The 107,250-nt window shown below is 38.7% G+C and overlaps 5 protein-coding genes and 1 non-coding gene across 8 annotated transcripts; 3 read left to right on the top strand and 3 right to left on the bottom strand.

Annotated features, from left to right (window-relative positions):
- The first annotated feature begins 3,818 nt into the window (after nt 1-3,818).
- Nucleotides 3,819-9,386, top strand: LOC119738332 (development-specific protein LVN1.2-like). The gene is made up of 6 exons (XM_038213181.1): nt 3,819-4,056; nt 5,801-5,958; nt 6,261-6,342; nt 7,338-7,505; nt 8,202-8,293; nt 8,866-9,386. The coding sequence occupies exons 1-6, from the start codon at nt 3,957-3,959 to the stop codon at nt 8,926-8,928; spliced, it is 663 nt and encodes a 220-aa protein (XP_038069109.1). The 5' UTR covers nt 3,819-3,956; the 3' UTR covers nt 8,929-9,386.
- A 3,567-nt stretch (nt 9,387-12,953) lies between these two features.
- LOC119736878 lies at nt 12,954-17,528 on the bottom strand. Of its 3 annotated transcripts, none has more exons than XM_038210891.1 (3): nt 16,858-17,528; nt 16,120-16,422; nt 13,920-14,100 (listed from the first exon to the last, which is right to left on the bottom strand). In XM_038210891.1, the coding sequence occupies exons 1-2, from the start codon at nt 17,378-17,380 to the stop codon at nt 16,160-16,162; spliced, it is 786 nt and encodes a 261-aa protein (XP_038066819.1). In that variant the 5' UTR covers nt 17,381-17,528; the 3' UTR covers nt 13,920-14,100; nt 16,120-16,159. The 3 variants fall into 3 exon arrangements, with proteins under 3 accessions (XP_038066816.1, XP_038066819.1, XP_038066818.1); XM_038210890.1 differs by lacking the exon at nt 13,920-14,100 and adding an exon at nt 14,109-14,686; XM_038210888.1 differs by having other exon boundaries at nt 12,954-14,100; nt 16,120-17,528.
- A 252-nt stretch (nt 17,529-17,780) lies between these two features.
- LOC119737225 (hydroxyacylglutathione hydrolase, mitochondrial-like) lies at nt 17,781-26,781 on the top strand. The gene is made up of 9 exons (XM_038211415.1): nt 17,781-17,923; nt 19,396-19,622; nt 20,590-20,654; nt 21,856-21,973; nt 22,687-22,792; nt 23,293-23,396; nt 24,080-24,181; nt 25,371-25,450; nt 26,198-26,781. Exons 1-9 carry the CDS (start codon nt 17,803-17,805, stop codon nt 26,292-26,294), a joined length of 1,020 nt encoding a protein of 339 aa, XP_038067343.1. The 5' UTR covers nt 17,781-17,802; the 3' UTR covers nt 26,295-26,781.
- Nucleotides 26,676-32,731, bottom strand: LOC119737224. Its single transcript, XM_038211414.1, has 6 exons — nt 32,592-32,731; nt 31,201-31,271; nt 30,950-31,019; nt 29,548-29,785; nt 28,904-29,076; nt 26,676-28,126 (listed from the first exon to the last, which is right to left on the bottom strand). The coding sequence occupies exons 1-6, from the start codon at nt 32,727-32,729 to the stop codon at nt 27,695-27,697; spliced, it is 1,122 nt and encodes a 373-aa protein (XP_038067342.1). The 5' UTR covers nt 32,730-32,731; the 3' UTR covers nt 26,676-27,694.
- Nucleotides 32,732-32,943: 212 nt separating this feature from the next.
- On the top strand, nt 32,944-80,015 carry LOC119737223 (brain-specific angiogenesis inhibitor 1-associated protein 2-like). Its single transcript, XM_038211413.1, has 17 exons — nt 32,944-33,107; nt 33,811-33,886; nt 43,292-43,378; nt 52,442-52,503; nt 53,362-53,478; nt 62,440-62,595; nt 64,058-64,144; nt 64,812-64,907; nt 65,918-66,052; nt 67,149-67,290; nt 68,388-68,536; nt 69,490-69,632; nt 70,157-70,406; nt 71,088-71,221; nt 73,293-73,385; nt 74,209-74,247; nt 75,918-80,015. Exons 1-16 carry the CDS (start codon nt 33,054-33,056, stop codon nt 74,219-74,221), a joined length of 1,794 nt encoding a protein of 597 aa, XP_038067341.1. The 5' UTR covers nt 32,944-33,053; the 3' UTR covers nt 74,222-74,247; nt 75,918-80,015.
- Nucleotides 53,608-53,680, bottom strand: Trnap-ugg. The gene has a single exon. It is a non-coding gene; the product is annotated as a tRNA-Pro (tRNA).
- Nucleotides 80,016-107,250: the final 27,235 nt, after the last annotated feature.

Genomic DNA, 107,250 nt, shown 5'->3' with positions numbered 1-107,250 from the left:
AACATTGTCGGAACTGAAAGGTATTGCACAGATGTTTAACTATCTGTGCTATCTTATATCAAATTATATACATCGAATCATGAGATCATATTTAATCTGTAAAATCTCATCATAGAACTTAATGATGAATTCGGCCAGTTATATACTTATAACAAATTAGGGGTACCATTTTGTTTTAGGGATACTGATTACTGAAAACAAATTGGGGACCTTTTGGCAGACATTGTTGGGAATTAAGATTTTTGAGGGAAAGGTTTGTCGAATTTTGACTATTTTTTGTTGAGAATGTTGAGTACAGCATGGTATTTTAGGGTAGAGTTAAAGTCCCCCATACCATAGCTCTCCAGTGCCGTTTTAGTTTACTAAGGAAACACATTTTTTTAATGAAATCACTATCTGTTTTTAGTGTTCGAATTTTTAAGGGATACTTCTTTGTTGCACATGATATATTTTTTTTCCTGTAAAAGTGCAAATATAAGGTCAAAAATAAAATACAGGAGTTAATTTACCTGTGATCACAATATTCATGTAAAATATCACAATATTTACTACAAAAGGTCACAATAATCACGAAAAGATAAGATATTTTCTTATCTTATTTTCTTCCATGTACCTAATGCTTTAAATGGATCAGTGTTATCATACATTACACACAGAGATAATATATTGTATGGAGATGTTCAAGCTTATATGAAACTGAAATTGTTGCCAGTAACTTGCTCAGTGTTGGGACTGTATATATGTATATATAGAAAATGTTAATGTTGGTTTCTTTTTGTCTGTAGTATAAGGAAGTGAATTGTGTATAAAATACCTGTTATTTCTTCTAGACATATGAAGACTTTATTTCCAAAAACGCGATATGTATCCATCAAGTTAAAAAAAAAAGGGGGGGGGGGATTTGCACGTTTATCAAAGTTTATAAAGAATACAAAACAATATAAGAGCTGTTTCTGAACTCCATTTTTCCTTTATTGTCTTCTTAAATTATGTTTAACGATTTAAAACCCGACAAAACTGACTTTGGGCAGCTAGGAGAGAGCGGGATTCCAAAAGGGAACAAAATGGCATGTTTTGGAAATAAAGTCTTCATTTTAAACTTAATCTATAAAATTATGGATTATATGAAATTAAAGTAACTTATAGCAGAGTATCCTTGGCCCAAGGCTTGCGAGTGTGAAGAGAAAAAACAACTTTCGCTCTTAGCTGGATTTTTAAGTAAAAACAAAGGTGGTTATTATTGAAAGCAGCACTGCTATCGGTTTTCTTTTCAATATGCCTATGGAGTTTCCTTCTTTAAAAAAAAGGCTGTTCGAGATAGATTGCATTGCGTGCATTAAACAAAAGTAGAAAGCTGTCATGTCTACATGTTTTTGTGTACAACAATAACAGAACACTAGCGTTTAAAGGCAAATTAAACTAGCATTCATTCTATGAAAGACCTCATCAATCATGTATTACATTGCTAAAGTAATTCAGATTCAAAACCCACACAACTACCAAAAAAACGAACCCTCTAAACTCCCTATTTTTCATAGCTTTTAAAAAAGTACATCACAAATATCGATACTTATTTCGAGAGTTTATTTCATTAGCTTTTCAATAACGAAAACATATTTCCAATCGGGTAAAAATTTATTGACTTATGGCCATAATTCAAAATAAGCGCCGATATTTTTTTTTAACTTCTGTCCACGGTCTCAGTTGTCATTTGTCAGGAATGTAATGGATTTTGGGCGAGGAAACACTTGCTTTATGATTTTTGTTCTTTTGTATTTCTCATTTTTTTGTTGCAACAATGGTCATTCCTTTTGGAAGTAATGGTAATCCAGAAAAGGACTGTTTGGTTAACTTCTTAGATGTTTACTGTGCTGCTCTGTCTCTGCCCTCTACTTGCTAGCCTTTTCCACAAATGCAAGTTTCGGCCCCTGTTCTTAGTGCGGAAGTCAAAATATCAGTCGCCGTGGACCAAATTTAAAAAGCGGTAGGCCTACTTGTTTTCATTCGCCCATTACTCGATAGATGTTTACCCGATTGGAAAGAAGTTTTCGTTGTTGAAAAGCTAATGGATTATGCCCTCTTTAATGTGTATAGATATTTGCCACGAATTTTTTTTATGAAGCTGTAAACAAAAAAAAGAGTGTGCTTTGGGGCCTTACTTCTTTTAAACACCCTGTAGTAAGTAGCCTTAAAAAATATTAAGTCCCCCATGGATTACATAACCGCCATCTTAAAATATTCCCAAAGTGCATGAAAATTTTGCAATTGGAAAGATCCTCAGTTTCATGATGAAATTGAGCATCTTTCCAATTGCAAAATGTCGGGGACAGTTCGCATGGGCCTCGCAGCTGTTGCGCCTCAAACTTGACCATGGTTCCAAGTTGTAACACTTTTTATGATGGCCCCAGTTTAAGTTGGGACCGATGGTCAATTTGGAGCATAACACTGCAAGCCCCAACCCGAGGCCCCCCCCCCCCCCCCCAAACCTGGATCTCATCATATTCTATGACCAAAGTATTCCTTGTTGACTCGTATTATGTTACGCATGCTATGCCATCCACGTGCAAGGGGCAACAACAACAAAAACGTTTTCGTGGACTTTGGTCTACCCTGCCCCATTAGGAATGAGTCAGACGGACATGATAACCGTTTTCAAATAAGCTATACATTGTATATACCTCATCTCTCAGGCATCTACAGTCAAGGACGTCCCCCCCCCCCCCCCCGGAAAAGCCAAATAAAAAAAAAGGAGACAAAAAGGGGGGAGGAAAGAAAAAGAGGCGCGAAGTCATATTGCTGTTACTTTAATGGGTTGGGGGAATGTCCCCAACCCAATGATGAATCGATAATATGCTGGAAAAGTACAGGGATTTCGGGTAGAAAATGTGCTTTGCCCCCTCTAGAAAGAAATCCTGGCGACGCCCATGTTTATAGTGGCATTTTTGCACTGGTTTTATGGTTCTTTGGGAGTTTATTTCTCTGGAGGAGAGTAGCGGCGGGGAGGCATGTTAGCCGCGGTCTCGACTAACAGCAAGGGGGATCCGTCCCCTTAATTGCCCTCACCCGTGCCCCCACCCCACTACCTCCAGGCCCTCCAACACCTCAACCCCATCCCCTCCAGCACCACGAAAAGGAATAAAACCGCTTGATCGAAAATGGTCCGTGATTTAAGCTTGCAAAAACTGGACGGCAGGCATATAGTAATATAAAACATGGACGATGAATGTACATCATATTATGTACACCAAATAAATTTAAAGGCATAAGTTAAGGATCATCAAGTACACCTATTCGAATTACTATCAAATACTGGTACTAAACAACCCGTGAATATATTCCGTCTGGGTTCTTGTCATTTCGAATAGAAAAAAAAATAAGAAATTTCCAACGATCAGTCGGGGGAAATGAAAGAGTGCTAGGCCTGTATTATGATAGCACGAAACGTGTATTATTTCGAAAAGTGTCCTTTTCACTGGGCTGAAACGGGTTAGGTTTTGCACATTGAATTTCTGTGGCGGGTCACGGTTTTATATTGGAAACGAAAATGCATGAAATAAAAAGCAAATGATCCTGTAACTTGTAATATATATAAGGACTGTCAAAACTGCACTCGGATCCCCTGATGAGAGCACAGACGGACACGCGGCCTTACGTCAAATGTACTAAAATAGCATTCGTGGAAAACTTACACGTCACTAACATGTGACTCACTGACATTACATAATACATCACGAGATACGGTCTATTCCCCATATCATTAATTGTGTTTACCCATGGTTTACCCAAGTCATGTGACGCTTGGTCACATCATACATGGTTTATAAGAACGGGGTCGTCGATAGGCTACTGTCAGAACAAGAAACGTCTCTCGTTAGATAACAGAGCAATTTTATTGAAGTCTCCGTACTGATTTTTGCCTATCCCTTCACTGTCTTTTAATATTTCCCCAAGAAATCATGGGTGTTCAGTCGGTTGTGTGTCTGCTTCTTGTGGTCGCGGCGACAACGTACGCGCAGAAGCCCTGCTGTTACCCAGACCAATTCGAAATATCGGAGGGTAAGTATCGCATTTGTGTGATTAATAGATGGTCCTCCATGGTTAACGATTCTGGTACGCGTAACTATGGCAATGGATACCAGCATAGAAGTGACCGAATAAGAAAAAAAAATATTTTAAAAATATGTGGCTCGCTCCATTTCTCTCTCACACACACACACAAAAGGTATACAAGTATATGTTTTACAAATAATGAATGTTTGTGAGTGCAATGGTAAGAATAATTTCATGAGGTGACAGATGAAATGTTCCATGGAACATTTCATGTTGCAATGGTAAGAATAATTTCATCTGTCACCGAATGAAATTATTCTTTCTATTGCACGAACGTGAAACATTCATTATTTGTTTTATATATTTTAACACCTGAATAAATCCTCGTCATCTGATTGGTTGACTTTTAATAGCCAATTTATTCAAGTTAAAAATTGTTTACAAGTTTGACGAGTTCAGAGTTATCATATTCAATTTTTCTCAATTTAAAACTTTTCCATAAGTTTAGAACTCAAACAGTTCAATAAGTTCAGAACTTTTATTGCCAATTTAAACACCACAGCGCCACCATCGGCAACATGTGCAGTGACAGTGCAATGGTACTTCTAATCACAGTGCAATAGTACCTCCATTGCACTGCGCGCTGCGCGCCACGCGCACGCCGTGCATTGGTACGAATAATTCAATGACATGTGATCAACGATCCACCAATCAGACGACGGGGATTTATTCAGGTGTTGTATAATATTGACTAGTAACTGTGAAAATTTCACTTAATTTGATACTCCATTCCCAAATTACCGTCTATTTTAAAATATTTTTTTTTAAATGAAGATTAAAAGATTCAACTGCCCATCACTGATCATTTACCGTTTTACGAACTGATGAATACCCATTAAATACAATGAAACATGGACGTTTTCCCACCACGATGAATGGAGAACTTGCAAAGGAAAGCATACCTCAATAAATATTTCAGAAAAAAAAAATAGATGACGTGTTCCTCGTATTCATAACACAAAATCTTACGGTGAAAATTATGTTACAGTCTTGATTTAAATCTCATTTGTATTCGAATGCTATGCAATCTGTAAATCTCACTCGGCTAGCTCAATAGCTTCCAATGGCATTCCACGGACAGCTATAAAAATGGGTTCGTTTAGTAAGGCCAAAAAAAAAAGTCTCCGGTTTCTGGTATGGAGCTTGCCCCAAAAGTGGTGCGGCGACGCGGCTTTTTTTTTTTTTTTTACCTGTTTTTTTTTTTTTTTTGCTTCAAATGTCGGCTGATGACTGCAAATGGTGCACGACTAAACTTAGTGCAAATATATGGGAGTCCAGAGAGGCCACATAAAGCTTATTCTCGATCATAACCCCATCTAAAAACACGTTAAAATTGTGCAGCAGCAGAATTCCAGTCAAACCAGTGAGTTTGGCAGTTTTGAGACATCATCTTGTATTGAAAAAAAAAACTTTTTCATTTTGCCGACGCGCATGGCTGCGTCGACGCGCGCGCATACCAGAAACCGGAGACTTTTTTTTTTGGCCTAAACGTGCGTAACTCTGACAGCATGGATTAATTTCAGTAATAATTGTTTCTTTTTTTAGACGAGTGGAAGAATATGCTATTTATACGTCATTGGTGTTTCAAATTTGATTGCTGCTTAAGAAAAGAAAATCATTCATTCGGGTCAACTTCTTTTTGACTCACCCTCTTTAGAAACCCAAGATTTTTGTGATATTTATATTTCAGGTCGTCAGGTTGGCATGGATCGGGCAGGAAAAGGCTCCGCCATTTATGAGACTTGTAAACTCGCATTCGATTACACCAATAAGCGCATTGCCAAGATAGGAGACCGTATCGAGGATGGGCGAACCATGGATTTCCAAGTCATTTATGACTTCAAAGATGTAAGGAAAATCTGTCGTAAAAAAAATATATCATTGTATCACTTTTACTGGAATTTTTTGCGTCTGGGAAACGCATGCAGGTTTTAAAATTGGGTTTCTCTCTTGGCGAGATTACTCTTTTGTTTTAGAGCGATAATGAAAGTAAAAACCTAACATGAAAATCGTTTTGCATTTAATGTTACAATGTTTATCGGAAAAGAACCTTCAATATATAATATATGTATTATATGTAGCTAGATTTTTGAAATATAACGGCAGTCTTGAAGAATTGCATTTATTTTCTTCGTCCGGCATATACACAGGGCGCTGAATATCGCCTTGAACCAAAGATGCAACGGTGCGAGAAGCTTCGGCTAGCGGGACCCATCTCCCATTGTGTTCCCGGTGAGTAACGAAACCCGTATGTCGGGAACAATGGCGGATCCAGAACACAATTTTTTTGGGGGGGGGGGGGCAAAAAAAATAGATTGTGTCTCCCAAAAAGTGGGTCAAAAAATTACGGCGTGGGCCGGGGTTCGGGGCCCGCTTAAGGGCCCCGAAATTTTTTTGATTCTCGATGCTCTCTGGTGCGATCTGAGGCAATTTCTGACCACTTTAGCCAATGTTTTTTGAGGAAAAGATGGTGGTGTACTCATTGCCTGCCTCTTTTGCGACGTCACATAAAAAAACAAAAACAATTGGTTTCGGGTTTTTTTTTGGGGGGGGGGGAGGCATGGCCCCCTTTGGCCCCCCCCCCCCCTGGATCCGCCCTTGGTCGGGACAGTGTTTTAGTGAAGTTCTGCATGTAGCACTTTCAAAATCTAGGATATGAAAGCCCCATTCATAAGCTTTCTTTCAGTACATCTAAATTACTCATATACTTTTCAAGTTACGGAATTTTAAACACAACCACCGTTTAAAGTTCTACACGGATCACAAAAAGGTATGTGTTTTTTCCCCAGCAAATTGTAAACAAATCACATTGGGATGTGTTTTTGAATTCTTTTCGTTTAACTGAAAGAACGCAAACCTTTTTTTGTGATCTGTGGACAGAACTTTAAAACGGCCGTTGTGTTTAAAATTCCGTAACTTTAAAGTAGGCCTATTTGAACGATTCTTGTACTAAACGAAAGCTTATGAATTGGGCTTTCATATTCTAGATTTTGAAAGTGCTACATGCAGAACGTCACTAACAATAGTCCCGACATTTGGGTTTCGCTTTTTTTTTTACTCACCCGGTATAGAAATAGGCTTAATCCTTTATTTACTCTAAACTAAAGCCTCCTTCATCCCCTCAAAATAAAACGCACATATAGCAGCCCCCCCCCCCCCGCCAGAATTAAGCCCTGTTCTCCCTCTTTTAAGAACGCTATTAACTTTTTTTCAAAATTTTATTTCAGAGAACGCCACCTTTGGCCAATCCATGTACTTGGGCGACAATAAGCTGACTATTGACGTGTTTTACGTGGCTTACAAGACTGAACGCGGGGCTGGCCAGGGCTCCCTGTCGGTGACTCAGGGAGACTGTCTTCCCAGCAGTTTCCTCACGTCTGGAGTGGAAGGCGATGGTAAGAACATGCACCTTAGACGTCATACCTATTGGCTGCCGACAGGCACAACAGCGACTCAAACATCGTTGTCATGTTCGTAAATCATGAAAACATACGGAGTTAAACAGTTACCAGTCTTACTGAGCGAAAAAAAATTCAAGTGCAGAATACAAAAGGTGTTTGAACTTTTCGTTACTACGCAATAACAAGATCCAACGTTTCAGGACGAACATAAGACTAAAAGAGACGGGAGATATCGCTGTTTCACAAAGTTGTTTGGTTTGTTATAACCCACCCCAATTAAGCCCCCCCCCCCCCGCCCCTGCCCCCCACCCCCACCGTGACAAAGTTTCTTGTAAGCCCTTAAGTTAGTCCAATCGGCGCTACAGGGCCGGGGGGAACACAATCATCCCCCTATAGATGTCTGAAAAGAATTCCTGGGTTTCCGGGAACGCAATGCCCAACACAAAAGAGGTGTTCGATTGGAGGGTCCCTCTGCCCCCATATCTTGCTACATAATGTCCCATGTTAAACAAAAGTTATAACTCTTTCAAGTTAAAAAAAAACATACTCCGGAAGTTGTTGTTGGTTGTTTGGCTGTACATTGGAACAGCTTGGCACTTAATAAGCACACAGGTTTGTTGCAAACCCATAAATTAGACCTATAAATTCATGTTCAAACCGTTTCAATTGTTTTTTTTTTCTATTTCCCAGTGTCTTATATGGAACTTGCTGGATATTTCAACTATGTCAGTGGCATCAAGAACCCGTCTGAATATTTCACCGTGCCTGACTATTGTCCAACGGTAAGGATCACTTTGAGTATAGTACCGCATTAAATGACTTTATCGTATCGGTACCGTAAACGCATTTAGGATACGAACATCATTACAAACAAATGTATGCGTATGGGATACGTGAAGCCTATAATGCGGCTATACGAAGAAAAATGCTTTTTGAATCACCATTTTGATTGGTTATTACATCTGGCACAATAATAAGCAGTATATGCATTTCACATCAAAAATTATTAACATGATTTGTATTATAAGAACCTATAGGAGCGTGATTTCTTTTATGGACGGGCGCTATATAAATCCTAACTTATTATTGCTTATTATTATTATTATTATTATTATTATTATTAAAGTGATAATCAAAAATGTTGATGTAACCATCTAGTTTTTCTGAGCCGCAAAAGGTATCTCGGACCAGCACCATTTCTATTGATGGTCCCTGTACACGACATCCTCCAATATTCGTTTACTGATAACTACATAACATTTATTTTGTTAATATTTTGTCCTTTGAAATTGTTTGAAAATATCTTGGTTGCAGTTTTGTGATAAAATGTTGTTGTTTTTTTCGCGACCCGCAGATGTTCAGCAACGGCAAGGAACCAACGATGTTTGACACACTCCCAGATATGATGCTGGTGTAATAAAGCTGGCCTGTGCAGTCGGATGGACGTTGTTATTGACTTGCAACTAGGGTACAGGCGTCAAAGAATCAAAGTCAACTTGATTATTTGGCTTTCAAACTTTGAACTTTTATAATTCTCTTTTTTGTATCTCTATTTCGGCCAATGCGTAGTTTCAGGGTATACCATTTATACATTTAGCAATGCGTGTCAATTTGTATCAATCTCGTACAGTAGCTGAATGCTCATGAAGATAACACTTTTAAATCAGCGTACTTTGCAATAATTTTGTCATATTCGTAAACATATTGCAACCAGTCTATTTCATCCAAGAATTTAAGAATCCAGCAATTGTAATAGGACGACAAAACTCCGATTATATGATTAGAGATATTTACAAGATTTGTTGAAGTTAATTATATCATTATAATTCCGTAGCATTGGTAATGAATGGTCATACAATAAAAGCAACAAACTCATTTTTTTTCTCTTTAATTTTCGTCTTCTGTTTGTGCTCCAAATAAGTTGCTGTGCTGTTTCTAAGATACACTCAACCAAAAAAGGAAGTCCCCCTTCCAATACTTTTTTGTGTAACTCAAACATTTTATGAGCTCAAATAACGACTAATCAGTACAGAAAGTCCTTAGCAATCCAGCCATACTCTTTATTTGGCCCAAAACAGTGATAATGTGTACGAATTTATGCAATTTATGACAAATGATACCGAAACCAGTTGCACTTTTGTATACGTGGAAGTTGTGGTTCACACTCACCACCTTGCACGTATACGCAAGTGCAATTTTTTTCCCGGTACCATTTGTCATAAATTGCATTATTTTGTACACATTATCACTGTTTTGGGCCAAACAAAGAGTATGGCTGGATTGCTAAGGAATTTCTGTACTGATCAGTCGTAATTTGAGCAAGATGTGCCCAGTAGTTTTTGAGTAGTTTTTGGTTGAGTGTATTATTGTGTATGGGGGAAAACTGAAAATTGATACTATGCCCGAATTGGTCTCCACCCACTCACAACAAAAACACGGCTGAAACACTTGCGCACAGCATTTTAACAGAAGTTGCCAAGTAGCCCGCAGTAAAAGTTGCCTTGTGCCAGACTCAAGTTTTGGCCCGAAGACGTGCCCAAGTGTACTTAAAAGTTCAACCCTAAACAGCAATTAAAGGGAATATACATCATTTGCTTTTGCTGTAATTTTCAGAAATGGATGGAATTGGGGGGTTGGAAATATATAGCAAATATAGTTACACTGACTTTTTTTTAGGTTTTGGGTTCGAAAATGCTATAAAAACCAAGAAAAACAATCATTTTCCTGTAGTCTGGTTCCCTGACTCCATATAAGAAGGAGCAGTTTACATACATTGGGGAATTGTAAGGTCAGGGAAGCAGTCTAGCTGGCTTGTACCCGTTCATAGGTGTGTAATCGATTGCAAACAAGTGCGATGGTCAATTGGGGCCAGTATTTGAAAAAAGCCATTTTTTTTCCAACGCTGGTCGGCTGACCAGCGTTGGAAATTGATACAAAAATACCACTTTTCTTGAAAATGACAGTATACCAGGTGCCATGATTTTATAGGATGCTTTACACTGTCATTCACTAACAGTCCAGCAAGGTATTTCAAAATGATTTGGTAGTTTTATTTTTTGATGTTTGCAAATGTTGTATTTTCCCTTTAATTAAGATATTCATAGTTCAGTGTTTTGGGCATCTACAAAGAAAACACACACAAGAATCTTTGCGATGATAGTAATGGGACAACAAGGGGACCTTGCCGGTACGTGTATTTGTCTATGGGAATTAAGCATTTGGGACTTGTGGCTTCCAGGTTTCGTTTACTCGATCGGCAAAAGATGGGTGCTAGAACTGGGCCAGAGATCGGCAACCGTTGAAGGATAGTTTTGGGGAGGGGGATATAGATAAAAAAAATCTACTAGGCAAATTATGGTAAAATTGAAAAGAAAATAGATAGAGGTCATATAATCTTTCTTTAATTTCCATTGAATATAGTCAGGTGGCATATGGTCGGAATCGTGACCGACTGGTCCAAAGCACCAAACTTGGCAGATAGATTCTTATAGCCCTAGAGAAGATATTTAGAAGGGGTGACACCTGAAATTCTTTTGGGAAGGGTGCCTAATTTGCATAAATCGTTAATCCCTGCCGTGTAATATATTTATTTCCATATTTGGGTATATTTTTATATTTTTATTTTTTGAAAAGTGTATTTTGGTGATTCTACTTGCATATTCTTACTTCAAAACATTTTGTAAAACATATAAGTGACTGAATACTTAGGAGGACATAGTCAAGAACCAAAATTGCTACTATTTTACCCTAAAGTTACGCGCATTTACCTTTTCCTCAGATATCATCAACTAGTCTCGCCGAACGTGGGTATTGATGAGCTTCAACTTAACAAAGTTACTTACTGGCATAGTTACCCTAACAAAAATAAGTGGGAAATCAAGTGAAAATTGATAACATCGTGATGTTTAGCCCAAAAGACCAAAAAAGGGGAGAAAATGTGGTGTCCGTAAATTGGGCTAGTACGGGAAGGGTAACGTGGGGACTTAAACAAGTTCAACAAAATCCCCCTAAATAAGAGATTATTGTTGTTTACAATAATTTTGTCTACGCCAAAACGTTTTCTCAACAATAATTAGGGGAATTTCCTTGAACTTGTTCCAGTGTTCCATGTTAGGCAACCCTTCACCTACTTGTTAGCCTAATTTATGGACACCTCGTTTTTCCCAGTTTTTGTTTTCTGAGCTTAATATCACAATGTTATCATTGTTCACATGATTTTGCATAAGGTTTTAATAGGGTAGCTGTACCAGTAAGCTACTTGGTGAATTTGAAGTTCATCAATGCTAATGTTTGGCAAGACTAATTGATGATATCTGGAGACAAGGTAAATGTGTGCAATTTTAGGGCATAATAGTAGCCATTTTGGATCGTTACTATGTCCTCATAACTATTCAGTCACTTATATGCTTTGGAAAATGTTATTTAAGTAAAGATATGTAACTAGAATCCCCAAAATACACTTTTCACAAAAATAAAAAATGGAAATATACCCAAATATGGGAATAAATATATTACACGACAGGGATTAACGATTTATGCAAATTAGGCACCCTTCCCAAAAGAATTTCAGGTGTCACCCCTTCTAAATATCTTCTCTAGGTCTATAAGAATATATCTGCCAAGTTTGGTGCTTTGGACCAGTCGGTCACGATCTTGACGAAAATTAGATCTAAGCCACCTGACTAATAACACGTCGCCGCTCGCGAGTGCCACACACGGACACAGGCGAGTACCGTCCAATTTTGCGATACCGCTTAAAAAGATATACCGGTAGCATCATTTGACAAATCTCTGCAAAGAACCGGGGGAAACTCAACGTTTCGGACACTGTGCTCTGGAGCATTTTGTGTCCAAGTTGTTTCTATAGTGTAGTGGTGCCATGTAATGGTTTATGGCTCCATGATGGGGGCGGAACCACATTACTGTAGCACACTTTCGCAAAAAGTGGTTCGACCACCTTTCTATACAAAACCTCATTGGCCGGGGGTTTTGTGCGTAAACCTTATCAGTCAGCCGATCACACTTGATTAACTCCGGCAAAACCAAGTCCCATCAAAAGAATAATTTCATGCTACTTCGCTTCGCTCATACGCATGAAAAACAGTTTAGTTTAATACGCCAACACAGCAATTCAAGGCAAGATACGCAATTGTTTGATAATTCTTGATAATACTATTTTATTCAGACAGCATGGGATGTCAGGTTTACATGCACAATGATGCGTAACAAGTACTTGTTAACAAAAATAGATTTAAGTAAAACAGTAACCAAGAAGTTGCTTCATACCACTTTTTACATATTAATCCATAGCCACATTGGCTGCACTGGGCAACTGCCCAACCTTGGCCATCTCGGCCCTTCAGGTTTTCTGCCTGGAAACATCATACTGATATTAAAAGAAAACGGAAAACAATCTTTTTTTTTTTTTTTTTTTTTTTTTTTTATTTGTCATACATATTACATGTCAACTGCCATATCTATTCTCACTCTTGCTCAAGTCCATTATACATATTAAGACTTCTTATACATTCCTACATGCCACTTGGCATAATTTTTTTTTTTTTTTTTTTTTTACTCAGTTATAGACAGCTTTTGACACTTGAAGACGTGTGGTTAAGTCTCTCTTAATGTATCGATTCTTTGCCGTAGTGGTCTTCCACCGGCCATGTTGCATTATAAGCTCCTCTGGAATTTTGTTGTTAGCTAAGCGAGTAGCCCCTCCTGACCGCAAACTATGAAGGCCAAAACGTTTCACATCTTCAACTCCGATTGCTTTAAGTGCATCAAAAAACAACTCTCTTGATCTTGTGTAACTAAGGGGTTTGTTTTGGGTACGCTTGTAAGAATTGGAGGCAGAACAGAATGTAAGAGGAGTAAAAATGAACTGATCGTCACCTATACTGATCCCTAGCTGTTTCATAAATCTTGTCAGAATAACATATGGGGAATAGAAACTCTGTGAGGTGGGAAGAAATGCTACATTGCCCTCTCTGAAAATGTCGGTTTTAGACTTTGGAATAACAATTTTAATACCTTGTGCGTCTGGTAGAGGAGTAATGTGATTGGCTTTGATTTCAGCAATCTCATTGTGCCTAAACAAAAGGGCAAACTTCAATGACACATAGCAGGCTGTTCTGAGTTGCATGAGTGAGCAATCATCTCCGGCAAATTTATCCACAATTTGGTTGAGTTGAACTAGAGACAACGGATCTTTCTGAACCGGAGGGTGATGTAGACGTTTCCTAAAACTGATCAGGAGTTGCTGAACAATAGGTGAATCTATAGGATTGTTCTTGATGTTCATTAATGAATGGAGCCATTTAATGGCAGAAGCAGTTGTCGTCATTACACTATCAGATCGTGATGTTGAATTGGTATGGGATAAATAAGCTGCCACAATCCCCTCGCTTACAGGGAAAGACATGGGGATTTTGCATTGAACCAACCATTTAATGAATTGGCGGCACTTATAAAAGTAAGAATGGCAAGACCCAACCGATTTTGCTGCGATAGCTTCATGCAACAACTGCTCCTTGGATCCTGAGACTACGGGCGGAGAGTCTGCCCAAAATGGTTGCTCCAGAATGATCTGTACAAAAAATATATATACAAAACAGTGTGAGAGAAAATATATAGAAAATAGATTAGCTTCAAAGCCTTAAGAAAAATCTATCTTGACTGCAGCCATCATGCTTTTGAACTCTGAGGAACCTAGCAGGGAATTGGTATTTCGTCCGTAAACTAGGGCCATTTGCCCGGGCATAGTGAAAATGTCGAAAATATTGGGTCTATATATTGTCCAAAGCAAAGGCCAGAAAGGGTTAGAGGGCCACCATGGGAATACAAGCACCCCTGTTCCATGACAGGATTGCAAATGAGATAGTACAGACGGAATCAAAGATACAGGTGGGACTAAGAGTGCATTCTCTGCCGACCAATCTTGGGCAAAAGCATCAACGGCTTGTGTACCAGGGTTCCAAAATCTGGAAAAGAAACGAGGCAATTTTGCATTGTAGTAAGTGGCAAAGCAGTCTATTGTGAACGGACCCCACTTGGCATTGATTGCTTCGAAGAACTCTGCCGATAGGCCCCAGTCATCTACATCTATCAATTTGCTGATGTAGTCGGCTTGATCGTTGAGGGAACGAGGGATCCAGTCAACTTCTAGTCGGATTCTATTCTTCAGACAAAAATCAAAAATGTTGTAAGCCAAATCTTGGAGGTGGCATTTCATACTCCCTGCTTCGATAATCTTGGCAGCTGCCTGATTGTCTGTAAACAGTTTTGCTCTTGAATTTGAGATGAACGGCACAAAGGAGTGAAGGGCAAACAGAATGGTTTCAAGTTCCCGCCAAGTCGAACTCTGTGTCATATCTTCAAAGGTCAAGTTTTTGTGTGCCACGTGGTTATCATTGCATAGGATAGCACCCGAACCCACGGAACTAGCATCTGAACATATTATCTTGTTGACCTTAGGGGAGACAAAAACATCTCTGTTATTCAAGCGACTAGAGTTTTCTTGCCAAAATTGTATTTCCTTCAGGCATTGCGCATTGGGAGAGACTTTTGTATTTTCGTCTTCGTGTAGCGCAATCAGAGACTGACAGTTTCGCGTCATCAGCCTGGTCACATTGCCTACAACAGGCGAAAGGGAGATTATTTGTCCAACGAAGGAATGGAGATCCCTAACTCTACAACTGGGAGATTGACGCAGTGAAAGAATGGAAGCAAGAATCTTGTTTATTCTACGATCTAGAACTTTGAGGGTACCCGACCGCGAATCCCATGCCATGCCCAACCAAACTATGGAGGTGACAGGACACCAAATGCTTTTGCTGATGTTGTAAATGAAACCTGCGTTCAGTAAATCTGATTTAACATGAGCTGAAACCTCAGTGGCTAATTTTACGTGTGCGTCGTGACCAAGGTTAGATTGGGGTACCACCACAAACCCATCGTCTAAGTACAGGGCGATTAGGATGCCACAAGAGCGCCAATGAGTGACCAGTGGTTTGAGGACTTTAGTGAATATCCAAGGGGCCGAAGACAGGCCAAATGGTAAGACAGTAAACTGAAAATACCTTTGTACGCCCTCAATAGGCCAAGAAAAGCCCAAAAACTTGTGGTACTGTGGATCAATTTCTACGTGGTGATAGCCAGATTTTAAGTCAAATGAGAACAACAAGGCATTTGATTGAAAATACTGAATTGCAATCTTCCAGTCATCTATTTTGAAATGGTCTTTCTTAACATAGAAATTCAATTGACTCAAGTCCAAGATAAGTCGTTGTTTGCCAGTGGCCTGACAGACCACAGAAAGGGGGCTAGTGACGTAAGAGGGAGAATTGACCTCCTTGATTCTATTGGAATCCAACAGTTCTAGAATAGAATCGGTAACAAACGAAGAGTATCGAAAGGCTGATACATTGTTAGGGAAAAACATTGAAGGGGGATGTACTAAAAACGCTATTCTGAAACCTTCCTGTATAACAGACATAATCATATTCGGAGCACTTATACGGGACCAGAATTCACTATGTGTTCTTAATCTACCCTTTACTTGAATGCTATCAGACTCCAAGTTAGAATTTTGAACTTCACAAGGTACCTTTATAATATCGGTGAATTTGTCGACACTAGGTTTCAGATTAAGAGGAGGGTGTGCCTCGTGATTCTTTAGACATCTCTGCTGTTGTGGCTGCGATTGAAGGCAGGAATGGCCGATATGACTGTGGGGCTTGGACTGGAATATTCCTGTTGACGTTCCCGGTGAAGTAGGGGTTGAATCTGAACCTTGATCTTTGCTGGTGGAAGCCGTCATTAGCTGCATTGGTGGGGCCAGACTGGAAGGAACACTGCCTCGACCAGTGTCCGGGCATCCCGCAGGTAAAGCAGTTATAGCTTGACAAGCCTGTGAGGAAGAAAGGGGAAAAGAAGAAATACGCCGACAGAAAACAAACTAGACGAAGGGGGAGGGGAGGGCGGGAAAATTTAGGACTAAGTAAGAGCAGCACGGTGTCTAAGCAGCGTTCAGCATCTGTGCATGAGCCTGAAGTGAAGGGCGTTGGCTGGGAGCACGGTTAAATACCGCGTTCACCGTGATTACGTAACAGAGGAATTTTGGTTCACCGTCTTTCTGTGCCAAACAAAACTACATTTTCATGCTACTTCGCTTCGCTCATACGCATGAAAAACAGTTTAGTTTAATACGCCAACACAGCAATTCAAGGCAAGATACGCAATTGTTTGATAATTCTTGATAATACTATTTTATTCAGACAGCATGGGATGTCAGGTTTACATGCACAATGATGCATGTTGAAAAAACAAAGTAAAATGTGTGTACCTCGAAAAAGGCGACGATCAGCAGTGTGTAGCGTATCAGACCCATGATATTGGGAATCTCGTCTCTTGCGCTTGCGGCTCTCGAGGTCCTTCAAAGCCTCTTCCTCGGCGATCTTGACGCTCTTTTGCTGCTCTGCAGACAGGTTGCCAGAGCCTTTCTTATCGAGCTTGGCAACAGTCACCCACCCGGCCTTACTTCCGTCGGCTATACGGATCTTTTTCTTCCGGTCGGCTACCAGCTCCTCTGCTTCTTGAAGAATTTCCAAAGCTGAGTCCGGGTCGGGGTTGTTCACTAGGGCCAACTTTGCTCTGTCCAGAGCAATCTCAAGCTTACCGCAGAACTCGAACTGTTCGGTATTGCCGGGCCTTTCAAGTTCTTTCGCCTCCAGCTTATTTCTCAGCTCTCGGATTGAACTGGACTCCTGCTTCGGTGTCGAAATGGCGTCAAATCTACCGTCAAAGTAGTCTTTGAACTTCTGAAAAATTAAACTTGTATCAGAGGATCGCCCCTCTTCGGTCGACATAGTGTCTTCGTAAATTTAGGACTAAGTAAGAGCAGCACGGTGTCTAAGCAGCGTTCAGCATCTGTGCATGAGCCTGAAGTGAAGGGCGTTGGCTGGGAGCACGGTTAAATACCGCGTTCACCGTGATTACGTAACAGAGGAATTTTGGTTCACCGTCTTTCTGTGCCAAACAAAACTACATGTTAACTGGACCATTTTTTCCCGAGAGTGTGATTGGTGATTCTAATGCATCATGCTGAAGTGCAAGGTCCCTGGACGAAAGTCTCACCTCAAGTCTGGTCCTGATTTTCTATCTGAGCAGAGTACGCTGCATCCCAGCATGCAGTGGATGCGCTCATAATTTCTAGCTTGTGGCGTTACGCTTATATTATCACAACAGACGTCAGACTTGAGACAAGTCTACCAGAACCGCTGCGCACTGCATGCACTGTGCACTGGCATGGCATGTAGCGCCAACGATGCTTGTCGTGGGGGGTGCGTCCAAATTTCGTCCGTTTTCATACCTTTTTCAGCGGTTTGCTTCCAAATACTACTACAGTTTAGGTACGTATTAAATGTAGGATTATATAACAGTATTTTTGTTCAGGTTTTGTTGAAATGAATTAGGCCAGTGATGAATCACTCATCAGCATCACGGTCTGGCTGGGATATGCTGCGCTGTATCCTGAGCTGCGCAAGTACAGTAGTGCTGTTGTGCCCATTCTTGAAAATCACGCATTCTCGAGAATGGGCATGCACATTCGCGAGAATGGGCGCGCATTCTTAAGAATGAGCGCCCATTCTTAAGAATGAGCACGCGTTCTTAAGAATGAGCGCTCATTCTTAAGATTGGGTGGGAATATCACGTGCACAATTTATGAATTTTGCCCAATCTTAACAAACATTGCACGACATAATTATGTTAAATGAATTGTATAGCGGTTAAAAGGGAAACAATTCATATAAAGAGGAAAGAAAATGTGCTATGCTTCTGTACTCGTATAACTACGATAATTTGAATCAAATTAAACCTGTTATTATTGCTTTTTTCTGTCCACTATGGGAAGTTTTGTAATAACGGAGGACTGGGAACTAGTCTGGGAAGTGCTTTGTTTAGGCTAGACAAGTTACAAGTCCCTGCATGTATCATATGCGTGCCACGAAAAAAAAACGATGTCCAGAAGCTGCCAAAATTACTCTTTTGACTAGATAGAATCCAGCTAGATAGAATCACGGCGCTGCTAAGCACTTGATTTTCTACTAACAGAGCGTATTTCATGGAAAGCAGTAAGCACAGCAAAAGGCAAGCTTTACTTCAGAGGAAAAATTTGCTTAACTTAGTACTTAGTAGCGTAACAATAGAAACCTCCATGCGTGCGACCAGTGGCACTGTGCCGTGAAATAGTGCTTAAGGTTAACAAAATGTTGTGCTATGTTTAGCACAAAAATTTGCTTGGCGGTAAGCAGCGCTATAAGACTGGCCCCAGGTGTCAAGTGATGTCTAGGTATGGAACTCTTTCCTAATCGAGACCTACATTTATGCCCGGCTGAGCATAAACAACACAGTGCATCCTCCAAAATCAACCACACAATTTTGCCATAATAATAGCCTCAATCCTGCAAAATCCTCCATTTTTGCAAAGTGGATTTTGGAGGATTTGGGAAGGTTATGGTTACAGTCCATCATCCTGTGGCTGTCCTTTAATTTATCCTTTTTCGCACACCTAGTACTCTGCACACAGTAGCACAATATGTGGCAGAGGGAACGCCCCTATGTTGTGTTAGTTGTTGTGTTACCAGAATCTCAGGATTTCTTTCTTTCCCTCTCAAACACTTAAATCATTACTTTGGTCCTGAAGATTATTGATCTTTGCCTTTGGAGGAATTTTTTTTCTTAAAGTTATAAAGAGAACACGAACACAATTTCCATGAGGAGACTTTGGGTGCACTCAGTCTGTGGTTTACAAGATTGTGGCCCATATTCGTCCTAATTCGCATTCACCATTACATGTATTCCACTTTTCCTCCTGCTTCAGGACATTCACTGAGTCGTCAACTGTTCTGCCTCAGAGAACCATCCAGTCCCTCCTTGGTTTCCACGGCAACGGTCCCCATCCGATCCAACCACTCCGTCACGCTCGACATCCAGCAACAAGCCATGAAGGTCAAGATTCTCTCTGCGTTGGAGGACAATTACATGTACCTCGTCATTGATGAGAAGACGAAAGAAGCGGCGATTGTTGACCCGGTCAACCCGCAGAAAGTGAGTGGTCTGTGATTGGTTGAGTCCCAGTAAGGCCATTTTCGGTGCGGTAGTAAATGTGAAGGAAATTTTGTGACATCATGTCCAGAATTTTCAAATTGGCAAAAGTTGAATAATTTCGCCACAAATATTTTGAGATGGCAGACTAGATTTGCTCTGCATTCACATAATTTGCATTAAAGTAGGAACCAGCAGTTTTGAAAGTGCCGAATGTGGGCAAAAGAATTGCTTATTATTACAGGTTAGCAAGGAATTAGCTGGTTCCTAAGCATGAAACAAAACAGATATGTGTTCAATGTGTAGAAAATTTGCATACTCTGAGCAGTATGCTTGGGTTGGTTAAAATCCATTCAGACTGATGACTTGGGACAATGGGGTGTGTGCGATTTCAATGGTCCCGAGGACCAGGGCACTAGTCCTCGGGAGAATTTTGTGTACAAACATTATGGGAGCTGTCGAGAAAAGGGAAAAAGTACAAACAAAAGGGAACAAAAGAAGGAAAGGATCAGGTCCTCATGAGTATAGTAAAACACACATGTGTGTGTGCACATGTTTGTTTTACATACGTTATGTGGACATTCCTTTGTTTTCGTGTAGTTAAGAAAACTTGGTACAGAAAATAACATTACTTAAACTGTGAAAACTCTTTCAACCCAATTTTTTTTTCTATGATTCCCTGTTGTGTTTCTCTTCATTTTGCCATGGATAAACCTAACCCCAAAATGCCTCTAAACCTGTTTTCCAGAGAGGGCGAAACGTTATGTGGACACGGCTTAGCCCACATAACGTCAACACAACCTGCATTATGTGGACATCTTTTGTTCACAAGTCCACATAGTGACTGTAAGACAAACACCACCTTACATGTATGTGTGCATGTACTTATAGAGTGTTATTTCTCCACTTAAATTGAAGTGAATATGTGACGAATTTTGTGTCTCTTTTTTTTTCTCCCCGAATATGACAGGTAGTGGATGCAGTAAAGGAGGAAAATGTGAAACTTAAGACGGTGCTGACCACTCACCATCACTTGTAAGTTGTGTTAGAAAATAGAATCTTTCCCTGTACATACCTCTAAAAAAATATCTGAAATACCAGCGGGAGAACTTGTTCATGTGTACAGTTATATTAGTGTGGATACTCGGCCATGAGTATGAAGAAAGTATGAGTACACAGAATTTTTGTTGTTGTGAGTTTGAGTATGAGTACATTCTAGTGTTGTACACGGTCTGTAGGACCCGAGTCTGTCTCAAGCCACAACTTCTGTGACTCGGACTTGACTCAAGGAACTTCAGCAAAAGGCGCGGGCTCAGACTTGACGCTAATGACTTGTGACTCGCGAGTCACATATTTATTACCAAAAAATTACATTTCAGAGGGCATGATTCCGATGTTTTTTTTCCCAACAGTAAAGTTAAAGCAACGTCACACACAAACTGTACTGCACCACTCTCCAGGTGGTGTTGCAAATAATAATGTTTGTTATAAAAAATGCGCCCCTCCCTATTTCTCACAACAATGCATCACTGGGTATAGTCCATCATTTGTAATTTCCGCATTTTGTACATTTGAAGCAACAAAAGTGCTCAAAATCTAAAGAAGGATACTGAACAACTAACCTGATGAAGTTTCAGCTCAGCTTCAGCTGTATATTTCGAGAAAAAGAGCATTCTAGGATCTCAATTTCAAATCAAAAGTTGCTGAATCATGTTTTGAATCTGGCCTTAATTCAGCATCCGAGACACGTTCTCACTGAACCGATTGCAGCTACGCCATGTCGCGCACTGATCCGACGAATTATAGCAACCGCACGCGCATGTTCGTCGTGTCAACGCTTGCGCGCGCTTCGCCAGTTACTTTTTGGATAGCTGCAAATGATGGACTCTGGCTTTAAGTATCGCTTACACGTATTTGCGTCCATGTCCATGCACTCATGACTCATGTCTCGTGACTCGGACTTGAACTAAATAACCTGTGACTCGGACTCGGATTTGACCCAAGTGACTCGAGACTCAGACTCATCCAATTGACTTGAGCTTCGGAGTTGGCCTTGATTCAAGTGACCCGACTACAATACTGGTACATTCTCACGAGTATGAGTACATATATGGATACAAAAAATTATGTGCTCAATCACAAGTATGAGTACTATTACACTGTTTTAAAGCCTCTATAAAACACAAACGTGAACAATCTGTTAAAAGTCCATTTGTTTTGCTGCGTATCCTTTCAGCGACCATGCTGGCGGTAATGAAGAACTAGTCAAGCTGGTCAGTGGACTGACAGTGTGTGGCGGAGATGACAGGATAGGAGCTCTCAATAAAAAGGTCAAACATGACGACAAGTTGACGGTAAGCTTCCTAAATTATCAGAATAAAATTAGTCGTACTTAGGGCAATTTTACCCACGCGAACTGGTGTGAGCATGCGATATGATTAAGAGCCATGCATGGCCGAAAAGTAACTGACAAAATTATTGTTGAAAAGCATACCAGGTTTAAAGATAGCAATGGGACTAAACTCCCTGTGAAATTATTCTTTCTGGCAAGCTGTCATTTTGAAGAAAACACTAAAAGAAGGCCATTTCCAAAGATGTGTCTAACAAACTTTTTTTGGTAATTTCCTTTAGAAGTTCGTTTTTAATTTGGCGAAGCGCAAAAGCGTTGACACGACGCACATGCGCACTCGGTTGATATAATTTGTCGGTTCAGTGCGCAACTGAGGTCGCAGTTCGCTCTGTATTTTTAATGCACTGCATAATGCATGGCCCTAGCGAGGATATCGTTTACGCGCCACGGCCGGGATGAATAACATTAAGCGCCTTGACCAAGGCTAGGATATTCAAAGTCCACCAGTGTTTTTTTTAAAAGATTTTGCAGGATTGAGGAAGTAATGTAGAACCCAGCTACTTCTCCTTTTTGCCACTCGTAAACAATGACTCTGCTTTTTGATTTGGAATAATCCCAAGCGAAATTGATTAATTGTTGTAAATCTTTGAAAGCCAAACCTAGTGCAGTGATGATAACAACGATACCTCAATCATATTCTATATTTGACCATCCCAGATTGGTTCGCTCAACGTCCGCTGTATGTTCACACCATGTCACACAACGGGTCACATATGCTACTTCGTCACGGGACCGGATGGCACGGATCCAACGGTGTTTACAGGTAAATACGTGAGTTATTTTCCCTAACCCTTCGAGATCCTTCTAAATCCATCATTGGGTTTTGTATGATTTTGTAGGATTCTGAGAAAGGCTCAGTCCAGCCACTATTGCTTTACATTGGTTTTGATGTCTCAGAAGTTGTATTACAATGCACAATGTTATATTTCCCTTACCCTCTGAGATCCTTTTGAATCCATCATCGGGTTTTGTATGATTTTGTAGGATTCTGAGAAAGGCTCGGTCCAGCCACTATTGCTTTATATTGGGCTTGATATCCGCGGACACACTTACAAACCACATTCAGTAGGTTTTTTCTTTCGATCGTAACCTTTTTTGGCGGAATAGGATCACAGGGTATATTGGACCAGCCCTATCTTCACTTTCAAGCCAAGCATCTCTCAAGAAAGAGATTATCGCTGGGTGTCACAGTAAACGTCCGCCAAATGTCCTTGATATTGGCTTCAGTATCTACACGGTTTAATCGTATGTGGTTTTGTGCAGGAGACACACTCTTCATAGCGGCTTGCGGCAAGTTTTTTGAGGGAACAGCAGACCAGATGTACAAGGCACTCATTGAGGAACTTGGGCAACTCCCCCCTGAAACGGTGAGTTGGCCCCGCCCACATTTCTCCCCCACCCCACCACCTTTAAAATTATTTAAATTTTTTGATGGCAGTAGTGTCATTTCAAAGTGCATAGTACTGCATTCTGGTCAATGAGCAAGAATTATGACTTGACATTTTTTATAGGGTCCAACAAATTTTCCAATTCGTAAGTATTCCATCAACCTCAAAATGGTTCTTTAAAAACCCTAACTCCCTAGGCCTTTCTGCTAGGATGTAGCCTCAATCTTGCAAAATCCTCCAATTGGCCTCACGGAAAAATAGCATATAGCCTCAGTCCTGCAAATTCCTCCATTATTTCTTGAATATGGTACATGGAGGGGTGACCACTGCCTGAATCCCGCAAAATCCTGCGGCAGTGACTGTCAATAAGTTGAGGCTTGGCCAGTGACATCCTGGAGCAGTACGGAGGATTTCAAGCATAACCCAGGCATATATTTATGCATGGCTGAGAAAAAAACAACACAGTCCGGCCCAAGACTTTGACAAAGTGCATCCTACGAAATCAGTAACGCACTTTTGCCATGTAACCTCAATCCTCCAAATTCCTCCACTTTGGCAAAGAGGATTTTGAAGGACTCGGGGCAGTTAGGTTTTTATAGCAAATTTGTGTGTGTGTGTGTTATCTCTGTCACCATTTCTGTTCCAATTGTTTTTTTTTCCAGAAAGTTTACTGTGGTCATGAATACTCAGTGAGCAGTCTAAGGTACGCACTGACCGTTGAACCTGAGAACGTAGACTTGCAAAAGAAGATGGAATGGGCGCAGGTAAAGCTTTCCTCTTGCTTAGAACTGACTTTGGATTGTCTAAGACTTTAACTTTTTTTTTTTTTTTAGGGGACCCCCCCCCCAAAAAAAACACCCCATCAAAACATAACGGCTGAAATGTTGTGGTTTTGTAGTTTGTAGATTTTTTCAAGAAAGCATTAATAATAATAATAATGTGGTGCTTATATAGCGCTTTATACCAAAGGTCTCAAAGCGCTTCACAATTATTATCCCAGTTCATCAGGAACAAGACCATTTTTCTGCAGCAGCTCGAGATCAGCGCATTCTGGTCTCTACTGCAGCAGCTCGAGATCAGTGCATTCTGGTCTCTACCTTCACAGGTACCCATTTATACTCCTGTTTGGAGAAAGGCAATTGTAGTAAAGTGTCTTGCCCAAGAACACAAGCACCATGTCCCCCCCCCCCCCACGTACCACGGCACTCGAGTCGAACACTGTAACCATTGGACCACAGCCATAAATGAACTTAATTACTGTGGTCAAATACATGCTATTGAATGATGGTTGTATTAGTTTGAATACTCGGGACCTGCCCACCAAGATTGGTTGAATCATGTCACTAGATTGTAACATAGTTTGCAATACATGTACATGCATATGGCAAGGGACCAGGAGAATTGACCTATCACCGTTTGCGAGTTTGACACGGCCCTTAGAAAACCCTATGGAGTTTTTGTACACTAAGTTTTGTTTGTCTCAGATTTTGCGCGTTCCGCGTTCATTCGTAAATCATGTAATTGGACAATATTTCACAAGCTGCGTTGACACGATTCTAACGTGATTCTACCGCGATAGGTCAATTAAGTTCATCGATCATAGTTTGATTAGAGAAGTTCATCTTCATTATTGGTTCACAGGCATGGCAGAGGCACATCACCAAGTCAATCAATTGCCGAGATATGTTACTTGATTGATTTTGCTTCAGAGTCACGCCCGTCACCAAGGGGGGTGGGGAGGTAGGGTGGGGCCGTGCCCCCTTGGCGAGCAATTGCCCCCCCCCCCCTCCCTCCCCTCCCAATGGCAAAAGCCATACATGTGTATTTTTGTGGTAGTGGGCCCCCTTAGTTGGTAATATGCCCCTCCCCTCCCGGGCTTGCGAAGGGCCTGTTCAGAGTATACACCTGCACAACCTTACTGACCCAGGAGTCCACATTTGTCTCTCGTTTCAGGCACAGCGAGCCAAGCAAGTACCCACTGTGCCTTCCAGTATCGGAGATGAGAAGAAATACAACCCCTTCATGAGGGTCAGGTAGGCGAACCATCCTTGTGATTATGACCTTGATTCCTGGGACCCTCAATGGACCCTCTTGTAGATGGCCATCTTCGTAGGAAAATTACAACTGCTTATACTCTATCAGGTGCGCATGTTGCTTGAAATTTCTTGGAAATATGGCGCAGCAGATGCGCGTCACGAAAATGTGACTCCCACAATGCCGATGCATGTGATAATCTGTAGGTAGTGAAGTCATTTAAGAGAGATCTATACAATGTGCTGCCAACATTTGTGATGCGATCAAGCTAAATGAGTCGTTTGTCGGGAACTTTCATTTGGAGATTCAGGCCAAACTAGGGCCACTTCATCACATCACTTCGTGTTCTGACTTCCATAATTTTTGAACTAAAGATGGTACCAGCATGCGGTTTTCACAGCAGTAATGCTGAGAATGTTGGCAGCACACTGTATAGATCTCTCTTAAATGATTTCACTACCTACAGATTATCACGTGCTTCGGCATTGTGGGAGTCACATTTTCTTGACGTGCATCTGCTGCGCCATATTTCAAAGAAATTTAAAAAAAAATTAACCAGGGTCGACAAACGACTAATTTAGCTTGATCGCATCACATTTGACCTCAACGACGGTACTTGCCAACTTCGCTTTCAACTCCCTGCAAGGGAAATCCTGTTGAAACCCCTCCCCCCCCCCCCACAAAAAAAAAAAATTACGAGCAGCAAGAACTCAAATTGAAATTGTGTTTATTTTGTTTAATTGCAGGGAGCCCACTATTCAGAAGTACACGGGGACGTCGGACCCAATTGAGACCATGGCCAAATTGCGGGAAGACAAGAACAATTTCAAACCCAAAATGTGAAGGAAAAATTGTAATTTTGGTGTGGAATTGGTCACCAAGGACTAATGGAACAACCTTTTATGGAAGATCTAAAATGCACTGGCAAAGTTTGTGGTTTTAAAAAATCATGTTTGGAAATTTCGATAAGCAGCTAAACTTTGTGGGGGAAAAAAACATTTGATTGCTTGTATACTAAAGCAGATTCTGAGCTTTCTTTTGTAGTGTATATTAAAAGTCATATAGCAAGTTGTAACATTCTGTACAAATAAATGGATTTATGAAGGAATTTGACAATTGAAGTAGCAAAAAGGATCAAACAAATATAACTTTCAGAATGGTATAAAGTAATTTCTTTAAGTTGACCTGTGACTTCCTGAGGAGAATTTGTTGATTTACTTTGAGAAATTCATAAACAAAATACAATTTTGGAAAAATTTATAAGAATTGCTTGAGTTAATATCAGCAAAAAGTGCAATCAACAGCTGCTTGAGATCAACATTTATTACATGGTTTTTAATTTTTCCAGAGAGAATTATGACTTTAAGGAGGTTGTCCCCGAAAGAATTTGTACAAAAAAGTTAAAACTGTAATGTAATTATTGACAATTGAATAATAAATTTGAAGTCTATAGTAAAAGAAGTTGAGAGGACATTTGGTCTTTTTGTTTTGTGAACAAGATTTTGGGTTTATCTTCGGACCAAGCGACTTAAAAGTTAAGCCAAGTTTATTTCTGGTTTGAAATTAAGTTGACATATTTTGTCACTACTGGGATAATTTCAGGCAATCAAGGAGTGCCCAATTTGTTGACAAAACTGAGTTCTGAAAATTAAATAGTTTGGATAAATGACCTCAATCAATGACAACTGGGGGAAAATAATTGAAGAAATTACAAAAACTCAGAATGGAGATCTCAAAAATAAGAAATACAAGTAGCTCTAAGAGCCTGAAAAATAACATTATTATTTTTGTTATGATTTATTTCTGACAATGAAACCAAGGATTCCTCAAAGGTGCCCTAGGCACTGTAGCTCGCAAGCCTGAAGAAACCTGTAGAGAGAAGACAATGAAACTTTTCACTTAAAAAAACCCCAGGAAAACCCCAGAAGAATATTTTAGGGAAAACCCACGGAATCAGGTAGGGACTGAAAACCCAACCCAGGTCACAGTAGTGAAAGGTGAAGAAAGAACCTCTGCGCAATGTAAATGTATATATTAATATAACTGTATAAATGCTCCAACCTGACGCCCTGGCATTGGAGCAGAATGTCTGAAATTGGCACAGTCGCATTATACTTTTAGACCCATCAATGAGTGGACCCTAACTTGGCCATTTCTGATTTTCCATAATATTTTCAGACGTTTTGGGGTCTAGAGTATTGGCCGTTTGACGTAAAAAAAAAATTATATCAACTGCTGTACATTCAGTCGTCATCAAAATGGTAGGGATCGTCCCCTTCCACTGGCGACTTGGGCTGCAAACAACTCTTCAGTTTTGGAGTCCTGCATTCAAGACTCATTAAAGTTTCCACTTTTGCTTCTTGTTTAATTGGCATCAGAGTTTCTGGTTTCGAGACGGTGGTGATTACTGGCGTGGTGACTGCACTCAGTGCGCTAGCTGACGAGGGGGGTAGTTGGATGTCCGGATTGGGCTCGCTTTTGACAACCACGGGTAACTCGCTGGACACGAATTGGACATTTGAGACTGGTTCTGTCCTCGTGACTGTGACAGTGACTGTCGGGGGTTGTGGCATGGGGTTTGTTGTGGGGAGAGGCTCCAGGTTGTTGGACTTGATGTACTCTTTCATTTCCTTGTGGTATCGGTCCTTGTCCCGCTCGTACATGGTGTAGTACGTCTGAAAGGCCAAACGTGAAAGTGGGTAACGAGTTTTGAAAGATGTTGAAAGCAAGTAAGTAGTTAGCCAGGCATCACAATATATGTTTTTAGAACTGCACACAGAGATTGAAATGTACATAAAATGGTAATCTTTTTCATGTGTGGGGTTGTCAAAATGGCACATGCAAGTCATTTAAAAATTCAAGTGTGATTTTTATTCGAGTAAGAATAAGCCTCTGTACTAATAACGTCACACTTTGTTTACATGTGCACTTTCCTGTGGAGCCAATGGGGGCCCACAGTCCACTGAGCACCATAGGGAAACACGCACGTAAACAAAGTATGACGTCATTAGGACAGAGGCTTATTACCCTAGGTAGGTTCCAATCCTATATTGTCTTATAAAGATTTTTTTTTTAAATAAAGTCTGATCGTATTTACTTTTGTAAGAACTTCCACATATTGTCAAACCCTGATAAGAAGAGCACTGTTAATACAATATCCTGCTTATAACAAGGACAATTTTAGGTCTCTTGTCTTTGTTTTCCTTTGTTTTCCATTACTGATAATACAAGGTACCTGTTACAACAAGGTAACTGTTAAGTCCCAAGGATCTTGTTATCAAGGTGCTCTACTGTAGATTATGTGCTTTAAAGTCCTTACATCTTGTGAAAAAAAAAATCAGTTTCCATACAACACAAAACAGAACTTTTACCAATGAAACCATGCGGTTATGCTCAGATGTATTTGTCTCGAGCAAGGATGCTTAGGGTATTGAAGAGTCCAGGGACCTTACCTCTTTTTCGCCAGCACCCAGATAGTTCCATTCCTTGGCTAGTTGGCGCGTCAGTTCCTGGTGGCTCACGTCGCTTCCTGCTCCGTCCTGGTCCTTGGATGAAGACTCCTCTTGTCGCTTGGTCTGGCAGAACATCAGGAAGGCGTTGGCTGGCTTCTTGGGTGCTAGGGGATCTTGGAAATAAGCAGCAACAATACAACATGTAACAGTTTGATAGTAATGTTCCCTCAGAATTCCAGAGTCTCACAGGAGCTACAGAAATCATGGATACTGTATGCAATAACTTATGCAAAAGGCTCCAAGCCGGTGTGTCTGATTGATGACATGCACCTTTGTAACAAAGCTTTTTCATATTGACAGATGCCCCTTTTCCCCCAAAAAACTTTATATGTTTTCCAATGTTTTGTCAACTATCACTCAGTATGTCCAGGGTTTCAGAATATAAGGAAGATTGTCTCTCCTGACCTTAATTTGGATAGCTCACTTGGTATGGTACCAGTACAGCGTTATTTTAAAGACAAAATAAAGGTGAAACCTACTTAATTTTCCTGATGAAATACTGTCTATACTTATAGGGAAGATTCATGGCTTACAGAAATGCTAGAAATGTGGTGCCTGATCAGAGACAAAGAACCAATGTTCACCTTTTTCTTTCTCCTGCTTGCTCTGCGAGGCCATCCTCTTCCTTTTACCCCCGCGTCCCGACGACCGCGGCATATCGTCGCGCGACGTCATCTCCGAGATCAGTCGGGGCCGGCCGGGACGTCTCCCCGTGGACGCCTTGCGCTTGGATTTGGACACCAGGCCGGCCAGCCCACGGGAGGCCGGGAATTTGGGTGCGATGGGGTTGCTGACGCTCATAAGATGCAACATGGAGTCATCCTGCACAGTATGGGATCAATGTAGAGACTTGTGAACTGAATAAGAGTCTTAAAGTTGAAGAACAAAATTGACTGGAGCGGGGTTTGAGCCTGCTACCTCCGGATTGCTGTTCCGGTGTTGAGCTATCCAACTGAGCTATCTAGCCCTATGTTGGTGGTTCCCCATTTTGCCAATGTCTTTGTTCAAGGGGTGCTAGTGATACACCAACAAATAGGGCTGGATAGCTCAGTCGGTAGAGCACTTGAGCGGCAATCTGGAGGCCACAGGTTCAAACTCTGCTCCAGTCCATTGCTTTATTCAACTTCAAAATAATTATAATGCACCGTGTCAGTTTCTCTTTGTGGTTTGTTTGAAAATCTTAATCAACAATTTTATCCAAGACCAGGCAAACCACACTTTAAGGGTTTGTCACGTAACAGTGGATACGTACAAATCACGTATTCCAACATTATCAAGGTAAGGTCAAAAAAATAAATACTCGGTCTCTGGTCTCTTAATCATGCGCGTCAACCTTTTTTTTTTCTTCAAATTAACATGGAAGCTACAACAGCGCCCTCTATTGCCGCACCTCCTCAAATTTTTGTACCAAGGAGCACCAAGGAACGGGGAAATTGCACCAAGGCAAATGATAAAGGGCACCAAGGCAAATTATGGAGGACACCAATGTATAATGAGGACACAAAAAAGCAAAATAGTAACCACCTTGTCTGTACAATTGAAGCTTGAAAAAAAAAAGCCACCAAAAAAAAACAAAAAAAAAAACGTGTCGCCGCATCAATTCCGGAACTTCGGTCTGACCAGAGACCGATTATTTATTTTTTTTGGCCTAATAGAAAGGACATGTCGCAGAGCTATACTACTGGCCTCCTCATTTTAAATCAAATTTCCAGAACACCTGAAGTGTAACCCTTCTAAACCCTCGAGATTTTAGAAAGTCTGCACAAAGTACCATGATGATTCTTAGAAACTATACTGCATTTTTTTAAGGTTAAATACTAGGGCGGTTAATACTAATAGACCAAACTACAGTTGGGACAGTCCCAACTGCAGTTGGGATAGTTCCGACCGTTGTTAGGATAACCCCAACTACAGTTGGTTTGTTAAATACCACTCCAGTTCAGTAGGCATGTATTAATTCTATGTTGAGACGGCTGTCTAACACACCTCTATTGGTAATGGAAGAGTTGCATTCTTGAAGTCATCTCCGTATTTATTCAGCTTAGTCATCAGGAACCTGTAAAGCAAATCATTCAAGATCAAGAATACTCTTCTCAAACTTATAATTCCAATGTTCATGGACCCCCTCCAAAAAAACAAATAACCAACCAAACAAACAAACAAATACAAAATATATCAATACATTGATGTGAAAACTGAAATAACCACAGGCCTCAAAGTTAAATATGTTAGTTTACCTCCTTTCTCTCGACATCTTCCGGACTGCCTTCTTCACATAATACAGTCTGTTCAAACACTTTTCATTGTCCTGAGTTAAAATAAGCAGATAAAAAGTTCAAGCTGCATAGGCCTATAAAGTTAGACATTATTTTTAGTGACTGTGTTAATATTTACAGTTTACTGGAGAGAGAAAATACTGAATTGATCATAGCACTTTCAGTTTCAGTTATTAGGGAATCTGAGGATTTCTTCTTTTTTTAATTTGACATATATAAAATAGGGCCTTGGCATAAGATTATTTAAATGTAAAATGAACATCAAGTCAACATGGACAGCCAATAATTTAATGGCCAATGTCAATGACATAAAAGTGCCGAAGCTTTACTAGCTTGCATTATCAAATATCTTTTGGTTTGCTTCACTTGCCGATCAAATCGAGGAAAGAATGTTGCAACCTGATGCCACTTTTTCTTCATATATCATCTCAATGAAGGTCATTCATAGCAAAAATGATGATATGACATGAATCTGGGACTGAGAAATATTTCCAATTTTGTTTAACACTAAGTCAGTAAGTGACTAACAGGAAATGGAAAAAATTCCATACTCGGACGTCACTTTTTTCAATTAATTTTCTAGCGCCAAAAGTTACATCTTTTATGGTTATTCCTCCACTTTCCCTCCTCTACTCTCACCTTCTCCTTTCCTTAATTTCTATTTATTAATCAGTCAGTTACTTCATCGGGATTCGAACCTCTGACGCTTGCTTGATACACGAGACTCTTAACCGCTAGGCCGCGCACGATCGCTGTTGCAATCATCAATCTTTGGACGTATTTGAAGTATCCATTGAAATAAACTAAATATTCATGAGAAAATAAATATTCATAATGACGTATTGCACTATCATTGGCAGGCTCATGCGACGTCATGGTTGTTGATGTCACGTGTATAACGTACCGCTGTCTTTTCAGCCACTACAATCAGTTTTGACCGGCTGCCTCAAGTTAGTTCTGCACGACGTATGCATCCAAAATGTGCACTAAAAACACATTTTGAGTAAAAATTTTTCGCCTTTACACAGCTTCCTGGATTTCTCTTGGTTCAAACGACAAGGTGAGGTGACAATTAATATGTTTGGCAGCAGATAAATTGACATCCGAGTATGGAACTTTTCCCCAGGAAATACTTAGAACATTTTATTGACTCTCCATAGACTTTGGACACAATTGCGGAAGTGGCGTCAGGTTGCAACATTTTTTCCAATATCGATTAAAACCAAAAGTTGTTTTTGTTCTATTTGACAATTACTCAAATACCACAACTGGTCAAGGGAAAATCTGTGCAGTAACAACAATTATACACAATTCTACAACATTTTAAGAATTTCTACGCCATTACCACTCACCAATTGGATACTCTCACACTTGCGTTTCAATGTTGCGTACTTCTTTTTATAAATATCACCAGTGGTTTTTGCAACCTCTTTATTTTCGTGGACTCTGTCCCGAAAAGTTTGATTTTCTTGCAGACTGGAGGACGCCATTTTGTTTTGTCTGACATCCTAATTCACCTCCCTTTTCGGTAAGCATTAAATTCGTCCTGAAACAGAGCTCCAGACTATTTCACATGTAGTTTGACTTTTGACCTTTGCAGTGACTTTTGACCCTTACATGTAAATAAGCAGGAAAATGATTGACACACCGACCGTACGGTACGGCCGTACGGCCGTACGGCCGTACCGCAGCCGTACCGTCATTTGCTTTCACTGCACACGTTGAGTGCACACGCACAATCGTTTTGCTGTGTCTTTTTCTTTCAGAGATATCTTCCCTTTCTCCCCGTCTGAATTGCGGCAATTTTGAGCAAGATGACGATGTCTGCCGGCGAGCAGCTTCATCGCATGACTGAAAATGTCTACAAGGTGAGTTTTGTATTCTTTCTTGAGAGAAAGTAAGGCCCGGAAAATATTTTTTTTGAGGGAAGATTTAGCGGCCCGCCTTCACTGATCTGGCGTGAACGGAGACGAAAGCCAAGCGGGCAAATGTCTCGGACTTGCAGGTACACAAGTCCGTGTTGCAACGCGGTGTATTAATTCCTGCGAATGTAGGAATTACAGGAGATACATTGCATTGTTTAATCAATTTTCGGAAAGAATGTTGCATCCTGACGCCACATACTTTTTGTTTCTAGTTTTTCCATTTTTTGGGGGGGGGGATGTTTGTGTTTTCAAAGTGACAAGTATTGCTTGGACTGGTTTGATCTTTTATGCATTCATTATTTATCCTATTTTAAAAATAGAATTAAGAGCACACTGTGAGATGTTTGTTTATTTTTTATTTCATTTTTAGGAAACATCTCCAAAAATATTCTATTCCCTTCTTACCTATTCAGATCAGATAACAAAACAATTGTGTTTATATGCCAGAAAAGTTACAAAAAAACCCCCAAAAACTATAACTTAAAAAAAAGAAATACTTTCCTATCAAAGATTTTATGTTTACTAAACGCAATACATTCCAACTGATGTAGTTTACAGGATTGCATTATTTAAAGTTTGTCTTGCAGAAATGAGAGACACTTTTATTTATTCTCTTGTTCGTTTTTTCCCCCCTTGTTAAATGCAGCACACAATTGAGGGATTTAACCCGGAGATACGGAACCTGATCACACTTGGCAGAGCGTATGAGAAAGTCTCACAAAGTATGTACAACTTCACACTAAAATTTGTTTATCTTCATCTGTCAATAACATTGATAATATTTGTTTAATTAAATTGTACAGGTCAAGTGCATTTCATTGTTTGCAGGAATTGATATGATACTTATTCCCAGGCATTTTTAATAACTGTTAGTGATAACTTACTCTTCCTAGTCATTAAAATATGAAATTGTGTTTTTCATGCAGTTGTGGTCATGCCTGTATATTCTGTGCCAAGTTGTCCTTTCAGTCAAAATCAAACGAGTGACTTTACTTGTAAGAATTCCCAGCCTACAGTACATAATTACCTGTAGGATTGACTGGCTGGGACTGTTTAAGCTGTGCTATAATATGCTTCGACTCAGGGTGAGTGGTAAAACAGCTGTGACCACAACTTGCCTGCTTTATCTGTTGACTGAGTTTGACTAGTCACAGTTTTGCTTGACATGGTGACTAGCCTTTGTTCAAAGTATAGCAGGGGAAGTGGAAGTGAATTTTGACTGTTTGTGACTGAATAGCAAAAGGGTTCATATTTGGTTCCAGAGCAGTTCTGATGTAAAACAACAAGTTTGATGTGAAGTTCTTTAACAACACTGCACATGCTGAGCTACAAAAACAATTTGAATGTGTGGAAGTTACTGAAAAAGCCCAGAAGTTGTGGCTTTTATCGTTTAACATGTAATTTGTAAAAAGAAAAATGGTTTTCGAAAAATATGCTTTCGTATCTGAATTCCATGTTTTACCAAAACAACCCAGAAACCAAACCTTTGTTTGGAAAGGCCCAACAAAGTGAAATCTGAAACTGGTCCAGCAATCTGGCTTTGCAAGATAACCATGAAACGCAGAATTCCACTGCATTGGCAGATAAAAAGCTTTTGCCCTGAACTTTAAAAAAACAACAACAACATAAACCCCACAAATTATTCAAGTCCACAGACATTGTGCGTGTCTATGCATCAAATAGATTGTATTTTCATGGTCCAGATGCCAGTATAGAGTTTAGTGTGTGGCAAATCGGTGTGCATTTTACATTTGTATCTCTCTGTATATTACTGCGAGGAATTTTGGTAACAGGATATGCATTGCCTTTGCCTGTTTTCCTCCAAAACACACTCCGTCCTTCCTGACTTCCTGCTAACAACCAGTCCTGATTGGTACGGTATCTGTTGGAAACAGAAAGTGGTCCAGTGGGTTGGGCCGCTCGGTACAAAATAGGAAATGTTGCTGCCTGGAATTTGCTGGAAAAAAACTATGTACATGTACTGACATGAAGGTCTATGTGGTCTGTCATGTAAAAGTTTGTTGACATTAATCTGTGGTAGTGGTAGTACATCTCCATTGAAACATTCTAATGTGACAGACATATTTTTGATAATTTTTCAAGAGCAAAGTTACATCATGGAGCAAAAGTGGCTTGGTGCCATTTGGTTACTGTACACAGTGCGTGTTTGCTTTTGATTTCAGAAAAATTCCTTATAAAACAGACTTATGCATAGCACAGCTCTAGGTTAATTTTTCTGATCAGTTTTATTCATTATATTTAAAATTATGCACAGGGCATTTCCAATGTTACCGATTTCCATTTTATGATACATTAGCAGGAGTACACTAGACACAGCCATGGTACACTATGCATCAGATCCTATGGGTATTTAGAATACACAGTGAATTTCGTGCTTGAGTGGTTTCCCCTTGCAGTTCACGCCTACGTGGTTCTCTAGGGAAGAAATTTCCGCAGAAAATTACTTCGTCAAGAAATGTCAGAAATAATTGCAGGGGATGGATTGTGTGAATTGCATTACAATACAGTGTACATTTTGTCTCCAGTTCTTTGGCTACAAATTATGGAGACAGTGGAGTGAAGTGCTTAAACACACAGTGTGAACATTGTACTTCTCACATTGTGCGGAGTGTGCCCTATTCTAAAGTGTTCATAAAGAAGGATGCTCATTGTGATACGTTTACTCACAATAGAAATCCTGGATTTAGAAAAATAAATCCTTAAAGGGAAGATACAACATTTGCAAACATCACAAAACGAAATGATCAAATTATCGCGAAATACCTTACTGGATTGTTAGGAAATTGACAGTCTAAACATCCTGTAAAATCGTGGCTCCTGGTGTGCTGACATTTTCAAGAAAAATTGTATTTTTCCAACGCTGGTCGGCCAACCAGCGTTGGGGAAAACTGGCTATTTTTCAAAAATTGCTCTGAATTTTTCATAATTCGTTATGCCGCATTTTCTTTGCAATTGATTACACACCTGTGAAGAGGTACAAGTCTGCTAGACTGATTCTCTGACCTTACAATTCCCCAAAGTCTATTAATTGCTCCGTTTCATCTTAAGTGGGGTCAAGGAACCAGACTGCAAGAACATGATTGGTTTTCTTGGTTTTTCCAGCATCTACAAGCCCAAATGTGAAAAAAAGTCATTTTAACAATATTTGCTATAACATACTTATCCTCCAAATCCATTTATTTCTAAAAATTGCAGCAAAAGCAAATGTTTTTACATTCCCTTTAAATCCCAACTTACTGGGTATTATTATGAAAAAGTTGCCTACATCTGCTCAAATCACAATTGTAGTAAACCTTGTATTTTACAGTTCTTCGTACTTTATCAAGATCGGGACCTCAGGCTCTGTGGACAAAAGAAGAGGCTGTGTTGTTCATAGGGTCTACAGTCCCAATGCAAATAACCATTATAACCCATCGTACCTGAATCCATCAAAATCCACACCCCTGTTTCGGGGGATTTCAGCAGATTCAGGATACCTCCATATTGCACAAACTGGGGGATTTTGATGGATTCAGGATTGTAAGCCTAGCGGAACTGCAGGACTTTGATGGATTCAGGATACCTCTATATTGAGCTGTTGGGGGACTTTGGCGGATTCAGGATCTTAACAGATTTACTCCCGCCTAACTAGTGGATTCTGATGGACTCACTGGCCACCAACATTTTTTTTTGCATGGCAAAATTGATGGATTTTGGCAGATTCAGGATACTTTCTAGTAAAAGAGCCCAAGGGGTTAGGGTTAAACCATGGAGGAACTATAACCAAGACAAATATGAGCTTTGAATGGTCATCAAAAAAAAAGTTCAAAGTTCAAAGTGTGTTCAATTATTTCAACAAAGTTGAAGAAGTAGCGAAGTGTACAGCTAGATACCCTTGAAAAGTTAGGTCAGTTACGGATCCCCCCCACAACAAAAAGGTTTCTCAAAAATGATAATTTGGTGGACTAAAGAATACAGGCAATGCAGCTGGGAACCATTTAGAGATGACTTTAGTGAATAGACAAATATTTATGCTCCTGCAGTTGGTGTTAAGCCCTGAGCCATTGCCCTGCAATGTCACAATACTAAGAAACCCCAAGCCTCTATCGACGTGATCTACGTGCAGTGATCCTGCCATCCTGGTAATACTAAACCCCCCTTGTCATCAGGAAGTTGAGTAAAGGTGTTGTGCTGTGTATTGCAAGGAAGCGGATGTCACTGTGTGTGAGCCAGAGTCCTGCTGGGCTTGCTAAACCAATGGCCAAACCGTAGCTGTTGAGCCTTGATTAGTTTTGAACCGGGAGTGGCAGGCCCGGTCCCACAGGCCCATGGTATCATTGACAATAACCGAGAAATGTACTGTACTTACCAAATTGTTGAACAAAAACCTTTCTCAGTTTATGGGGAATGATGGACTGATAGGTGAACTGGGACAAAAAAGAACTATGGCTGTTCTTTTTCGAATATAATTCAGTAGGCCTATTCGATTATTCCAACTTGGACTTGACCGATAATGCAAATATTTGATTTTGAAATGAACCAATCAAGTTAAGCAAGTACGCCAACCTGAACTTGCTGCAGATCAGGATTTGCAAATTTACATGTACTGGTACCTGCATTTGTTGAAAATTGTCAAAGAACTTATTAAAATCATATAAAGAGCAGTTAGTGGTGGCCGATACCAGTGTGGACCGTTTTAAAGAAGAAATTTGAGCTAATCTTCCTCATGGAAGCTCTCAAATTATGCACGATAAGGGCTTTCAACAAAAGTGTGGCAAACAATAAAACCACTCAACTGATATGTTTTTTATCATTCCTGGCAATCGCTCACATTTTACAAATACTTGAATAAAAAAATGTTATTATGATATTCAGTTGATGATAAAATATTCGGTTTAAGTTGTACAGCCCTAAAAGGAACAAATATCAATGTGGAACAACTGGTAAAATAGGATTGTAATAGCCTCTTTATTTTTTGGGAAAGAAAATAGAGCATTTGAACACAAATCTACTGCAGATGTTGCAAGAATTGCAAATATCACCCTTCAAAAAGCGAACAATGGGGTCACACTCGCATCATTTTCATACTCTTCAGAGGCCTCAATATTTGCACACAAACTGATGCACTGCATAAAGCAGCTCAGTGCTAGTTCAATATTTCTGGGCTAATTTTTTTCTGTCTAATACAAGGCTAAGTAATATCTTTCTCTGATCTTAAGATCAATTCTTAACTGTGTCATCTTAACCGAGTGGTTGAGTAAGACAAGACATTTTTGAGAAACAGAATCTGTTGGTCTGAAATATTTCAGACCCTGAAATAAATTCTGGAACTGTCTCTTATACAGAATAAAAAATATATAATTTGATGAGTTTTGAGGTCAAAAGGCACTATTCCTTTCTTGTTTTGCCTCCTCATTTTGTAATACTTTAAGAGCCCTGAACATTGGGCAATACAGATGCCCAATTGCGACAATCTCCACGTAAGCGAGTTGACAGAACCAGCCGGCGGTGTTGGTTTTAGTGACGGCCGTAAACTCCTTATATTTGTCCAGTCATTCCTGGATGATGTTTACTCCCCAAACACATTAAGGCAAGATCCCCTTGACTTGCTCTCTACTTGCCAAGGCTGCTAGGATTCCCAAGAATGTAACTGGAAAATTTTTGTTCTGACGTGTTCCTGAAGAGTTTTGTTTGTCCAAGGAGGATTCCCTACCCATATTTTATGGGGGCTATTCCTGCAGACTATATACTGATAATAAAAGAAATTATCTTAATCACAAGTAGAAACAGAGTTTATGAATGAAGGAGTGTTCATTGTAATACTGTATACCTATGTGTACTCGTACATTTACAGGTTGCCATAAATTATAGTGTTTATCTCCATCCCCCAATTGGTTTTTTTGAAATACAGCATCGTGTACGTTTAAAGGGAATATAACATTTGCAAACATCGAAAAACAAAACTACCAAATTTTTACGAAATACCTTACTACTAGGATGTTGGTAAATGACAGTCTAAAGCATCCTGTAAAATTATGGCACCTGGTGTGAAGTCATTTTCAAGAAAAGTGGTATTTCTGTAAAAATTTCCTACGGTGGTCGGCCGACTACCGTTGGAAAAACCTAACTATTTTTCAACTTCTGCTCCAAATTTACCATATTTTTTCAGTCCAAATTTTGTTTGCTATTGGTTACATGTTCATGATCGGGTGCAGGCCAGCTAGACTGCTTCCCTTACCTAACAATTTTCCGTCATCTACATGTATAAATTGATTCATTTCATAAAAGTGGAGTCAAGGAACCAGACTACTTGAACATTTTTTGTTTTTCCTGGTTTTTCTAGCATTTTCGAACACAAAACATGTCAGTGTAACAATATTTTGATCAATTAGGCCTATTGACGAACCCCTCAACTAGTTAATTTCTGAAAATTACAGCAAAACCCAATGATGTACATTTTCCCTTTTAAATAACTGGTGCATTTTTTTTCTCTTTGAAGCAACAAAATTGTTAAAAATTGTTCATAGGGTGAAAACAACTAACCTGTTGAAGTTTCAGCTCAGTGGATGTACATTTTTAGAAAACAGAGAAAACATTTGGACTCGTTTGGGTCTTGTACGGGCACACTTTTTAAAACCCATTTCACCGATTAGTTTCTTCCAAACAATACCATTTATGGCAGAATAATTTCACAGGGTATTTGATACCAGTCTTATCTTCACTTTGAGCGAGGATTTTTTGGGTGTAAATTGGTAGGTAGGTTTGTTTCCGGGTAAATGGGGCATGCTATAAATTTAGACTCCAAGTCCAAAGTGTGATATTTGTTCCTGTGTCTTTTACCTTGGTACTTTGTAATTTGCAATTCATGTATCATTAAGAATGACAGATTTCAAACAGTGTTGTATTTGTTGGGTACCGGTAGCTATAGTTTCATGATCACTCTTGTAGGATGACCTCATTAAATGAAAGAGTTTATCAGAATTATACAATCATAGATGTCAGATGTACTGGTACATGTACCGTAGCAGGCGAAGGAGAAAAAGTGGACCCCAAATTTATGGAATGACCCAAATAGTGCTGTGTTTCTACAATACTTTGTATCCATTGCCTTTTACAAACACACTCTTAGAGGGTTAAGGTTAAAGGGAGGGGGAATGACTGGGTCTAGAATTGAACCTGTGATCTGAAACACTGTAACTAGCCCCACTAACTGAGCTACATGTATCTACAATGATTTCACCATCTCCCGATTATATGTCATTTTTTTTCCAGTCGTTGGCATTTCCAGCATTATGCAGTGTCCACGACGGAGCTTTTGAGAGCTCATTGAATAAACCTGAATATGTATTTTTCAAATCTTATAGATCCGTCAGCTAGTAATTGGAAGAAGATTGCAGACTAGGAGTTTTGGATTATTTCTCTAAATTATTAATTAGATATCATGGTTAATTGGTTCTGTCATAGACATTACATTTCCTTGTATAACGCTGGAATTGCATACGTATCTAATTACCCGTACGGCTGGCTGCATCAGATAAATAATGTTGTAATATATCTTATTTGTACACATGTATCCATTCATTCTTATTAAAAAAAAATACAGCCATTTTTACAGGGATATTATGAAATTAAAATGTTATTGAATTATGAATTATTGATGAATGTAAAATCCATGCGTAGATATCTGCGACGGTTTCCTATTGGAAGATAAGGCTTGGGTTGAGTCAAACTGACTCTGTACTGAAGCGAAATAATTTATTTCAGGGTTGCTATGACAACTAGTATCTAGGGGAAAAATCTGATGATACTTCGAAAATGAAATTTCTGATTGAAAAGGTAGGATGTTTTGAATCAGGGCTGGGCTCTTTTTATGAATCTTTTATTGCTTTTTGAGCACGCTTACTAAAATAGGGCCTACTCGAACTGAAATTGTGTCATTTCCAAATTCAGTTAGGCTTATAAGTTGCAGAATTCATTAAAAAGTGATTCATTTAAATAATAAATGAAACTGAATTACACATGTAGAATGCTTGATTGTCACACTTTTAGTTTCAAGTTGTTGAGCATTGTTTACAAATGGAATTATGTTTTCAAGATATGTATGCAAAAAAACCTTGACATTACCCGAACCAAAACCAGGTTGTAGTAGCTGTTTCACTTTCCTAACCAAAAACAAATTATTATTTTTATCATGAACTGCATCATATTGAAATACTTCATTTGATTGATTTTGTGCATGTGAGAAGTAAAGATTTAGTCAAATAAGTTTCTCGTTTCCACCTGAACAACACCCAGTTTTGCTTGATTTTGCTTAATTTTGTTTTGATGTAAGATTTGTCGTCCCGATTTTGTTTTAATAACAAAAAATAGTATCCTTGGTTTACTGCACAGTGCTGGCATTGGACCTGTATGGAAAGTATGGTAGACTGTGAATTTGTGGGGTTTACAGGTGAACAGACCTTGTGCGATAAGGGGGAGTCAGAGGGCAGTGGTTTGGTTTTGCTGGGATGGGCACAACTAAGCCTTTTGTGCATTCATTGTTAATAAATTAAAATAACGAAGAGCAATCTGCTGTACATGTACAATGCATAAGGTCTAGATAAAAACTAATCAAGTGCATTTACTACAGTGAATTTACTTTTACATCTCCAGTGCAGTGTAGAACATGTACTCAAGTGGCTTACACCCAAATCTTTAATGTGGAGGACTTGAACAGGTTCAAAGAAATCCCCAAATATACAATCTACCTGTAGAAAAACCCCATTTTGATGCAGGCATAATTATTTCAAACAATCATAATCTTCTTATTTTGGGGGATTTCTTTGAACTTGTTCAAGACCCTTACGTTAGGCAACCCTTCACCTAATGTTTAGCCAAATTTACGAACTGCTCTTTTTCTCCTTTAAATTTTTTATTTTATTTTACCCAAATATGGGAATAAATATATTACACAGAGGCTATTTATGACTTAGAATGCAAATTAGGCACCTGCCCCAAAAGAACATCAGGTGTCACCCCTTCAAAATATTTCTTTAGGGCTAAAAGAATCTATCTGCTAAGTTTTGCGCTTTGGACCAGTCGGTCACAATTTCGATTATATGCCACCTGACTAATGTAAAGAACATGATGACAATGACATTAAGTACACAATGGAAAAGAAATTTGCACGTGTAAAGCATCTATTTCACTCTTTGCAAGATGTGTAAAAGTACATTTGCCAGCACACAGGAATAACACGACAATGGTTTCCCAATCAGGAATAGCAGCCTAGGATGTCTTGATTTTTCCCTATTGATTTCCTGGCTTTGTCAGTTGGCACAGTGTCCAATGCAATGCACTTTGGTTGCGTGACCATTTTTGCGACATATGGCTTTCTGCTTTTGATCCCCAGTCAATATCATTGCACACATGTGCAGTGTTTCAGCGATTACATCATTGGGCTCATTGGCTCTGCGCGTGAACAATAAAGGGTGTAGTGTAATCTGAGAAGGAGGATGAATGAAGGCATTTAATATTTAATGCTTCATTTTTAAAATATTACTGCAAATCAGTGAGAGTGCATTTAGGCATGATGTAGGGAGCAGGAAAAAAATTAGTTTGACTTGAAAGTTTTCTGGGTTTTTTTTTCCCAAAAGAAAAAAAATCCTTATTTTCACTGCAGTGACTGAACATGTTTGCTTGACACATCACAAAGGGCCACCAATTTCTGTTTCACAAAGATCTGTAACTTCATTTCAGGAAATTGTAAATTCTGTTCATGCATAACGAGTACATGTCATTTGTGAGATATTGATGTGTTTTTTTTTTTTTTAAGGGGGGTAAATTTTGCTACAGAATATTAAAACACATTCAAAGCTGTAAATAATGCTTGGAGTTTGAAATATTACAGAATTTAGCTATTTTCCATTGTTTTGTGGAGACAGAGGTTCTCCCAAAAGCTGAATTTCATTTCTTTTGATAAGTTCTGTATTAAAATCCTTTTCTGATTAGAAGGCGGACGCCATGTTCCTTAATCCATTCGGATTGGCCAAAAGTTATGAATAGAACATTTTCATAGTATATGTAGGCCCTATAATTTGTTAAAGTCTAAAACATGTCACTAAAACACATTTTTTTTTCCTCTGCAGATGTCACACAAGTTGCGAAGGATTATTTTGACGCTCTCATGAAAGTTGGCGAACTGGCAAGCGAGACAAAAAGTGCAAGACAGTTGGGTAAGAAACAAGGACTTAATTAAATGACGATGCTTCAGGTGTAATTCAATGTTTTAAAAATGTGTACAAAGTTGTTGAATGTAAATTTCTTGTAACATAACAAAATGAAATGCTTGTCTGTCCTGTGCTTAAGGTCTGTATTCCAATGACAAATTTTAGTGTTTTCTTTTTTTTTTTTAAATCTTGTTTAGACAGTTCACACCTGTTTACATGTGTAAATTTGCATTCACTGTTAACTGCAATACTTACATAACAAATTTATAACATTCTAAAATTGAATTTTCAACCATCATGCTCTCCACCCAAACGAAAATTGCCCTGATTTCTCTAGGCCAAAAAAAAAAGTCGGTCTCTGGTCAGACCGAAGTTCCGGAATTGATGCGGCGACGCGGTTTTTTGTGTGTTTTTTTTGTGGCTTTTTTTTTTCAAGCTTGTATTGTACAGACAAGGTGGGTACTATTTTGCTTTTTTGTGTCCTCATTTTACATTGGTGTCCTCCATAATTTGCCTTATCATTTGCCTTGGTGCAATTTCCCCATTCCTTGGTGCTCCTTGGTACAAAAATTTGAGGAGGCGCGGCAATAGAGGGCGCTGTTGTAGCTTCCGTGTTCATTTGAAAAAAAAAAAAGGGTGACGCGCATGATTAAAATCGACGCGCGCGCTGACCAGAGACCGAGTATTTTTTTTTTTGGCCTTATCAATCTGGTCATTTTCTGACACCGTGAAATCCTGAAAAGGAAATAAAGTAGGTCTGAAGTCAAGGTCATGTGAATACTGAGAGGAAATGCTGCCTGATTATGACAGATGTTTTTATTCTCCAACTGAACAGACCCTAACGATGTTGTATGCACATACCGTACACTGTAGCTCCAGGCTTTGGACAAATTACTGTACAGAGCTTGTTTTTCTGTTTATTGAGATGTGATAATTGGCTACAGTTGTACAACTGATTTTGTTTTTCTGATATTTTTCAATTGTACAGTTACATATTCGAATGTGCATGCATGCTTCTCATGTATACCGGTAATACATTTGTACATTAGAAGCATGCTACACATTTTTTTTTGCATGCACATTTTTTTACATCAATCATTATGCCTGAATTTATTTGAGTTTACATAAAGTAACATGCATACATACGGTACATGGAGGATTTACTCATGTTTAAATGAAAAATCAGAAGTCAAATTGATATGATGCGAACCATTGAATCCCGTGTACATACACATACATATGTACATTGTACACATAACAAATTGATGACTGAGATCCTCATTATTCAGTCCAAAACAGCACTGACGTAAAAGGAGTCCAATTTTTAGGAGGGGGAGGGGACTCATTTCCTGGAGGGGGTATTCAATGTGTTTTTTGAAATTTAGGAAGGTTAATTTACCTTCCCCAAATTATAAGGGAAGGGGAGGGCACAGGTTGGGGGAGGGGGTAACCCATGTCCCCATTTAGTTTGCCCCTAGTCCAAAATCCATCCTCGTACTTTTGAAGTAGTTGTTTGGGGGTAATTAGGAAAATGATTCTTAATTTGAAGTTGTTTAAAAGCCAAAAGATGTAGAATTGTACATGGTACATGTATACACATACCGGTACATGTACCCTGTACATTGTACGTGTACATTTACATCCTTCTTACTGTTTCATCCAGCAATTCTTTCTGTGGAATTTGGCAAAGGGTTTTCAACAGTCTTGGTAAAGCCGTGACAAATGATGTTGTCTGGCCCCAGGGTTATTTCGGAAATCTTGCAATGTTGACATTACATGTGTATCAATTTATATGTCATTGACACTGCATGTTGGCACATTTCCACTTGATGTATGCGTACTACATTCACGCAAGTCCATTCACACACCATTAAACTTTAAGGGTTTTTCCGTTTGAGTGACCGGTTCAAGATTGTTAAAATGTAAAATTAAAACACTGTCAAAAGTGGGTTGTCCTTCATTTTTCTTCGGATACCCAAATTCTAAGGAAAAATGCTCAGAAAATCCTGCAATACCGTCCATGTAAAATTCAATCCTGGTCTTCTGAATTGATCAGTTCTCCTTGGCTCCGCCCACTGCTACAGATGATCAGTGCTTAAAGGGACACTGGGTCCTGGAATAGCCCAATTGGGCTAGAAAACGCGCTTTGAACGAGATGATGTTAATCGGAAATAACATTTAAAAGTAGGATATAAACATCCACACAACTATCCTTTAAAAACTGGGTGTTTTTGTGTTATTCCTGTATTATGCGTGCGAGAACAAATTTTCGGGGTCCACTTTTGCGACCCCATAATTTTGAGCTGTTTGGATGCTAGTTGTGATTTCATTCGTAAAGTGTTCGCCTTTTGCGGACGTTGAAGAAACCACTTTTTTTTTGCATTGGTGATTGGTCGCCGCTGTTCCCGAGACACACAATGTGTACATCGCACACTGAGAACGACAGGAAAAACGTATTTGTACTCCATCGTGTCCAATGTAAACAAGCAGGTTTTTTTTTGTCTTTTCTCAGAAGCGGTAAGACATTAGGTTGGTTTCCTTTAAAGCAGATGATTGAAATGCCCCGGTAAGGGTAAACTTGTAAACAATCCAAAACATGAAATTTTCGGGGATTTCAGGACCTACCGTACCGGTAGTGCCCCTTTAAGTTCTTTCTAGTAACTTTCACCATCTTCACGGCTTCATCTAGAAAACAAAAATATAAAAAAACGCACAGTGCAGTGTGCTTCTTTCCCCCAGGATTTACATTTATCTGTTCATCAGCTTTGTGAACGCACCTTATCGATCTGGGATCTAAAGCTTTCACAGTTTAATGGAGTTTTTCGCCTGATATTCCTTGATAATTGGCTCCCTGGCTTTAACACACCCTTGCCTTCATGCATTATGCAATTTGATTTTGCTCGTGTGGCCAGAAAAAGAAAATTAAAGAAACTACCTTTACACTCAATGACCTACAGGGTGAGTAAAAAAAAAAACGAAACCCAAATGTCGTGACCATTGTGTTAGTGAAGTTCTGCATGTAGCACTTTCAAAATCTAGGATATGAAAGCCCCATTCATTAGCTTTCTATTAGTACAAGAATCATTCAAATCACTTATGTACTTTTCAAGTTAAAACACAACCACCGTTTTAAAGCTCTGTCCACAGATCACAAAAAAGGCGAGCGTTCTATTAGCAAAACAAAAACAATCAACACACATCCTTATGTGATTTGTTTTCGATTTGCTGAAAGAACTAGAACTTTTTTTGTGATCCGTGGACAGAACTTTGAAACGGTGGTTGTGTTTAAAACTCAGTAACTTGAAAAGTACATGTATGAGTGATTTGAATGATTCTTGTACAAAAAGAAAGCTTATGAATTGGGCTTTCATATCCAAGATTTTGAAAGTGCTACATGCAGAACTAAAACAATGATCCCGACATTTGGGTTTCGTTTTTTTTTACTCACCCCGGGACAGCACAAGTACAGCCATTGACACAGTGTGCATGGTAACATGTTATTTATTTCAAAGGCAATTCCTGTGTAATGAAATAAAGTGTAATGCTACAGAGCCAATTAAGCATGATATTATTAAATCAATGATTCAGAGAAATGATTGAAAACTCATAGTCTGTAATCTCCTTGACCATTACTAGATGATGGATGTATAAGATTTGAAAAATACATTTTCAGGTTTATTTCCTGAATTTTAAAAGCTGTCACGGACATAACATAATGATGGAATTGCCCTAATGAAATTTTGTATCTCTATTGCATAATTTAATATTTTTTTCACACCTATCATATATGTACTCATGTTAGGAACATTTTGAATGTAAAAAAATAATAAAAATATCAATAATGAAACTACCGGTAAAGACACATTGTGAACAACGTTTGGTATTAAAAAGTGTTTGGAATTTTATCCAAAGTATTGAAGAGCTGTTTTTCTTATTTAATTTTTAGATCATCCACAGTTACAAACCTAATTGTGCACATTAACAAGTCTCATTACGTACTGTGTCTCATTAGTCCTGTGATCCAGTCTAAACCCACAGACTCTGCCAATATTGACTTGTGATTTACAACCCCAGTGTTAAAAATGTCAAAATAAATCCCCATATCTGATAAAAAGGTAATCTCTGTACTGATTAATTTTTTTGGGCAAATGATGTTGCTCGTTGTTTTCAGTTTTGAATCCAGAACCAGTTTCGAATCCTTTTTACCTACATTAAACAATAAATTAAAAAGTATGTGTGTAAAAATATTTTGCACAGTGTTAAAAAGTAACAGTGTGGATTTCAGTACCCTAGGGTATTTAGTTCATAACTCGAAGAATTTACAGGTGTCCAATGTGTGGTACAAGTCTTGACCCAGATCTGCACCAAGGACCTGCTGTCACTCTGCCTTTGGGGTATCTTCCAGTACAAGAAACCTGTCACTTTTTATCATGTGTTCTAGCATGACACTTTCCAGGCATACATGCAGTGGTACAATTTATTCAATTTGATAAAACAGATTTCAAGCCCACCCTATGACTGTGCATAATTGCCACACCAGTACTCCTTCAGCTGAAATTTTCTTGAAAAGTATTTGTTTAAGCTTACATACATACATCTTATTAGTTTTTGCAAAAACAAAAATGTAACTGTCTACTGCTGAATGGTTGATGTAGTTGGCAGATTTTTTGCCTGACGACTATTCCCAACATCTTAGAACTTTAATCTGTAGATTGTGTTCAAGAGCCAATCCAGAATTCAAACAGAGGGGGCTCACATTTTAAATAAACTACATACATGTACCGGTATTTCAAGACATTCAGCTTAATGTTCACAACCACAATTCTCAGTCGTATAAAGCTCCCAAAATCTTCCCCTCTGGATCTAGTGAATACTTGTTCCCCATATTTGGTGTTGGAAGGCTCTTGTGGGTTTAGGAGATTGTCTTTTATAGTACCGGTACATGTACATAATAACCAGTGTGTCTACTCGATAATTGTTCATAGTCTGATCATTAATCTGTTAATTGATCAGAAGAGTACTTGAAATTGATACATATCCCCCTTCATTTTGAGTGCTTTTTTGTGTACTTGTTCAACAATACCAAGAACACACTCTGTATCAAATAAATGTGATAAATGGGGTTAAAGTCTCTTTGATTTGATAAGAGGCATTGTTGTTTTTGTGAGGAAAAAAAAAATTGAAACGTGACAGTTACACTTGAGATTAATTTAAGAGTATTAGACAATACATTCTACTGGGACAATAGGCCTACATTCTACTTGTACTTAACACCTTTTTAGCCAGCACACCCATAATCTCGGACACTGCATCCATACATGTACATGTTTATTTACTTATCATATTTACACAAGGTTAGGTATTATCATCGATCGATCAATCGACTGACTTTTGGAAATGAACAAAAATGCATGAAAAGCAAACGATCCTACAACATGTACATGTATGTACAGTACATACCCCCTCCCTCCCCCCCCCTTGGTATGTATGTATGCATGTTCCATGTTACATGGATGGTATTTCCTCTATTATTAGCCTACGTGTATGAGTGTTCAAGAAGTCTCCATATAAACAAGGAAATGTTGATTTAAAACAAATCAGTGTGTACATGTACATGTATACATCATAATTTGAACTGCGCAATGAAAATAAGATGCTGAAGCGATAAAAGTCAATTCCCAGGGGCATAACGCTTGGCATGCCTGCAGGAGCTAAGTTCCAAAATTTCTTGTGAAAACAAGATATGATTGTGCATTATTTCAGTTTTAAGCCAAAATGTACCGAAAACAAACAAAAACTGACCGAGTTGGATTCGAACATGCAACCTCCAGAATACTGTATCCCAGTTTCGGTATCTCAGTGAATTTAATTTGATAAGCAGGCAATAAGAGTTAGTTTGCGGTATTGTCTCCTATACAACAATCTGATTTCAAAATTATGGTGATGGTTCTGGTAGCCATTTGCTTGGCGCTTCCATGCCTGAGCGCCCAACACACATGGGGAGTGTAATAAGGGAATAAATGTGTGTTTGGGAGGTTCTAATCACTTTGCACCCTAACCCTGCTGAATCCAACAGGATCCAACTACAATGTATGTCATACCCGATGGAGCCTGTTGGATTGAGCAGTAAACCCCTTGTGTACATTCCTCATGCAAAATGTTGGATTCAGCAGGCAACTGAACCGCATTATAATGTCATGTTGACTCTGTTGGATTCAGCAGACAACTAAAAATAAGGCACAGTGGATTTAGCAGGAAACTCCGGTTGGACTCTGTTGGATCATGGTTGGATTTAGCAGGGTAGTCCTGAGGAACTACATGTACAGTACTAGGGGGTTAGGGTTAAAGACCGCTTGGAGTCTGGGTGCTGATAATTACCCGAGCCAAACGCGAGGGTAATTATCAGCACCCAGACTCTAACAGTCTTAAACAGAGTGATTAATACCGACAAAGCACATTTTTATTCCCATTCCTTTTCGGTCAAGAAAATCAAAACTTTTCAGTCAAAAAACCCAATTTTGTTCAACAAGTTCAGTTCATGTTTTGTGGAACACCCCTCTAGCTAAATAATGGAGTGTCCAGCTTGCGAGTACCATGTAAACAACTCCTTTTATGGAGATTTGCGCGCACGTCGCGCGTACTACGCGATGTCGTGCAGGATGCACGTGGGGCGTTGCATTGTGAATTTAGGACTATAAAATACTGACTCACTGGTAGTATTGCGTGTGCCTAGGTGAGGATTGTGAATGTTCAACCAATAAAATGGTAAGATGCACTGGATTTTTTGGGAGTCCACATTTTATGTGACACTGAAAAAGTGTTTAAGACCAGCTAGCCGTGTTCTTATCATCCATTTAAGACTGGCCACAGTATGTGAATTGGAGCTGACATACATGTATTCATGTAGTAAACAAGCTGAAACTGTGTTGGATGACACCCGCCAACTGTTTGTTCTTCAACTAAAGAAAACAACCAGTGGCGATGACAACTCAAGAAAAAAACACAGGTCACAGAAAAAGCAAACAAACCTGAACAGTGGACTTCCTATTTCCTGAAACTTGAAAATTTGTGTTATTTTGATAAAGCCTTGCCCTTTTTTTGGTTTCACTTTTGACTTTGAGGGGATGGCGTTGATGAAGCTAAAAAGAAGAAATCAATTTTTTTTTTCAAAATTCTTAAAACTTTAAACCTTTTTGAAAGAAAAATTATTCCAATGAGAATATTGATTTTCTAAGTCATTTAATCATTTTGAACAAAGGTGTTACCAGGCCAGAATTCTATGTTCTGTACATTAAGACTAAAGACTCTTTCAAACAAAAGTGACAAAAGCGTGCGACTTATCATGCAAATAATTTCAAAAATCGTGCAACACATCGCATAGTGGTTCATTCACACACGCGTGTACGACATTGCCGTGCATCATAGTTTTTAATGTAGCTTTAAACATTAGGGTATCATTTATCACATAAATTATTCATCAGAGCCAACTGGTATTAATTTGTACAACTTTATTTCATTACTTTCATTTCTATTCGCAAGTTCAAAAAAATAAAGATTTTACCTCGCTTTCAATTTAATATGGCCAACTTGTGAATAAAGCCTATAGACCATTATCATGTTGCGGCCATCTTGATTTTTTTCCCATTCAAATCAACGTTACCAAAGCGAGGCTGGAAGGAAAAATAGTCTGGTTCCCTTTTGCACATAAAAACATTATCATTTTGTACTGTTATTGGATACAGGGAACATGACTTAAATGGTGGCAGCATGATAAAGGTCTATAGGCTGGCCTCTGGGACCAGCAAAAAGTAACAAACTCATTGACAAGTTTTACACTGTGCGTGTGTACCGGTAAATTGTACTTTTCTACAAGTCTGTACAAGTTTATGGTACATGTACATGCACTTGTACATGTATCAATATAATGAAAATAGCCCCAACAGCCCTGCTTATCTGTTTGTGTCAACGACTCAACGTATCTGTGTACACATCTATTGTACATGTATGAACTAAAATTTATGACAGCAGACAAGATAAATAGTGTGCATTTATTGTTGTCTTAGGCCCAATTAAATTGCGATAACATGTCTGAATGACGTCAGGCTCACATTCATGAGTTCCTTAGATACTGATGTATGCCAAATATTCAATACACACATTCGCTATTTGGGAGAGTCAATATCAGCAGTGGTTGTTTTTAACACAGAATTGTATCATTAGGCCTAATTGTCATCTCCGTTTGAAAGATGAAACACAAATTAATTTGTGACATGACGGTTGCTTTAGTAACAAATTAGTTATGATTAGCCATTCACACAAATGTTTGATCGATATCATTTAATTGATATTCATCTTTCTATTTTGAACACTTACAGTACATGAACATGGATATTTTGTACGTTCATTAACAAATTATGAATATGTAAATTGCAAAACTTAGATGTTACATTTTCATCGAATTTATTGGTAAAGTTTGAATGGTCTTGAAAAAATATATCTTTGATCTCAGAATTCATTTTTTCAGTGGTAAGACATGAAAGTTGTACATACCCCAGAATGTGTAGCACTTGCTGTATTTGAGTACTGATCCAAATAGTCATTTTTTGCACAAAAAGGACGTTCCCTTATTGAATGGCATTGTAGTTACGACATAAATTAAACCAATAACAAAAACTTGTTTGCAATTTCAGCCCAATTTTAGGTCAGTTAATTAGAAAATTAAATCATTGTTTGGGTATGTTTTTGGGAACATCATTCCTCCATGGGCAAAGCCAACCTCTTTTTTTTTTAATTTAAATTAATGTTATATTTTCTTTTACATTTGAAACATATCCGTCCCTGAAATGCAGGAAACTGGCTTAAAACAATAGTTTTCGGTGTCAAACTCGTCGTTGATGGGTTCCGTCCTTTGCTTTCATTTTCACAGCATGGATATGTTTTCTTTACCGTTGGCCCAGAGATTTGCAAATTTATTTAATATGTCACAAAATTCTAAAACCGAAAGAAAAAAAACATGCATTTATGACAGAACCTTGTTTTGTTTCCGTTTGTTGTTTTTTCTGTATACAGGGCAGTCGTTGTTACAGATTGCAGAAACCTACAGACAAATAGAGGCAGAGAGAGAAATCACAGTGAGTAACGAACAAACAAACAAACAAACCAACCATGTTGTTTTACTTCTACATTTTTTTGAGACACGCTGTACATGTGTTTCTATGGAACTACAGTACGACAAGGTCTCATTTAAGGTCTCAGATTTGGGATAAAAAAAGTTGAAATTTCACTGGTCAAATAATAAGTTACTTTACAAAAACACTCAAGAGCTGTAATCTTGAAGAAAAAAAAAATGGATGGAAACTCTCTGATAGTCGAACGGGCATGCTATTCATGAGCCAAGAAGACCTATGAATGCGGTTGCAATCAGAGACCATTGGGCAATTTGGCAGATTTCCATATTTTTTTATTTAGCATATGTGTCACACACACACAAAAAATAGAAATCTTAATATTTTTTCTAAGGTTGGGTTTGAATATCAGGTTGCTGAAATATAAACCGAACGGTGGAACTCAAACCAAAGTTTTGAAAAATCCGAATTGAAATCCCATGTGATAAATTGTTTTAAACTCCGTAAACTTCACGAATGTTTTACGTTACATACCAAGTGTGGACATTCCATTGCTTTTGTGTGTAGTTAAGAAAAACCAGTGGAAAAAACTCATTTTTCTCAAACTGTGAAAACTCTTTCAACCCAATTTTTTTTTCTATGATTCCCTTTAGTGTTTCCTTTCATTCTACCACAGATAAACCTAATCCGAAAATGCCTCTAAACCTGTTTTCCAGAAATGGGGAAACACTGTGTGGACTTGCCCAAGTCCACACAACGTCGCCTCTACCTGGTTTATGTGGACCTCTTTTGTTTGGAAGTCCACACAGTGAATGTAATGCCTACCCACCCAGGCCAACCTGTTCATGTTTGCTCTATTCACAGTTACATGCCTTCAGGAAGGAGCTGTTGAACCCCATAGAAGCCAAGTTGGATGCTGACTACAAGGCAGTACTGCAGGCTCAGAAGTCTTACATCAATGAGAACAAAGTCAAGGCTGAGGTACCTGATATAAGTAATCAGTCACAGTTTCTGGGAAAGATTTTATTTTGATCCCGACCACACACAGAACATGTATGCATCAAATGAATCCTAGAGTACCCCCTTTTCTTAGAAACTGAACACAGAAATTGACTGGAGTAGGGTTTGAACCTGCGACCTCCGTAGTACCAAACTAGTGCTCTACCAACTGAGCTATCCAGCCATATGTTTGCGGTACTCCAGTTTGTCAGTGTCTTTGTTTAAGGGGTACTGTTCAAAAGATGTGAGCATTCAGCTGTTGGCACTACATCCGCTGGTTCTTGCTGATCACGTATCGGGTTGTTCAGTCACCGCAGACATCACCAATTTCATCATCACGCTACTCTAACATGATGCATGGGCAAGTCATCGTCATCAGTGACGGACTAGCAGACAGAGATTCAGAAGTCATTAACGCATATATGCCATTTATAGTCAGGGATCATGCTCAAAGTCACAATGTTAGCAACATTAGCAATGCTGCAATTTCTATTTAAACCCTCCTATGCGTAGATGCATTCTGTGCAAAGTTGTCCTTGCAGGCGAAATCAATCAAGTGACTGTTTTCAACAGTTCAGAGCTCCCAGCCTACATAAAGCAGGATTGACTGGCTGTGACTGTTTATGTAGCTTGATACAGCGATGCTTTGGCTGCAGGTGATTGATAAGCCAGCTGTGCCTACCACTTGCCTGCTTTTTGTCTGTTGACTGAATTAGACTAGTCACAGTGCTTGTCCACAGTTTCTCCAGCCTGATGTCCAGTCTTTCTTGCAGTCTTGTAGCTCAACCTCTTCTTTCGGTCTACCTCTTCTTCTTCCGTCTTCTGAGTCTTGGCCGACAGTTTGTTCATGCGTTGTCTAGTTTTGTGACTGATTGTCTACTGTTGTGTTGTTATGCAATTTACCTTTTTGGGGGGTAGCAAGCGGGGATGTATCATGAGAAAAGGATTCTTTCCAAATCAGAATTCTTAACAAATCTGCCATTTCTAGAACCAAATTGTTTAGGGGAAGGGCTTAATAGGTTTTTTTGGTGTGGAAACCTATTTTTAGGATAAAATTATCATGGAAGTATTACTAGAACTAAGGGAATTTTTCAAAATTTAAAAAAAAATGGTCAAAGTGTGTTATCCAATTACATGTAAAATAATAAGGACAATTATGAGGAGTTAGAAAGAATTTTAAAAGATTCATTTAAAATCCCTGTGCAAAAGGAATCTCATTTTGAAATTTTACCCTTCATGATGTGAAACCTATACTTACCGTACAATATCAACTAGTGTTTTTATTGAAATTAAAATATATCGGCCAAATATTCGTGATTCAGCTAATACAAACAATGATGTCATAGTTTGGAATAATGCCACATTCCTTACACATACCACTTGTCATGTGATGCGGTTTGCCAAACCTTGGAAAAAGAAAAGTGACTCAAACTTTGGCATTGAACAAACTACATGTATGAAACCAGCTCATAATGTAGAAAGGCAACACAAAAACAGCGATAGAATTTTTAGGGTCATACAGCAGCCCACTTTAAGCCACTTCCTGCCAGCTATAGATAACATCCTGATAATACAAGAACCCTTTGCCCTGATAGGCCCAGGTATGCGCGGGATTGCGTTACACTGACTCAACTAAACCAAAAAGGAAAATCAAAACATGTTTTGATATCTAGCATAAGGTGTGGGCGTCACAAATAAAAACAATTGCATGAAGGGAAAATTACGTTGCATAATTGAGCAGTTTTATGGCACTTCTAAGCACGGAAACTTTCTGAGCTTAGAAAAAAGTGCTTAGCAAAAACAGGATACCAGCCAAAATTTCAATATGAAATGCATGTATCCTGCTTGGGACCATTTTTTTTATATGGCGCCTATTTTTGATCAAAACAAATTTGCCAAGCAGTGTTCTCTGCAAATCAGCTTATTGAAATTTCCAACAGTTTGTCACATTGTAACCACTGCCTTGATAGTTCATTTTTTTTAGGAATAAATCAGATTTTTAAAAAAGTATTCATAGAGAATTAAGACCAAAACTAGATTTATGTTTGTGGACAAACACAGGGCTGTTTCGTTAACTTTTTGTGAAGTTTCAATATTAAGTTCCATCCAGGAATGATGTGTAGTTCTGTTTATGATAACTGGTGGCATATAATATGTGATTGCATTCCCATAGGGCTTTGAATTATGACGCCACATGTGACGTGATGACGTCATGATGACGTCGCATCAATTTTCATCTATAACTATATTTGTGTTTGTTAATAACAACTTAGCCATAGCATACATCGTTGAAAGCAAGTTCACATCTTTCACCAATTTTAAATTACAAGGCACTTCTGGTTTCAACCGGAAGGAAGGGTCACGTGATTTTGCACATAATATAAAAAAATGAAGACCCTGGATTATTCTATCGATTGTATTATGCTATGGGCAAAAATGACTGGGAAGGAAAAAAGAAAAAAAAAAAAAAATCTTAGCGAAAACAAAGGATGTTTCGGCCGGTTGCCGAAACAGCCAATAAGAATTTACTCTTAACCCAAATTTTTTTTTTTTTTTTTTTTTGTGCATGAATCTCCTCAACACCCAACAGAATCCAACAATAATGGAGAGTTCTGAATTCCTTCATCAACTCTGGAATGCATGCATTTACGGTATTATTTATTTGTTTTTTATGTATTTCTGGGAATAAACCAAGGATTCCCCAAAAGCACCCTAGGCACTGTAGCCCGAAACCCTGAAGAAAGCTGTAGAGAGACGACAAGGAGACCAAATTACAGTTTTTAGAGGTGGGAGCGGAGGAAAAGCCCAGAAGAACATTCTGGTAAAAAGCCACAGATGCAGGCAGGGGCTGAAAAACCCGATCTAAATATGGACCAGGGCAGGAAGCGAATCCGGACCATAGCTTTGGAAGATAAGAAAAGAAACCACTGCTCATGACTGATCTTAAGCACATCTATTTGCCCTCGGATAAATTCTGACTCACCCTCTGAAACAGAAACCAACAGCTTAAAGGGAAATACAACATTTGTAAACATTGAAAAATAAAACTACCAAGTTTTTACGAAATACCTTACTAGGATGTTGGTAAATGACAGTCTAAAGCATCCTGTAAGATTATGGCACCTGGTGTGAAGTCATTTTCAAGAAAATTATATTTTTGTATACATTTCCAACGGTGGTCGGCCGACCACCGTTGGAAACACCTGACTATTTTTCAACTACTGCTCCAAATTTACCATTTTGTTTCAGTCCAAATTTTGTTTGCTATTGGTCGCATGTTCATGAATGGGTGCAGGCCAGCTACATTGGTTCCCTTACCGTACAATTTTCCGGCATCTATAAATTGATTTATTTTATCTTCAGTGGAGTCAGGGAGCCAGACTACTTGAACATTTTTTGTTTTTCTTGGTTTTCCAGCATTTTCGAACACAAAACTTCAAACATGTCAGTGTAACAATAATTAATAATTTGATCTATTATACTAACCCCTCAAATAGTTCGTTTCTGAAAATTAAAGCAAAAGCCAATGATGTACATTCCCTTTAAGACTAGAAACATAATATTTTTTTTGCAATCTTAACTTCAACTGTCAACTGTAGCTAAAATTATGGACCCTGGATGTACACATGTAGGAGTTTTCAGCTGACCGAAGGCCTACCCATGATGACTCTGACAGATATTTTTTGTCTGAACCCCTTCGCAAGTTATTACTCACTTCCATGAGGTTTGCGGTGATTAATATGATCATGATGCACTGTGGGAAGTGGTTAGCCACATGATGTTCATACTCATGGGACCTTGCGAATTGGTACACAGACATGATAGCGGTGAGCCAATATGGTGAATATTCACGTAAATATTTACTGGAGCCCAATTTCATGGTGTTGCAAAGCATGTCTGATTTTTTTTTTGGGGGGGGGTTGGTGGGGGGGCAAAATGTCTGAAATTCACTTGAGGATTGGCATTTTGAAGACACTGCAATGAATGGGCGCAAATTTCAGACTTTGTGTTCTTGAGAAATTTCGGATTTTAGGGCCTAATTTTATGGTGCTGGAAAGCATGTGTTTTTTCTGCTACCTGTATTAGAACTTTCAAAATAAACCCTAAAATGTCAGAATTTTTTTTGGGGGGGCAAAATGTCTGAAATTCACATGAGGATTGTCATTTTTAAGACACTACAATGAGTGGGTATTAATGAGCAAATTTCAGACTTTTTGTACTCAAGACATTTCAGAAATTTGGTTACTTTCTGTGTCTTTCAAGAACATCATTGAGCCTGAGAGGACATTTCAAACTTCTCATGTTTGTAAGCTCCTTGCATGAACTCTACTTACAGCATGCACAATTACTCATTTACAAATGCTATAATAATTTGTTCGCAAAAATTGTACGGTACAGCTGTTATCCAGGATCTGTCATGTACTGCCTTGTTTGCTAAAAATGGACACTTGTTTTGTTTGCCTAGATGCGGAAGCATTGAATCAGAATTTAGGCCAAATCTATTTTCGTCTCTTCTGTTTTTTCCTGGTGAAGCCTAGCTCAAACTTGGCACCATCAACAGTTGCCTCGGAGATCTGTTGACAAAACAATGACCTGAACATCTTACTAGAACTGCCAGCACCAAGCAAATGAAATATTTTTCCATATATATATTAAACATAGTTTACATTGTTAACATATTAAACATTACTTAGAGCACATTTTTTTTGTCTGACCTCTTTGGAATTTCTCTCTTAGAATTTTTTTTTTTAATAAAAAGAATGTATCCCCGAAGGAAAAACAAATTGCTGGTAAGCATGGATAAAATGGACTTAAGTTGTAAAGTATAACATATACATTTTCAATGAGCTTTTGTTACAAAATTTGGGAGATGTTGTCGTTGTTCACATGAAGTGCCACTGAGTGTTTGCCTCGAAACAGGCAACTGTTCAATTTCATCCCCATAGCATCCTGCAGTTTTCCATTCGTCCTTCGTTGTTTTTGTGTAGTACATGTACATGTAAATGCACCACACTATTCGCACAACTGCATTAATAACACTTGCATTTGGGACTAAAAAACTATTATTATTCATAGAAAACAAATCCCGCAGAAATGGCGCGCCTCCAAGGAAAACCTAAAAACAAGGGTCCTAGCGCAAAATAACTAACATGTGGCAAAATGGATGGAGGTAGCGTAGAATTTGATCAGTAAGACTTTGAATTGCTCAGTTTGGAGAAGCCACATCTCAGTGGTTTCCCAAGCATTTCATTGTATGGAAACAGATCTACATGTACATGTATGCATCCTTTGCTGATGTGTGACCATGGTTGGTTCACAACAAAGTACAAAAGAGTCTTGTCCATTAAAAAATGAAAATATTTAAAAACAGAAGTGCAAAGTTTTCTGTTGGGTGAAGGATCATACATTTAGCAATTCAAAATTGAATTAATTTAATCTGAAAAGATTGCGTTTCATAAAACCAAAAAATTGCAAAGTTGTTGTGGGGTGGGTCATCATACCATTTACATGTACCAATTCAAAAATTAAAATTTTTTTTTTTTTCACAACAAAGTAAAAAAAAAAAATTAATTGATTTTAAAAAAGTGCAAAGTTTTCTGTTAGGTGAGGGTTCATACATTTAGTAATTCAAAAATCAAATTATTTTATTTTGAAAAGATTCTGTAAAAAAATGAAGAAATTAACAAAATAAAATGCAAAGTTAAATGTTTATTGGGACAGTTGGGTGTGGCCGTCACTTAGCTATTCATAAATTACATTATTTCTTCCGACATTGTCCAACCGTCTTCAACAGAGGCTTAAGGCTATCATGCAGTCCTCCTCCCATGCAAAGGCCTACAAGTTTTCCCCCGAGACAATCAGTTGCGGCTAAAAGTAGACAACAGACAGATGACTAAGGCACACGGGCTTTCCTGCCTTGAAATAGCCGGTCTATGAAAAAAAAAACATGAATGAATTGCAAAGAAAAATATCCACCTGCGATATAAGGGAGTCGCGTAATTGCTACCGGCGCCAGTTTTAACAGGGGGGGGGAGTTGGTAAACACCTCTGTAAGCAAGTGTGATGGGCATGCCAAAATATGGCGTATATTAATTTGTTGTTTTACCATCATTGTTTATGTTTATTCAAATATACAATCTTTATAATTTTCAGTATATGGCCACATGTATTTTAAAATTGATGAAATCAAATGTTGCACTACAGGAACATTTTAGTAACTATCATCTAATTATAATTAAGGCACCCTCCTCCCCTCCAAAAAAAAAAATTGAAGAAAATTACAAATTTGAATATGACTAACTGTGACTGTCCAACTACATTAAAACTTATGACATTTCAAAGAGATTTACATGTACGTTTGTACATGTAATTCTGTTTCAGAATCACCAACAGCTCATATTTGAAACATGCCCATTTCTGTCTTACATGTATTTTGCAAGATAATGTTACAAACACGGAATCCCCCAAAATGCTGTAAACCAATCTGGGCATGTTATCAATTCTGTACCAAAGGCCCCCTTCAATGGCCAACGCGTAATTGTGCTAGCTATTGTTCACTTCAGATAATCCGTCACGGGCACTTGCTTTGTACCGTAGCAAGCACAATGGTTTACAGTGATCATGCCCCTGGATTGGTCTGTATGTGTACCTTACAAAATGTCTATCAACATAATCAGGGGCTGGAAAAATTGGAAAACCAGATACCTCTCGTTCTAAAATGACTAAACCAGGTATTTTGGGCAAAAATAGCCATGTAAAAATGTTTTGCCCTTGCCCCTTGACCTGTGACCTGTGACCTTAACCAAATTATTCCATAGCAGGAAGTGAGTACTTAGAGTGACAATCCTCCGAACAAGAGCGTCAGGTAATAATATCACATGCAAAAAAAGAAGAAATAACCCAAAACGAAAGGTCAACCCTCCAAGCTAGAATTACCCAAAACAAACGTGTCTTTCCTGTTTGTGACTTAACTTTGTTTGAGGGTCTGAAAAATACATGCACACTGCCCATTGTGCATAAAACTAAGCATTAAAATATTAATGCCATTATTTTCTAAGTGAACTTTAAAGTTATTAAAAGTGCGAGGAAATTTTATCAGGAAGTGCTGTGGGTCACTTTGTTGCATTTAATCAGAACGGCAGCTGACAATCCTTGGGTGTGGTTTGGAAAGGAAAGTCGCTGTTGAAAGGTGCCTGTTCATTGTCTGTCGTCCGTATTATTTGATTATTGAGGCTAGACTATGCAGAAAAAGGTAAAGGGTAAAGGGGGACGAACCTGTGTTCACAGGAACGGAGAGCCCATCTCTCCTTTGAAGCGATTGGGCCAGACTCATATGCTGCTGTGGGGGGATCGCCACACCTCCTCCACAGCGAGTCTGTTACCTTCCCAGCATTGCACAATGCCGGTACCCATTTAACACCTGGGTTGAGAGGAGTAATTGAGGTAAAGCGCCTTACTCAAGGGTACAACACGCATGGCCATGATGGGGCTAGAACTCACAACCTCTCGATCATGAATCCTGTGCTCCACCGTTAGACCACACGTGCCCAACATGCAGACTATGCAGAAATCACCTTTATTGTACCAAAAATAGATGAAATTTGCATTGTTGGTGACACTAGCATCTGGAGCCATTTTCATGGGGCTTCTTAGCACAATATGTATTTGCTTACCCAAGAAGGGTTACCAGCCAAAACGTCATGTGATTTGCTTGTGACTGGTTGTCAGCTGATTTTGCTTAGCTCATAAATTTGGTGAATGCTGAGTACTTTTTTTTTGCTTTTAGCACCATAAAATTTGGCCTGTTCTTTAGACATGCTTGCTTGCTTATGCGTGCATGGAGATTTCTATTGTTACGTCACAAAGTTGAGCACATTTTTCCTCTGGAGTAAGCATTCCTCTTGCTGTTTCTGCTTACGGTCGCCATGAAATAGACGGAGGCTCTGTTTAGCAGAAAATCGTGTGCTTAGCAGCGCCGTGAAATTGGGCCCAGTTTTCAACCGAATGTGCACAAACGTTTAGTGTGCTTTATCGTGAGAGGCACGCATCTGAGTTTGGGTATTTGGATGCAGGAAGGGATGGATCTGAACCAGCAGCCTCCAGATTACCACGGCGGTGCTCTACCCACTGAGCTATCTAGCCCTTTTTCAAATGGCTCAAATCGGTGGGATAACAACAATGCACTGTAATGTTGAGAAAAGATATCCAAAGCTTGCCATCTCAAGAGGGCGCCATTTTCAGTTGACATGTAGGCATGGTGGACACAAGAAGTTAATATCAGTAGCACCGTACCGATGTATCTTTTTTGAATCCCCTCTCACCCCGTGTCTCAATATTCTGTTGAGACTAGTACATGTACATGCCTGCCTTGCTTGATTGATCGGGGTCAATCCTGAATTGTGTCAAGTCAAACGTCAACCCGGAAACATCTTCTTACTGTCAAAACGTCAGTTCACACTTGACAATGTTAATCTTCTCTGTTAGTTGCGGCGCACTCTTTGGTCACAATTGAGTGCAAAGTCATGGATGACCAATCCATGGTGGATGATAGGGCTTTAAACTTGCAAAATCATCCAAGTTAATTTTAATATACATTTTATTACAAATGGACCATATTTAATTCACTGTCTTTGACTGAAATGTCGAAAGGATCAGACATGCAGTTTCCATCTTTAAGATGATTTCATTTTTTTAAAAACTGTTTAGTATGCCATTATTTTTTTTTCATGTAGAAAATCCTGTACAGGTTCTATTTTCCTCATTTTTTGGGTTTTTTTTTTTTTTTCCAAATTGCTTGCTAGATGGATTTTCCAAATTTGACAAAAATTTTCAATCATGTTGTACCAGTAAAAAATTCTGTCTTGTAAACCACCAGTTTCAAACTTTCCAAGCGAACTTGATTTGATTCATCTAACTTTACTTTTATTTCTTCTTTTCAAACAGGCTGTTGAAAAATGCAGAGGGGAACTGAAGAAAATCCAGAAGAAAGCCTCTAAGAACCACAGCGAGAAATACGTCGACAAGGAACAGAAGAGCTCAGAGGAACTGCAACATCTGACTAAACAGCTGTATGACTTCCGGAGTGACGGTCTGAGAGAGGTAGGGAGAGAGTCTTAGAAAGTCCCAAGTCATCACAAGTCAATCACAATTCATCACAAGTTACTCAGGAGTCCATCACAAGGTCCATGACAAGTCATCGCAAGTCACAGACCAGTCACAAGTGGTCACAAGTTATCATAAGTCAGTCCCAAGTCATCACAAGTCAATCACAATTCATCACAAGTTACTCAGGAGTCCATCACAAGGTCCATCACAAGTCATCGCAAGTAAATCACAAAGTCCATCACAAGTCATCGCAAGTCAATCACCGACAAGTCACAAGTAGTCACAAGTTATCATAAGTCAGTCCCAAGTCCACACAAGTCAATCACAGTTCATCACAAGTTACCCAGGAGTCCATCACAAGGTCCATCACAAGTCATCCCAAGTCAATCACAGACTAGTCTGAAGTAGTCACAAGCTACCATAAGTTAGTCCCAAGTCATCACAAGTCAATCACAATTCATTACAAGTTACCTAGGAGTCCATCACAAGGTCTATCACAAGTCATCCCAAGTCAATCACAGACCAGTCAGAAGTGGTCACAAGTTATCATAAGTCAGCCGCAAGTCAGTCACAAGTCAATCGCAAGTCAGTCACAAGCCGTCGCAAATACAAGAAGCAGCACAGGTTTCACAATGGCAGATTGCTTTGATGATCCTAGAGAATTGTTGTCGGGTCGTCACAAGGAATCACAAGTCATTCACAGATCATCACAGGTCGTCACAAGTAGCAGTGCTCTTTCATAACTTTAAGGGTCTAAGGCAGTAAATATGTGCTTGGCTGGTTTTAAACAAGTACGTTTAAAGCCGGCTTAGTGAGGGACATTATTGGCGACCGTGCCCCTGAGCCACTTTTAAAGGTACTCGTTTATACCGGCCAAGCGCATATTTATTCCCATTCATACCTTTGAGTCAAAAAGTGAAAACAACTCATAAGTATAAGTTTCCAACAATTTTGTTCAATACTTTTACTTCATGTTTTTTTAAACACCCCTCTAGCTATGTTATGGTATGTGCTTCATGCAAGTAGTTGTAAACATCTCCTTATATGGAGATGGGTGCACGCGCGCGATGTGGCGCTGAATGCAGCGATGCTGGAGTAGTGTGATTTTAGGACTCTCAAAATACGGACTCTTTGGTAGTATTGTGCATGCCTACGTGAGGATTGCGAACATTTAACCAATAAAAGGATAAAAGGGACCAGATTTCATAGGAGTCCAAATTTCATGTGACACCGGAAAAGTGTTTAAAATCAAGCAAGCGGGTGTTTTATCAACTGTTTAAAAACCACCCACGTGACGGGCTCTTGGCCAGTAGGAATGGGTAAACTGTCGCAGGTACATATATTTATTAAATTCGGGTTGAAAGCATCAAGAAAGGAATATGACCTTACATACAGTAGTGGTAACATTTGAGTTTGAGGCCACCATTTTCTCTGTATTTCATCCCTCCATTGCTAGGTGTGGCTGGGCGAAAGGAAACGATATTGCCATGTCGTGGAGAGATACTGTTCCCTAGTCAAGAATGACTCGGCATTCTTCAGCAAAGTAAGTACAAAACTAACTTGGTTTATTTACTCCATGCGGGAACAGTAGGTGGCGCTTTGCAACCTGACTTTCTAGAGTTTCCGTGGGAGGGACAAACCCCGTGCACGTACTAATTTGTGCGCGTGTTGCACAAAGTACACACGACTGATTTGAATTTGAATTTTGCCCCCTCCTTTGTAACCCTTTTGGGGTAACTTTTTCACAGGCCAAAAAAAATGAGTCTCCGGTTTCTGGTATGGAGCTTGCCCCAAAAGTGGTGCGGCGATGCGTTTTTTCTTTATTTTCTTCAAATGTCTGCTAATATTGCAGATGACGGTTTGATCCCCTTACAACTCTCAAAAATATCCTTCAGGGTGGAGCTGGAGATTACGTCAGGAACGCCATAAGGCTTGAGAATTCTGCACCCACTTACGATCTCAAACGACACGAATATTCTCCGGGAAATTTGGATGGTCAAGCGAAAAATCTGAGAGAAAATAACGTCAGACCATATCACTCGACATCGACATCGTGCATGCGCTGCCAGGCTGGTCATTAGACTGCTCCCTTACATATTGCGCTAATTAAAATGCGTTTACAGGTTCCAGATACATGACCATCGCTCCCTCAGGCTGGCTTCCAGATGCACAATTTCTCTCTGTGTTTTGTGTGTGTTTTGTTTTTGTAGGCACAGAGTGTCTTACGTCATCGGATGCCTAAATGGACCGAGTCGTGTGCCAAGCCTGACAGACTGGCCGAAGAGTGTGACGAAATACTTAACACGGTATATGCCCTCTTACATTTAGAGAATACAAAACAAATGTTATTGTACGACAAGTGGAACACCGAATAATGTAGTGCCCCTGCATCCCATATGCGACACAGACGCACTACATTATCTGTGCTCCACGAGTGACAGTTGGCTGATGAATTTATCTTCAAGCAAACTTGACGCTCAGTACTTTTCAGCGGTTATCTGATTACACGTACCAGTACATGCAGCAGGAATAGTGCGCGCATCACAGAAATTGTGCGATACGGGAGTGCAATATGGGATAGTATCACACTGTCGTTGCCATGGATCGACTATGTCATGTTCGCTTGAGGATATTGACACTTTGCTCTGCATATCGACTTCAAATGGACAACTTTTTCCTAAATCCTACAAAAATATCTTTAACTAATATTCTGCTAGATTCTAGAAAGATACCGCATTGATCCAGACAAGCATTAAAATATTTACACTTCTAATTTCCTAATTAGCCTCTGTACTGATGACGTCACACTTTGTTTACTTGTGCACTTTTCTATGGGGCCACCAAATCGTCATTCCCACCGGACTCCCATAGAAAACACACGTGTAAAAAATGTGTGACATCATCAGTACAGAGTGTTATTGCAAAAACGTGCATGCAAAGACTTTCTGAACATTGTGGGGGGTTACACATTTTCTTGTCTCTTGCACAGTTTCTGTCTATTTTCAATTTCAAGCTGACCATTTTCCGAGCAATATGTTGATAATGAGCATTGCTGTAGCAATTTTCTACTAATGACATATGTTGCCTTAACACAGGAACAACCGTGGAGCTATCACTTCAGAACTTTTGTCTTTGTACTTCTCAATTTCTCACTCACCTGTATCTTTCGCAGTGATGTGAAACACATCATCAAAAGTAACACTAGCCAAAAGTTTCACCTAGAAACATTCACCCCTGCTCTTCACAAATCTAGTCTATTTCTGAAAAAAAAAATCTAGCCGTAGAATTTTGCAAAACTGTCTGGCTTTTCTTCCAGGTCTTCTCCGGCCCTCTCGGCAATCCCCTCCAGATGGAACTGAGGACCTCCAAACGCCTGTATGAGCGCAACATCCTGCTCGCCCAGAGCGAGGAACAGAAGGAGAAAGGACGAGCATCTCCTGTACTTTCTCACGTTAGCAGCTGTCTTCCTTTTTAACAATTTCTCAATAATTTAGTGTTTACACTCTGTTGAAACTTTTGTCTGTGCTCGCACTCAAACTCCTCAATCAAACTTGCTGGATATCTTCCTTAAAACATGCTTCATCTAATTTGATTCATATTCAAATTTTATGGCAGCATTGGTAGCAGAACCAGAGGAAAAGGGCAGTTCCCCCCACCCCACCCATCCCCCCACCCCATCCCACCCCACCCATCCCCCCATCCCACCCATCTCCGCACCCCACACCACCCATCCCCCACCCCATCCATCCCCCCACCTGTCACTCTTTAAAAGTAGGAAATTTATTCCCTGCTTGATTGACCTACCTGCCCAATAGAGATGAGTTTAAATTTGTAAGATATGTGAATGAAATAAAAGAAACTAATTGGAGCAGAGTATACCTCCACCCCCCTTGAAACAATTTGCGCCTTCAAAAGTTTTTTGCATGTTAGTAGTCCAGTTTTGCTGCCTAATATTCCTGTCATTTCTGTCACTGTGTCTCTGCAAATTGTCTGTCTTTAAATGCCACAAGCTGATTTTCCGCTTACAAAACTGTTGACACAAGTGTGTAAGCAGAAAGCAAAGCACAACCAAAAAAAGCAACTTTCAGCAGTAATTTCTCAATGCAAAACAAGGAAGTATTATACATGTAGGCATTCAGTAGTGGTTGGCAGAAATATTGCTGCTTAAAGTCCAGTTAATTCTTCAAGCAAACGCAAAGCGAATTTGTTGTCATCAAACATTCGCTGAAATTTTGTTGGGAGAGTAAAAATGTGCTCAACTTCTGCGAATTCGTTGTGCGAAAACTTGCCATGACGTAACCAGTTTGCATTTGCACTTTTGGTGGAGTATGAACTTGCCTATAACTTGGCACATATTTTATTGTCTGGTAACTGTCAAGCAGTGCCAAGAACTGCACACGACATTCTTGGCTGGCCAAAGTTCTCAGCCCAGTTTTTGGCCGAGATGCTTCCAAAGCACAAATCTAAAGCTCAAATCTTTTTATCTCTGCAGCTTGATCCTGCTGCTGAATTTAATATTGATATTGTTTCCTCAATCGGGTTCTTAGGAAGCCCCGGAGAGACCAGCCTCGGCCGACATGGCCGATGCCCACGCAGCGGCCAGCTACAGCGCCACTTTGCCCAATCCCAAACGAGACAAAGGCCCCGGGATCCGGCACAGCAAGTCCATGATCCACAAACTCCCCCAGGGTAAGAGGTTGCCATTTTCGAAATCTTGGCTTTGTCTCCAGCGTTGGCTCTATCGCAGGCTCCAGAATCTTGTTGAAGCATGAAACTGTTGGAACCAAATAAAGATACTCAAAATTGTTTTGCGTAGTAGACTGTTACAAGGGTTCAGCATGCACTTGTCTACCACCCATGCACTTTATGAAGCTATCACTGAAGGACTCACAAGGTAGTGCACATGCGCAAACATTGCCCTAGCTACATGACAAGATCAAGGCACGCGCACAGCAATGTTTTGCAAAGACAACTGATGTATAAACTTGACAAATTTTAGGTGAATATGAATGAGATATGGTAAAACAAATATAACATGGTTTATTTCAGGTTGATAGTCAATATTAGCTCCCTCGGTATTTGAAGTTGACAAAATAGTTCCCGAGGCAATGGCGAAAGAAGTTTGTTTGTCATCGTCTTACGCCAAGGGAAGCTACATGTGTAATATCAACTATCCACCCTGAAACCATGTTATATTTGTATTTATATAACCGACATACAGATCCTTGTCATTTGATTGTAGAACTCACATCACGTAACATTCGTTATTACTGCCATACACGCCGGGGCTCAAAAAGTACTATCCGCCCATGGGGAATGGGAAATACTATTGAACAGTTAGGATCACGACGCGGTATTTGTGTGCAAATGCATGCTGGTGTGCGCGTTCAGCGTTGCGCGTAGCGCGTAGCGCGTATTGTTCCAAAGAGCCAGCGCTACAGCGTTGGGTTCAAACATTTTCGTGAAGGGGTGGTTTGGAAGAGAGAAATACATTTCCACCATTTTTGTATTGAAATAAAAGTTCGAATATCAAATGACAAGGATCTATATGTCAGTATAAATATTGAGTGGCTTTAAATTGTGAAATGGGAGGAATATTATCGCTCAGTAAATTCTGGACCTTTCCAGTTCACTCGGCTTCGCCTCGTGAAATGGAATAGTCCAGATTTTACCTTGAGATAATATTCCTCCCATTCCACACTGAGCCACTCAACAGTTGTATATAAAGTCACAATGGTCTTTTTGTGTGGAGTTTGGCTGGAACGTTTCTCCTTGTTCACACCCAGGTGTAGTGTCATCCTTGCCGCAGAATGCATACCTGCGCCGAGTCTCCGAGGGCGCTGAAAACATCTCCAGAGAAGCACAGAAGATGACCAAAGTCCAGGCCATATACAGCCACATTGCCAACAGCGAGAGCCAGCTCAACTTCCTGGAGGTATCATACAAAGCTGCTAAGCTCAGCAAATATATACTCAGCAGTAATAGGTTACCAGCTATAATGTCATGTAATGTGTATTGCTTGCGATTGGTACTCGGCTGTCTCATGCTTAGCGCCTAAAATTACTCAGCAAAATTTTCCATGAAATTGGGCTCTGGCCTTCAAGGCACGTTGGAATACTTGCAGTTACCTGTAAACACATGTACCTAATTTCACAATTTAACAAAAAAAGTCTTGCTCAAAGTGAAGATAGGACTGGTACAAAGTGATATTATTTCATCTGAAATTATATCGTTTGGAAGAAAACAATCATTCATAAATACCTAAGACAGATTACCCATTCCGATTGGTCGAGAGTTTGTCACATGGCCAGTCTTATTGGTTGAATATTCACAATCCTTGGTTATAGGCATGGGCACTTCTACCAATGAGTTCGTATTTCATAGTCCTTAATTCACACTACACCAGCACAGCTGCGTTCTGCGCCATATCGCGCGGTAGGTACATACAACTCTCGCGCCAATCTCCATATAAGGAGTTGTTTACGACTATTCCCGAGAGGCACATACCATAACATAGCTAGATGGGTGTTTAAAAAAAACATGAAGTAAATTTGTTGAACAAAATTATCAGAAATGTATACTTTTTGACTTGTTTTGACTGTTTGACTGAAAAGGTATTTATGAATGGGAATAAATATGTGCTTCGCCAAGCACAAGAAAATGTGCCCAAGGGCATTTGCTTTTCAAGTACAGTTAATGCATTGTTTTTTTGTTTTGTCTTAACTCTACTTGCAACATTTTCTTTATGATCGCATTTCCACAAATAATTTTGATTAAGACTGATGAATACAATTATATTTTCTTGAAAAACAGTCGGGCATAGTTCGTGTCATTTGCATAAGTTAATACGCCATCTACAGTTCATCTTTTTGTCCAACTTTCATTAAGAGTGACATCATTGGACTGGTTGGACCAAAGAACAACGGCTGGTACTACGGTCACAACTACCGCACCAAGCGCAGCGGCTGGTTCCCAATAGCCTACACCCACCCTTTGCAGACTCCACCAAACCAACAGAACGGGGCAACCAGGTAAGTTAACATTGTTCCACGCATATTTGTACATATCAAGATCAAGGAAATTTTTTTTTATAAAGTAGCGTGTGATTGTGGAGTGCATTTTCAAAACAGTAATGACAAAAATTGCAAATGGTGCGAATTTGCTGAAAGTTTGCGATTTTGGAACATAATCTGTGTCAACATCATAAATAAACCTTCGTGATTGCTTTCTTGCTAATTCTACCTTTTAAGCAGAAACGTTTGATGTTTGAATACATGAAAGTTCCAAGATTCTAAAGTTCTAAGTTTAGTTCTGATGCTAGTTTTAAGTTCCAGTCCGAAACTCTGTGCTGAAGCGAACGTGAACACGAATTTGTGAAAGGTTTTTCGGGCTGCGAATTTGCAAAAGTTGAACACATTTCAAATCCGAAGAATATTGCAGCAAATGCATTGTGCCATCAAATTCGCATTCGCATGAGGTATGAACCGCCTTAAGTACTGAGTTACTCAATATTTTTGCAAGCTTTTATTTATTATTCTCATTTTCCACAACCCAGCCCCTTGCCACAGCAGATCCAGCCTCCTAACCCGTCTAGTCCCCCGCCTCTCCCTCCACTCAGCACCAACCCGGCCTTCAATAAGGGCATGGCGGCCAGCATGGACAACATACTGGACGGCCGCAGCCAGTACCCGTCACCAGACTACCACAGCGGCCATCAGAGCCCCGGTGTGGTACCTGCGGCCTCTACTATGTCGCTGCCACACTCGCTGTTGCAGGGGGCGCCGACTGACCAGCATGGATCCCCGGTTAGCTTTAATCACTTTTTATGGTCTTTACCTAAAGGTTAAAATGAGTAAAGTGCGTTCGTCGCGCCAAATGTGCACGAACCAGTACACACACCCAATGCATCCCTCCAACTGGGGCTCTCAAAAGTATTCTCAAAGCGCCATTTTTTGTAATATTTTTTTTCTACTTCTCTTGTTTATTCATTGTTTATTCATGCTGACAATAATATATTACATGTACACATGAGTAGTAACATTAATTAAGTTGCAAAGGAAAACTAATCATAAATTACATTTGGAACAACTTATTTGAAGATAGATATAAAGTGTCGGCATAGGGGTCAGGAGAAGCCAAAGGCTTTTATTCCTTGTTCGTGCACATAGTCCATATTTTAACAGTAGTAACGGGTACATACTTGGGACTTACATTTCAGCTCAGAAATGTTGCCCAACTAGAAAGTGGTTTTTTTTACTAGGCAGTGCTTAAAGTGTGTAATTATCTTATTTCACTCCAAAAACGTACATATTGAAAATTTGTCAGGAGAAATAAATTGAATTTGTTGAAGAGCATGAGGACAGCAGTTTTAAGAAAACAGAAATCATTCACAATCTTTATCCAAAAAGATTTATGAATGCAGGAAATATGTCGTGAATGTAGAACAGCATCAATATGAATGTAACCCTTGACCTCACTTTTTTCAGGTCGAAGGTCACGTGTCAGATGGCACCAATGGCTTAGGTCGGAGGTCGCCGACCAGCAGCGTGTCCAGCTCGGCATCATTGCCCACCCACCCATCCAGGGATACAGCCAGCATTGAAGAGGAGGAGGGAGATAGGTGGGTGGGGCTTAAAGTGGAGGGGGAGTTGAATAGAATAGGGACCTGCCTCATATGTGACCTGCCATAGCATAATGAGGAATAACCCCCACCTTTGACTTTTCAAGTTATCTAATTCATGTTAAGTGCGAATCATTGGCTTTCCAATGATACCAAATATATTTCTGTAGCTTACTTTATTCAAAGATATGCTGCAGGAACCTTAACAGTGTCCTGCCAAACTTCGCCAACCTCATTTCGAGAAAAATATCTTTGAAAAAAAAAGACACGCATTGCTGCGCCAACGGCAGTGAAAAATGTTCTTCAGCTTTTTTTCACTTTTGTGGGTAGTTTTTCCCCCCAAAAAATGTAAAGTGTGAATCTTGGAAACATTGGCTACTCAAAAATACGAAACAACCAATATCGATTTTGACATGATTTTTTTAGTATATCCGACTTCAGACGTTGATAACTCAAACAAGGTTTTGAGGGACATTCCTCATTTTGCCTCAGTGGGTCACATACAGGTATCACAAGTCCTAAGTTCCCCCCAACATTATTCTTAATTAATGAAATAGAAATGCACGATTTCAACAATATCCCAAATGCAAATGACAGAGGGCACTCTTCTGCCCATCTTGTGAGAAAATGATAGAAATCCAATCACGCATACCAACACGAAGCTCATTTGAATGGAAAAAGTGCCAATAAAAAAAGTTGCAGTAAATAGCATTGCTCCAATGTACTGGTTTGAGTGATCCTGCAAGGCAGGGTAGACTTTCATTAATTAATAACTTTACCTTACAAAAGTTTCCTTGTTTAAAAGGATGTTTAACTACAACAAGACACAATCTTGGTAATGTAACAGATAATTGCAGACCTTTTGCAAAGATGACAAAGAAAATGCAAATTGAATGTAACATTTTTTAAATTGGTTTTCTTGTTCATCCTCTTTCAAGTAGAGACTCTTGTTTTTACATGGGAAATTTCAAAAATGTTACATTTAATTTGCATTTTCTTTGTCATCTTTGCATTCAAAGGTCTGCAATTATCTGTTAGATTACCAAGATTGTGTCTTGTTTTAGTTAAACATCCTTTTAAACAAGGAAACTTTTTGTAAGGTAAAGTTATTAATTAATGAAAGTCTACCCTGCCTTGCAAGATCACTCAAACCAGTACATTGGAGCAATGCTATTTACTGCAACTTTTTTTATTGGCACTTTTTTCATTCAAATGAGCTTCGTGTTGGTATGCGTGATTGGATTTCTATCATTTTCTCACAAGATGGGCAGAAGAGTGCCCTCTGTCATTTGCATTTGGGATATTGTTGAAATCGTGCATTTCTATTTCATTAATTAAGAATAATGTTGGGGGGAACTTAGGACTTGTGATACCTGTATAGACCTTTCTTTTGTTGTTAATAAATAGTTTGTGTAGGTTGTTGCCAGTTGCCTGAATTTCAATCTTGGCTTGCAGAAGAGTGTGTCCAAATTGGCACATGTACACCCCTAGTATTTAGTCACAGAGAGTTCACTTCCACTTGTCAAGCAAATACTTTGTTTTAGTCAAACTGGGTCAACAGACAATGCAGGCAAGTTTGGGTCACAGCTGTTTTATCAGCTGTTTTATCTCAAAATATATATAGCATCAACTTTAACCCCTTAAGGACGGGGTGTAATTGGGACATTCCTCCACACATAGAGCAAGTGGCCCGCATGACTGCACAGCCTTTGTGTGGTAGCGGGACTGCACAAAAGCAGCAGCTGTGGAACTACCAACTAGCCGTGTGCCACGGCATACCACAGCTGGCAACTGCATTCCAATGAGGATTAGCGGCCGCGGCCATGACCGCTTCCCGTCCTTAAGGGGTTAATAGCTGCAACTTCAACTAGTTAGCTGTACATACGGTTGTCAAGATTTGAGCAATTCTGTTGCTTCAAATGAAAACAAAATGTGCATTAGTATATAGTCACAGCTTGTCAATAGACTGACCCATGATGTTTTTTTTTGGGGGGGGGGGCAGTTTATTGACAAGTCTGACCTTTAATTTGATTTAATCCATATTTATTCTTCTTCTTGTCATTCCCAACAGCGCAATTGCGGCTGTCCAGCTACGCAAAACAGTCACCAACGATCGCTCCGCTCCATTGATCCCTAAGGACTACTCGATGAACGAATATGCAAGGTAAACTAAAAACGTAAAATACTACAAAGGCAGATTGCCAAGAACTTTGGGAGCAGTTGATAGACTGGAGGTTCTCTCTGATAGATGTGAGGGAAGTTGTTTTAGGACACAAAAATTGAGAAAAGGTAGTGTTTTCCCCGATGGTTATAACCTTTGTGAATTGCCTTGCTGGATGACTTGTAAGAAATCAAGCTCCACAATTTCTGTCTTATCTAAATGCGCATCTAGCCAAGCTTTTTCTTATTTGAAAGGTCTTTTGCACACATCTGGCCATATTTTAAAGAGCATATTGTAAATGAAATTTAAGGGTTTGCATGGTTGACATGCTCATTGAATGGGAGGTTTGCGGTAACTCCATGTGAATGATATCTCTAGTTGTTTGGTTCTGAAAAGAACCAACTAGATGTTCCGAACAGTATGCTCCGTTCGTCATCATGAGACTGCCAGACTCTTGCTGGTGTAGGACATACCGGAATGTATCAGTACTACATCAGCAAGAGTCCAGAAGTCTCTTGATGAGGAACAGTTCTCACTGTTGGAAACGTCGAGTTAAACCAACTGGTTCCTTCTCAGAACCACGTAACTCACAAACAGATATCATTCACATGGTGTTACCGCAAACCTCCTATTGGTTGAAATACCATACCAACTTTTTTGTCTGGTATTTCGTGATTTTGACAACATCATTCATTAGTGCTCGGTATCAGAAAACTTTGTCACTACAAATATCGTCCACGCCTAGTAGTGTTAAACTGCATATTAACAAAACAGAAATAGTTTTCATCCCAGCCCATTTTCATATGGTTTTCTTTTCCTGATATAGTTCTGCTAAGTAGATTTGCTCGCAGTTTGCAAAAGTAGAGTAAGTAAAGCGGAAAATACTTGTCTTAATTTTTTCTTGCGTATATGCAGTGCACTCATGATACTGACGGAATGTCACATTACATCCTATTTCTCATTAACTTTCCCTGTAAAAACTTAGCCTTTTGTTTTTATTCTGATGGTTGCTTTTAAACGTTTTAAACTTAGAATAATTTAATACCTGAAGATTTCTTTCTTTTCTCATTACATGTTTGTTTCTAAAATTTTATTTTTGAATTATTTATCGTCAAAATTTGAAAGAAACTTCATGTATTACCCACATTTAAACTACGATCTATTAGGATGAATTTAATACCATCATTGTAGCAGCCATTTTATGCTTGGCTTTTAACAACATTTACTCTCAAGAGTTGGAAGAACGATCCATGCGAAAGCAGCCCTAAGCTCAGCACACGTACATTGTTTTTGCTCAGTCGGACAACAGCTTTTACAATCATGATCATAAATCATCAAAGCCATTGTCCGTGAATGAGTGTAAACAAGAGCATTCTCCAGTGCCCCACATCATAATTGGACATTTTGTGTGTTAATGTGCGGATTTAACTGTATTTGGATTTATATACATGTAGGTATCTAAACCAACTCACCTGGAAATCTAATCTCATCAATCTTTAAAATTAATCTTTATTATTTGCACTGTAATTTGTCTTTACATCTTTTTCTTTTTGCCAGTGTGCTTGATCCCATTCACTGCATTTCATCACTCTTTTGTTCTCGTCATTTGGTTGTCTTTCGTAGACCATTATCATGTTGCGGCCATCTTGATTTTTTCCCATTCAAATCAATGTAACCAAAGCGAGGCTGGAAGGGAAAATAGTCTGGTTCCTTTTTGCGCAAACAAATTATCATTCAGTACTGTTATTGGATACTGGGAACATGACTGAAATGGTGGCAGCATGATAAAGGTCTATTGCCCAATTCTTGTGAAGGAATTACTTTCTTTCTCTCCAACTGTCAAACTTTAAAACTTTTCCCAAATTTTCACCGCTTCTAACGTCGTCATCTGTCGTTCCATCCGTCACATAAAAATTATCTCAGTTGCACTCTTTGCTACCGGGAGAGTGTGGCCTAGTGGTAAGGGTTCTTGACTCGCTATCAGAGGGTCAGGCATTCGAATCCAGCTGCTAGCCATATGTTGTGTCCTTGGGCAAGCCACTTCACCCCCCCCCTCTCTCTCTCCACCCAGGAGTATACATGGGTACCGGCATTAGCTGGGGAGTAACCTGCGATGGACTAGCATCTCATCCAGGGGGGAATAGAAATATTCTCAGTCGTTTCATGCCACTGAAACCGGAGATAAACCACAGCCTGAAAAGACACACTTGCTCATTACAGATTTTTTTTTTTTACCTTTTTCCTACCTTGATTGAAGAAGCTTGAAGTGAGCCCTCTAGTGACAACATTTCTCAAAGAGCTCCAACAGCTCAAATCAGACTTGGCTTGTTACAGGCTATGACCATGAATAATCACAGCATCCTGTCAATGGCAACATTAAAGCCACAGCCAAAAAAAGTAATTTAAACACAGCCTTACATTTGCTTATCCCTTCTTGAACATAATACCATTAAACATAATACCATTAAAAAAATCCAGACTTATCTTGAATGAGAAAAACATTAAATGTTTTGACTGCTTGCTCACAACAAACAGATACTGAAAAGCAAGGGGAGGAATCCAGTGAGCCAGAAGACAAAAGCTATGCACAACTCAGGTGAGAAGCCCTTCAACCAGCTTACGCCTGGACCTCAGCGCTAAGACGGTGATCACTGACACCAAGTCCAACTCTTCCACAAGTGCCTTCCGAGAGTGATGAAAAGTGAAAAATTTATATATATACAAAAATCTAATCTATATATATATTGTACGAAAACAAAATTGATATAATTGATAATTTTTTATCCATATTTTGACACTATTTTCACGCAACTCAGCAATTTAGTTTGATAGAGCACAGAGCACTGAGCACCTCCTCTGTTTCAGTTTAAATGTTTTAGACATTGCCACCTTAGTTGAAGGGGCCAAATGTAGCTCTAGTTAAAAACTAACATCTACTTTGATAGTTTTTATAAATTTTTCATTAAAAGGTCACAGGAGACGAATATCTTAAAAGTTGCATAAAAAGGTACAACTCTATGATATTTTGTATTTATTTCTTTGTTTTTCTAATTGCAGACAAATAACAGAAAACAGTTGAGAGTCTATCATTCAGTTTATTGTTCGCACCACAAAGTAATGTATCATGGATATTTGCCACACCACCTAGTGATGTAAGAGACGATCCATCACTTAGTGAGGCGGCAAAACTATCGCATTCGTCACTTCATGGTGCAGGAAGCAAATTTAACTACATTTGGCCAGAAAGTGGCTTAACATTTTCTTTCATAAAAAAAAAAAATCGAACATGCTAAAGATTTTGCTATTGGACTTGCCTTTTTTAAAATTACGTTTGTATTACAGTTCAATGTACATAACTACATCTTCAAACGGTCCACGGACACTGCATACGTGTAAACAGTATTACATCTTAATAAATTTACTTGTTAACTTTTTTTTCCATTAACATATTAACTTTGATGAAAGATTATATATATATTGCACTACAATCACATTATTTTCGTAAGAATATACAAATCTAAAGTGTGCTTGATTAAGACAGTAATTTGCCATTCAATGTAGGGTACATGTTATGCATGTATTAAGATATTTAAGACACATTTTATGTTTGTGTTTTTAAAAGAGCAGTTGTGTTAGTTTTTCTGTTTTTTATTTTTATTCCGAACTTTTTTTCCAAGGGTCTAGCATATTTTAGATGAAAATAAGTTAAAATGGTACGTTTCTTGTTGATTTATTTTTCGTTGTTCTATTGAGAGAAACGTCACAGCTGGACTATGCATAAAACAGTTTTGAGAATTAATGTTTATTTAACAGAAAAAGAAGATGAACATGATTATTTCATATTGATATTTCTTTCATGTTGTGCTGTTATAAATCTTTTTTTCTTTTTTTACCAAGCATTGCCTGATTAACTTAAATTTAATTAACCACTGTCTTAATTATGAATAAGGTATTTTTCCTTACAAGTTATAGATAAAATCACATTAGCCTACATGATTGTATAAAAAAAGCACATTTATAAACAGTAATTATCTGTACAAATTGAGTTATCCTTGTTTGTGCCTACCACATTTGGGGTAAAAATACTGCATTTTGAGTGCAATTTGTTTGTTACAAGCTTGTTTAGCAGGCAGTATGTATACAGCGACAAAATGTGAAAGTTATCTAAGACATGGTGGGGGGGGGGCGTGTATAGTTATGTAAACATGAAAACACCGCCTTTTTGACTTTTCAAAGGGATTGAAGTTCCAGTTTTTGAATGTATGAAGAAGGTGACATTTGCTTACTGCAGCGTTGCATTTTTTTGCAGATTTGTATAACTTGCTAGCATAAAAATGCTTTGGGGGTACGGGTCGAGTCACACGAATTTTACCCATGTCCATTAACTCTTGATTTCGTTATGTTTGTCAAGTCTGTGTGAATGTCTTTTTATTTTGTAATTGTAACACCCAGGTGCTTGTGATAGATGTCAAGTCATTTATGAAAATATTAGTATACATTTTGTACAGCAAAATTACTATTGCTATCATAATGGAGGATTTAGGGCATTTATTAACGAACATTTGTAGATTTTTTTGTTTTTTAAAGTGTGCTTGAATTACTTTGAGTTATTTCTTGGTATATGTTTGGTAAACTTGATGAAAGATTTTTGTAGGAATTTAGGGGCTGGATTGGCCATTTAACATTGTTGACATAATTTCAAACATTCTTACTGCAATTTACCAGAAAATTCGTCCTTTGTAGACCATCTATGCACAGAATAAAAAAGACACTTACACAGTTACCCCAGAATTGATGGAAGCATGTGACAAGCACTGTACAAAATAACCACTCCATGGCGGTTATTCTGAAAATTAGCGTGTACAATCATTCTGCCATTTCTGGGGGCCTCCGTTAGCATACAGTGATTCTGTGCCTAGATTGGTCTGTATTTGTCACGTTTTTTTCTCAGCCAATCACTTTCAGGTCTTCTTACTATTGGCCAATCAAATTCATGCTCAGTGATAAAAGAGACTGTGTGCTACAGTGAACAGCCAATAGCCTTGGATAACTCAAAACCTTTCGTCCAATCAGAGGCTTACTACGAAGTGTGCTACAAATGATGTGCTACAATGAACAACTCATTGAATAATTTTATTTTTATTTATTTCTTAAAAAGATAATCAGAAAGACATTTTATCTTCCATTTTAAGTTACTGGAGAAAAGTGGACATTTTTCAGGAAATTTGTAAAAAAATGCTTTGCACGGTATCAACTTTGCACAGTAACTGAGGGCATATAGAGGCTACAGTAGTTATTTAAAGGAGTTACAGGGTTAGTGCAAGTATTTTTTTTTTAATTCTTACTTTTTCAGTAATTTACATTTGGTAAGAAGTTTAAGGTCACCAGAAGAGGGTTTAGTGTCTTTTTAAATTCATGACTTTTCCTTGAAAAAGAGTATTTGTGGTCCAAGTTTTCCCATCAAACTGTTTTCAAACAATGGGGGAAACAAAACGACATGTATATTGTATAATTTATCTCAGCTTTTATGCCAAGTTTGTATTAAAAAAAGTATAACATATACAAGTATTTAACAATTAACTTTTATCGCTGAATTGGCAAAAGAAATTATAAAGTTGAACGGTTCTACCACGATTTTTTTTTTTTTTTTTAGATTTGATTGGGAACAGCTTTTTAAACAGGACAATGGCTGAAGTGTACAGTTGTGGATTTTGTTGATGAAGATGTGGGACTGTTTTTGAAAGCGATTTGTTCATCTTCAACCTGTTTGACAGAGACGTTCTGTCTGGAGTTAATCTTATGGTACAGTTATTAATCCGAAAAAATAAAATATTTTTGGATTTTATTTATGCACCATCACAAGGATAAGAACCTGTAAGTTTTCTGAGACCACTTGCCTCGGAGCACCAAGTTGCCTCAGGATATGCCTTTCACGCATCATTTCTGAAACAGTATACATTTTGGTAACACATTCCAGACTTGTTAACACGTGTATTATTTCTGCTTCTGTTTTTGAGGGGGTGAAGTATTTATTTTTGATTTTAAGGCATCTGGACTGTTTGTGTTCTGTCTGAATTTTAGAGTTATTGAAAACTGGATGACTACTGATAATATGTCTCTTAATAAGCACTCTTGCACTGCTGATAATATGTCTCTTAATAAGCACTCTTCAAGTAGTAGGTACATATTTGCTTTGTGTGCTTTGCTTAGCTGGGTGCATAACAACTAACATGTGGAAATTTTGTCTACTATACTTATTGGAAAAACAGAAAACGTATGCACATTTGTTGGGACTAGTTAAACTTGATTCCATTGCTAACGCTTTTAAAAGAAAGCGTGCCTGCCGACTTTGAGTGATTGTGTGCCCTATTGAATTTCACGTCAAATTGGCACAGGTAAATTTAGATACTTTGCGTAGGGCCTACAGTTTCAAAAATTGACTTTGGAAGTGAAGACATCTCATAAAGATATTTCACATGTTATTTTATGCCTAACGTTTGAAAGGTAAAAACAATATAGTTTGTTGTAAAGTAAAACATTTTTTTCACATATTGTAGTTTAAAAAAATGGAGTTTTGGCTCTAGTGCCTGTACAATAAAAGAACAAGATTATGTAGTTTGCTTTCTTTTGAAAGTGTGGTTTTTCTTGCCGTTCAATGTTCATGTACTTTTTTATTAATTTTCTTATCCGCAAATAGGCCTACTTATTCATCACTTGTTCATCGTTCAGATTTAATAAAGAACCAAAATATAAAAAAAAATCATTCAAACCACTCGTGCATATTAACTGACGTAAATATTTTAATTATTTAATTCAGATTTGATGTTTTAAGCGTCCACTCTATTTCGATAATTTTGGTCTGGCGTGTGAGTGTTTTCATTGGCGAAAAGTTTTGATTGGTGTTACTTTGCCACGAGAGGGCAGTACATCACATCCGTTTTCTGAAGGAGTTGTCTGATATCCAGTCTCTTAGAAATGATAACCTCGCACGCACACTTTGGAGCACCAGACTACTTTGGCATACGTACGACACTTTCGATTTTGTGATGTCGAAGCGCTAGCGGCAGACTTTTTTTTTATCAACTTGTACCCCGGGAGGAAATGCAACGATGTTTCCCTTCGGCGAGCAAATAGGATAGTACATTTGTGTAAAAGTCTTAATCAGTACTTCACTGAATGAAGAGCACTTATTGAACTTGAGGGCTGACGGTAGATTTCGATCGTTAAAAAGTCATCGGTAGAAATCACGGAGCACACGAGGCAACGCGTCACACAGTCAGTGACACTGCATGCATGCTGCACATGTAGTGCTAGTGGTGCTTTTCCATCGGCAATTCAACTCAAGTGATGTGTCGTCTGCATTGCAGCGCTGCAAAACGAGTGAACTCGTAATTTGACAACCATCAGTTCACCGCCTTGTCGGATATTTTGTCCTCTTGTATCGATTGAATTTGCACTTTTAATGACCACTGTTCCACGGCTTCCCGTTTCAATGAAGATGACATCGGACGCAGGCCTGGCACCGCGGTTGATTCGAGCGAGCAACTCGCCGTTGATTGCTCCGGGACTACCGCCCAGCGGCGCGGTCAGTCACGGTGGTGGGATGGATGGCTACGTACCGCCCGGGCATCAGGTAGCAGCCCTCCGCTTGCAGTCTCTCTCGGTGCCTACCGGACCACATCTTCACCAGCCCCCGCTAAATGCAGTCAAGAACGAGGAAGGCATCAAACCACCGCACAGTAACAGCAATTATATTGGAGGCCGGTCGTCACCGGTTTGTTCAGGAGCTAGTAAAATGAGGGAAACTGGCATCACAACTAACGTGGTTGATAACAACATCCAAACGGAGTCGAGGCATTCTCCAAACTCAAGTACAGAAAAGGTTTGTAGTCTTATTTTTAGTTTAAATATTAAAAACAATGTAGCATCCATCCATATCTTTTTTCCCCACTGCATTTCAAACATCAAGAGCAGATTGTCATTTGTTACAAAACAAATTAACCAAAACAAAATGGATTAAGAAATATTTAAAATTTTGTTTGAAACTTCCTCAAAAATACAAAACCCACATCCATAGGCATGACTCCCCACAGACTTAAAAAAAAATTAATTGGATCTAAATGTTACATTCTTTTAGTTTGACCAGTTACTTGATGATTTATTTGGTTGATTTATTTCTCTTGTTCTTTTAACCTAAATTAACTTGAAAATTATAAATCATAAAAAGAAAAAAATTAATTGGCCTAAAATTGGATCTCATTACAACAAACCAGTTTTGAGAATAACATCGGAATGCATTATTCACAGTAATTAGATTAGATTACTTTAATTAACAAATATTACCAGATTTAGAATAATTAAGGCAAATTTATACAGTAGTGGGTGATAAAGATTTGGCATAAGCAGGAATGCTTATAGTTATAAGAATGACTGCCTCAACAAACCCTTTAATTACTTCGGAGAACCTTGCGTGGTGGAGGCCGCATGTAAATTCAAAGCCACTCAAGTGTTCATAAGAGATAATCCCCTAGGCAGGCAAGACGGAAATGATTAGTGCATGTTGCAGCACGTCAGATTTTTTTTTCTGATATGTGCATAAAAGTGAATAAAGTATCATCTGCAAAACGTATTGTAATACTAAAAGTCAAGTGTAAAAATTGTCTGAACAAAATATTTTATGAGAAAATTGTTGTGTCTTATCATGTGAATTGTTTTATTTTGTTGTTGGTGTAAATTGAGTTGCACATGTGATGTAGAAAGTCTGCAACACCCCTATGCATTGTGCATAATCAATGTGATAGATGCTGATTGCCCATTGAAGCATACATCATTTTGTTCATTTCATTGGCCATGGATAACTCAATAAATGAAATACATGTACGTTATGAGAGCCAAAAAAAGAAAAAGAAAAAAAGCACTTTTGATTTTCATTCAAATTCTACAACATTATAGCAACACCGAAACATTTAAACGTTTCGCTGTTTTTGATCATACATGTACATTAAAAATTTAGCACATACAGGCCTACCTGTACTAAATTTTTAATGCAGTTTTTGTGCATAAAAGGTCTAGGGATTTACATGTACATGTATGCCTTTTTCATATTTATATGTTTTGTTGGGGACAAATTGCAGAATATATAATTTCGAAATGATCAGGGCAACTGGTGTGTTTATAGCAATGGTGACCATATGGTAAATAACACACATTGAAAAACCACTATGCAGTAATTTCCATTGTGATAAAGGCTACATCCCATCCACTGATGGCATATTTAACATAATGATCCCTGGACCTAATTAATTAAATGCATGATTAGGCCCAGACTCGGTAGGACGCGTCATTGCATCAGCGACAACTGTCCTGAAATAGCACTGAAAGGGATCTAGCCGTTTCTCTCTATAAACAAATGAGCGATCGCTTCTCATTCTCCATGCACATTATAGAAATAATTCTTTTTCTTCCCATTAAGGTTAGAGCTTGTGACCCTCCTGAACAAAATCAGTCGGACGTCGCATGGCCGTATTTTGAGATACAGCCTATAATACATTTAGGCAAAATTATCGAAATGCTAATTTAGATGTTAGAAGCTAGAATAATTAATATATTTCACTTTCATTTAAGTTCATTTGTAAATTTCCTGAGAAGCTCATTTGTGAAACTTTGACAAAAATTTTCTAGATTTTAAAAACTTTCTGACCGAGGCCTGAAAATAAGGAACTGAAAATGCCAATAACTCTGTCAGATTTTGTCCATTTACAGATATTTGGAAAGCTAAATTCATTGTTCTTTCCAATGAGCTCAACATCCCAGTTTTCAAAAAATTGGTTCAAGCGATTGGTGTTGTGATGGAGGGTCACAGATGAAACATTACCACTGACTAAAAAAGGGAGAAAAAATCCCGCATGTTAAAAAATCACCATGTATGACATACAGTTTGGGCATGTGTGCACTTCATGATTAATCTGGCAACTGCAGATTACGTCTCAGTAGGAGAGAAGACACTTTTAAAACAAAATCTGATCCAGAGCCTGATTATGTTCATATTTTCCCCCCGTTTCCCATATAAACATGTCCACCGTAGTGCTTGCATGATGTAAAAATCATCATAAATTATATGCTTTACAATTAGCAAACAAGTGGATTACATACATTTTTCACATTTTTCATTCTCATTCAATCAGATCAATTACATTGCGTGGGGATTACAGTGGCAATTATAGAAATCCCTTTGGACATTTATGGCATTTACGATGTTTATTTGCAGTAATTCAGTCTAGCAAATTAATCTTATTATCCCCCAGCCGACAATTGAATAATATATTCATTTGCCATTTGCTGGTAATGGATATTCCTCCCACGAGATTTGCAATGTTCAGCGGTATTCAGATTCTGTAGATGAACCGGTAGTAAAGCGTCATTTTAATCAGAATCATCTTTTCCCATAGTTCTTGTGACTAGCATTTTCTGTATTTACAGCCAGTTCGGTATTCCAAAATAGTCTGGTGCACGGCAAAATTTGATGATTTTTTTTTTTGGGGGGGGGGGAGATAACCGCGGCAGATATTAATGCACACAAAGCTATGAGGGACGTGGTAACCAAATCTGCATTCTGTGCAATTTTTTTTGCAATCGAAATGAGATGGAACTTTCGTTCGCACAAAAGTTTTGACACACTAGACACCTAAAAACACTTCGCTGTCCAAAGGTTTTTTTGCAAAATGTCATACTTCAGAATACGATGATCTCTTCAATTTTGCTGGTACCCCGCTATGTTTTTGAACGCATACGAAAAATATCCCGAAAGAAAATCAGCAAATCTTGATGTGCACATGCGCAGTTGGATTTGACCAAACTCGCTTATCACAGCACAGTTTTGCAGTGCTCTCTGACTCTGGTTATGAGTAGTGTGTAACGTCATTGTCAGTCGTTGTACTGTAGCCCCAAGCTGTTTTTGTGCTTGGATGGGTAGGGGAATTGTAAGTGAGGCGGGAGGCTTGTTGATAGCCGGTCAAAATCGTAGTTGCAAAGAGGAAAGAAATGAAAGTATTAAATCTAGCAAGTCACATAATCTTGTTCTACATGTACCACATAGGTAGATCTTGTTCAGTGATGGATCAAAAATGCACATGTATATATATTCCACTTCATATACAACTTCAATGGACCATCCCTATTGGATATATTCTTTTCATAAGTCTTGAACAGTGTTAAAGGGACATTACGTACGTCCTGGAATGCGCCCGATTGTGCTACATAACACATTTTTAATGTAATGACGTTAATTGGAAAGAGCAAATTTAAAAGTACACAGATATACACATCTTCACAACCATCCTTTAAAAATTGGGCATTTTTTTGGTGTTATTATTTGGGAGAACCAAGCAAGAACAAATTTCGGGGGCCCGGTCAAAATTTTGTCTCCCAAAGATCGAGCTGTTGACAAATGGTTGAGAGCTAGTTGTTAATCCTGCTGCACAGTGCAACAAACTTAAAGAGGTTGTGGAATGCTCGAAGACATTTCCGTCATTTTTCGGGTATACATGTACATGTATGTAGCCAGCGTGATGAAATAAAAGCGACTATTTTGTCTGTCATGAAATGAGGACAAAAGGTACTTTTGAGAGCTGTTTTTCAGGTCCTGTTTCGACCCGAACCTGCAATTTGCGTAAAAGTCGTCGTTGGGGGCAGCAAACAAAACATAGTAAATCGTGACGTAATAAACAGGACTCCCGATGCAGCGTAGTTTAAACGAGTCCTGTTTATTACGTCACAATTTTACGAAGAACCCGACGACTGTTGATTTCAATTATGCGCTCGCCGACCAACAAATTACTCCATGAATTTCAGTTTTATAAACATATAAATGCACATTACAAAAGAATGGGACTTTGTCATTATGATATATATGGGTCTACACTACAATAAAAAAAAATATAAAAAACAAAACGACTTTCAGCATTCCACAACCTCTTTAACAAAACTGTCAAGGTTTCTTTTAAAATAATGATCAGCATAGTTAAACAGAATACATATATTGGGCTTACACAACCAACACGGGCATGAAATATTTCCTCGGATCAGCTGATTTCCTCATTTTTTACTGCACATTATACACCATTAAAAGGTGAAAAACCACTGTATAAAGTCTTGCAAAGCTTGGAATTTCGTCTTGTTTGTTACTTCCCAGTTGCATACCTGCCAACAGAATTGATAGTCCTTAATCTAGTAAACTGACAATCCAAAATCCCTTTTGTAAATTAAGGTTACTTTCCAAACGGAAGGAAATAGCACATGCCTGTATTGCTTTTCAACAAGTTAACGCTATAAACAGTGTGTTGGTACCATCAGAATGAAGGCCAGTCATTAAACTGAAACTAAAAAAGTACTCATGATGTCAAGGTCTCTGTACCATATTGTGAAAGATGCAATGAACACCATTGCATGCAAATTAGATTTCAAAAATGAAAATGCAGTATGAGTTACGGGTAGTAATGAAATATCGGTACTACAGAGGTGTCCATAACAGACGTGTTCGGGCTTTTTATTTACGCTGTTGCTATATTTGTGGAAGTCAACTGTGCTCATTACATTCATCAGTTAATTGTCAACCGAATGGTTCTCGGATTTTACTTCCCTTTAAGAGCCATGAATCCGAAAGATAAATCAGTTCTTCGACAAAAAGTAGGATTTATTCAAACCAATAATTTATGTACAAATATATTTTTTGGGGAAAAAAGGAATTGTCTCGAACTCAGAGATTCGAATCAGCACCTACAGAATTCAAAATGCGCAGTTATCTTTTTGCGCTTTCAAATGGCTTCAATCCCTGAAGGAATTTAAAACCTCAATAGATTCACAAATTATGTTGCAATATTTAGCCATTGAAAAAATGTGCTATGGCTTCCATAAAATAGCCATTTCATAATTTATGTATACATTTATTAGAGTCGGACACTTTCTGATCATTCCTCAGATATGAAATTTATGCATCATGAACTGATGTCTTAATGTGCAGAAAAAGAAAAATTTATTTGAAATTGAATTCAATCCATCGACTGTAAGTCGGCATCTGAACACTTACATTGCAAGGAAATACGGTACTTCAAATATTTCAAAACAACCTCGCCACTACCGGTACCAGCAAAATGCTGCATTATTTCTTGTTACCATATTCAGCAGGAATTGGGTCCTCCGATTGAATTAGATGCAAATTCTCCCCTTTACTGCACTCTATAATTGAAGCTCACATAATTCCACGACTTCTAGGAAGCATGAAGAATTACATCAAGCCGAAAAGAGGGATGTGTATTTTTAGCTTCCAAATGACTTCCTTTCGAAAAAAGAAAGAAAACATGCTGCACAGTTTGTTTTGCGTGTTCAGTACTAGACACGCGGACAGGTGTACAGTGTAAAATGCAATATATCACAAAATATTAAACCAGCAAGTCTTATAAAACATCCCATCAAAAAGCACAAGTGCAGCGAGTAATAATTGCCTGAAAATTAATTTGCATCGCTCCAGTTTCTTCTGTGCAATTTTGCTTCATAATTAGATACTGTGCGTGCGGTAAAGTGCCGGTACAGTACATGCAATAGTGCACTCAGTGTCATGTACACATGCAAGTACTATTGCAGTCAGTATTAAGGCAGCAGGTTTTGAATATTGAAATTCATGAAGAATGCATTGTAAACAATCCAACATTGAAACAGGTGGAAATGTGAGAGATAGGGAGCCCCAGAACAGCTGGGTTTTAGCAGTATTTATACAGTATAAAATATTTACAAGATTGTCAGGATCTCAAAAAAACAAAACATCCTCTTTTTTTTGGACGTTCCGGGTCATTTTGTTCACACTTGGTACACATACCGGTATTCATGTTAAACCAGAAAAGTTCATCAATTTGGAATTTTTTTGGGGGACGCAAGTTTTCAATCTCAAGCGCTGCTTCAGTTTCGAGCATTTCAAACAAACTTAGCAATAGCACTTTTGCATTATTGAATTGTTGCATGTTTGTAACATTTTCCTTTTTTTTTTGGTAATATAGAGAAAGAAAATCTTTCTTCTTTTTACATTTCTATAAACCTATTGATATCACGTTAATCATTCCGCAGAAAAATGAAAATGTTGCAATCAGAAATGTTAGCAAAACCTTACATCAAAAAAGTGTTGTTCTTAACATTTTGATGTTCTTAGACAGAAGAAACTTGATTTCCTTCTTTTCTTTCTTTATTTTTGGCCTGCTGATTATAACCTGTTGTGTTTTTTTTTGGCCTGCCAAATAACCTGTTGTGCAAGTACACCTTTAGTTGTCGCGGCAGTCGAGTCTGTCAGATACAAAATGCTGCAGGCAAGCATCCCTGCACCGTGTTGACTTTAGAAATGAAAGGTCTACGGATTACGAAACGGTACGCTATCCTGTGCACAACGGATGATTATCAGCTTAGATGTATGATGAATGGGGGAATTATAGGTGAAAACGCTTTCCTTTGTTTGGAAGCATTATAATTGTATGCATGGGCAAAGATAGGCCTATATAATGAGACTATGGGTATGCACATTGTGCATTAATACATGTAGATGTCTTGAGGTTTAGAAAATTGTTTGATTAAGGCTGGTTTTAAACACTATGTTTAAGACCGGTTTGGAGTCTGAATGCTGATAATGACCTGAGCCGAATACCATTTTGGTCAAACAGTCAAAAATTAAAAATTTCCAACGATTTTGTTCAACAAGTTTGCTTCATGTTTTTTTTAAACACCCCTCTTCCGGTAGCTTCATGTACCGGTATGTTATCGTACATGTATGTGCCTCTCGCAAGTAGTAGCAAACAACTCCTCAGTATATGGACATTGCCACGCTTGTTGCGCGTACTGTGCGATGTGGCGCAGAACGCAACTGTGATGGTGTAGTGTGAATTTAGGACTATGAAAATACGGATCGACTCACTGGTAGTATTGCGCATGCCTAACCGATGATTGTGAACGTTCAACCAATAAAAGGGTAAAAAGCACCGGATTTCACAGTAGTAAAAATTTCATGTGACACTGCAAAAGTGTTTATAGGCCAGCTAGTCGGTGTTTCATCAACCGTTTAAGACCAGCCATGTAATGGGTTCTCGACCAATAGGAATGGGTAAACTACCGGTACCTTAGGTAAATTTATAAATCAACATTAATATTTTTAAATGTCATCTTGTAAAAATTTCATCCTATATGACAAATTGCGATACTACCGGTACATGTACATGTACACATGTACAGTATGTACATGATGCCCACACATTTAACATGCAGTTGAGGCCATGGCCATGCAGTAACATCACGCACAATACTGTTGCACACTTGAACAAATAGTGCAGAATTTATTAAACATGGAGTGTTTATTTTGAGGGAATTTGCAAGTATCAGGGAACACAAAAATAATATTGTGGCGTATATTGAGAACCACATCCAATAACCTGTGTATTTGCAAATTCTGCTGCGTATTTGTCTTGTGTGTTTAAATACTGGACAATAATTAATTTATTGATATATCTCCTACTTTTCTTTTCCCACAAAACTGTGCACTGTATTGGTATCAATTAAAACAGAAATTTTTGTAAATTTATCATGTTTCAATTGAAAATGCAATTTAGGCAACCCTCTGAAGAAATTTGTAATTTTTTTCAGAAAGGTTCTTTTAAAAAAAATAAATTGCAAGTATTGAAATGATGCAGAAAGCTAGTGTTTTAAAAATAATATTACAATTCCGGTGGGAATTGAACTTACAAACAAAACTACATCAGCTTGCATGCCTGTGGGCTCTGTGTGCCAACAAAGAGGGCGCGTTTTTACCTCTTTTGAGAGCCCCGTGGACAGGACACACAGCGTGTGCGTACTGTACTGTACTGGTTCGCTTGTGAAGCATGCACGACTTACTGAATGTGCAAAAGTTATTTGCCACAGCGTCTTCGCGTGAGCGTCAGGTGTCGTCGGCGTGCGAGTACGTTCAAATTCAACTTGCGATGGTCTCCCAGACTAATCCCTGCCCCAATATCTTTGGATCATTCGAAATGCGCAGTGGATGGACCGGGAACCAGTCTAGGTCTCCCCCAACTCTCCTTTTCTGGCCGTTGAAGGAGTGCTTACATGTAAGTGCACGGAACCCATAGTCTGTAGATAAAAACAAAACAAAATAAACTGTAAACTTAAAGACCACACCTGAATGAACCATAGACAGCAAGCCTTGCAAAGATATTTTTTTAGAGAATTTAAACTTTTCCCAACCAATTTCTGGTTTTTTTTTTTAGCCTCGTTTATTTTCCTTTCTTTTCAAGAGAACAGTGATTACAAAGATTTATTGTAAGTCGCCACCAGGATTCTGTTTCTCATTGTTTTTAAGGTTGCTGAAAGATGCCCCTTGTCTCTGTTTGCTCAATAGATTTGTCTTTCTCTCCTCTATCTCCTAAAAGTGGTTTATATTATAATCTCCGGGTTGGATTGGGTCAGCCAATGAAAACATTGATCCATTCACTTGCCAGTATTCACCGGTTGCTACGGTTACCGTACAGTACTCCAAACTCAAGAACCCTTCAGTTCCAAGAAAAAATAGAACTGGGGAGTAATTGAGGCTTCTTTTTCAATTTTATATCTTCTTTAACCCCAACAGTCCTGAATCCTCCAATTTATATGATTTTGCACACCCCCTTGGAATCCCGAATGTGTTATGTTGCAATACTTATAGGATTCAGTGGATAGATTTTCCGTAAGAAATGTATGTGAAGCAACTTGAGCTTCTCTGAAGAAGGCACAATAACATTGGATGGCCTTGACAATAGGGAATACAAGAACATATTGCATGAGTCGAAGACGATTGCAATATTGTTATATAGTAAGTGCAATATTGTCATAGTAAGTGCAATATTATGATAGTGAGTGCAATATTTTCCTCCGTAAAAAAATAAAAATCCAGTATTGTTATTATTATACATGTAATTTATATCAGGTTGACTTGATCTACAACTGCGAAAAAACCATTTCAGGGCACTGTCTTCATTTCTGAAATTTCGTCCAATAGGCCTATTCTTCACTTTAATACCGAAGCAACTTCGCACCGCTCGAAGCTGCCGTTCTGGTTGTTGACAACTGGGGCGCGTGTAGCCTGCTGCGCGCTGCGTCCCTGTGCGACGGAACCGTGCACTACGCTCTGTTTTACTGATTAACAACTGTGAGTTTCTACGCTCTTGATTGTACGGAAACCAGCAAAATTTGTTAAAATGCCCAGATGAGGACAATATCAAAAATAATATCGTCCTCATCCGGGTTGCAGTCATCCGGGTACTTTTTTTTAATGAAAGCGTACAATACGCTGATTTATTCTTACCACAGGGAGCTTGCTACAAATAATAATATGATAATTTTTGTCCTGCCCGAAAGAACAAAACCACGCACCTGCCGTGGATTTACGGAGTATTATCAGTACAGCATCTGCCGGTGTGGTGCTGTGAGCAAGGTTAATGGGAAGGAGGAGTAGGGAGACAAGGATCAAGACTTTGAAGATGCCGGTTCGGTTTGCCCTCAGTTACCAAAAGTATCCAAAATCCTCCAAAATCCGGCAGCTGGATTCACAGTGTTTTAAAGAACTCAGTTCCGTAGGGCTGTATGGCCTAGACCCTTTGATATGTGGAGCTTGATTTCCCCAAGTTTATATTTAGTGAAAGAATCTGTTTTACAGGCTTACAGTTCCGTGGTGGATTTCTTTGCAGATCAAGGAAGCTTCTAAGCGAGTAAGCCATGGGAGTTGGGGACGAATTGAAATCTGTGTCGCACTTAAGAAAAACAAGTTATGTACATAGATGGGAATACAGATTGATTACCCTCAACGTTCGACGCAAGAGAAATTCAATTCTTGTTTTCCTCAAAAGAATCTTTTTCATCTTTTCATAAACACTTGTGACATATTTTCTGCAGTCAGGGTGTTAAAAACATTTAGCGTTCAGTTTTTAATGCATGCTCTTCATCAATATTTACGTCCACATTTTTTTGTTCCACATCATCTTTTTAAAACATTTAATGAAGACATTGACAAAATGGGGAACCGCCAACATAAGGCTTGCTAGATCACTTGGTAGAACATAGAACCAGAAAGCCAGAGGTTGTAGAGTCACACTCCGCTCCAGTCAATTTCTTTAGTTCAACGTTAAAATTGTAATTTAGTAAAAATGGAGATTTCGTTGGGAAAACATGAAAACAACTGACATTTTCATGAAAATACATTAACTTCCAGTATTATTCATAAAAATGCCAAAGTGTCATCATAAAAATTTGCTTGATCAAGAAAATTACAGAATTTGCAAAAAGGGTTCTTAATCCAGTTCATCGGGTTGGCCGTTGTATCTTGGGCCACATCCATTCCAAGAACAGGCAGCTTGCACTATAGGCACAGCTACCGGGCTACATGATATGCACAGCTGTAGACGGCACGTTATCAGACACTGATAATGTGCAGTGGCCTTCTTAATCATTACATGTAGTGCGATGTCATGTTACACGGCTGGCCGGCAGACATAATGTTGTTCAATCAACGTCCACATATCACTGGCCTGTCTTGAACAATAATACATGTACCGTGACTGTCTTCATTTCAACCCATCTAAAAAAAAACGCAGCTCAGTAAACCTCAAAGTGTTGGGCCTGCCGAAAATCAATAATCTCAACAAAACCCAAACTCAGCGCTCGCGCTGTAAAAAAAATGTCCTACAATGGAGCCACCTTGCACGAAACACTTAACCATCTCCCCCCTCAGATTGTCCCACGGATAAGATCCCAGGCTCGGACTAAAGGAAAGGACATCCATTTGGACAATCTCACGACAATGAGTACAAGGGAGTTAAACACTGGGGAGAATAACGGGAGCCTTAACGTCGGCTCTGTACTTTCACTGTTTGACCGAGGGGCTTAACTGAATAACAGGCTGCTCAAATCAGTGTGTGGCTATTGTGAGGATGAGGATTGGAATTCCTTCAAGCCTGCCTGGATGTCTCAACAGGGGAGGTGGGATGCCTCTCTCAAATCTTATTTGGAGAAGCTTATGTAGATCTAGTTGCCTTGATCTTTGGCTGCAGCCACTTTGAGAGGCCTGATTTTTCCTCCAGGTATTTCCTTGTTGTCTGTGGGCTGTTTTGTTTCTAACAACTGCTGTAACAAACAGGTTGTTACATTGTACTGTCGGATTGATACACTTGTAGCACTAGCACAGGTTACTCATTCATGATATTGATAAGGCTAGCAAAAGATGCCCTTCACAATATTTCTAGGGATTTAGAAGACAAAACATCTGGATATTTAATGTTGTACATCTTGAACAATTGAAAATATTTTTTAAAATGTTTTTGTTAGATGATTGTCTGATCAGCCTGCTGGATGTGATTGCTTTGTTGTAGCGCTTCCAAACTTTTACAAAATTGGTGTAGATCTCAACTTATGAATATTCAGCATGGATAATAAAAAAAAAATGCCTGGCCAGGACTAGGGCTGTGCATGTTCAAATAAACGAATATTCAATTATTCCAATTTGCAATTACTTGATCAAATATTCAAATATTCAATTTTTAAATGCACTGATCAAGTTTAACATTTATTCATACACCAGCCTAAACTAGCCGACAATGTGGATTTGCATATGTGCCAGTGCTTATCGAAAAAAAATTGACAAAGAGTTCATTAAAATAATGTAAAGAACAGGTAGCAGAATGGCTGATATTTGACCAATTTTAGAGAAGAAATTTGAGCTAATTATTTCTTACAGAAGCTATACGTGAAAGTAGCTTTCAATAAAAGTGTGGCATTTGGCAAACAATAAAACCATGCAACCTATAGATACGATTAAAATAACACGATCCATGGGCATTTTTCATCATCACCTCGAGATCGCTCACATTTTCGAATATTCAAATAAAAAATGTTATAGTTGGTTATTCAGATGAGTATTCAAATATTTGGTATATTCAGCACAGCCCTAGCCATGATGAGGGGGAAAAAAACGTCTTGGGCTCTTACAAAGATCACTTTCCAAACGGGATGGGAAAATATCCAGTCGTTTTTTTTTCTTCTGGCATACATGTTACAATTAGTCACTTCAACAGTGGACACAGTGCATGTAAGACCTTCAATGTGATACACATGAAAAGAGGATCCCATTTCCATAGAAGTCACAGAAAAAAAAAGGATTGTAAAGAATTATCCACCTGGTTAGCCTTCACAATAGACTTCCTTCCTCATTCAGCCAACATTGCGATGCCTTTCATCTCCGTGTATGTGAGGGGTTTTCCGCACTTTGTCTGGGTGTCCTAGGGCTGTAGTGTGTAAAGTGCGGGGACTGTGAGAAATATTTTATGCATTGGCGCTCCTTCGGAGAGTGGGCTGCCTCGATAAACAAGTGGAGTGTTTTGTCTTTCAAGAGGGAAGGATAAAGGGAAGAGTCGGGGAAAGCTCGTCGGCAAGTGGCGATATTTGACCAAAAAATAACAGGCATGCAACTTTCCCTCGGATCAGCTGATTTCCTTGTTTTTCATTTTACACAATTGTATGCCATTGAATATTGAAAAACACTGTACAAATTAAGTCTTGAAAAGATTGGAGTTTCCTCTTTTTTTGCTACAAGTTTTCAAGTTGCATGCCTGATATAACCTCACGAACTACACCATTAATGCAAAACACTGCATGGACAAATGGAAAATGATCATTTAATGCTTTGAAAATACCAAAAGAAGAAGAATAATAATATTCGATGGCTTTTTTTCATGGGATATAAGAATAATTGCACTTGCTAATACGGTGATATTGCACTCGTCTGCAACTCATGCAATATTGTCGATATAGCTCGTGCAATATATTCTTGTATCCCCCTGAAAGCCATCCAATATTACATGTATGTGTTTTAACCTTAGAAATACTCACATTGGGCCTTAAAGGTAAACGGAAGAGGCGTTATGCCTTTTATTTGGATTGAAGAACGGGTGGGAGATTGAGTTGTTTGAAGAAACCAAATTGACGACCGTTTGTTATGCTTAGGTGTTTGCACAGTGCGTCTCGGTGTTTGCTCATCGGAATTGATTCCTGATGGTGTCTTGGGAGATAGTTTCACTGATGGTGTTTTTAACTGCTTGTTTTTCTGCACACTACACGCAAGAGAGTACAAGTTGTAACTTTACCCTTTTTTTTTATTCAACAATTTAATCTAAGATCTGTTGCTTTCAACAGGATTTGCAGTACATTGACTGCACTTTTCCTTTTAACAGTTTCAGTTCATTTTTGGGGGGTATTTAAGAAAAATGTTCTTCTTGAAATGAAATCATTGAACTTTGGTAGTCCCAGCAGGGGCGGATCCAGGAATTTTTGCGGAGGGGGGGGGGGGTCATCAGCAAATCAATGCTGAAATGTAGACAGGTTTTTTTCTCATTACACTTGGCCTCCGTAAAATCCACGGGGGGGGGGGGGGGGGGAACATAATTTTCAATATATTTCTATGGAAAAAAAACATGCTTTTCAGTGGGGGGGGGGGGGGGGGGGATAGTCGAGGTGGTTTAAACTCGATCCCCCCCCCCCCCCAGATCCGCACCTGCCCAGAGAAAGCCTGTGTAGTGTCCCCTTTGTGCTTGACTGATTGACTGCTTCAGTCACTCTGAATTGTCATTTGAGAATTACATGTAAACTGGTTATACGTGTACATACATGTAACTGACGCTGGTCTGGGAGCAAAATACTTGCACGTCTGCAGATTCATGAGCTGATTCCATGTAAATGTGATATTGCATAATATCCAAAATAAGAACATACCATACACACCCTGTGCATTGTTTTGACACCAACTGTTTCATTTGCACAGACAGCTTATTGTACAATCTGCTTAGTCATTCTGAATCAATTGAATAGAATTCTGTGCACTCTGGGTCCAGCTTTATGAGGCTTGCCGTGCATACACATACCTTGTTAAAGGGACACTAGGTCCTGGAACAGCCCCATTGGGCTACAAAACGCGCTTTGAACGAGATTATGTCAATCGGAAATAACATTTAAAAGTAGGATATAATTAAACATCCACACAACTATCCTTCAAAACTGTTATTCCTGTATTAAGCGTGCGAGAACGAATTTCGGGGTCCACTTTTGCGACCCCATAAATTCGAGCTGTTTGGATGCTAGTTGTGATTTCATTCGTAAGGTGTTCGCCTTTTGCAGACGTTGAAGAAACCATTTCTTTTGCATTGGTGATTGGTCACCGCTGTTCCCGAGACACACAAAGTGAATGATCGTACACTGAGAACGACACGAAAAACGTATTTGTCCGTCATGTCCGATGTAAACAAGCGGGTTTTTTTCCGTCTTTTCTCGGGAACAGTAAGACATTAGGTTGGTTTCCTTTCAACCAGATGTTTGAAATAGGATAAGTAAACAATCCAAAACATGAAATTTTTGGGGATTTCAGGACCTAGTGCCCCTTTAAATAACCTTGTGAAATGATTCACATACAATATAAATTGATCATTATCCTGCCTATCATGGGAGTCTGGTACAAAAAATAACCACTGCATTGGGACGAGTAGCGACGATGTTTAGCCGTGTTCACCAGGCCAGTCGCCGAGTATAATCTCAAGATTACTGTAAGAAGATTTGCCATGAAAAGCTCTCATCACAGAGGCATACAAGTAGTTGTTGAGGCGGATAAAGGCTTGACCCTGGATCCCTAGTGCATGTTGTATTGTGAAGTAATTACTAGAATGGGACTTTCATATTCTGTGGAACGGTACCTGCTGATTATAAAGATTTTAACTAGTATTTTTTTGTGTGGGAGGAGTATTAGGGAAGGCTTCATTAATGATATGTTGGCATGTATTTCATTTTGTTGTTGTTATTGAATTTATATTTTGTGAGAAAGTACAATGTTCATTCCATTACTTGTTTTTTTAGATTGATGTTGTTATAAATGTCCTTGCTTTTTTTTGGAGTTTCACATGAAATAACATGTATTGCTAGTTTTTCTAGAAATACGAAAATTATTTACTCTTAAATGACAAATCGAATGAAAAAATCCACTCATGTTTGGTTTATGGATTAATTACTTACAAATTTTGAATTATCTTTACATAGCCCAACAATAATTCAGGTGTATCTTTGTGCATTGAGAAGAAAAAAGTTTTTTTTTCAGAGGGTTGTAGACACCTTAGATGGGAATTTTTTTTTTTACAAATGGAACATTTATAAATTTACTAAAAAAAAATTAAAATAAGGGAATAAATGTGTGCTCCGGAGGTTTTTATCACTCTGTTTAATACCACTTAGAGTCTGGGTGCTGATAATTACCCGAGCCGGAGGCGAGGGTAATTATCAGCACCCAGACTCTAAGTGGTATTAAACAGAGTGATAAATACCGACGGAGTACATATTTATTCCCATTCATAAATACCTTTTCGGTAAAAAAAAATCATATAATTCGTTCAAAACATCCCGATTTTGTTCAACAAATTCACTTTATGCTTTTTGAAACATCCCTCCTGCAAAATAATGGAGTGTTCAGCTGGCGAGTAAGATGAAAACAACCCTTTTATGGAGATTGACGCGCGCGTATCATGTTCTACGCGATGTCGCGCAGAACGCACCTGGCGCGTTGCGTTTTGAATTTAGAACTATAAAATTCTAACTCCCTGGTAGTGTTGCGCATGCCTACGTGAGGATTGTGAACGTTCAACCAATGCAACGATAAGAGGCACTGGATTTTTAGGAGTCCACATTTTATTGTGACACTGGAAAAGTGTTTAAGACCAGCTAGCCATGTCTTTATCATCCGTTTAATACCGGCCACGTGACGGGCTCTCGACCAATAGGAATGGCTAAACTGTCTGAGGTATTTATGAATTCAAGATCATGGACAGTGCATTTAATTTTTCAGCTTGATGTGTATTATTATACATGTATGTGCAATAGGTTTACTTTAATTAGTCACAAAAAAAAAACCCTGCGCGGGATTTGAACACTTGACATGGATAAAATAGTCCTTTACAACTGATAATGTAATAATCAACAGAACTACCGGTATCACCAAGGATAATGTAACAGCAATTGACTGATACTGTATCACTAACTGATAATGTTAACAACAATTGACTGATAGTGTAGTACATTCTACTACACTATCATTGAAAGTTGTTACATTATCAGTTAGTGATACAGTATTGATCAAGTGTTGAGACATTATCAGTTGGTGATAATTACACAAGTAACACCATGTATACAGGGAGACTGCTGACTAGGGCTGGATAGTTGGTAGAGTGTTGTTACAGCGTTTTAAACATCAGAGGTTCAATTCTCATACTTTCATTCAAACAAATACAGTTTCTTTCAAACAAATACTGCTATGAAATCATTGTGTACATAACACTTCATAACCCGTACACTGTGGGTTCTTGCCATCTCGTTGCCATGGTTTAAATGTAGTATGAACGAAGTGTTTTAGAAACCTGCCATAAGCACAATAAAAAAAGCCTCATCATGTGATTTTGGTTTTTGTATCTTCGTCACACGTTTCATGCAAATCTTGTCAAAGTTATAGTTTGCAGTCGCTGTTGCCGGTAGTCAAAGCAGTGCTTGTTTTGTAAAAATCAGGAGTTGCCGGGAATGCGAAGTAAACACCAAGGAATGAATGACCGGAGGGGACCGAAGACCGCAGCGACACATGTCAAGTGTCAGTGTTTAACCGCACGACATCGTGGCAGTGCAGTTGGCCATGCATAGTCAAGCGAGACTGGTGATATGTGCCGTGCTGTAATGACAGTAATTTCTCACAAATGCTGATTCATACTCAACACAAAGTTAATGCAAATTTGAGTGAATTTGTTGTCCTGAAACATTCACAACATAATTTACTGGAGTTTGGTTATACAGGGTGAGTAAAAAAAATGAAACCCAAATGTTGGGACCATTGTTTTAGTGAAGTTCTGCATGTAGCACTTTCAAAATCTAGGATATGAAAGCTCAATTCATAAGCTTTCTTTTAGTATAAGAATCATTCAAATTACTCATGCACTTTTCAAGTTACAGAGTTTTTAACACAACTGCCATTTTAAGGTTCTGTCCACGGATCACAAAAAGTTCAGTGTTCTTTCAGCAAAACGAAAACAAATCACATAAGGATGGTTGTGTTTAAAACTCCATAACTAAAAAAGTACATGAGTGATTTGAATGATTCTTGTACTAAAAGAAAGCTTATGAATTGGGCTTTCATATTTTAGATTTTGAAAGTGCTACATGCAGAACTTTACTGAAACAGCGGTCCCGGCATTTGGGTTTCGTTTTTTTTTACTCACCCTGTATAGTCTATGTTTTTTTTTTTTTGGTCAACGCTGACACTTTTTTGAAGCGGCTACCGGTAGGTTAAAAAACGACAAACTTTCTCTGAAAAATGTGTCAAAAATTTTGTTTTTCCACGCACATGTTTTTTTCAGAGCTTCTAAAGTGATTGGAGAAAGTTATCAGTAGTGCTTGAAATGCTGCTGTTTTCAGCCGAATAAGTATAATAATAAAAATAGAAAAGAACTAATTTTATTAAGGCTGTCTATTTCCGAATAATTTAGTATTTGATTCTAAACTGTGTTTGACCAAATATTTGAACATATTCCAGACTCGCTGATCAAGTTTTATACCTGTACACCCCAGCTGCAATTGCATACTACCCCGGTCAAAAGTTCCACGCAAAGCATACCTGTGAAAACTCTGCATGTGGCTATTGATATTATTGGCCGCTGGATTACTTTGCAGTACTGTCAAGGGCTTGAACATGTCTGCTAAAAGGACAGGAACAATGAACTGCAATCGACCAAAAAGTGGCATCTGACAATAAGGCCAAAAAAAAAGTCTCCGGTTTCTGGTATGGAGCTTGCCCAAAAAGTGGTGCGGCGACGCGGCTTTTTTTTTTTTTTTTACCTGTTTTTTTTGCTTCAAATGTCGGCTGATGACTGCAAATGGTGCCCGACTAAACTTAGTGCAAATATTATGGGAGACCAGAGAGGCCACATAAAGCTTATTCTCGATCATAACCCCATCTAAAAACAAGTTAAAATTGTGCAGCAGCAGGATTCCAGTCAAACCAGTGAGTTTGGCGGTTTTGAGACATCATCTTTCATTGAAAAAAAAAAACTTTTTCATTTTGCCGACGCGCATGGCTACGGCGACGGCCTAAAGCACCGCAACTTTATGATTAAAATAAACACCTACGGTGTGGGTGCGTTTGTTTATGGTGTAAATTGAGTACACACACAGGTGCAACATCATCGGTGAATCGAGGACAGGAACCAAATCGAGGACGACCTCGATTAGAAAACGTGTACAAAACCAATGAGAGCTGTTGCGAAAAAGTCAGTGTACAAACAAAGAAAAAGGGAAGAGGAACAAAAGAAAATCCTCGATTTACACCAGAAATAAACGTGTGTGTGGGTGAGTATGTAAACACCGGCAATCTTGGACGTAGGACAAAAGAATGTGGGCGCAAACAATACGTCCACGATTGACCGAACGTCCACGATCTCAAATCGTGTACAAAACCAATGAGCGCTGTCGCTAAAAAGTTAGAGTACAAACAAAGGAAAGAGGATTAGGGACAATGGGGCGTCCACGATTGCCGGCATTTACACGTGTGTGTGTGTGTGCATGTGTATTCCCCAAATATATTAAATATATTAGGTTGATGACGGAATATTTTAATGTTTGGAATATTCGGAACAGCCCTAATTTTTAGTACATGTACAAACATTACATTTGTAAATTCCATTTTGAAACATGTCTTTCGGTTGCACGTTATTTTGCAAAAACATAGTCTTTGATCAACTGCTTACAGTTACAGTCTGTGGAAATATTAGGTCTATTTCATAAACATGGACATCATTAATTATCAAAAGGAAACTGAGGCGTCATTGACGCGTGTTGTCCGTCTGACCTTTATTATCATTCCTAATGGAGAGCCGTTCTCGGTGGCTTCATCTACTAGAAGCGAGGACAGGGTGAATGTTAAATGAGTTTAATGCATGCTGCATAATAACAAGAGTGTGATGGATCACCTTGTCATTTAGTCATCAAACTTTCAACACAAAGGCAAAATTCAGAGTTACATGTACATGTAGTTCTAGTGGCAGACTCCCCCCTTCCAACCCCCCCCCCCCCAAAAGTCTCACACGTTCATGCAGGCCTTTCCATTTTACTTGCCACTTGTTCTTTTTCAGTGATGTCTAGAGACCGACTCCTTTGAAACTTTGAAAGTGTACCTTATAAACATCTCTGTAATTTTTTCCTTTTTTTTGAAAGGGAGGGGAGGGGTTTCCTTTAACAAAATAATTGCTATAAATTTTATTGAAGTTTTCCTCAAATTGTTGAAAAGAAATGTTTAAAAAATAAATGATTGGCAATTTTTAGGTCATAAACTTGATATTTTCACTGTCTTTTAATATTGCAACTTGTCAGTATTTTTTTGGTCGACTGAAAATCATTTTTTCCTAGATGCTTCAATTTGGCCAACAAAATCTGAGAGTGGGCAACGGTGAGGCCTACTGATTGCAGTAACCCTTGTATAGGTGAATGCTCTTATGTTCAGAAGCTTTTTATGCACTGTGAGTGTGTATAAAGGCACTTACCGGTAGGAACAGTGATAAGTACCTGGAAATGGACATCATTTCTTAATGAGGAAAACCTTGCTCACATGGAAGATGGGACTGGTTCAAAATACCTTGGGAAATTATTCTGCCTGAAATGGTAATCTTTCAGAAAAAAGGGAAAAGTCCTGATTTAATGAGAAAAACCTAGCTCTAAATGAATAGAGGTCTGGTGTCAAATACCCGATAAAACAATTCTGGTTGTGAATTGGTTTTGATCAAAAGAAAACAATCGTTGAAAACGGTTTAAAAAAAAAGTGTGTCAGCAGGCACACGTTTTTACATCCATTAGCAATGGAATTCAGTTACGAGACCAAAAATAATGTAGAAATGTTTTCTCTGTTTCTCAAACTGTATGGTAGTCATTGAGCTACAGCTACTGTAGGTTAGTTGTTAAACATCCTATAATGTTAAAATTTTGAGCCATTTTGTTGCTTCAAACGGAAAAAAAAAATCATAAAGAGTAAATAATCATACCTTTATTAATGCTCTTCCACATTATGCACAAATCATTTTACCATTGGCAATGAAAATTGGCATTGTGTCACGTCTGTTTCAGTCCCAAAGGCAGCCGATCCAATAAGATTCATTCATATTTTAGTACCGTACTTTCATTGCCGCGGAGTGCGCTGCACAGTGCGGTCACATGCCCCTATATGGACGTCAATTAAGCAAATGAGTTTCAGGCTCCGTCGTAAATAATATATGGCAGGTCTCGGAGCAGCCTCCATTTTGTGGAGCGACGTCGAGTAAAAATTTATGACTGTTACAATATATGGTGTTTCAGTATTTTTGCATAATTGGCTGTGTCGTACTTGAATTTCAGAAAATGAGCAACACACATACATTTCTGCTACTTTGGGTCATTGTTCTCATACCCTTGTGTTGACTAATCACATTTATACTGTACATGGTCGTACATGGTCGTACATGTAGTTTGTTACTATTACCGGTACCTACAAGTAGTAGGTACATACATTTTTTTTCAAGTTAAATATTTTAAGGGTGTATACCAGTAGGCCTACATCTACCGGTACATGTACATTACTCGTATATAATTCGAGTTTGAAAACCAAAGCGTTGGTAAGTTTTTTGTCTTTTAAAACATAGGCTAGTCATTCTATTTATTCATTTTTTTATTAGCTTTAAATGTGAACTACAACCACTGATGAAAAGTAAATGGAGTTACGTGTATATACATGGTCGGAAAGTCCACAATGTAAGGTTTCATTTTGTATAGAACTCCATAGCCCCTCTGTTCTGTACATGTACATGTTTTTGCTGAGATGTTTATTGGTACCGGATATTTCTGTACTTGGCCTTGTTTTACTGCACAAAACTCTTATTTTGAGGGGTTTTTAATGCTAATTTTATGCTTATAGCCTGTAAGGACATTGAAGTGTTTAAGTTTGGCAAAATTATTTTTTTTTGTACCAAATCATAGAAAGTACTATGAAGATCATCTGTTTAACCAAAATTCAATATTGCAAAAACAGGGCTTAGAGTGATGTACAGTACATGTACCGATACCGTAGGTCAAATACATGTATGTACAAATTATTTTTCATGTTAGATATTTGTTCAGTTGCAATTTTTTTTTTCCAATATGAGATACATGTGTACCATTACTAAATAATTTAGTTACTAAGTAAGTATTTAGTTTAGTAATCATTTTAGCCTTCGAGAAAGACTCTGCTAGGGTCGAAACGTCAGGCCACTAACTTTATTTTTGCATTTATACCATACATGTAGGTCCTTTTGGTTGGTAAGCAGTTTGCAACAGCTAATTCTATTTTTCATTACTAAATAAAGACGTACATTGTACATTGAACACAGAAGATGTGTAATTTTCTCAAATGCACAGCGCACAATATCCAGCCCAAAGTGCAGCCAATAATTCCTTGATGCTCCGATGCTCTGATGAACTCCTCATATCCCTGCATGTCTGCCCCATACAACATACATGTACTCTCTCGGCGGTAATTTCGTTGTCCGAGATTGAACCCGTTGCGTTCACCTCCCTGCCCGTGAAAGAGACACGCATATCTTGCATTGGATTCCTTCTGGCTGAAATTGTGCATCGGCCTCGACGATTGATTGCGCTAAGTACGTGTAGAATCTGGGCCATTATATATAGCTGCCCTTAGCCAGTTAAATGTCCGTGTACATGTGCTGTGCAACGTACCTGAGCAGGTTGTTGCATTACGAGAGCACTTTGTGAACAACAGATATCAGATCTGACTTACCAAAGCTGCGGCCAATTGTGGGTGGGAAAATACTCCCAAAAGGAAAGTGATAAGAGATTGCATTTTAGATTGGACTGTGGGAACCAGAACAAATGTGTTTTTGTTATTTCACTGATGCTTTGAACTTAAAAAAAAACGACCTGCTTTTATTTTAAGCCATTTTGCCAGTCCACAGTGACTCAAGCGATATTTCCTCTTATTTTTCAATTTCTTGCTTCTTGTTATTGTGGAAAATTGTTTATGGGAAACAAACTAGAAAAATATATAAAAGAGTCTGCAGTATGTCTACATGTATTTAAAAAAAATAAATTAAAAGGAAACTGAAAAGAAGACAAAAATGTTACCCAAGTTTATGCAAAAAAAAAATAAAGGCTGCCTCATAATCATTAGTAATGAGTCGATTTGGTGACAGGGAACACCTCAGTTTCATCTGTAGCATTTTTGGCCAATCGCATAGCCATCAAATTTAATGTAACTTCACGAAACTTGTCTTGATACTATTTGCACCGGTACTTGAATTTTTTTTGTATCAAGCCCTGAGTCTACAAGCGCCTGGACCTCTGGAGCCAGAAGCCAAAACTACCGTTCGAATCAAACCAGGCTTTGAGAAAGGGCCCAAAATGTGAAATTCTTTCACAATTTATACCTCAAGTCATGATCTCCATGTGAAATGCTTCATGATGAAATGTACTGTTTTGGGTTGTACCATAGGACGAGCCCAATTTCCTCTTGTATGTACTTACTTCACTGACTCGACTGACTGTCACTTTGGCTGGGCAGTGCTCTCATATAGGATTACCACCGATTCGGCTAAATCCAGCCCATTGTGTGTACCAGATCCACAAAACATTTTTTCTCCCAAAATAAAAATTGTAGCTTACAGTGGATTCTATAGCTCAGAATAGCTGATTCAATGACTCCATACTCAAAAATAATGTTTAAATGATGATCTTTTGCTCAAAACAAATTGGTTAAAGTGGTCAGAAATTGTCTCAGATTGCACCACAGAGTGTCTAGAATCCAGAATTTTCCGGTTCCCTAAAGCCGGCTTTACCAGGGTTGCCTGTAGTCTTGATTGTTTTATCGTAACATTTGCAAGAGCATCCGTGGAAAGATGTCGTTCACATTAACACCCTCCACCCCCCTCCCTACCCCTCCTTCCCCAAGGGAAGACATTTTTTGTCCAGCGGCCCTACGTTAAATTAGTCAGTTGTTGCGAGACAGCACTTTGAAACACCCACATTTCTACAGTCTCATTTCTCGGGAGTCGCGGTGAATGTTGCTATAGCGCAGGCCGGTCGGTGTTGAGAGGCCGGATTGGGCCGGATATTACCTCAGTCAGATCACACCTGACTCTTTGCAAACATTCGCGACACATCGCGACGACAGGTCCGTTCAACTGAAACGCAGCTGCCTTGAAGGGCTAGAATATACCCCACGACTGTCCCGGCAACAACAACATGAATGTTGCTCAAGGTGTTAAAACCTCTTAGAAATTCCCGTGCATCTAGGCAGATGGCATCAGACTTGTACTTTTCAAGACTTTTATCAGATAATGTCTGGTCTTTATTGAAGTTTTTGACAAAAGATGAATACATATATTTTTTTAAACTCCTTTTGAGCTTTCAGAAATTTGATTGACACGTGTTCATTCCTTGAAAGAAAATTCAAATCAGATTGTAGATTATACACGAAGATGAGATGTACTTAAGGGAGAAATAAAAAAAAAAATATTTAGAAATATTTTAGTTGCCCAACAGTTTTCAACATCCATGTTCGAATGTGAAAAGAGTTTATCTTAAGGTGACCCAAATTGTGACAGAAGTATTGTGAGGAAGTCAGATGCAATGAAAACGAAGAATCCCCATACCGGTACATGTACCGATAACTAGTAAATGTGCCTGAAACCTATGAGGTACTGTTATAAAACAACTTTCTAGTTTTAGGCTTTTAGAAACTTATTTAAAGGCGGGTAAGAACATTTGCAACTGGAAATGTACCGGTACCTACCCATTGAACAAGAAAATATGTGCTCAAAGCGAAGATACGGTAGGACTGGTACCAAATACCCTGTGAAATTATTCTGCCATTCGGAAGAGAAAAAATCGTTGAAGGTGGTTTAAGAAATTGCTGCGAGCACACTTTCATGCTTGTGTTAGCAACTGAATCCAGTAACACCGAAGACGCCAAATATTGAGCATTCATGTAGGTTTTCTCTGCTTTCTTTTTCAAAGTGTATAGGCCTATGGTATCCACTGAGCTGAAACTTCAAGAAGTTAGTCTGTTATGCTCCTTCTTTAAATTTTGATCAATGTTGTTGCTTCAAACGAAAACAAATACATACATATCAAATGATCCTATGTACCTTTAAAGGGCCAATGGAATAAAAATTTTAATGAAATGAAGGAAGGCCTCAGTATTAGGTTTTGCCCTTCACCGACGTACCGGTATAAACACTGTATACTCAGTGTATTACCTCCCGAGTGAAAGTTTGAAAAAATCACTTGGGTGGGACTCGAACCCACAACCTCAGCTTTTTAGTGCAGACGTCTTACCACTCAACCATCAAGCTTGAGCGATCGGTTGACTGGTTCGAATCTGATGAACTTATGTAGCAGCGGGTACCGCAATTAAACTGTAAGATGGAGTTTGTGTCGGGGTGACGTAAATCAATTTTAGGTTTTGCCCTTCAATTTGCCTGGAAATGTACCAATTGAACAAGAAAAGGAAGGCCTATTCCCGTCTCTTTTGACTATCATCAATTTATTTAGTCATAATCTTGCCATTTGTTAAATGGTGTTTGGGCTTTTAAAGCCAATTATGCAAATTTCCATACTATTCAAGAATAAAACAATGTCAATTGACACAATTGTAAATAAATGATCAAACCAGTCCTGTTATGAAATCAAGGAGGTACCGGTATGGATATCCCACCCCCTCAAAAAAATTAGTTGAATATTACAAAATTGAATATTCCCTTTCAACATCAGTAAAGTAATTGTATAAAGTCTGCCTGTTTCATTGAACACAGTATTTGCGTCATTTCTTCAGTGTCCAATATCACATTTCAGATCAGCACACTTTTGGTAATGCCCGATCTGACAGGTATCTTGAGCACACCTGTCATCAGCTTCTTACAAATTGGAACAACAGTTAAATGTTCTTCGCATGTTCTTCGCTGGCGTCATGTTTCATATACATGTACACATGTGGTACCACTGACAGATTTTGTTACCTGTGGTCGGTATAATGTTTTGAAATGTTGAAGTTTTATTTTATTTTTTTTAGTGAGAGCAATACCGCGGAGGTTTGCTCTGAGAATTGGGATTGAACCCAAACATTTTTTTTTTGGATTTTTTGTTCTGTTTTGGTTTTGACAACTTTTTGGAGGCCAGATTTTCAGAAAATTTTGAAAAGTTGGCAGAGAATTAGATTATTTAAGAAAATGTTTGGAAAATTATTTACTCAACTAGAAAAGGCGAGAAACAGACGAATAATTTTTTAAAATCTGTAGTGTCTATGTGAGATCAGTCTAGGCCTACAGCACTAGTGCATATATGTGTTTTCTCTCATTGTGATGTCAGTGGTCCCTCCCAACTCTCTCTTTGTAACCGTTGAGGGGGTACATGTACTTGTGCACAGAGTCTATACTGCAAATTATACCCGTATAGAGGGCCTTTACCCACGTGACCCAACCGACATCTTAGTACCGGAAAGTCAGCGGCTCAGCATCCCTATTGCCGATCACTGAGGGAAAGCGGTTGGTCACGTGGTGCTCTGACATCATACAATCACAACCTACATGTAGAACAGGTTCTTGTGCACAGTGGATTTCTTGCAGGGGCAATTTCTGTACCACTCACATGCACTTTTGCAGGGTGGTTCAATGATGACTTTGTCAGGAATTAGTCGGGTCAAGGTAATGACAACAGGAACATCTGCCAA

The sequence above is a fragment of the Patiria miniata genome, unplaced genomic scaffold (genome assembly GCF_015706575.1).
Source record: "Patiria miniata isolate m_02_andy unplaced genomic scaffold, ASM1570657v1 HiC_scaffold_3, whole genome shotgun sequence".
NCBI lineage: Eukaryota > Metazoa > Echinodermata > Asteroidea > Valvatida > Asterinidae > Patiria > Patiria miniata.
The sequence above is the reverse complement of the archived record's forward strand: the minus strand, read 5'-3'. Positions and strand labels throughout refer to the sequence as shown.

Coding starts and splice junctions, on each gene's coding strand:
- LOC119736878 (XM_038210888.1), bottom strand. CDS start 16,341: ATGCAGCTAATGACGGCTTCCACCAGCAAAGATCAAGGTTCAGATTCA. Junction 14,101..16,119: donor AATTCACCGATATTATAAAG/GTACCTTGTGAA, acceptor TTTTTTGTACAG/ATCATTCTGGAGCAACCATT.
- LOC119737223 (XM_038211413.1), top strand. CDS start 33,054: ATGACGATGTCTGCCGGCGAGCAGCTTCATCGCATGACTGAAAATGTC. Junction 67,291..68,387: donor GATCCACAAACTCCCCCAGG/GTAAGAGGTTGC, acceptor GTTCACACCCAG/GTGTAGTGTCATCCTTGCCG. Junction 70,407..71,087: donor CTGACCAGCATGGATCCCCG/GTTAGCTTTAAT, acceptor CACTTTTTTCAG/GTCGAAGGTCACGTGTCAGA.
- LOC119737224 (XM_038211414.1), bottom strand. CDS start 32,729: ATGGCGTCCTCCAGTCTGCAAGAAAATCAAACTTTTCGGGACAGAGTC. Junction 29,786..30,949: donor CTCTTCCATTACCAATAGAG/GTGTGTTAGACA, acceptor CATACTGTGCAG/GATGACTCCATGTTGCATCT. Junction 28,127..28,903: donor TGGGTGCTGGCGAAAAAGAG/GTAAGGTCCCTG, acceptor TTGGCCTTTCAG/ACGTACTACACCATGTACGA.
- LOC119738332 (XM_038213181.1), top strand. CDS start 3,957: ATGGGTGTTCAGTCGGTTGTGTGTCTGCTTCTTGTGGTCGCGGCGACA. Junction 4,057..5,800: donor CCAATTCGAAATATCGGAGG/GTAAGTATCGCA, acceptor TTTATATTTCAG/GTCGTCAGGTTGGCATGGAT. Junction 5,959..6,260: donor TCATTTATGACTTCAAAGAT/GTAAGGAAAATC, acceptor GCATATACACAG/GGCGCTGAATATCGCCTTGA.
- LOC119737225 (XM_038211415.1), top strand. CDS start 17,803: ATGCACTGTGCACTGGCATGGCATGTAGCGCCAACGATGCTTGTCGTG. Junction 21,974..22,686: donor AACATGACGACAAGTTGACG/GTAAGCTTCCTA, acceptor TGACCATCCCAG/ATTGGTTCGCTCAACGTCCG. Junction 25,451..26,197: donor AACCCCTTCATGAGGGTCAG/GTAGGCGAACCA, acceptor GTTTAATTGCAG/GGAGCCCACTATTCAGAAGT.